The sequence below is a fragment of the Girardinichthys multiradiatus genome, chromosome 9 (genome assembly GCF_021462225.1).
Source record: "Girardinichthys multiradiatus isolate DD_20200921_A chromosome 9, DD_fGirMul_XY1, whole genome shotgun sequence".
Taxonomy (NCBI): domain Eukaryota; kingdom Metazoa; phylum Chordata; class Actinopteri; order Cyprinodontiformes; family Goodeidae; genus Girardinichthys; species Girardinichthys multiradiatus.
In genome coordinates this window covers 35,118,827-35,263,005 of record NC_061802.1, presented here as the reverse complement: position 1 = coordinate 35,263,005, position 144,179 = coordinate 35,118,827, and the positions used below count along the sequence as shown (strand labels likewise).

The window sequence follows — 144,179 nt, the reverse complement described above, 5'->3', positions numbered from 1 at the left end:
TCTCATTTCCCTTGATAACTGAAAAAGAAAACATGCATAGTAACACATGGAGCCAAACATAAATTACATTTGCATGGAGTAAGTGAAAAGTCTCTTGAAAGTTACAAGTTTACCAAAGATAAAGATAAGGAGTACAATAAAATAATTTCCTGAAATACTGATGCCTGGTGACCACTAATGTTTTGACCAGCTTTAAACTGTAACATCACTTTATGGATCAAAACAAATTCAAAGGTGTTTTTTTTACTTTATTTCTTTCACCGCATATGATATCTACAGTGTAGCTGTAATGCTGATCATTTATTTCACTTTCACCTGCTGTTGAAGTATAAAAATGTGTATTGGCTTTTAAGACAACATTACATTAGCTATGTTAGACAAATTAGAGGTATAAGAGCCAAAGAGATGAAACAATACAGGTAGAGACAGAGAGAAGCAGGTATAAAACCACACAGCATAAGTATACTGAAATGAGTCAGCAAGCCAGAACATTTTTGTCATCTTTTAAACTCCACTGTATTGATGTCGGCCTGCAGTTGCTCATACCAAAGTGTTTAGGAGGTCTGTGTGCTTGGAGATGCTTCCAATTGATGGTGTGAAACAGAAGTGGGCGCATCTGAAAGCAACACCGGTTACGTGTATTTCAGTAAACTTCCCAAGAACCGGGCAATAGTTTTCATAACTGTCATTCTTTTACAGAAACATCGGGGGGTTGAGAGGAGCCACAGAGCTTCCTTTTAAAAACACAGAGATTCTGCCTCATCTTGTATTTGAGGCTACTGGCCTGAAAATCACCAACCCACAAACCCAATGTGCAACCCATCCGGAACCAAAGCAAACACCAGGTTCCCAGCTGGTACACAGCCTATAACCCAACATGCCAGCATCCTATGGGGAGTTCAAACCAGCATGCATGCATGGAAACTATTTCACATCTTTTTATACTGCCTGCATTTTTCAGCCCGTGCTACAAAGCCTGAAGGCGCTGCCTTCAAAGACGGGCCATAAAGTCCATCATCGAACTGTGCAGTTCTGGTTGCAATGTGTTTATCCAGTCACACTCAGTGAGAGCACCGAAACTTTGATTGTTGCCTGAACAGCTGTTGGTATGAACCATGTTGGCAAGCTATGTGGAAGAACAAATAACTTCCCATGAAGCAGAAATAACATTCACTTCTGTACTATTTTCAAACCCCTGTTTATAATGTCTTAGTCATACTTTATATCAAATCATGATAGGCTGATCTACGACATTTCGTAAGATATGGTGTTTTAGTGTGGAAAGACAATACTTCAGTCATTTTAAAGTAAGTGCATGCATGAGTTTGAATTAATTTAGATTTTTTCCGATACACACAGGGTGAAAATTACCTAACATTACCATATATATATATATATATATATATATATATATATATATATATATGTATATATATATATATATATATAGTATATATGTTGTTGAACCTGTATGTGTAATTTTGGTCATGTGTGGATTTCAATTCAGTTCAATTCGATTCAATTCAGTTTTATTTATATAGCGCCAATTCACAACACATGTCGTCTCAAGGCACTTCACAAAGGGTTTGGAATGGTGCAGGGTTGTTGGGGAGGGTAGAATAAACTGCTGAGTGTTAGAGTTTGGCATTTTAGAATGGGCTATGTGTAGGGGTACTAAGTAAAATTATAAACTGATAAAGTTTGTCCATCTAAAGCCCATTGGTGGCCATTGTTATTCTAAAAACCACAAGGATTGTGGTTACCTCTCACTGTCAGACTGATTATAACCATTGGAAAAGAGAAGGGGTCGCACAGGTAGCAGAAATGGAGGGTGTGTTTGCACCTCAACCATAACTGAGCCGGTTTAGACTAAAATTGACTCCCCCTTACTCCATCCAACAGGGAGGGAAGAAGACAGAGGTAAAAATAATACGAGAGTGTTGTTTCCTGTTGCATTGTGTGAAGGTGGGCAACTTTAAAATGGGCTAAGTCAATTCAATCAAATCATATAGATTTTAAGTTAGGTTCATACATTCCAATTACTCCTAACCATTGAACAGAGCAGTGAGATTAAGTTATTTATTCAAATTGGATAAAAAGTTTTTCTATCTAAGGAAACCCAGCAGATTCCATCAAGTCAGTGATTTGCAGCATTAACTCCTCCTGGTTGAGCATGTAGAGACAGTGGACAGTCACTGGCGTTGACTTTGCAGCAATCCCTCATATTGAGCATGCATGTAGCGACTGTGGAGAGGAAAAACTCCCTTTTAACAGGAAGAAACCACCAGCAGAACCAGGCTCAGAGTGAACGGCCATCTGCCACGATCCACTGGGGGTTTGAGAGAACAGAGCAGAGACACAAAAAGAACACAGAAGCACTGATCCAGGAGTACTTTCTATGGGAAGGAAAAGTAAATGTTAGTGGATGTAGCTCCTTTAGTCGTTTCATCTAGAAAGAAAGAACAGATAAACTCTGAGCCAGTTTTCAAGGTTAGAGTCTGAAAGAGAGCACATAGAGTTAGTCACAGTAAAAGCTCAGTCAGTAGCTATGTCTAGGAGAGAGAAATGGTTAAACACTGAAAGACATAGACAGACAGACAGACAGACAGACAGACAGACAGACAGACAGACAGACAGACAGACAGACAGACAGACAGACAGACAGACAGACAGACAGACAAATGGTTTCATGTATAAAATCCTTGTGAAACATTTGTAAAGTCACGGGAAAGTTTCAAAGTTTAATTATATATTTTTTTTACTGTAAATTAACTGCATCAGTGTTTTACAATATGGTGATTATGTAATGTATCAAGTTCAAAACCTGTTAAAAACACACTGCAAATGTGGCTCAGAATGACCCAAACTCCCAGTTTCCATGCAGTGTAAAAAGCGAGTAAAAAAACTAAACATTAAGTAAACAATCCCACATTTTCTTTTGGAAACCATTTTTGGGTGGATATATGTCTTAAAAGATCAACATGTGTATTCACACTATTCAGCTGTATTGCAGATGCACTAGTAAGAGCGAAACGATTTAAGGTTGAATTTCATGTTAAAACTCACATTTGGACTTTTTAAGGGTTTTTTTTTTTTTAAATAGAAAAACGATACCACATCACATTAAAACCAGCAGAGGGAAGAGTTTCAGATCACAAACAAATGAAACTGGAAACATCAAATCATCTTCAACCCACACTCTGATATAACTCTTACTGGTTGGTCACTAACTGAAACCTCGGCCTGCAGACCATGTGCCATCAAGCAGGAACATAGTTATGTAAAACCTTTTGTTTCTATTTAGACCTAATTTATTTTGCATTTTGAACGAATCAGTAATTTATTTTCTAAGAAACTCAACTTGTCAAATTCCCCTGACCTTCTAAGCTCTGGAGCGCTGGTATTTTGTTTTGTGAAATTGTGCATTAGTGTGTAACTGAGTGGGTGTGAAACAGCTGGCCCAAAAGTCCATTCACTGTTTAGAAAGAAAAATAAAAATTACCCAGGTTAAGACTGTGATCAGTTAAGCTTATTAATAACTCTCTGCACCTTTAATGATTGAACTGTTACAGTTTGATCATCACTGATTTAAACTGTGAGGTCACATATATAATGACTAAAATCATACAAAAAAATGAATACACCCAGGCCATGTTCTGATGTATTGATATATTTAACAACTCTGCTGCTATGAACCATAATCTGCAGGGCTGGAGGCAGGGTTTCACATGCACAGACGTAGCTTCTGGGAATCAGAGTCAGGCTGCTGGGTCAATTTCCAGTCAGTCAGGTGACCAGCTCTGTTCAGGGATCTCCCGATGGTCACATGATAAGCATCCAATCACTTATTTGCTAGCTCTCTCGCCTCAATGCTCGCCTCCACTCTCTCTTTCTGTTCAAATAGCAGCCAAGTCCCTAACCTTCTGGTTTAACATTACAGCCCAACCCTGCCACCCCATCAGGCAAATTTTCCCACAGCTCACCATTTCTATCAGGCTAAAATCCCCTCTGTCCTCCTACTTCTGATCCGGCACTTAATCCACTATCAGCCCACCCTGTTCTTTGAATTATTCAGTAGGGAGCTGCAGTTCCCCACAAAGAGCCATCTCAGAGACATTTACACAAGAAGGGTAAATAGTTTGAAGGCACAGAAACAGCGAGACGCTAGAGGGGGTGACAGAATGATGGCAGCAGATGTCATCCTGGGAGCTTCCCAGGAAACCCCACACTCATCTTACTCATCCTCCTGTTTCTCTGTGCCGGCAGAGCCAGGTTTATAACTAGCTGCCACAGCAGGTCAACTGGAAATAACCAGATACAGACACCAGTTGGTTGGCTAGAGATCAAGTATCTCAGGCAGTCATCATGACAAAGTAAATCTGCCCACTGCATCTAGCTGAGCAGTGTCAGCCTCAGCTGCCAGTAAAAGCAAACACCTCTCATTTCCTCTACCTTGTTAGCATATAGGGGCATACCTATCAAGGCACTGAGGAGAAGAAACCGCCATAATTCAGTTTTATAGGAGGCACCTATCAGTTTCAGTGTCAGCAAACGCATACCAAAGTTTGAATACAATTATACTGGTAGGCTCATAAATTTCCATGAAACTAGACCAATACTTGTAGCCCTATACTGGTGTGCAATTTTGATGAATATTTTTAAAAGAATAAAAAGAGAAACTCATTTAGTATGTAGTTTGATTACACACAGAGTAAATCATTTCATTTGATTTCTGTTCATTTTCATGAATATGGCGAACAGCTATTGAAAACCTAACCATTTATTTCTCAGACAATTTTATATTACATAAGACCAATAAAACGAATTTTAATTGACAAATGTTATGTTATGGCCTACACAATCATGGCTTAGACTGCTGACTTGATGACTGTCCAACAGATAAGCATTGACACCCTCCACAAGGAGCATAAGCCACAAAAGGTAAATAAATATTTCAGGTCTTTTATTGTCTTAATACGGATGATTTTGGCATACAGCTCATGAAAACCCAAACTTCCTATCTCACAAAATTAGCATATTTCATCCGACCAATAAAAGAAAAGTGTTTTTAATACAAAAAACGTCAACCTTCAAATAATCATGTACAGTTATGCACTCAATACTTGGTCGGGAATCCTTTTGCAGAAATGACTGCTTCAATGCGGCGTGGCATGGAGGCAATCAGCCTGTGGCACTGCTGAGGTCTTATGGAGGCCCAGGATGCTTCGATAGCGGCCTTTAGCTCATCCAGAGTGTTGGGTCTTGAGTCTCTCAACGTTCTCTTCACAATATCCCACAGATTCTCTATGGGGTTCAGGTCAGGAGAGTTGGCAGGCCAATTGAGCACAGTGATACCATGGTCAGTAAACCATTTACCAGTGGTTTTGGCACTGTGAGCAGGTGCCAGGTCGTGCTGAAAAATTAAATCTTCATCTCCAAAAAGCTTTTCAGCAGATGGAAGCATGAAGTGCTCCAAAATCTCCTGATAGCTAGCTGCATTGACCCTGCCCTTGATAAAACACAGTGGACCAACACCAGCAGCTGACACGGCACCCCAGACCATCACTGACTGTGGGTACTTGACACTGGACTTCTGGCATTTTGGCATTTCCTTCTCCCCAGTCTTCCTCCAGACAGGCACCTTGATTTCCGAATGACATGCAGAATTTGCTTTCATCTGAAAAAAGTACTTTGGACCACTGAGCAACAGTCCAGTGCTGCTTCTCTGTAGCCCAGGTCAGGTGCTTCTGCCGCTGTTTCTGGTTCAAAAGTAGCTTGACCTGGGGAATGCGGCACCTGTAGCCCATTTCCTGCACACGCCTGTGCACGGTGGCTCTGGATGTTTCTACTCCAGACTCAGTCCACTGCTTCCACAGGTCCCCCAAGGTCTGGAATCGGCCCTTCTCCACAATCTTCCTCAGGGTCCGGTCACCTCTTCTCGTTGTGCAGCGTTTTCTGCCACACCTTTTCCTTCCCACAGACTTCCCACTGAGGTGCCTTGATCCAGCACTCTGGGAACAGCCTATTCGTTCAGAAATTTCTTTCTGTGTCTTACCCTCTTGCTTGAGGGTGTCAATAGTGGCCTTCTGGACAGCAGTCAGGTCGGCAGTCTTACCCATGATTGGGGTTTTGAGTGATGAACCAGGCTGGGAGTTTTAAAGGCCTCAGGAATCTTTTGCAGGTGTTTAGAGTTAACTCGTTGATTCAGATGATTAGGTTCATAGCTCGTTTAGAGATCCTTTTAATGATATGCTAATTTTGTGAGATAGGAATTTTGGGTTTTCATGAGCTGTATGCCACAATCCTCCACCTCAGCAGTGCCACAGGCTGATTGCCTCCATGCCACGCCGCATTGAAGCAGTCATTTCTGCAAAAGGATTCCCGACCAAGTATTGAGTGCATAACTGTACATGATTATTTGAAGGTTGACGTTTTTTGTATTAAAAACACTTTTCTTTTATTGGTCGGATGAAATATGCTAATTTTGTGAGATAGGAATTTTGGGTTTTCATGAGCTGTATGCCACAATCATCCATATTAAGACAATAAAAGACCTGAAATATTTCAGTTAGTGTGCAATGAATCTAAAATATATGAATGTTAAATTTCCATCATGACATTACGGAAAATAATGAACTTTATCACAATATGCTAATATTTTGAGAAGGACCTGTATAAGATGTTCCCTGTGATGAACATTGTAAGGTCTTTGGTCTTTATTTGCTGGTTTTATGGACTAAATCAACATAACCTATTGTACCTAACAGTAAGGTCCATGTGGTTTGTTGCCTATAGTGATAGGATAAATTTGATCCTTTTATCAATATAAGATCCCTAGAGGCATCTGATGAACCCTTGAAACCCTTGAAAACCAGACTTTTAATCTTTAAGACTGCAGCTGTTGCAAAGCAATATCTCGGGATGACATCTGAGCTTTATGTTTGCCCCTTCCAATATCATTGCTCACAGCAGTTTCATTTTTGCTGAGAAAGCACAGCTTTACGCATAACTCCTAATTGCCTGAGTGGCCGTGCGGCACGAAACCCATGAATCATCTGCACGTCTCTGTGGAGGGCGCTTCATCCCAGTTCAGTACCATGAATAAACCCAGAAAGGCATGTTAAACACATGCAATCCTTTTACAAAACATCTGTAGGTGTTTTCCTTATGTGACTTCACCCCAAATATCTGGTATGAAATTAAGAGGGATTTAACTAGGACCATTTTTAAAAACTGAGTAAAAGTAATTTTTACCATAGTTGCCCTTATGAGTTAGTCCACATTCATAAATGCAGAAGTAAATGCATGAAATCTTCAAGTCAACATGTAGTAACATACAGACATATACATTGTGTGTCTTTATTTTGTGTTAAAGGGAAAACCCTAACACTGACTGCCATGCAAATATTGAGGGGAATAGCTGAAAGAAAGCCCCCCCCACACACACCTTACTGCTTTGGCGCTTCACTGAACACTAAGGGGGAGGTAAAGCACACTGGTGCTGCTGTGGGAGGTGAGGCGATGTCAGGAACTAAAGGCTGAGGAACTCCTGACCTTTCTTTTCTTCTGCGCTTTCTGTCAGTCTGACATCTGCGTGTCACCCAGCATCACTGCGAACTGTGGGAGTGTGGAGAAAATGAAAGCTCATTAAACAAACTGTATGAAAAGTGCTTTCAGGAAGCCCAGTTGCATTTCTGTCAACATAAATGTGTATGTGATGAAAAGAGAAAGAGAAATCAAAATAGAAAGTAGCAACAAATAAAAAGACATGAGGGAAGTAAAAGAGAACAAAGAGAGAGAGAGAAGGAAAATGGAGATGAAACTGGTTAAACAAACATAACTGAAGTGAAGGATAGTGAGCCAAAAAGGTTTATTTTACATAACTACATAAGAACCTAAATGACATCCCCTGTCATATAGGCCTGCAGAGTGATGGAAATGTGCATTAGGTGATGTTTGAGGTAGAATGGTGTCTGTAGTATAAGCCCCGACCAATACGTTTCCTGTACTGTCTGTAAGCCCCCATGTGAATGTATGTTAATGTCTGCGTATGTGCATAAGGGTGTGTGATGCAGACCATACAGAGTCAGTCAGTCGCTTGTGGGGCAGTGGGGGATTCCTGTGTAGTCCTCCAGTGAACGTCTGGGGGCTCGCTGCAGGGAAGGGGTGGGGATACTGAGGGGGTGGGGGGACTATCGGTTACACTTGATGATGTGTTCAATTTTTGTTGTTTACAGGTCTTTCTTCACCTCTTATCTTACCCTGGTTCTAACCCCTTGTTCCTAAATTGTGACCTCACTATGTCTTTAAGCCATTTTTTTCATATCAGACTTTTGGAGAAGTTGAAAACAGAGCCTACTTCAAAATAAATCAACAGATTCGTCAGTTCATTTTTATTTCTATACAGCTCTAGTAAAAAGCTAACATACACTTGTTACAGGTATGAACGTCATAATAATATTAAAAATTTATTTTATTTAAACCATACTTTGCTTTACTTTTTACAATAATTCAGTTTTTATGCTTGATTTTCTCCAGCCCACAGAGAGGCAAAATCAGACAAAAAAGACTAAAGTATTTGTGTCTCACAGATGTAATATTTTCCTTCTTTCATGCAGAGTGTCTCTGCCAGTTTCTGTTCAGACCAGTGTTACCAGGTGAGAAATGTAGGTTTATCGTACTAGAGACATAAAATTATCGTATTTTGAGGGAAATTATTGTACACTCGTCATAACCAAAATAACAAGTCTGTTGATGTGTTGAATAGCATCTAACAGGCACTCGCAGCTTTGTGGCGTCAGAACGGAATGGATTTATCAACAGCTGCAGCCCCACAGTGCCGCCAGGCTCTGTTTCTTTTCTTTTCCTCAATCATGGGCGGACGCAGTGGACTATTTAGCCAATCATGGCCGTTGTTCTGAGGCCAACGCATACACGTCACTTGTAAGTCACATTTGGAAAAGCCCGATTGGCTGGAATTTCCAGCATCTGTTTCCGAATCCGGACACAGATGCCTTAAGGGTTCACAAAAAAACTCTGACAGACTTTGGCGATAGGCTGATGACGACTGATTACAACCACACATTCACGGAATGGTCAAATTGTCGTACATTTGGCCTTTTTTAGGAATATTGATCGTACAGAAAGCAAAATTGTCGTACAAATACGATAATTATCGCACACATGGCAACACTGGTTCAGACAGACCAAGGTAAAAAAAATGTTTCCTCTTCTAACAAAATTCAGAATCTGGAATCATTACGTTTTGGAGAAATTGAAACTTTAGTCACACAGTTATCATTTGTGATGCTTTATTCAATAATACTATTTTTAGGTAAACAATTCTTAAATCCACCTGCTATAATTTTTTATATGATTTTTGTTTTGTTCAAATGAGTTATGGTTTTGGTCTATCAAAGAATTCAGAGGATTTTCCCTAAGCCTGTTTGAAAATATTTTCCCATTTGACAAGGATAGATGGGGTGGATTTGAGACTCCAACCCTCAAAGAAGCATATCCAGTTTTTGTCAGCTGCTGGTTGGATGTCAGCCTGTGAGAAAGAGACTTTTTTTTCCAGTTCACAAGCTTGGAGACACATTAGTTTAAGTAAGCAGCTCAACACTTCCACAACAATCTGCAATCTCTGGGACCTTCAGATCAATTGTTCCCCCAAGATCGTTTGGACAAAAAACATTTGTTGGGCGTGGCCCAGTTCATTCATTGTAGTTTAGGTTCATGATTCATTCTTGTGTTTAGATGTTTCAGTTACTTCCCTGGATTACCTGCTCATCTGTGTTAATTAGCCTCCCTCCTTATGTTGCCCTGCATTCTCTCTGTTACCAGCTGCTCCATATTTCTACTGATTAGCCCCCCTTGTTCATTTGTCTATTCTGCACCCGTCTTCTGTATGTATACCCCCTGGTTTTAATGCTCACCACTGGTTCTTCCTGGCTACTACCTGCTCCATGTCCTTTGCCTCTTATTCCTCCGTTGAATGAGTGTTCTGTGAGGGATGGCTGAATTTGTGTTGGACCAAAGAGCAAAGCGGAACAAAGAGGTGAGTTGAGAGTATTAAACACTAGGACTCCCAGGTCCATCAATTTGACAGCGAGCATTCTGGATGCGAGGGCGATTATGACGTCATTGCATTACATTGGTCAGAATGCTACAGGTTTTCTTGCACGCTACAAAATTATGGTTTTGACAAGAATTAATAATAGTATTTGATCAAAACCTATTATGTTTTATTAATATTTATAAATAGTACTAAAAAATAATACAGAGTAGTGGGTAAAGTTTAAAAAAAAGCTTTACTAATCTGACCAAAAGCTGGACAACTCCATGTTATGCTCCCCTTTCCCTTCGCGGACATAAACTAGTGCTAAAAATGCCTTCAGCTCATCCACACTCATGTCCGAGGAGGAATCATCTCCTAAAACTCTGCGGGCCTAGGCCTCCTGCAGCCCTGAACGTGGATGAGTATTTCGGCATCCACCAAGCAGAGGAACGCGGTCTGGGCATCTTGGATCTGGCGGTCTGTCTACGTGTTCTGGCTCTGACGCCTCCCTCTACTTTCTTCCTCCCCTACTGCTGTCCACACAGCGCCAGAATCACGATCATCTAATTTTTAAAGCATCTCCAATGCCTCTTGAGCAGAAAATATCCTCCTAGAAGCCATTTGTAGGATGCCAACAATGTCCTTCTCTGACTGCGTTCTAGAGTGGATGTTGCTAGGCAACGCTCACGCGTATACTCAGCCGCGGGAAAAAAATATCAATGTAAATAACAGGGCTGTCAAAATAGTGGCTGTGGTAGTTAGAGGTAGAAATACTTGGATCTTTTATTTACTTTGTTATTTAAGAAAAAAGAGACATAGGAATACAAAAAACACAGGTTTAGAAAAAGTTAGGATGCCAGGAAGATAAGGGTTTTAATAAACCAGTCAAAACTTTCAAAACCATCAAATTGATGGCCCTGGGAGTTCTAGTGTTAAAAAAAGTATCAAATTATTTTTAAAAAGGATTTAAAAAAATAAAGTAGATGCTTTCAACCCTTCCAGGTCTTGGAACAAAGGTGTGAAGAACAAGGCTCATACAGATCTGGCATATTATGGCATTGACAGATTGGGAATAACAATAGGTATCAAGCAGGAGACTGCAATGGTGAGAACAAAAAACCGGGAGTATAAATACTGAGGGAAGTGGGAAATGAACCAATGATCTGAGGGAGCGAATCGAGGAGAGAATTGGTTGCTCCTGGTGTGGGAGAGAAAGGAGGCGACTGAAGGGAACTAAGGACAAGTGACAAATTAATACTAAGGAACATGGAGTGCCGGTAGGTAACAGAAAACATCTAAATGAACTGAAGCAAATAAACAATAAGACTAACTAAAGAACATTAAACAGGGGTGAACCAGATCTATAAGGAAATATTAACTAACACATCTCACATAGGAATCCAGGGAAGTAACAAAAACTAAACAACAAAATTAATCTAATAAACCTGAATTAAAAAAAAAAAGAACTTGGCAGTGCGAAGAAGGCAAACCGCACTCAAACCCAAAATCTAACACCAGCAGATCACGACACGTTCCATGCTTTGCAACCCTGCATGTGTTATACATTCTGCCGCTGCATGTAAGTCTACCAGTTATCATTATTATACAAACACACATTGTCTGCATATTGGTCCACCAACAGTTTCATGACAAAACTGGACAAAATAAGACGCTGTAACCTTTCTTTAGGAGCATCTGCAGCAATGGGATCTCAGCCAAAGATTCCCCTAGAAGAGATCAATGAAGTGGTTTTCCCATGATGCCTGAAGAATCAAAACCACAGCTCTGCAAGCCTGATGTGTACAGTCTGAGCATACGGCCATCCCAAGACATGCTGTCTGCATGTGCCGATTGGAGTAGTCGCTTGACCTAGGCAGCTAAGCCAAAAGCAACCACCACGTTTTCTATGTTCATTGCCTCATCACCCCTCGGACCTCCTGTATTTCAGAACAGTTTACATAAGAGGTGGTGTCTGAGGAGAGAAAATTAGTTTAGGATTAAAAAAATAAATATTGTTTATTTCATTGTGCTTTTGATTAGTTTAATGCTGAATAATGTCTCTGTTATCTGCTAAGCTATTGCTAACAGCCATTGAGCCTAGAGCAAGCCGGAGCTGAAGCTATTGATTCAAACTTTATTTCAAAGAGTGGTTTAAACACTAATAGTCCGGTTTGCTCTGTTTTTTTCTGTTTTCTGTATTTTCTCAGTAACCTACTAAAGTACGTCCACATAAAGGAGCCTTAAACAAGCTAAATGGTCTCAGTCTAAAGCTAAAAACAGCTAATGCTAGACGTAACTAGCTCAGTTTACAGCACAGCTCATTCTAACATTGGCCCTAGCATGCCAGCTCTCCGAGGCGCATTAATATTTATAATAATGGTAGTTAAAGCTACTTACACTACTCACAAAAAGTTAGGAATCTTTTGCTTTTGGGAGAAATTTCAGGATGAACCTAAACTGCACTATAATCTTGAAGAGCAAATGTCAGCAAAAGATATACCAGAAGCTTGCAAATGGTTACAGAACCATGTGTTCAATATGCAATTTGCCAAAGGGATTCTTAAACACTGATGGGGTTATAGGTATATATTTGAGCCTGTATGTTTAATGTTGACCCTGTTTACATTAAAGAAACTTCACAATCAATTCGAACCTTTTTTAAGAAAGTAGTTACGTGTTGTATAACTGTTCCATTTGAGCAGTTCATGTGTATTTTTGAAGCCCAAATGAAAGACTATTATATTCATGATGCCCATGAAACATCACCTGAGAACTATTCAGGTGCTGTCACAAATCCTCACAGATATAAGTAGTAGTTTATTGATTTGCAGCCACTAAAAAAACAACTTGAATCAGTGATATTTGGGATTTGGGGATCTTAGCACCAAATAATTATTTATTATTTAATTATTAATTACTATTAATTGTTATTAATTATTACAATTATTATTATTATTATTTAAGAATGGGATATGTCATAAAGGAGAAAACAGAAGAAAAAAGTAATGACACCAAAACAAACCTGAAACTACATAAACACATGAAATGCTAACCTAAGTATGTCGGCTGAAATGGATGTTTTAATATCAGCTCAAATATCCATGCAGGAACATGAAAACAAAAGGAGAGATTCACCATTCGGTGAAGGACAGTTGCTTGCATTGACTTTGCTGCAATCCCTCATACTGAGCATGCATGTAGCGACAATGGAGAAGAAACCTCCAGCAGAACCAGGCTCAGTGTGAGCAGCCATCTGTCACGACCGACGTGGGGTATGAGAGAACATACCTCAAGTCTTTTTTAATTTTCATCAGAACTCTTGCTGCAGCATTTTGGATCAGCTGAAGGCTTTTAACTGCATTTTGTGGAAATCCTGATAGTAAAGAGTTACAATAGTCCAGCCTTGAAGTGACAAATGCATGGACTAGTTTTTCAGCATCACTCCTGGATAGGATATTTCTAATTTTGGCAATGTTCCAGAGGTGAAAGAAGGAAATCGTATAAACTTGTTTAATATGGGATTTAGATGACATGTCCTGGTTCAAAAATAATACCAAGGTTTTTTACTCTATTATCAGAGGTCAATTTAATTCTGTCAACGTTTAGTGATTGACTAAGCAGTTTCTTTTTCAAAGACTCAAAGACAACGGTCTTGTCTGGATTTAGAAGCAGAAATTTTAAAGTCATCCAACTTTTTATGTCTTCAAGACATGCTTGTAGTCTATCTAACTGGTTGAGCTCATTGGGATTTATAGATAAATAAAGCTCAGTATCATCAGCATAACGGTGGAAATTTATCCTATGCTGTTGGAGAATTTTACCTATTAGAAGCATATACAGGTCCTTCTCAAAATATTAGCATATTGTGATAAAGTTCATTATTTTCCATAATGTCATGATGAAAATTTAACATTCATATATTTTAGATTCATTGCACACTAACTGAAATATTTCAGGTCTTTTATTGTCTTAATACGGATGATTTTGTCATACAGCTCATGAAAACCCAAAATTCCTATCTCACAAAATTAGCATATCATTAAAAGGGTCTCTAAACGAGCTATGAACCTAATCATCTGAATCAACGAGTTAACTCTAAACACCTGCAAAAGATTCCTGAGGCCTTTAAAACTCCCAGCCTGGTTCATCACTCAAAACCCCAATCATGAGTAAGACTGCCGACCTGACTGCTGTCCAGAAGGCCACTATTGACACCCTCAAGCAAGAGGGTAAGACACAGAAAGAAATTTCTGAACGAATAGGCTGTTCCCAGAGTGCTGTATCAAGGCACCTCAGTGGGAAATCTGTGGGAAGGAAAAGGTGTGGCAGAAAACGCTGCACAACGAGAAGAGGTGACCGGACCCTGAGGAAGATTGTGGAGAAGGGCCGATTCCAGACCTTGGGGGACCTGTGGAAGCAGTGGACTGAGTCTGGAGTAGAAACATCCAGAGCCACCGTGCACAGGCGTGTGCAGGAAATGGGCTACAGGTGCCACATTCCCCAGACCTGGGCTACAGAGAAGCAGCACTGGACTGTTGCTCAGTGGTCCAAAATACTTTTTTTGGATGAAAGCAAATTCTGCATGTCATTCGGAAATCAAGGTGCCAGAGTCTGGAGGAAGACTGGGGAGAAGGAAATGCCAAAATGCCAGAAGTCCAGTGTCAAGTACCCACAGTCAGTGATGGTCTGGGGTGCCGTGTCAGCTGCTGGTGTTGGTCCACTGTGTTTTATCAAGGGCAGGGTCAATGCAGCTAGCTATCAGGAGATTTTGGAGCACTTCATGCTTCCATCTGCTGAAAAGCTTTTTGGAGATGAAGATTTAATTTTTCAGCACGACCTGGCACCTGCTCACAGTGCCAAAACCACTGGTAAATGGTTTACTGACCATGGTATCACTGGGCTCAATTGGCCTGCCAACTCTCCTGACCTGAACCCCATAGAGAATCTGTGGGATATTGTGAAGAGAACGTTGAGAGACTCAAGACCCAACACTCTGGATGAGCTAAAGGCTGCTATCGAAGCATCCTGGGCCTCCATAAGACCTCAGCAGTGCCACAGGCTGATTGCCTCCATGCCACGCCGCATTGAAGCAGTCATTTCTGCAAAAGGATTCCCGACCAAGTATTGAGTGCATAACTGTACATGATTATTTGAAGGTTGACGTTTTTTGTATTAAAAACACTTTTCTTTTATTGGTCGGATGAAATATGCTAATTTTGTGAGATAGGAATTTTGGGTTTTCATGAGCTGTATGCCAAAATCATCCGTATTAAGACAATAAAAGACCTGAAATATTTCAGTTAGTGTGCAATGAATCTAAAATATATGAATGTTAAATTTTCATCATGACATTATGGAAAATAATGAACTTTATCACAATATGCTAATATTTTGAGAAGGACCTGTATATAGTAAAAATAAGCATGTTTAACCCTTTCTTTCTCCTAGATATAGCAATTGACTGAACTTTTACTGTGACTAACTCTATGTGCTCTCTTTCAGACTCTAACCTTGAAAACTGGCTCAAAGTTTATCTGTTCTTTCTTTCTAGAGGAAACGACTAAAGGAGCTACATCCACTAACATTTACTTTTCCTTCCCATAGAAAGTACTCCTGGATCAGTGCTTCTGTATTCTTTTTGTGTCTCTGCTCTGTTCTCTCAAACCCCCAGTCGGTCGTGGCAGATGGCCGCTCACACTGAACCTGGTTTTGCTGGAGGTTTCTTCCTGTTAAAAGAGAGTTTTTCCTCTCCACTGTCGCTACATGCATGCTCAGTATGAGGGATTGCTGCAAAGTCAACGCCAGTGACTGTCCACTGTCTCTACATCCTCATCCGGGAGGAGTGAATGCTGCAAGTCACTGACTGGATGCAATCTGCTGGGTTTCCTTAGATAGAAAACTTTTTATCCAATTTGAATAAATAACTGAATCTGACTGCACTGTTCATTGATTAGGATTAATTGGAATGCATGTACCTGACTTTGTGAAGTGCCTTAAGACAACATGTGTTGTGAATTGGCACTATATAAATAAACTGAATTGAAACTGAACTGAAGTAATCGGTCCAAGCTCTGAACTGTGTGGTACTCGTACTCCACAAGTAAGCCTGGAGTTTGACGATGATTTATCATTTAAATGAACAAACTGGAATCTGTCAGACCAATAATATTTAAACCGGCTGTTCCCCTGATCCCTACAGCATTTTCCAGCCTTTCTAAGAGAATATTATGATCGACTGTATCAAATGCAGCACTGAGATCTAACAGGACAAGTACAGACACAAGACCATTATCTGAGGCCATAAAAATATCATTAGTGACTTTCACCAGTGCTGTTTCAGTGCTTTGATGAGCTCTGAAACCTCACTGAAACTCTTCAAACAGATCATTATTGTTTAAATGCTCACACACTTGATTAGCAACTATTTTCTCAAGAATTGTAGATGAGAACGGAAGATTGGATATAGGTCTGTAATTTAGTAAATCATCGTGATCATTAGAAGGTTTCTTAAATTTTAATCACAGCAGCCACACATTTATGAGTCATGCCCTGTATTTTTGTCAAAGACCTTTACATGTCTGATAGACATGTTTACCTGATAATGATCAGCAAGATCAATGCTATTATTAGCTTATGCAATTTTATTAATAATTTTGTGGATAATTTGAATCATAATGACTCTGAGAAATGAGTAACGCTACTTTCAAAAAAACGTCTCATAAACTATTTCTTATTACTGCAATCTTCTAGCTACATCCTTTGGGCTCTGTTTTGTTCCTGTATGCAAGTGTCTCTTTGTGGACCATAAGCTAAGCAGATGCTTTGACTTCCACCACCACATTTTAACCTTCACATTGATCTTTGCCTGCCTCTCCCTGAGTGTTTCGGCATTACATATGCATTATACATCGGCTAGATCTCAAAGGACCACCGTGAGGTCAGGGGTCAAGCATACTTCTGCTCTTGACAATCTGACACTTTAGACACATGACAGCTAAAAGCAGGATGTATAAATGTGCATATAGTATGTGTTCCTGTGTGTAATTTGACACTTTACAGAAACAAACTGCAGCATATTTTGTGGAGCCTGTTTATTTGAATGGTGGATAAATGGAGTGTGTGGGGACCATGTGTATGTGTTTATGTGTGTTTGTTATGAAAAAAGGGGAATTTAACATAAGAGTGGCTCTCTTTGGAGATGGCCACTTCTTTACATCTTCTTTCGCACGATGAGTTTCTGTCAGTCAGATTGATGCAAACTATTACACAAAGGGAAAATCTCCCACATAAAAAGATGCACACACATCAAGAAGCACTGCTGTCAATCAGCAAGCAGAAAACAGACAGGCTTTTCTGTCCCTTGGCACAGATCCCTAAACTGTGGCCTGGTTGCTGCAGAGAGAGCACAGTGTGTCACACGCTACAGATACAGGCTACCCTCTGTCATACACAAATAACCTGCCTCTCACTCATTCTCTTTCTCTAAGTAGCTTTCTCTTTGTGGACAGAGCACAGGGTTCAGCTGTGCATTTGCTTTACATCTGCACATACACAGGATGCAGCAAAAAGCTTAAAACCTAAATCTACAGAAATCTGTTAAAACATGTTTTGCTTATATTAAGCAGTATTTAGAGATGCTGAACTGAACAGAATGTATAACTGTGTGGACTAAACAATATGTGTTAATTTTAGCAGTTAATTTGGAAGCAAACCACTTCAATAGATTGCCATATGTTCTCCAACAGACCTAAATTACCCTCTAACATTCATTCATCTTCTATACCACGAGAAACTGGTGCCCAAACAGTCTACGGGCGAGAGGCAGGGTACACCCTGGACAGGTCGCCAATCCATCGCAGAGCAACACAGAGACATACAGGAGAGTCGCACCCAGGACCTTCTTGCTGCAAGGAAACGGTGCTACCAACTGCGCCACTGTACAGCTTTAACATTATGTATTGTTTTTTTTTTTTCAAATATTTTCAACTTTTTTTTCAATTAACTGGGATTTGGGAAATTCCTGAGAGTTCTAGCTTTTTGGGCTGACCCAATCTGCATAAAACTACAATATCTGGACCACACCTGTGCAGCTGTGGGAGAAGTTTGGAGAGTACCTGTACTTGAGAACTCTCCCACTCCCCAGGAAAAAAAACAACTACTATTATATTATAAACAACTGCATCTTGTAAAACCGGTATTAGCCACATAGGTGTGAAAACAAACAGATTGAGTTGTCACTCCAAGAACTAAGGGGAAGTGTAGATTCATGGTCCTCCAGGTCATCTATTGTGGAGGTCCAGCCTTGTGGAAGAAAGGTAAACGTTTCCAGAACCAACATGTAATATTTGTTTGACTTCTGTTAAAGCACCAAGTATTACCTTAGCTGATACATAAGTGAGTTGTATCTTTTCTCAGAAAGAGTCAATGAGAACAGAGTCCCATCCCTTCACAATCTACTCACAAGAAAATGTAAAGCAAGCCATCTTTTGACCATACATTGATTTTAAACTTTTCTTTATATATTAACAATTTCTTATGCAAAACTGATGGTAGATGCTTTTGTTAAATTTATTTCCATATTCTATCTCGCATTTATTACCATTTTATATTCATATTAACCTGTAATTAACAGGTATAGGGTACAACTCAAACTTCTGAGTCAAAAAGAAAACAGAAAATTTTTTTTATACTTAACAGAAGCATGGCTAATAAAAGGCCACCCCCGTTCTCTTTGTGGTGAAAGGTTCTGCGCAATTAAGATTACCCTTTTGTATGAGATAATCACTTAACATCATTGATGATAAGATAATTAAACAAGTAGTTTAACTAAAACCATATCACCATCGCCACCATTGTAGGGGTTCGTTCTTTAACAGGTGGGTTGCCGGTTTAAACCCCGCTCTGTCTCATTCATTGCGTCCTTGTGCAAGACATTTCATCATCCATTCCTGCTGATGGTGGTCAGAGAGCTTGTTGACACCAATGGTTGGCAGCCTTTCTTCTATCAGTGCGCCCCAGGCCAGCTGTGGCTACAATGTAGTCTACTACTGTCAGTGTGTGAATGTGTGTCTGAATGGGTGGATGACTGATTGTAGTCTAGAGAGCTTTGAGGTCCTTGGACTAGATAAAGCGCTATACAAGTGCAGGCATTTACCATGTTCCCATTCACATTTATTTATGAGTCGTCCTTTGTTTTTGTCTTTTATGAGTGACCAAGTGAACATGTCTGACAGACATGTTTGCCTGATGTTGATCAGCAAAATCAGTGCAATGTTTATTTTTAACAACTAGGCCCAAAATCATTTATATCCCTGGCAAATTAAAATTTTCTTTCATTCAAGCAATACTCATCCATCTCTCATAAAAATAATAAAACTGAGTTAGAGCAGTGTCAGTTTAGCAAAACAATATTTTGGGTATTTGTATTTACATTTTATTAAAAATGACATGTTGACAAATATTTACACTATTCTCAATAATCAATGGAAATTTCTTTATTGGCATTTCATCATTCAACCTCTTCTTGTAATTGCTGGCCAGCTTTTTGTATTTTTTCACTGGACATGAAATAAAAAACCCAAACAAGAAGTTAAGGCATGCTCATAGTCTCTTCACATTATAGGGCTAATAAGCAACCAAAGTTTGTAATAATCAAGCTAGTAAAAAAATGCTTTGATTTATAATATATACTAGTCTGTTATACACACCCCTCTCAATGCACCCCATTTGCCAATCCACTCCTGCATCAGAATTTCTTCTCATTGGTCACCTTATTCATGCCAAGTTGTGTCTCACTAAGGGGAAACTCCAGCGGTCAGGCTTGCACTGACCTTCAAATCCATTTTTCCCACTCACATTGAAGCCACAATGAGGGTTTTCCTTCCAGAGGCTTCTCTGCTGTCGCTAGCTAAAGAGCCACGGGAAATGGAATCTTCTGAAACGATCAAAACAAGTTGAGAGTTGAAAATGGTTTGAGTTTCCGACTAAGACAATGTGCCAGATTCCAGTGCCTTGAGGGACAAAACAATGAATCCTCTGTCTGAATAAAGTGCCTGCACAGGAACACACCCACTGGTTCGCACACACAAATGTGCCTAAATGTGTGTGTTTATAACTGACACACACACACACACACACACACACACACACACACACACACACACACACACACACACACACACACACACACACACACACACACACACACACACACACACACACACACACACACACACACACACGCAACATTTATTAATAGCTGGGAGATCCTGGGAAAGAGTGAAGTATGCCACCGAGTTTCCAGTGGAATCTGTTTCATACCTTTCTGTCAGGGCTTTGCACAGTGCAAGCCTCTGCATATCCTGCCTTATTAGTCTAAGCGTGTTTCTGTGGGTTTGTGTATACACTCCTCTGGGCCTAGAGGCAGGCTTAGATGTAGCAGTAATCTACCTTTGTTTGTGACAACGTTCAGGTAGATGAAGAAAATGTATTTTCTGCACATGTAGAGGTGTGATAGTGTGTGTGTATTTGCATGGCCAGGGTCAGGCAACCCATTAGGAAAACATCCACTGATCTAATTACCTCCCTCCAGCAGCCAGTTTGACAGCTCTGTAATCTGCAATTACTTACAGGACTCTCTATGGTAGGTCTGTTTGTGAATGGGTGTACTGTAGTTGGGTTTGTGTGCGCATGCACACGATACTTGACAAAGCAGGTTGCAACCTAACCACAACTCTTTAGATATAGATCTGTGCAGAATCTAGGTGGGAAGTAAAGACATAGTTCAATGAACAAATAAAAAGAACCTACAGCCAAGCCATGTGTAGAGGAAGAAAAATGACAAGTAAATGTGTTGGAAGCCAAAAATAGAACAAACACGACTGCATGAGTATCGGTGTGGTCCCTACTGTTTGCATGTGCGGAGACAATTGAGAAGAACAGGAATTAGATTAGGTTATTATGAAAAGTGAAACCCCTTCCATTGAGACTTCTGGGAGGTCATCATATGGCGCTGTAACTCCAAAGAAATATTTTTCACCAGACCCAACACAATGCCCACAAATTTAAGCTCCCTTAAAGTCCATGTTTGTAGAAGCGCCAGGAACTCTGGTTTCATTGTTTCCAGGCTTGCAGTCAATATATAAATGGAATTACACTTCTTGGCTGAAACTGTCATGAAAAAGCATCCTAACTGGTGCTGTATCATTCCAGCTGTTATCATGGCAGGCACAGAAAAAAACAGGTAAAACACAACATAGGAGACACAGCTCATGTCTAACAGCAACACGGAGGCTAAACTGGTCAAACAAAATCAGGGTAGGATTCTGTGCTCACAACAGTCATATATTTATGGAAAGGAAGATGCATGGTTTGGACTTTCTTGCACCATTGGATGTTTCCAGCAGATACTTTGGTGAAAACATTTTAGCTAGCATCTGGTTATGGAGTTTACTATTACTTTATCTTGTAGCTTATTTTTATGTAATTTTCAAAAGTGCTGTAGATAGGGCATGGGCCATTCTGCTTCCATGAATTTCCCTTTGGGATTAATAAAGTATTTTTGAATGCTGTTTGGTAGAGCTGCTGTGGGGCTTTTGGAGACCTTATTGCAGTCCCAAAATCTTTAGATTTAGGTCTTCATTTTATTTGTCCTCAAACCTACTGAACTCTGTTTTACCTGTTGTTAGACTTTTATTTATTGTCCCGTAGACTCTAAGTTTGAGGTTACTGTTATGGATTTTATATGCTGTAGGACCAATCATACCTGATAGGATAATGTCTGAAATGGTTAAATCTTTAAAAAATATTATACATATTAACTTCCTTTAAATGCTTATCTGAGAGTTCCCATCATCAGATCGACTCTTGCAGCATTTCAAACCTCTACTTAAATTCTCAAGGCCTTTAGTTGGCTCACTTGATTTGGTTCTCTCTCTTACAAACACATTGTACACTTGGACAAGCTCTGAAGAAGAGAAACAGAAAGAGGAGTCAGTTATAAAGGGAATGCTTTCATCTTTCCCACAGCTGGGCTGAAAGCCGTCTTATCTGTGAGGCTCGGCCCGTCTATCTAGAGTAAACCACAGTGTCTGCAGAAAGAGCTAAAATTGATGGTGCAGTTTAGTTTCTCTCTGTTAAACATTAGTCCCAGGAATCCCCGTTGGCTTTGTGTGCATGGGTGCGTGTGTGTTTGTGTGCAAGAGTTGTATGCGTGCAAATGTGTGTGTGTTGGAGTGAAACGTGCTTACAGCATTGTGGAGATTTACAAGAAGATAGTACCTATTCTAGAGAATGCGGAAAAAAAACATGTAGCTTCTCAGTCCAATGAGGGTTAGGACATTTCAGAGGTAAAACAGTGTGTAACGGAGACAAACTGAAAAAGAGACAAATTACAGCGGACAAATTTACAAACACTTACTCATTTGCTATATATTCACACAGAGGTTACAGTGCCTCTGCTGCAATACAACAGGAAGAGCATCTGTTCACCAAAGCCACTGTTCAACATCTTTTAACTTAATTAAGGTTAGGGGTTTTGAACAAACCCAACATAATCAAAGAAATCAGACACATACATTGTAAAAGTTATGAAATTCTGTCTGTCCATTTTTCCAAAATTCTCTGAAAACATTTTCTTCTGGTGTTGATAGTTAAACGTGTGTGTGTGTGTGTGTGTGTGTAAAACAAACGGCCTGTTTCAGCTGGAGACTGAACCACACCGAGTCTGTTTTATTTTCCCCATCTCCTGGCAACATGGCTGTTTCAGTTTACTTCTGTCTCCACCCTCTGGTCCGAAAATCCTGCAGGCTGCTCCTCCACGTGTGTCTCTGTGAGTGTATGTGTGTTTATGTCACACATCTGTTTTGTATTTTGGAAAATCTCAGCGAGTGATTGCTCTCCAAGCCTCTGGCTCTATAATGGAGAGAAAACGGGCGGCCAGTGCATGGTGGCGGCTGTGGTGACGCGGGTGCGAGAGGCAAAGATGGGGAAAGAGAAAGCTAAGATGCATTGAAGAAAAATTACATTAAGTTAAAGCAACGCAACAATAAACCTGGGCACATGTAGAAAAGGGGATTTTGAATATTACAGAGCAATAAAGTTTTCCAGTTCTTCGTAAAAGCTGAAGAGTTTCATTACTTTGCCTCCTGCAGGACTGGATGAACGATTAGGCGGAGCTGGCTCATGCTTCTGGACAGGACCCATGTTTGCTGCACTAGGTGAGGCTCAAAAAGGATGGGCGGGGCCATGATGGGTTGGAGATGTCTTTTTGCTGCCAAAAGTGGAGAACATTAGAAAGGAAAAGCACCAGGGAGAGAAGAGGGGGTCACTGGGTTTGTTTGGCCGCAGCAGTGGGTGCCGTGTCCGCAGGACTGACCTTTGAATATCGTACTTTTCTTCATCTACCTTATTCTGGACTCACTCCTGTGGACATTTCCTTATTTTGATAGCCCTCTCTTACTTTAATATGAAAACTTGTTTTTTTAGATATTTATTGCATGCAAAAGAGAGCGTAAAGAGAAAGCAAAAGGAGGGGCAGAGAACGATTGAGCATACATGAGAAATGGCCGTAGTCAGTTCCCCATTGCAGTGAAACATTTGGCAAGAGTTCTAAACAATCAGACCTTTAGGACTGGTCGTGTTGTGTGTGTATGTGTCTATATTACAAGAAACTGGCATCAGCCCAGAACATCAACTACCTGGTGCTCAAACTTTTAAGAGCCAAGCCACAGCCAAGAGAGCATTGTGTGCTCATAAAAAATGTTATACAACAGCTGTTTCTATACTTGTCCTTTGTGCAAATTCATGCATAGGCTTTTAAGCTAAAGTTTTTCAATCAAATTTAATCAGATAGGCGAACGCCAGAAGAGCACTTCAAACCAGCCTAAGAGGAGTGATGGAACAGACCCACATACCAGAGAACCTTCCCAGTCTGCAGCCATCAGCCTGAAACGCAGATAGTGTGAGTTTGTGGGAGTCTCATTGATCTGTCAAACTCTGAGTCAGATTTAAAACTGAAGTACATGCTTTGCAAAAAACCTCAGTGCCTAAAATTTGGTTAAAAAAGAAGAAAAGCAAATTACGATTCTCCATTCATGCATGAATTTTATATTGACAAATAATATGGGTAGTGAAAAAGATTTTGTGAGTTTGTCTTTGCCCCACAAATATAGTGCGCTCGTCTATTACATAGTGGAGAAAATAGCAGAGAAAGGTTTTATGATATTATGGATATTATATATCTGAAAATAAATTAATTTTGTTCTAAAAAAGCCAGAGAGGATATTAGGGTGGGCATCAAGTCTCAAGAATCGATTGGAACCGGGAGTAACATTCTGATTCTCCTGAAATCATTAAATATTAAAATTTCAAATCCTAGTTTCAATGCCCATTCTGCTGACAGGAAGATGAAGCTGCCGAACACCAACAAAGAGGAATCAGCAGGAAGTGTGTACGCAACCAAACCAAAGGAACCTGTGTTAGACTAGTTAGATAGTTTTCATATGTCGATTTCTTTAAAAAAAATAAATTGATGATTTGGGATATACAACAGCTGCATTTATTGTTGCAGGTATTCACACAAACCTATTTTCATCCCAGGGATGTCTGATGAAGGGCTCTTCCTCCCCCTAATGTCTCTGACAGAAGTTAATTTTTTGCTTTGGTTTCCCAATATATCAGCACCTCATACTCTTGTCAGTGTCCTTCCATTAATGGGCTTGTTATTCAAAAATGTTAAGTAGTTTTCATAGACGGTGCATGCATCTTTCCCCGCACAGCAGTTAGTTTTTGTAAACCACGATCATTCCCAGAAAACATCTCATCAAAAAATACATAAATGCGCATGTTTTTGGTGTTTCTGAACAATTGTACATTGGCTCTAATGCAAATCTAGCAATTGTACTGGTGGAGACGAGCACTTCAAATGTCTTTTAGATGCACATGAGTAGCTTGGTTTTGCTGTAAAGCGCAGCAAAACTTGTCTTATGATGTGCATCAAAACATACTTTATTTTCTATTAAACAACCCACATGGTTGGTGACCAACTCTCAAAGATGCAGTGCCCAACTAATCTTTTTTAACCTGTTCTACTTGAAGAGTTGTTGCTCCTGGTGAAATTATACACTGCAAACGTCCACTAATCTGAACTTGCCTTATATGTTTTCAGGTGGTAATTAACATGTGGTGACTGACATGACACGCCGTGGTGCTCTTAGTGTGCTTGCCCTTTATACCTTTACACCTTTGGATAAACTTCTGAGAGCAGACACACGAAGCAAATATATAATACTGGAAATTCTGGACATAGCACTCTCGGCTTTCTATTCTCATAGCATGTTAAAATGAGTTTTAATTTAATTTAATTAGAAAGCAATAAATGATTAATGAAAATAAAATTTCAATGCAAAATCATAATACTTCTACCTTTCCACCATCCTGCCGTTCATGTTCTGGCTGATTTTTAATGTTGTGGTTAGGTCTTAGTCCTGCGTGAAGATCTAGTTTTTCTGTTGCAGCTTCTTTTTGTGGCTGTGGTGTTATTAATGTATCTTTGTAGGTATTTTGTTTTTTTTTTGCATTGTGAATGTCTCAGATTGTTTGTCTGAATATGAGGTGTTTGAAGGATCAACAGGCAATGCACTACCGAATATCAAAACAGCAGTTATCCGAAAAATTATTTAAAAACCTCTTAGAACTTCAAACAGTATATCATATAACCAAAAGGTTGCCCTGGATACTTAAAAGCTTTCTGCATCACCCAGTCTAAATACATCTAATACCTAAATTGTTTGAATGCAAGCAGCTCCAGTTCTTACTGGCTGTTTTAAGTTCTATACTATAACTTATTTTGATGGCAGAAATGATCAGAAGATATTCTTTAAATGTTATCTACTAATGTGGCTCTTTTGAAGTTGCACATGCATTCACATAGCCCAACACACACACACATCCATGTTCACACAGACACATGGATTCACTTAAATTCCAGGTGTGTCTTCAGAAGGTCGAGTTCAAGATGAAAATCTGGTCTACGTCCCTTTTTGACCTACACACACATATGCACACACACACATATGCACACACACACACACACACACACACACACACACACACACACACACACACACACACACACACACACACACACTCAGAAACATACACACCGGTCAACTAAAGGCCTGTGGGCAGTAATATCAGAGACATTTGGTGTTTATGCAGCACTTAGCAGCCTGGTTTTCCCTTACCACAATAACATCCAATCACCTGCCAGCTCCTGACCTCTGACCCCAGCTACAGAGGAGGGAATAAAGAAGGATATAATGCATACCAGTGTGAGATAGGGTGGTCCACAAGTCACTGACTTGAAAGGCTCTGGCTTGCCTCTAAGGTAGGGAGACTTCAACAAAGCATGTAACCTCTTAGCAAACATGAGTGATTAGAAAAAGAGGCAGAGTGGGGCTGTTAGCTGTTCATCGATACACTACACTAGGCGGGTACATGGATGACTATCTTTTCATTACATACGCAGATAGATGAAACTCCCTCAGGGATTTCCCCTCCTTTTTCTCCACCATCTCAACTCCTCACCTCCCTCCTCTTGATCTAAAACATACATATCCATCTTCTACCTGTTTTTTTTTTGTCCGTTCTCTCACTGTCTATGAGACTAATTTTATCAGTTTAAGTCAGATCTTGAAAACATCTTAATTGTTTATAGACGCCGGTACGTTGTCAGTTTTTGCAAAAGTCAAATGAAGACTCCATCAAGATATGGAGTAGTTTCCCAGTCATCTATGTGACTGCATTTTCCAGAACTCGTGGCTGATTTGTCAGATTTCTAAAATGTGACCAAACCTGCTCATTCATACTTATCTATTTTATATTCCTACTTTTTTATATTCCTACTTATCTATTATATAAAACTATTTCCATCATGGGAGAAGAGGTGGAGATGGTGGAGGAGTATAAATACCTCGGTCTTCACCTGGACAACAGACTAGAGTGGAGATGCAACTGTGAAGCCATCTACAAGAAGGGACAGAGCAGACTGTACTTCTTGAGGAAGCTTAGGTCCTTTGGTGTTTTCAGCAAGATGCTGCATATTTTCTATAAGTCTGTTGTGGAAAGTGTGATCTCTTCTACCATTATCTGCTGGGGAAGCATCATCAGAGCCAGGGACTTAAAAAGCTCAACAAGCTGATAAAGAAGGCTGGCTCTGTTCTAGACACAGCTCTGGAACCTCTGGAGATCATTGTACAAAGGAGGATTCTTCATAAAATGAAGAACATTATGGAGAACCCTGAGCATCCTCTTCATGAGACTGTTGTACAACAACAGAGTGTCTTCAGTCAGAGGCTTCTTCAGATCTGCTGTAAGACGGAGCGCTACAGGAGATCCTTCCTGCCCACAGCCATCAGCATCTACAACGGCTCTTTGAAGAAACCTGCATAATGAGCTACAACAACATTTAATTTCCCTTTGGGATTAATAAAGTATTTTTGAACTGAATTTGAATTGAATCTACAATCTCCGTCTCTTATCTTTTCATCATCCATTTACCTTTCTTCCCAAACTCTATTTACTCTTTCTAATGTCAATAATTTAATCTTTTACTCTTTTTTTCCTCCCTCACTTGAAGACAATTACAGAGATGGACAGTTTATGGGAAAACTCATTAGCAGCTAAAGAGTAGTGCGTAATAGTGATGGGTTGTTGGGGAAATGCTATGTGGATGTGTGGAAGGCTCTGATTTAATTCTCAGCAATAATCATGACTCAGTACTATATGGCCAGCATATAGTACCCTCTCTAAACCACTAAGTGGAGCAAATAAGTGTGTTTTAAAGTGCATGTGTGTGTTTGTGGGCACACGTAGTTATTTGTTTATCTACACTGTGTGTCTTCCTGGTGTTGATTCCTGATAAACGCAAAGCAAACGTCTAACAACATTCCTTCCAAAAGGCTTTCAGGTTTGATCTCTGGCTGTCTCCTGTCATTTAGAGGAAGCTGTAAAAAGGCTGCCACCACCATTGTGAATGTGCGAGAAAGAAGATGATCACTTACTATTTCCAGTCACTCAGCACAACAGTGCCTAATCGGAACAAAACTATAAATTTTGGGCAAATGGGCCACGGACTGCTATTGGAACTGGGAGCAAAACATTCCCTGTGTCCTTGAGTTATGGAGGGTTTTACCATATTGTTTTTAATATAATGTGCTGCTGTCCCTGCAGGATTCAACTAAATGGATCAAATATGCATTTGGGCAAATAATATAAAACAGCTAATGTTAAACGTTTATACACCACCATGCAAACGTAGTCATACCACTTAAAGTTTTTCCTATTTTGTCAAGTTACAACCACATCCATTGAAATCTTTTGCCAATTCTTCTTTACAAAATAGTTTAAGCTCAGTCAGACTGGATAGATAGTGTCTGTAAACATTTACACTTCTTGCTCCAAACATTTATTTGGATTTAGATCTAAACTTTGACTGATTCATTCTTGCACATGTTATGCTTTGGTATAAACTATTTCTTTCTAGTTCTGGATGTATGTTTAGGGTTGTTGTCCTGCTGGAGGTTGACCTCCAAAAAGTTCAGGTTTTGTACTTATGTGATCAGAGCAACCTCTATCTTTTTTTGCTAAATGTTTGCTCTCTAATGATCTCAAACCAACCTCTGAGGCCTTCAGCATTATATCATTCATTTATTCATTAATTTTCTGTACCGCTTATTCCATAGTGGGTCACGGGGAAGCTGGTGCCTATCTCCAGCAGTCTACGGGTGAGAGGCAGTGTACACTCTGGACAGGTTGCCAATCCATCGCAGGGCAACACAGAGACATACAGGACAAACAGCACACATTCATTCACACCTAAGGGCAATTTAGAGAGACCAATTAACCTAACAGGCATGTCTTTGGACTGTGGGAGGAAGCGGGAGTACCTGGAGAGAACCTATGTATGCATGTGGAGAACATGCAAACTCCATGCAGAAAGAGCCTTGGTTGGGAGTCAAACCCAGGATCTTCTTGCTGCAAGGCAACAGTGCTACCAACTGTGCCACCGTGCAGCCCGCATTATATTATTTAGAGATTAAATTACACACAGGCAAGTTCGGTTTGCTAATTTGTTAACTTCCAAAGACAATTAATTTCAGGGTATTAGAGTAAATACTTTTCAGATTTTATATTTTTTTTTTTGTAAAACAAATCATGTATCCTTTCCTTCCACTTCAAATTTACACTACTTTCTATCAGCATATCTCAATATCCAGTTGAAGTTTGTTGTTGCAATGTGACAAAATGTGAAAAGGTTCAGAAAGTGTAGATGCCTGAGTCTTTGTTGTCTCTCTCTTATCATTGCCTACCCTTTGATCTCTACTTATTTATACATAACTTAAACAGATAAAACAAATAAAATGTAATAATTCGCATTACGATTATGACCAGAGGTGAAAAGATGACTGACGTCTTTGTGAATGTATGTATCAGTATGTGAGCAGGTTGTTGGAGGAAGCCGCAGCTGTCGGTCTGTTGGCTCCACTCGTTGGCTCCAAGTCCCCAGCCCTGGATATCTAAGGGCTGACAGTAAACTGGACATGAATGAAGGATTAAGCACCTGGATGTTATTGTTATATCCAACAACTCGTCTGGCTCGACATAAGGTGAATGTCATCACCTGGATAAGTGAAACCAGAGAGATATGATGGAGCAGAGAACCAAGAGGTGATGTCAGGGAGATCCAACGGAGTGGGTAAGGAAAACCTGTGAGGACTGAAAGTAAAGATAATATGCAATGGCTAGGTTTAAAAAGGGGAGGAAGGCAGGTAATTTTCTTTAAGACATGTTTTTGTCAGAAATCGCATGTAGAAATGATCTGATCTCAATTAGGCCGCCAGTCATTCAGATATATAGCTGAACTGGTTGAGCACGTTTTACATAACAGGACATGAATTACATTAGAGCATCACTTCAAAGACAAAAGTGCCACAAAATTTAGATATAACAGTACTTCCTCATTCCCTCATTCACAGTATGTGAGGCATCCCCTACAGTCAGCCTGTTACTGAAGGCTTGCAAACTATTAAGACAGGAGGAATGTTTTTACTCAGAGTATGGTGTTGCTCATCGGAGCCAGTACCGGGTCCACAGCAAGCTCATTTTTATTGTTCTTTAAAGCAACAAGTATATACATTAATGACATATCTTGTCTGAAAGATATCAATGAAGCTTCAAGAAACAGACTCTTTGCTCAGGTTTGACTACCACCAGCCTGCATCTAGGGCTTTCATGGCAACCAAACATAGCATGTTCTCTCTTTGATTCCAAGTAGCAGTGTTTGGCAAGAGAACTCCACTAGTAAAAGCTTAAAAGATAAAACATCAAAATTAACATTTTGTACATAGAATAGAAAAATTGCAAGAAACATCTCAAGTGGTCCAAGAGAGAGATTCCAAACATACAGGTCGCTCACCTATCCGGTATAAACAGGGAATCCCTCATGATTGGCCTAGTGGTGTGATCCTGTCAAACTCAGGATCACACTTCCATGCTAAAGTCTGAGCTTGCAGTTTATTTTAGCAAAACAGAGTTTAACTCTGTCACTCACTGGGGTGGAGTGTTGTTAAAGTCTCAGTGGCTTTACTTCAGAACCTTTCAGCTTCATCCCCATAAATCTGGTATGGCCTATGTAGTCAGTGTTTTAATATACGTCTTAAAACTTGAAAACTTAATGGCACCTCGAAGCTGAACAAAGATGATTCTAAATATACAAACGAACACAAGAATGAACTAACAAACTGATACTGAAGAAATAACTAATAAGGTAGAAACTAACTAAAGAACACAAGGAAATTATTAGATTATTGTCATAGTTTGGTTTTTTGATGGACCAAAATGCTGGGAAGAACTCCTGAACTCGAGGTTTTCAGGAAAGACGAGTCTTTATTATCCATGGCAGGACACAGACAGGGTAACCAATACACGAGATTGCACATACACATAACATGAGGAACCAGCAGGGAACAACGGAAACAAACAGGCTTAGATACAAAACTGAACAGCAGGGGGAACCAATAAAAAACGTGACAAGACAATCAGGGGAAAACACACAACAGGTTTGGGCTTGGGGTGCAGGGAGACAGAAAACAAAAGACTAGACCAGGTAATATAACAAAAACACAAGCAGGTATGACACAGCTCCTCCTTTTAAAGGGCAGATCCCAGATGCCCACAAAACAAACATCCAACCATGGTGGGTGGAGGGGGCCTCAGAAGAAGGGCGAGAGTTCGGAGGCCGTCCCGGCAGACCCAGTGTTCAGGCGGACGGACCAGTGGCCATCCTCAGCCAATCTGGCAATCAGCAGACCGGCGACGTAGGAGAAGACGATCAGACGGCCAGTGACGTAGGAGCCGATGATCTGACGGCCGGCGGCGGGACCAGGAGAACCCACGGTGGACCTGAGAGGCACGGTGCGGAAACCGCTGGAACCCAGGCAATCGGTGCAGAGACTGCTGGGACCTTCGGTAAGGCTGTGGAGATCTGCAACGGAGCCGCCGAGGCACAGCATGCAGAGAGGGTGCGTCCTCGCACTCCTCAGGGACAGGAACAGGTAGTGGAGACAGGTCCTCCACGAACTCCTCCGGAATCAGGGATGGATGCAGTTCATCCTCAGAGCCCTCCAGGACAGGACCAGGAACAGGAGCAGGAAGTGGAGGCAGTCCATCCACAAGCCCCTCAAGGACAGGAACAGAGTGTGGGTGCGTTTCGGCTTGGGACCCCTCCAGAACAGAACTAGGTACAGGATCGGGGTGTGGAGGCGGTTCATCCATGAACCCCTCCGGAACAGAACCAGGAACAGGATTAGGAGTCGGAAGCAGCGGCAATGATTGATCAGGAGCTAAACCATGAGCCGGAAAACTGCCTCCAGCTTCAGTGGAGAGGTGATCCGAGGAGGGGGCAGGAAGTGGATCCTAGGATCAGGAAAAAAATCCTTCCTCGACTCGAGCCAGTCTTGGAGGCTGCCAGCTATTTCTAGCCTTCTCCATGGTGAGCTGGTAGAGGTCACCAGGTGAGAAAATAATTTGACCAGAATCTCAACCCTCTTGAATTCCCTCACCATTCCTCCCGCTTGGTCCCGTTGGCTGGTTCCTTCTGTCATAGTTTGGGTTTTTGATGGACCAAAATGCAGGGAAGATTTGCTGAAGCTCGAGGTTTTCAGGTAATCTTTATTTTTCATGGCAGGACACAGAGAGGGTAGCCAACACACAAGATTGCACATAACATAACATAACATAAGGAACCAGCGGGGAACAAAGGAAACAAACGGGCTTAAATACAAAACTGAACAGCGGGGGGAACCAATGACAAACGTGACAAGACAATCTGGGGAAAACACAGAACAGGTGTGGGCTTGTGGTGCCGGGAGACAGAAAACAAAGCACTAGACCAGGTAATTTAACAAAAACACAAGCTCAAAAACTCAAAACACAAGCCGGTATGACAATTATTGCAGGGATAAGGAACATTATGAACAACAGGGCATAGATAGAAAAAAACAAACCAAAAACAGTTTCAGATCATCAAGCAAAGTTTAATATCAGGCAAAGATAACCTGAGCAAAAACAAGAACCAGTTTCCTAATGAGGAATTAATTTACTAAGTGGGAAATCCATATAAATTAATCACAGTTGTTTTAAGCTCATTTTAATTTTTATTACCTACAATCAGCCCTGACTGCTGCCCGACCTGTAGAAACAAGAAATCATTTAAATAGAACCTGTCTGACAACATGCAGTAGGCTAAAAAACCTCTAAAAGCAACACATCTGTCACAATATGTTGGACGTTGTGCATATTCTGTTATATAGTTAAGTTTTAATGATTTTGAGTTTTGGTCATTAGTTGCTCATTTGTACTTTCCTGTTTTACTTTGGTTGCTGTGGTCCTTTCTGTTCTGTGTTCTCTTTACTTCATGTTCCTCTGTTATTTTAAATGCATATCTTTTTTATAGTTTAGTTTTATATGCCCCTATCTATATATATTTTTAGACTTATAATTTAGTAGATTAGTAAAACGTGTCCTAAATGTTTGTTGTCTGCATCAAGGGTCTGAAAGAAACGTAATTTAAATCCTCTGTGTGTCCTGTACATATTATAGAATAGACAATAAAGCTGACTTTGACTTATAATTTCCCAGTCTGCAATTGGTTTTGTGTTTTGAATCTTTTTCATGTTTAGTTTGTGAACAGCTCTGTAGTTTCTGGTCTCTGCGTGTTTATTCATTTCTTTTAGATGGCCACTTTCTGCTCTCTGGTCTTTTTGCTCAGCTGCTCTCACTCTGCTAAATAGTCTCACACCTGTCTCTTATTGCACCTCTTCTCAGTATCTCCCTTTGGTTGACTCTGTCACTGTAGGTCCGTTGTGTTGTCTGTTTGTATCTCCTGTCCACGTGTTTTTTGATTTACACCCAGCTTTGGATTTGTTTCTGTTTCCTACTCGTTACTTTATGGTTTGTATTATGGAGTGCTGACTTTGTTCCTTTGTTAAATTATTTAATTTTTGAATTAACCTCCTGTCTCCTTGCATTTGCACACTGCACTCACCAACACGCCACCAATGACACAGATGTCCAGATCTAAAAAAATTCAAGAACAGATAAGAAACAAAATCATTGATATCAGTCTGTAAAAAAGGTTATGAAGACATTTTTTAGGCTTGGGGCTGATTTGAGGTTGATTTTAGGTAAAGTTAAAGGCTCAAGGTCTCTAAAGAACCAAAGTGAGAGAGATTATCCACTAATGGAGAAAACATGGAACAATGGTGAACCTTTCCAGGAGTGTCCGGTCTAGGAGGATTCAGTCTTTATCTATCTCATAACCAATTTTGATGTGAGTTTGGGATTACGGTCCTGAACAACCAATGATGTCCAAACTTCAACCATCTAGCTGTTGATTTGTGGTGAATTTGAGTGCTTTGGAGGTAGTCTTTCATCTTCATCTGTCACATTATGCTGCCTTGAAGTTGGGTCAATGAGCATATCGAGGTGAGTTGAAGAGTTATTTTAAAGATAATAATAAACAAGGAACTTACAACATGGCAAGACACTGAACATGAGCGAGGTAAAATCCAGGGTAGCAAACAGAGTGGCAAACAGTTTCAGGGTAGACATCAGGAGGAACCAGTGGCAAACAATGAAAGCCAGAAAGTTTAAATACTGAGGGAAGTGGAGTATGGACCAATGAACTGAGGAGGCTAATCAGGGAGAGAATCAGTAGCAGCTGGTGAAAGGGAGCCTAAAGAATACTGAGGGACAATGATTAATTAACACAAATGAGCAGGGCATGCAGGGAGGAAAACAGAAAAACATCTAAATGAACTGAAGCAAGTAAACAATGAGACTAACTAAAGAACATTAACAAGGAGGAACCAGATCTACAAGGAAAATCTAAACTAACTCAAATAACAAAGGAATCCAGAAAGTAGTCTAAACAACAAGAATAAATCATGAACCTAATCCAATATGAACAGTAACAAACACAGTCAGGGAAATGCAGAGAAACCATCAAAGAACCAAAACTCAAAACCTAGCACAGACAGATCCTGACATCATCATTGTGGCCAAACAGCTCAATCATTATTTTGTCTGACCATGAAACTCAACTTTTTCTGCCAAGAAGAGTGGTCAAATATCCAACAAGAACTATTCAAGAAAACTGTTAACAATAATTAACTAAATATTAGTGGAAGTATATGTATACAGTAGGGAGAAAAAGTATTTAAAACACTGCCGAGGTTGGAGTTTGATTGATTGAGTGTGTGGAAAGGTGTCTTTTATAGATAACGGGTTCCAACAGGTGCAGTTAATACAGGAAATGAGTGACGAACAGGAGGGCTTCTTAAAGATGAACTAACAGGCCTGTGAGAGCCAGGATTCTTACTGGTTATTAGGTGATCAAATCCTTATGTCATGCAATAAAATGCTAATTAAATACTTAAAAATCACACAATGTGATGTTCTGGATTTTTATTTTAGATTCCATCACTCATTGTTGAAGAGGACCTATGAAAAAAATGTAAAGACTTCTACATGCTTCGAAAGTGGGAAAACCTGCAAAATTGGCAGTGTATCAAATTGTTCTCTCCACTGTATGTTCAAGTCTGTACTGTATGTATAATTTTGACCCTGTGTGGACAAGGGTTAAATGCACAGTAAATTCCAATTCGTACAAACAATGATAGATTTTAAAATTCCTATAGGTTGTAAGCTGAATAAAATTATGAATATTATTTTTTTTTAAATGGTTCAAATGCATCAATAATAGTCAAAAATGTATATAAAATGAATATCCATGACAAGAACACATAATCTTTTAAATGGAAATGTGTTCATTTCTACCCAGTACCGAAAATTTACAACAGGGTTTACAAAACTTCATGTTGTTTAGAGCTAATTCACATGCATATCAACACTATGCATATTGCAAAGTATTGTTTATGTGAAGGTATTTATTCCTCTTTCCCCATTGCTTCTGTCCAACCTACCGTGCCAGAAAAAGCCAGGTGAGCAGCAGAAGTAGAAGAAGAAGAAATATTTATAGCTATGTTTTTAGAAACTTACTCCTAAATTGCTCAATAATAATTGCATATGACTTCTCATTCATAGCTGTTTTTCAGACAGTAACAGGGACTGGTTATAATGCATGAGTCAAATGTAAAACAGAAATAAATAAAAATCATAACGAGGACTGATTTCTATGCAGATGTGAAACAACACAAGACTTGGTTGGTAAAACTTAACGCTGAAAAAAACTGTGATTTTTAGGGTGTAAAAGCAGATTGGGAAACTTCCCCTCTGTCGCCTCAATCCGGCTCTGTGTATGTGAGAAAATACTGTTTGTTGTTCAGTACAACTCTGACATCTGTAAAGATCATGCACTCAAATTAGAACAGAAACTATGAATGCCATGCTTTTCTCATTTGCATTAATCTTTCTTTGTCTTAACACCAGTGTATTCTCCATGTTTGTTTTGCCTAATAAGAAAACATTTGGACGTCAAAGCAACAAGAAGGTGGCACTTTATTTCTCCTGCAGGTTGCAAAATGTTATTGTATGCAGTAATGGGAAATAAGTACTAAACACAATCTGTTTCAGTTAATATTTTTCTCATGTTGCAATTGACATAAAATTCACAGCATTGCTAAGAAAATAGATAATCCCCACAAATTAGTCTACCTATTTTATGTATATTGACTGTTTAAATCCTAATTGATGAGCTATTAAAAGGTTTCTAATATCATACAAGAAGCATGTCAGAATGGGTAAAAGCAAATAGTTCTCTCAAAACCTCAATAGCCTTAATTTTGCAAAATATACTTATGACATTGGTTGTATAGGTATTATTAATATTCTGAATGTTCCAGTGAGCACCCTTGGGGCTACAATAGGAAAGTGGAAAACAAAACGGCCCCGACCAGATGCATCTCACAAGACTTTTGACTGAGGAATCAAAAAAATAATCAGAAGAGTTGCCCAAAAGATGGTGAGCACTCACAGGGAGCTTCAATAAGACCTGAAATTATCAGGTACAGTTTATCCCTGAAAACAATAAGTAATTGTAATAAGCAATTGCGATGGCTTCTAGGAATGCACACTGTACAAGACTCCACTGCTGAAGGAAAAACATATTGAACATTATTTAAAGTTTACTTGGACAACATATGCACAAGTCAATGAAACACTGGTAGAAGACAACCTGTTTAGATGAAACCAAAATTGAACTCTTGGATCTCATTGCACATACTATGTTTGGGGGGGAACCAGCGTTGTGACGTTTGGAGATGAGAATATAATGGTGTGGGACTGTTTTCTAGAATACGAGACAGTTTAGACAACACATAGTTAAAGGAAGGATGAATGGAGAAATGTATCAGGACATTTTAGATAAGAATCTGAAGATGAAACAAGAGTGGACGTTCAACAAGATAATAATCCCAAACACACAGCCAAGGAAATTCCTTATTAGTTTTAAAAATGAATATAAAGCTGTGGGAATTCAATCACCAAAACTGAATCAACAGCTGAAGATCAGAGTGAATAAAGGTGTCCCCAAGAACTTTCAAGGAAAACTTAGCCAAAATCACACATGAGCAATAAATTTGACCAGTTTCTCCACACAGAAGAAAGCTTGAAGGTGTCATTACCACCAAACCTTTTCCATTAAGCATTAAATAAATCTCACTAACAGTATTTAGTGATTATTCCCTGCACTATTCTACTTTACTGCACATAATTTATGAACTAATTTGTTTAGATTGTTTTGTATGTGCGGATTACTTGAGTAGTTGTCCACATCTGGTCTGAATTTCCTGTCAATAGCCCCATTAAAATAGAAAAACGTTGATGCGTTCTGCACTTATTTTCCCAGCTGTATCTTCTCATGTCTGCTCTTGCAGCAGCAGAATGGAGGCAGGTCTGCAAATGTTCATTGTATGAGGCTTTATTAGAGATGTAACTTGAGAGTGATAAACAGACAACATGTGGAGACAGACTCAGCAGCTGCTATATGAAGGAAGATGCACGATGGAAGGTTAACAGAAATTAAGTGTTAATCCTTGACTAATAAAATACAAGAAACAACAATGTTTAACACTGCAGCACAAACTTTGATTCTACCTCTTTATGTTAAGAGTTTGGGAGCCCAGCATCCAGAGCAAGGGTGGACCATTGAGAGCTGGGAAAACAAAGCCAACAAGCAGCAGATGTTCAGGTCAGCATGCACAAAGTGGTGTAAACGCGTACGTTTGGAGGCTATAGTTCCTGTCCTAGAACTCATACCACAACCTCACCCATTAAAAAAACACACAAACCTGCTCTGAATCGGAAAGAAAGAGAAGTAAGGAAATACATAACACTAAAAAACGTCCTTCCAGCAAGCTTTTGCAGAAACCTTGCTATTTTTCCAGAGTGCTTTAACTTTTAACGGTTTTCCTGAAATCCCAGGCTGTGCGTGTCTGTGTGAATGATTGGATTTGATATATAATCACAAGAGGAAACAGCTGCACGGACCTGTGTGGGTTGAATGGCGCTGGATTTGCAGATAACCTCTTACTTTTCAGACAAGAAGAGAACCACAGGAAGTTTCTACGGGAATGATTGTGCATGTGCACAAAGGGTGTAAATAAACACAGCTCAAGGTGCACAGCTCAAGTGTAATTAACATTCATGTGTGCATTAACACCACATCTTAATTTCCTAAAACATGGTACAGTGAACATGAAAAAGTTACCTTGACAAGCTTGTGCACAGAGATAAGAACAGAAATAAAAAATCAGTTGAAAACCTGAACATTTTTGAAACACTATGAAAAACAATGTCATTAATCAATCAGTCATCAGACCATCAAACTATTTGTTATTTATGTTCTCTATAAAAGCTGCACCTCAGGCGAAGGGAGGCGAAATTGGCACTTTGCTGCTTTCAGAACCTCTGCACAGAGAGGAAGCAGCCTGAGCGGTTTCATTGCAAGTCCTTCCTGAAAATCTAGAAGTCAGAAATGTTCATACTGGGCTCCGCTCTCATTTAATGTAAGCGTTGACATTAATCACACACAACACATCTTAAAAGACGGCAACCAAACTGTCTGCCATATGCTGGTAGAATATAGGCCAAAACTACCATCCCAATGTGAAATACCACTGAGATGGTTTACCGTCCGAACAAGTTAGCCTCCTGGGGAGCAGCACATTCCTGGCATGTTTTAGGTTCTTCCTGTGCAACATCTAAATGTGACTGCCAAGATTTAATCCATAAACTTCATTTAAGGTATTCACAAGTGTTGCTGCAACAAACAAGGGATTCTTGCTGACAGAAACGGCGGGCCTCTGAAATGCATGTACGTGACACTGAACTCTTTCGATCAATTTTACATTCTGCTTGTGAGAGAAGACGGTGCCGTTTCTGAGGCTATGCGGTTTTCACTTCTCTGCTCTGCAAAACCACACGCACACATACAAAAATAAGCTGCCTCACACAGCTGCGCTGACTTACACACGCACAGGGCTGAGGGCGGACGTACGTCAAAAAGCAAAGAGTGGAATCCTACTCTGCCATCACGTCACACGCCCACTGGTGCTCGGCATGGCACCCAGACATTGAAAGACACCGGGGTGGTTCTTGATTCGCACAATGACAGTGTGTGAGTGCCCCTACATCGACTGACAGTGACGTCTGTCCATTGTCTCCACCTCCTCTTCTCCATCTCTTCGTCCCACATACAGACCAGAGAACGAGTACAACTGGGAGAAAATAGGCTGAGCTTCAGCTGAAATTTAGAACTAATACATGACAGAAACTGCAAAAGCTATAATAAAGAGAGTGTTGTTCAGTTTCAGTGTAATCACTCCCAGACTCAGGGGAATAATACACAGCTGTGTTATCATTAGTGTCTGAGCTGACCTGTCAAATACTTTAACACATACATGCACAATGGGTAATTACTGCCAGTTAGCCCACTCATTTGTTGCTATTATGCCAAAATGACTTCCCCTGTTGCCCACTCGAATGCACATCAGATTTAAAATGTTATTTAGATTTGCAGTCTTGACAGTTTGGACACAATTTTGCAATCAAAGGCAATTTATCAATCAGGTGTATTTTACTCATCAGTACCAGCTTAAATAGGTTCTCAAATAGGAGCTGAGAAGTTCCCCTGAAACGTAACTACTTCATTTACTGCATACATCTACAACCTTTGACACAGCACAAGTATTGACACAGTAAGAGAACATTGAACAGAATGGCTGTCATTCACATTTACCATCTAAGTTTGCAGAAAGGTATGGGTCAGGCATTGGCCGGTTACTGGTATCAAGGCATGGCAAGGTTTAGAAAGGTTACCACTTCAAAACCACAAAAATGCATTCCTACAGTTTAAAACTGTTTTAATAAGAAGCAGAAAAAACAGGCTAAAACAGCGATGCCCCTCCCCCACCTGTTGCTCGCACTGTGGTTAGCTAGCTTAAAAAAGGCTCCTCCTTGTGTTGCTGGTTTACAGGAAAAATAAATTTGGCTCTTTGAAAATATTAAAAAAACAGGGACAATCATATTGTGAAATCCAAGCTAGAGCGCCGCTCATCACTCTTATTAAGGGAATGCATTTTGGAACTACAGTTTGCAAACTGCAAGTGGCACGATTAGTAGTTGACTGCAGGCTCTACAGGAGCAGATAGCCTAAAACCAGCTTGTTATTTACCCAGTGCTACTCAACAAAGAGCAGCTGTTAAAATGTTATGACATTACATGTCTACTTGAAAAGCACTACCAAAATTAGTGAAAGTGTCGTCAAGATTTTTTCTTAGGTCTATGTACCACAATCAAAATGACACTAAACAGTATCGCTACAAATGGTCCTCAATATTATTTTATTAACAATAGTAGCAATAGTTGCTGCTTTTAAAAATATATATATTTCAACTTATTTATATAGTGTCAATTTATAGCAAATTTAATCTTGACTTACTGTATAAGACAAACATGTCCAATTCATATCCAAAATTATATAATCAGATCAACCTTATACAATACAATCAAATTCAATAATAAATGCTACAGCTGATCTTAGGGACTGTATATAACAATACTTAATAATAACAATATAAAATGGGGTCAAATTCAGTTTAGAATTTCAATTGCTAAAAAGCTGTTGAACTTATGAAACCAGGCTGATTTTATTGACCCAATCCAAGTCAATCAAATTAGATCATATTATACATTTTTAATAAAAGTTTTTGTTGAAGCTGTGATATTTTTACTCAAGGTTTTCATACCATGATAATTTCATACTCTATAGACCAGACGCCTAGAGATATGCTAAGTGTGAAAAAAATGTCATAAATGAATAAATAAATATTTACTGCTGGCAATCATGCATCATGCATTGTTATAGTATGAACAGACTAACATAAATTAATAATAATAAAAAACACTACTAGATAAACATGTTTCGATGCTGAATAGGAACCAGATAAAACGGTTTATTTCAAGTTTTAACAAAGAAAAAAACTGGTACAGACACTTTAGTTAAAATTCAAAGGCAAAAATTCAGTTAAAATTGTGACTGCACTTTTGCGTACTGAAACCACTAACACTCTTGGGTTTGTGCATTAACATTGGGGTTTCAAATATCCAAGACTGACACAGTTATTGACCTGGATCCAAAACAAAGAGGAAATAAAAGATAGAAAGACAGACGAAACAGCAGGAGTGAAACTGAAGGGCAGAAAGACCCCACAAAAACAGAAAAGCTGGAGGACTAGATCAGCCTGGCTTTTTGTTAACCTTATGTAAGCAGCTGATTTCAGTTAGGCAAAAGTGCTGCCCTAAAATCAAGGACCAAGGGCCTTTACTTAAAGAAAAACATACAAAAACAATAAAAAGCATCAGGTATCGCAGTGCGTTGCAAAATACTCATAACCTTTTTTTACCTGTTGTTACAGTTACTAACCTCAATGTAGAGAGAGAGAGAGAGAGAGAGAGAGAGAGAGAGAGAGAGAGAGAGAGAGAGAGAGAGAGAGAGAGAGAGAGAGAGAGAGAGAGAGAGAGAGAGAGAGAGAGAGAGAGAGAGAGAGATAGATAGATAGATAGATAGATAGATAGATAGATAGATAGATAGATAGATAGATAGATAGATAGATAGATAGATAGATAGATAGATAGATAGATAGATAGATAGATAGATAGATAGATAGATAGATAGATAGATAGATAGATAGATAGATAGATAGATAGATAGATAGATAGATAGATAGATGCTGAAGGTCTCTTCAACTGGGCCACCTCCTCAAAGGCCTAAAATCAAAGCAAATATTTGTTCTAATTTGTTGGTTTGTTCAAGAACTTTTTATGAAAGGGAATAATGAGTTATTTTATTGACCCAGAATGAAATGTTACTTTGTCTAAACTACATTAACCTGTTTAATTTCTTTGCAATGTGCTAGTAGATTACTTCTGCTGCTAAACTGAGTTTTGAAAGGTGAATGTGTTGATGTAACCACGTTTCTACAGCTGCTTATGATCTCCAACACATGGGTAAGTAATAAAAGTGTTGCTTCTGGATTCTTTCCTTTAGGAGACAAACAGTAAAGGCTGGATTGAAATGGTGGCCTCTCTCATCACAGAATTACCTTCAAGGAGATAAAAGGTAAGTGTCTTGAGAATATCCAAGAACCACTGGGATCTAAGGCCGTTTACATCCCAGTTTCCAGAGAGGTTATTCAACAGACCGGTCTACCTAATTCAAGCACAGCATATCTCGGCCTTCTACAAGACCATCTAACCTTTGACGCCAAAGTAATAGCCTGGCTGACAGAGCCAAAACATACAGTCCGAGCATTCCCGTGGGTGGGTCTGTGTTTTCTCAAACATGCACATACACACACATAATTATAGGGTTAAACAAACAGACAAGAGCACACAAATGAATGTACATGCACAGTCCTAGAATGTGATAAGCACCCTGACCCCTAACCCCCTGAGATAGAGGGAGGACTTAAAGTGAAGACAAGAATCCAGCTGATTGCTCAAACACTTCTATGTTTACATCTGAAACATGGAGAGTATGTGCCCACAAGTACAACAGAGTCAGTTTCAACTGAACTATTTCTATTTCTCTCTGACAAACCAGTCTGACTGCACCAATAGCCATGCACACAAGCACGTACAAAGAAACACTCAAATGAAAGCATGTTGAAGTAGAATGTTGAATCAGACAAGAGTTCTCACGGCCAGAGCGTTCATTCAGCTCTGAGCAAATAAAGATTAATAATTGTTTGAGAGGGTGGAAGTGCATTCCACAGTTAGCCACTGATCACAGCAACTCAGAGCTTAGACGGGACTCTATAACAGCACAGATTGAACAGATTCCTCAGGCTGGCCAGTTACAGGACAATGTTTGCTAGTTAATAAACAACACCACACATGCAGGTAAGAGATCTGAAATGGGAATGAATTAACAAATCCCCTTTGGGGATCCATTGCTGGGGGCTTCCTTCGGTTTGCAACAAGAACAGCAATTACAACAGCTCCACTGCCCTTGCAGACTGATTTGAACGTGTGTCAGTGTACGCCTTGTGTTTGCAAGCTTGCACATATAAGGCCCAGCAGGCATGCTCAGGGATAGCACCTGGGTATCATTCATCAAAACTTTCAGTACTATATTGTTCCTCAAAGAATCAACCGCCTGCAAGGAGCCCTACAATAGCTCGGCAGAGTAATGTAATGATTAACTGAAGATCCACTGATCAGCGAGTCAGATCTGCAAAGAATGAACAGGAAGGAAAACTTGAAATGAAAACGAAGCTGCACATCTATTAGAGGAAGTTCTTCTCTGTCACCTCAGACTTTGGCTCTTAAGCTCTGCATTGTAGTCACTTTTAAGAGAGTGCAGAGAATAGCAAGATTAAACTTTGAAAAGCGTTGTAAATGGTTGTCTGGGTTGGATTATAACCCTGATTAAGACATTTGAAACCATAAAAGTAGAATACCATACTTAACCTGCAGCTGCATTGTGAGATTCTACTTGTCCCAACTACAGTCCTCAAGTTAAATATTAACAGAAAACAAAGAGTGCTTTTGTGCAAAGGGAGTTTCAGCAGATGGGATAGAGACAGTGGGAAGGGTAACAGAAAGGGCAAGCTAAATGCTGGAAAAAGATAGAGGAGAGAAAGATGACTGACAGCAGCCAGTCCAAAGCAGCCAGTCCTGGAATGTTGGTGGAAGGTGCCACATAGTTTCCAACATTTGTTTCTCGGTCAGCACAGCAACACGACCACCAGCATTTTTATTAGCAGAAAACTGGTGAATCAAGATAGGGACAGGACACGCCTAGTGTAAAATAATAGGCAAGAAACATGTTATCTAAATAAAAAGCACAGTTTAAAAATTGAGTAACTTAAGAATTTGATCATGGAGATAGACATGCCTTTATGTATACACTAAAAACAGAGAAGGAAATTAAATGAATCAGTTAAAATAGCCTCCAGAATTTATGTCAGTGGTTCTCAGGCTTCTTAAAAAGAGTGTCACCTCATTAAATACTCAGGTTTCCAATGATCACCATAACGGCACATTTTAAAACAGTAGTCCATCAAGACTTGAACTTTTTCAGTTCAATGCATTTTTCCATAAAAACCACAAAAAAGAGAAAAATTTAATTCTTATATATTATCACTGCTGTTTGGTGAAAGGATGTCAATTTATTTTTTACTCAGAGGTCCAAAGTGCAAAGTTAAAAAATATATACAGGACAGTTGCCTTAAGTCACAATTCCAAGTGGGACAGTTGGAAGTTTCTCACTAAACCTCAAAATCCAACAAGGCTGCCAGATGTTTACAACATAAGCCTAAGCCGACAAAGACAAAGACAAAGTTTTTTATCTGCCTCTGGCTGTTCATAAATCACCAATCAAGCCTGGCCATGCCCCAAACAGTCATGAGCTTTTAAAAATTAAGCCAGCATTGTGGGACCAGAGGAAGCATGGAATAGAAGAGTAAAGTTGATATATAGGATTACACGTAACATCTGTACTGGTGTTTACTAGTACCAATGTGTTTTACACCTAAATCCTCTGGATATGCTAAAATGAGGGTTATGTCTTGTTACAGGGCTTTCAATACCTCCTCTTGCAGAAAACACGCAAAAACAGCAAGAAGGCCTCATTTGTCCTTTCACATAACACAAATCGATCTGCTGAGATCATGGGTCCTGTGTGTTTATAGACCGTTATGTTGGGATTTTGGAACCAAAGGGGCAGATTTTACAATTTTCTGCATTCACCTCAGCAATGCGTTGAGGAAATGCCCAAAGGGCTGCCCTTCAATTTAAAATCCCCATGCAGGGTTTTTGAATTAATTCAGTGTTTTAAATACAATAAAGGCTGTTGTGAAGCCTCTGCCTAATATCTGCATCAGATTTGTAAAAACCGAAATTCGGTTTGTTAATGGTAAATACACAGCTTTTGATTAAAAGACAACAACTGTTCTCACTAAGCCACAGCTACCATATATTTACATAGTAAATGATATACAGTACATCTAAATATCTTCTGAGTAGCAATAAAGGTAATCCATTTATCATCAGTGGTACCTTAACCACAGTGCAAGAGCTACAGATCAAGCTGCTCTGACTTCCAAATCAAAGTTTAGTTCCAAATAGGTTTCTAAGGAGTCATTGCATAGCCTTCTTTAAAATATAGCCCGAATTATTGTATGTTTATACACTCCCTCAATAAAGAAACACAATCCTGAAATACTTAGATACACATTCAGGACGATGCAGCAGTAACTAACGATTCAAAGAAACAAACTGCTCTTTTTCAGCCCCATCTTAAAAAGTCTTACTCAACCTGGGATCCATTCGTAGCAATCTGACTAACAAGAAAGAAATGTTTGTAGAATGAAATTAGTTTGCATTCTTGGTCATGACCATACACACAAACGTGCAAAGAAACTCTACCACCAGGCTCCATGTAGGTCTAAGGTGTCACAACAAAATCTGATAATAAGCACATCAATGTGATTAAAACTAGGTCTTACTGCAGAATGGATTACACATGACCCACTCCATCGACCCTATTATCTTTCAGTATTGATGCACGTCATGACCAATTACCAAAGCAAAACAGAAAATAAAAACATCAGCCTCTTTAGCAGACCTTGTTCATAACATTTACAGTACAGGTCCTTCTCAAAATATTAGCATATTGTGATAAAGTTCATTATTTTCCATAATGTCATGATGAAAATTTAACATTCATATATTTTAGATTCATTGCACACTAACTGAAATATTTCATGTCTTTTATTGTCTTAATACGGATGATTTTGGCATACAGCTCATGAAAACCCAAAATTCCTATCTCACAAAATTAGCATATCATTAAAAGGGTCTCTAAACGAGCTATGAACCTAATCATCTGAATCAACGAGTTAACTCTAAACACCTGCAAAAGATTCCTGAGGCCTTTAAAACTCCCAGCCTGGTTCATCACTCAAAACCCCAATCATGGGTAAGACTGCCGACCTGACTGCTGTCCAGAAGGCCACTATTGACACCCTCAAGCAAGAGGGTAAGACACAGAAAGACATTTCTGAACAAATAGGCTGTTCCCAGAGTGCTGTATCAAGGCACCTCAGTGGGAAGTCTGTGGGAAGGAAAAAGTGTGGCAGAAAACGCTGTACAACGAGAAGAGGTGACCGGACCCTGAGGAAGATTGTGGAGAAGGGCCGATTCCAGACCTTGGGGGACCTGCGGAAGCAGTGGACTGAGTCTGGAGTAGAAACATCCAGAGCCACCGTGCACAGGCGTGTGCAGGAAATGGGCTTCAGGTGCCGCATTCCCCAGACCTGGGCTACAGAGAAGCAGCACTGGACTGTTGCTCAGTGGTCCAAAGTACTTTTTTTGGATGAAAGCAAATTCTGCATGTCATTCAGAAATCAAGGTGCCAGAGTCTGGAGGAAGACTGGGGAGAAGGAAATGCCAAAATGCCAAAAGTCCAGTGTCAAGTACCCACAGCCAGTGATGGTCTGGGGTGCCGTGTCAACTGCTGGTGTTGGTCCACTGTGTTTTATCAAGGGCAGGGTCAATGCAGCTAGCTATCAGGAGATTTTGGAGCACTTCATGCTTCCATCTGCTGAAAAGCTTTATGGAGATGAAGATTCCATTTTTCAGCACGACCTGGCACCTGCTCACAGTGCCAAAACCACTGGTAAATGGTTTACTGACCATGGTATCACTGTGCTCAATTGGCCTGCCAACTCTCCTGACCTGAACCCCATAGAGAATCTGTGGGATATTGTGAAGAGAACGTTGAGAGACTCAAGACCCAACACTCTGGATGAGCTAAAGGCCGCTATCGAAGCATCCTGGGCCTCCATAAGACCTCAGCAGTGCCACAGGCTGATTGCCTCCATGCCACGCCGCATTGAAGCAGTCATTTCTGCCAAAGGATTCCCGACCAAGTATTGAGTGCATAACTGTACATGATTATTTGAAGGTTGACGTTTTTTGTATTAAAAACACTTTTCTTTTATTGGTCGGATGAAATATGCTAATTTTGTGAGATAGGAATTTTGGGTTTTCATGAGCTGTATGCCAAAATCATCCGTATTAAGACAATAAAAGACCTGAAATATTTCAGTTAGTGTGCAATGAATCTAAAATATATGAATGTTAAATTTTCATCATGACATTATGGAAAATAATGAACTTTATCACAATATGCTAATATTTTGAGAAGGACCTGTATATGAACGATAAGAACAAATATTCTTTATTTTCATCGTGTTGGGGTAGGTAAAAGTACTCTTGAAATAGGTATTTAGAAAATTACCCAACTATTGTTAAATACAAAACCAAAGCAATTTATTATCTTACCTTTCTTTTATAGTTACTATTTATGGGTAATAAATCTAAAAGAAAACTCCATGACTTGCTCTAATGTAACACTTGTCATTTCTCTGTAGTCGTGGTAAAAAAGGATGTAACCTCTCTAGTCTTACAAATAAAGACATGATCAAACGATCTGGCCTTTCAATGTTCTACGATTACTTAAATCTATCATCAACAGATTCTACACTGTCATTCATTTAACGAATAAAGAGTGATGATAAAAAGGGAAAGCCTGTGTGTTAAAAAATACAACTTATAAATCAATAGCTTCTAGAGCCACTGTTAGGAACAAAAATTGTTTTTTTGTTTTTTTCTGTATGACCATTTCAGTCTCTCATAGTATTGTGGAGGAATATTGGCCAGATCTTCCTGATACAACATTCTTCATCTATATCAGGTGTTAGCTGCCAGGCAGATGGCCTCATATTTAACTCTGGTACACAGAGGAGTACATGGTCAACTTAATGACTGCAAAGTGTCCAGCTCATGTGGCTGTGAAACAAGCCCAAATCATCGTCTCTCCACTGCCATGCTTGACAATGGCAGGATGATGTACTTGTTTGTTAATGGCATTATAACCCTTTCTGGATGGATGGACAGCATCAGTTGCTTCTTTAAAGTCATTGCTGATGTCTTTCCTTCCTGGCATTGTGTTAACAAAAACCCGTGTGCTTAAGACCAGCAAACAGCTGAAACTCTTGCTTTGTAGAGTTGGTCAGATGATCAATTAATGGTATTTGTTTGATTATCAGCACCTGAATGCTGCTTTCCTTCCTAAATCCCAAGCAACAAGGGTTTCTTGGTTCTTAAAATCCCTGGGTTTCAATTTTGACTTCAGTTTTATTTATTAACAAAATGACAGTGTTGAATCTGTTGTGTATTTTTGAACATCTGATATTAATTTTAAATAATCTTAGATCCTAGTAAAGGCCAGATCATTTGTATTACATCCTGCTAAGCAAAACATCAGAAATCAGAAAGGGTGTACTTTTTACCAGTATTATTTTTACTCTTTTCCTAATTTTAAACCAGTTATGTGATTTAATTATATTAATGTGTTGTAGCTGAAATTTCATTCTCAAGCTTTCTGTGTCGGCACAGTAAAATGATCTAAAATCTAACAGCAATCATTACAGCCTGAACATCTCTCTCAAAGCACCATAACAGTGCTAAATATTGATCTCTGATCAGGTTTCACAGCTGTCTCAGAGGACTGAGTGAAGATTATCTCCATGTGATGGACTGTGTTCATGCACTCTGTCACCAACAGAAAAAGTAAAAGAGAAGATGAGAAGAAACCGTTTTTATCTGCTGCACATCTCTTGTTTCAAAGGACTGCAGTGTATTCCTCCAGCTCAAGTTCGCTTTTACTTTATCTGTGTCTTCAAAAACCTGAAGATAATTTAAGCAAACATTCACCATGCACTGAGTTGTATCATGTTTATCACAGCCTTTCTGACAAGCATGTATTCCAGTTCTGTCCTCTTCAGTAAAAATGACTGAAAATGAACTAACTTTTCTTCATCCATTTGTTAGCCTTCCTTTTCATCCACAGAGCGAAACTGCTGCTCAGCCTAAAACAATCGCTCGGTCCTGTCACTCTCCTCCCCCCCGTTTTTTTATTATTTTTTTTACTGCCGCTGAAAGGCCAGGCTAGAATAACCAGCAAGTCCAAACACACGCTGACAACCTCCCAGCCATTCTTGTACACACAAACGACACAAACACACCAATGACGCCTGGGACATACTAAAACACACGGTGTATGGTTGGAAGGGTTCTCCAGCTTGCAGGGGTAAATGGAGTGGAACAGGTTAGTGCTGCTGCCATATAGTGTCCCACCTGTACAAACACAGAGCTAGATCATGGCAAACCAGAAACACACACACACATTTTTTTTCATTCATTCATTGATTTTCAACACTTTCTATTGCCTAACCCTGACCCTACCCCTAAACCTAACCATTAACAGTGCGTACCTAACCCTAAGCATAACCCGATTTCATTCCCACCTTAGTCCTAAACCTGACCCCTGGCATAATACAAAGTGATGATCATGAAAATGTCCTCCCTATACAACAAACAGTCCTCACTTTGCTGATGAAATACAAAAATGGTCCTCACTCAGACGTACAAACAAGAGCACACACACACACACACATATACACACACACACATGTCCTCCATATGGACCTAGGATCTGGTGGTTTTTAATAGCTATCGATTATTTTCCCTGGTGACACACACGCCTCGATGTTACAGGCAGAGCAAAGGCAGCTGAGGAGTCACACAGGTCCTCGAGTGTGTACACATTAACACACATTCACATACACACAACCTACTATGTAGTGTCAAAAAGGCCATTTATTTTGGCTAACTGTGTCCTTGTGCTTCTCCTGCACCAACTTGTATGCATTGATCTGTCCTGCTGCAGCTCACTGCATTTATTTTCAGATGATGTTGTTCAATTTGCATAATGAGGCCCAGGCTCACTCTCCAAGATTGAATTACTTTGAGACAACAAATACAAATGTATGCAGACAAGCAGCCCCACAAACATACAAAACCCAGTCGATAGGAGGGTTTCACTGGAGTAGCTCTGTGGCTTTAGCCATGATAAAACATCATCTGTATCCTGAAACAGGAGGAAAAAAAACCTGTGCTGTTACCACCTTCTTCCAATGAGGTCATCACACACTCACAAGTGAGTTACGACAAGATGAGAGGGTCAAAAAGAGGGAGAGACAATCAATATTCCATACGATTCTGACCAATAAATCTAAGATTAGTCTGGGTAGTTATTGGCGATTAATTGTCAAAGCTAATAAAGTTGTGTATTGCTGCAGGAGCCAGGGAGGCTGATGGGAAATACTGCTGATTTTATGGGCAAATTAATTAAAACACTTACCGAAACAACCCTGTCAAAGTCAGGCATCAAACACTCATCCTACACTTAGTGATGGAAGAAACAAAGAGACATCACTCTCCGAGATTCACTCTCAGTGAATTATAATTATTCGCTATGATTCTTTACTTTACAGTGTGTCGTAAATCCAGACATGAACGAAGGACATTTGTCATTTACTCACATCTTTCCTTTTTATTCAAAAATGGCAGCAGTTTATCGATACAGTTTGAGTGGAAGTTTTGCAAAAGAAGTGGTCAAGACAAAGATGATAGACAGTTGTAAAACATTGTCTTTAGGAGGATGTGAGCCTGTGAGCTAAAACAGCAGTTTCTTTACAACATGCAAATTGAAATAGATTGTTAGTTTGGCACACATCAATTTCCACATTAATTGGCTTTGTGGCTTTCAGACAGTCTTTATCCTTTTAAAAAAGTTCTTTACAAACAAGACGTCATTCCTAGAAATATCTTCATTCATACAAAACGTTTGATCGACGGCAATGTAACCTAGTCACCGAAATGCACCATAGACACAGGTGTGGAACATTGGCCTGAACATTTCTAGTACAATTTACTTGGGGTGGAGGGTATGGTCAGAGGTTGGGCTATGACATCATCAATTTTTGATCATATAGTATAGCTTATTGGTTATACACATAAAGCCAACAGATGAAAACTGGAGATAGGTGTTCTTTAAAAACTTTTCAATACTGTATTTTTAAAAATGTGTCATCAAATCACTACTGCCCCCGTGGTCCCTTTTTAAAGTCTGGCCCAGACTGTGAAGAACAAGATGCTGCTTAACAAAGAAAACCATCATTCCAGAATAGAAAAAGTAAACTTTGAATGACTGTTGTGCAATGCTTCCTTTTACATTAGTTACAGTAAACTTTAACATGGACCAAATCAGCTCTATAACTCTATCCATCCATCTATTCCTCCATCTGTCCATCCATCCATCCATCCATCCATCCAAGAATGTTATGTTTTTTATGACACATCAACTGAGACACCTATATGTCTGTTGGGATCTAAACCAAATCCACTCAGAAATCTACAGGACCTATCGGAACATTTTACAACCCAGAGCCTCCAGGTGATGCCAAGATTTATTGTATCCATATTTTTGACACATCAGATGGTCTTTGGTGGTGGTTCATAGCTTTCATCACTGTATATTTTAGAAAGTTTTTTTTTTATTAGGTAACAGTTATAAATATGCACCATACCTGCTGTGAGTGTTGAAGGAGTGTTAAATACATGCCCATATTACTGGTGAAATCAGAACCACACACACAGCTTGTCAGTGTGTATATTTGCTTAAGGTCTGGTCCAAAACACACATCTGGTAAGAGTCTTCCTTCATGTAACAGCTGCAACAACAATCATTCATACTGGGTAAGACCATTGTGTTTGAGCAGTGTCTGGGTCTATCTTCCTCTTTCTCATTTATTTCATTATCCTAACCCAAAGTTTGATTCAGGGGGAAGAGCAAAAGTTCCTTAGTAGTTTATCACTTTTCCTTTGTGCCTTGCAGTGATTTGGCTTATATTAAAGTTTAACTTTCTGATACCAACACAAGTACAGAGAACTGTATGAGATTTTACTGAAAAGAACAGAAACAATACAATACAGCGACAGCCTGTTTCCGTCACAAGGGAAATCCTGCAGCCTGGATGGCAGCTGATAGGAGTAAGATGAGAAAGAGAGCCAGGGAGGAGGAGGAGGCGAGAGATAAGAATGAGGCAAAATGTGTGGGAGATACAGAAGAGAGAGACTTCTGGGGAAAATCCAGAAGGATAAATACCAAAGAAAAATGTCAAAGTGGGGGGAGTGAAAGACGTGAAAGGATAGGGGAGAGAGGAAAGAAGCAGGTTTTTTTACTGGTGTAAGGAAAGGCTAAAGACTAGTCAACATAGAGTGATTGTACCACCTCAGGATGCTGCTAAGCAGGAACACAATGCTCAAAAACACACGCATCTACAGTATGTGACAGTGTTGTTTCTTTATCTTGACAATAAGCTACAGACGCAGTTGCATTGAGAAAACAAACTGTTAGAATTCAGTCAATAAAGTGTGAATATTTGTATACATTATTTTGACTGAGTGGTTATTTCTGAGTAGAAAATATTTGTATTGCTAAATATGTTTATACAAAGTAAAACTAAACTAAATTACAACTAAATAATTAAATTCTGTTTATTAAAATCATTTTGCTCATCTAATCTTTCCCTAATAAAAACTGGTTTGTGGTTAAGGCATAAAAGATTAGTGAAATGCTAATTATTGTTTAAATCAATTTTGGTTTGTAACCTTTTCCCTGAAACCCAGCTTGCTAGCTAGTTTGACTTTAGCATTAGCACTGCTGAATAAAGTAGCACAGAAGCTTAAACTCTTCAGACCTTATCAAACACAATTCTTATGATCCTATGACAGTTCCAGGATGACATTTATAATTCAAACAAGATAAGCATAAGCATAATGTTCTCTGTTGGCCATTGCAAACTACAAGCGAGAAAAACGGCTAACTGAGCAAACTTCTTCAACAGTTACTGAACATTAAGGAAACTAATATGCTTGGTCAAAATTTTTATTATTTTATTGTCAAATATTTAATGGCCTCCAAAATTCCTTTTTACAGTGTACAGGAAAGCACCTGCTTTTTTGTGCAGAAAATAGTAAAAAGAAGAAGAAAAAAAAAGTGAAACTCACTTCAGTCTCTTTTTTAGCTTGTAAAAAACTGAGATTTTATGTGAAAAATGCACACAAAATGTCCAGAAGTAGTTAAAAAACAAGTACTTCAGGGCGACCAAATGTCCAGGCACTGAATCCAACAACAGCAGGAAATCCTTCCTCACAGTAAATACTAACTCAAACAGTAGGGTTCCTCTGTGTTAATTTGCTCATGCATTCTTAGACATAAAACTATGTTGGCAGACTTCCATTTTGTGTGCACCTTTTTTAAAACTGAGAGATCCGGAAAGAACAGTTCTGGAACAAAAATATTGAATTGTGTTGGTTCTTCTATGTATGGCACCGTGGGCGAGCTTCTTCTTCTACCACTCCCAGCACAGTTTGTGAACACATAATTTCTTAAAGTTTCCAGATTTCCAGCTAAAGGTAGTGCTCAGACCCAGGTTAACTTGCTTCTCACTAAACATGATTGCAGAAAGACAGCAAATAGAACCAGTTATCTCTATTCTTAACAGCAAATGGGTGGTGTCTACTCAACATATTGCTCTAAAGCATGTCTGCATAAGTGTGAAACTTGTTCAGGGTGCAAATGACAGACAAATATGTTATTTTTAAAGTATGGTGCCCTCTATTCTAGTGTTGCCCTATGCAACTGCCCTTATCCAAAACAGCCACTGATCATGTCTGTTTTTACAATATGATGGTAGATGATTATTTCATTTCTTTTAATTTACTTTAAAAAAAAGAATAAATTAGCTACTTTTATATTTTATCCAAAGTGAAAAACTGTTATTCAGTGAATGAAACTGACTTGTTGTATGTAATGTATGTAATGTGGTAGTTAGGCTTATCCCCAATCTGTTCTGTGACCATAAAGCCAAGCAATGTTTTCTCTGGGTTTTAAATCTTGAAAGAAACTTCATTAGATCAGGTAAATCAAAGTTAAATCAGATTAGACACTTGCTGCAGTACATAAAGACAACATTAGCAGCCATAAAAAATCCAACTGCAGTGGTGCTTTATGATTTTAGGTGCCTCTCTCAGCCGGGCAGCGCCGAGGGACTGATTTATTTGACGCTCATGGGGGACATATTTAGACTGGATATGCTGAAGAGACTAGGCAGTAAAGCTGGCGGAGCAGAGGATGACCCAGACTGCAGGAAGATTAGAGGGGAACACGTCAGACACACCGGTTAACCTCCTCCCATTAAACCAGCCATGATTTCAAACCAAAGGCCAGGGGATAATGGACTTCACTACACTAATTACAAACCGCAACGCAGATAATAGGAAGTGTGCGTCTTTATGAGGACAAGCAGATGTCTTGTTCTAGCTCTAACAAATTTTGAGTTGAAGCAAAGATGGAAGGTCCTGAAATATGCTACGGTGGTGTTGCACACTGTGCATGGTTAGAGAAACATTTTAATTAGCTTGTTGGATGACTTATCATGCAAGTAAACATCAAGGGTCTGGCTGGTGTAAATATAGCCTCAATGAATCATCAATCTACAGTCATAATAATTTTGAATTCAAATTCCCAATTTGTTAAATATATCTGTTTATAAAGCCCCTGTGTTTTGGATCCCCATGGCATGATGCTGCCACCACCGCCATGTTTTACCATTTGGAAGGTGTGCTTAGGGTGATTAGGTGTTAGGTTTGCACCAAACAGCATTTTGCTTGTTTTTTTCTCTGATCCCCTACATTCTTTGTAACAAACTGAAATGCTAAAAAGGTCAAAATTATAGAGTGCACAGACTTATAGTTGTCCTGCCTACAGATTCCCCCACTTGAACTGTGGATCACTGCAGCTCCTCCAGAGTTACTATGGATCTCTTGGCTACTTCTCTGATTAATGCTCTCTTTTCTCAGCTAGTCAGTATGGGTGGACTGTCATATATTGGAACATTTGTTTCACTGAATGATGGATTAAACAGTACTTGTTTCCCAACCTTGCTTCAAACTTCACACAACTTGATCGTTGACGTGTCTGCTGTGTTCCTTGGCCTTCCTAATGCTGGTTCACAAATTTTCTCCAACAAACTTGTGAGGTTTGATACCGCTCCATGGCTACCCTCTCTCTCCTTTAGTTGTCCAGTGTTTCGTCTTGCGGCCTTCTCTGGCTCTCCTGTTTCATTCTAAGCCTGACAACAGCCATGGACTGAGCAGCAGTCAAGGCTGTTGTTGTGTTTCTGTCACATACAAATCACATCACATTACTTTTTTGGACAGTGGGGACACCTTGCCATTGACAGTCCTGCCTACATTGAGATGGTAGTCAAATGTATTGGAAAACAAGCCAAACCGTGTAGAGTAGAGCCGACCCAAGACGAGTCAAGTAGAGTAGGTACTAATGGAAAAGGGCCATTATTTAATGGATCTAAACAAAAGAAGATAAAAACCAAATGCACACCACACTTTTCAGATTTTTATTTTTTGTATACCATCCCCACAGTGAAACATAGTGTTGGCAGCATTATGCTGTGATATATATTTTTAATGCTTCTTTTTATTATTTGAAAGTGTATCCTTTTCTTCCAATTATGCAGTAGTTGTGTTGCTCTATCACATAAAACCCTATTTAATTACAAGGACGTTTGTGGTTGTAACTTTACAAAAAGTGAAAAAGTTCAAGGGCTAAAAACTCTTACACAGCACTGTATATAGTACCCCCATAATAATAATAATGTAACTGCTCCAGGTTTATCTAGGGCAAATTATGTGGGACCACCAACTATAGACCATCGCAACATCCACAGAAATTAAAAACAAATACGAGAACTTTGAGGCCACATATCGAAGTAGACAATGCATTATTGCTTTTTTCCTGCAACACTGAATTTGATTTCTGAATACTACCGTTTTATAATACAAAAAAATATACAAAAAAGAAATAATAAAATGAAAAACATTTACTCATTGACAATACAGACAGATAGTGAAGTATAATGCAGCTTGAGTTGTGTAAAAGGGGCTGAAGCTGCTCTTTCTGCTCCACCACTGGTTGCAAAAAAGCGGGTAACCAAATATTCAAAAACAATACATCATACCACAATGCACCGCGCTTACGCTCTCCTTACTTCATTACCTCATCCCACAATCCACAGCGAGATTCAGAATCTTCTGGGTGGTCGTCTAGGCAACATGCCTTATCGGACGGATTTGACTCCACCCCCGGACACGCCCTCCAGCCAATGGAAGAGGCCGGTCATGACATCATGGTTATTTTTAGAGAGGCCGCGGCAGCAGATAAGCTGTGCCTCCACGCTGCCTAGCTTACAGTGTATACACATCCAGGCAGAGGAAGCAGCTCAGCCCTTTCACTCTTAGACTCAGTGCAGCTGTGGAAAAAGCTCAGTGAACTGTTACAGACCAACACTGAGCGATATCTGCCGTGTCCGAGTGAGAGAAGTAAGTGCTGATTACTATGTCGCTCTGAGTTCGGAGGTTTTTAATCACAGAGAGGACTTTTGGAAACCAACAAGAAGAGAAGGGGGACGAGAAGTTTGTTTTGTAGAAGACTCTAGCTGCGTCGCTTTTTAAAATTCTTCTATGTATACGAAGATGGAAACTACTTTCTATGACGACTCACTCAACGGTTTCTCCCAGAACGACAACGCCGGCTACGGATACAGCAACCCCAAAGCGCTGAAACACAGCATGACGCTGAACCTGTCCGACCCGATGTGCTCTCTAAAGCCTCACCTGCGCGCCAAAGCCGGCGACATCCTCACCTCCCCCGACGTGGGGCTGCTGAAGCTGGCCTCCCCGGAGCTGGAGCGGCTCATCATCCAGTCCGGCAACGGACTCATCACCACCACACCTACCCCTACCCAGTTTCTGTGCCCCAAGAACGTCACCGACGAGCAGGAGGGCTTCGCGGAGGGGTTCGTCCGAGCTCTGGCCGAGCTCCACCACCAGCACATGCCGGCCACGACTAACGCCGCAGCTCCGCAGGCCAGCGGCAACACGGCGCTGCCGCCCGTGTCATCTGTTGCTGGTGCCACTGTTTATAATAACACCTCCACCATGCGCTCCGACTCTCCCGTCTATGAGGACTTGAACACTTTTAACCCGGCGATCAGCACCGTGTCGGCGCCGAGCTACACCACCTCAGCCCCGGCCGTGTCCTTCCCTGCGCCCCCTCCTCAGCTCCCAATGTACGGCCAGCCGTCCCCGGCTCAGCTCCCCCGGCTCACGGCGCTCAAGGAGGAGCCTCAGACGGTGCCCGAGATGCCAGGGGAGACCCCTCCCCTCTCCCCGATTGACATGGAGAGCCAAGAGCGTATCAAAGCGGAGAGGAAGCGCATGAGGAACCGCATCGCAGCCTCCAAGTGCCGGAAAAGGAAGCTGGAGCGGATCTCCAGGCTGGAGGAGAAGGTGAAGACCCTCAAGTCCCAAAACTCAGAGCTGGCGTCCACCGCCAACATGCTGCGGGAGCAGGTGGCCCAGCTGAAGCAGAAAGTGATGAACCACGTCAACAGCGGCTGCCAGCTCATGTTGACGCAGCAGCTCCAGACCTTCTGAGGGACAGAGAGACTGTAGTTGAAAGAGACGGACGTTTCCTGTGATGGTATATCTCACCAACATCCCAGTGGGATTTGGGAGGATATGGCGCAACACTGGCAGGATCAGGGGGGGGGGGGGGGGGGGGGGGGACGCACTGAAGTTATTGAAGTGTCACGCACTCCCCTGTGGCACGTCCTGGAGATGGGGCTCAGGACACTAAGAGCAGCCATAAACCAAAGAGGTCATGCATCAACTGAACTAAAGTGAACTGAAAGTTTTCTTGATTTATCCACAGCTCTGCTTGGAATTTGCCGATACCATCAAAGACGTTCAGTGTTAGGACTTGAGAGACTTTTCTTGCTGTAGCCATATTTTTGGGCGTGTTGTCAACGCTAAATAAAGTTGTAACAAACGGTGTCGACCTCTGAGTTACAGTTCAAAATACAATTTTCTTAATTGTAAGAAATTAAGTTAGAAAAAGCTTCAAGAATTTCTTGTTTTTTTTCTAAAGCTGTTTAATGGGGTTTCACTCATTGCTATATGTATATAAGATCAACTTGGAGTACTTATGTTTACTATTTGTATTAAGGAAACTGTATTATGTTTTTTTTTTTTTATTGCTTGTTTTCTGAGCACTTCAGAAATTAATATTTAAGAAAAAAAATAAACCAGATGAAATGAAGCAACAGTGTCTCTCTGTGTTCTTGTGACAGGAAAAAAAAAAACGTGGGTGTGCCATGTCAGGAACCCAGAAACAATAAAACACGTTGCAACATGTTGCAAGAACTGCTAGTTCTGAGAACCTCAAGGCAAATTCCATTAGTGTTGGTATTGATCCAGGCCCGGCGATTGTGTTACAGCTGACAGGCCAGGCTCACTTACTGTTGAAAGCCTATACTACAGAATGGGGTTGATCTTCATTATATGACTCAGCACTAAAGTGTATAAATGTCTTTCTTTTTCTTTTTTTTTAAATCGCAAAATTTTCTCCACAAACTATATTACAGTACCTTGAAATCCCTTAGGTCTCAAGTGATCTGACATAGATGACTAAGCTCAGTTTTTTTGTAGTGCAACTTCCAGTTATCCAGTTTCATCTTCTGGTAAATAAACAAAGTCAATATTTCAAAACAATGTCAGTGTGACCTTTTGCGCAATATAGAATTTAATGAAGACGCTAACTTTGTATAAGTGTTGCCTTGTCTCAGAGTAATAGAATCAAGTATTAAGAAAAAAGTATTGTCTATGCACAAATACAACAAAAAGTTGAACTGTACAGACGTCTATTCTTCAATTTAGAAATATTTTATGACAATACATAATTTATCATAAACCCATCCCATTAGTTGGTTTAGATCTAAGACGTTTTTTTTCAAACCCAATAATATGTGGTCCTGACCGTTTAAATTAAGGAAACACAAGGATAGTGCCTGTTTAATAAGCAGGTTTTTTTGTTAAGACAGCTGAAGGAAGGCGCTCAAGTGTTGAGTAATGTTTTTATTGCTTTCAAACAACAGGCCCCCAGTTCATATAAATCCAGTTAACCACTAGAGGGCGACAGAGACTGAGCTATAACTGATTTTATTTTTGCTAATAATGGTTCCTTGTTTGGTTTGCTTTGATTAAAAATAAATTGTCTTTTAAAACAGAGAACAACAAAAACTGAAAACATTAACGTAGACAAATTAGGTTTCACGTTTTTTATTTTAAATGGGACAGTCCAGACTGAAAAGCATGTGTGCCATATGCACTGTTAGCGAACAACACACACATACACAAGCAAACAGAAATAACAAAGCAAAGAAAGGCACATAGGTCTATATTAGTTACAGGTTTGAGTTTCTTTTTTATGTTTTTATCTTATTGTTAAGATTTACCATCTTATGCAGTTAATCTCAAAAGGTCTTCACACCCTCATGCAAAACAAGCTTATTTTAATAGCACATTTCAGCAACCAGACAATCCGAAGTGCTTTGCATGATGAAAAAAAGTACTTTGCAGTGACAAAAAACATTTTAAAAAAAGTACATTGCAGTGGCATGATAAATGAAAGTAAAACAAAAAACAGCAAAGAAATGTTGGACTACAGATTAAAATGAATAAATTTTAATATTTTAGGGTTCCCTGTCAGGAAATCTAATGTTTTAACCCATTAATTGACGCACTCTGTGCATTTTGGTCCCAAAATCCCAAATCACCTTTGTCCCCAGTAAACTTTAATATAATAAAATTTTTGTTATCTAATTAGCAGGACCTTTATAGTTTTGATTTTGGGCCTTTGGTTATAATTTGTCTAAAAAAATGTTTGAGCTATTAGGCAAATAATGTATCGATGCTTTTTGGCCCATATTTTCCTAAAATAAAATCAAACGTTTCTACCTGGGCGAGAAGGCAACTTCTTAAAACTGTTCTGACCCATTTGGTGTCTCAATAATCAGGGGAATATTCCTTTCCAAAGTGGTCCACACTTGAACCAAGAGTCAGAGGCTCCCTGGTGCACTGTACCTATTTCCTTACTTTTTCTAGGAGAGCCCAGCTCACCCACTGTCTCATTAAAATGAATGATTTAGAAAATTTGAGACCATAATAAAAAAAATTTCAAATTTATTTTACCTTTATTGGGACGTACATCCTCTGCATTTCAACAGAAAGACAAACAAATCTGTTAGGGAGATCATTATAAAAATAAGCATACCATTAAACTAGGGCTTTAAGCACCTTTTGATTTATTTACTGCAACTAACCTTCTCTACAAGCATGTCACATCTCGACTTTGCAATATTTTCACACTACTATGCAATCCGTCTATCTGTCTGATTGTGATGACGTCTCCTGTCCACAGCCCTCTTTAGGTGCCCCCACAGATTTTTTACCAGATTTAGTTCTGGACTCTGGCCAGGCCATTTCAAATTACATTTTCTTCTGGTGAAGCCATTTTTCTTTTTAAATTGCATACATGTATGAATTCACTGTGATGTAATTACTCTTCATCGGCTTTCTAGGCAGATCTGAAGGTTTGGTCCCAAGTTGACTTGTATTTAGAACTGCTCATAATTTCACCCACCGCCAGAAAAATTCAAGTTTCATCTGAAGAAAAGTAACCCCAGGGCATGATGGTGCCACAACCATGTTTTACTGTGACAGTGGTATTTCTTTGGTGATGCGTAGTGTTGTTTGTGCCAAACGTATCATTTTGTGGTCAGAAAGTTTCAGTTTGGTAATATCAGACCAATTTTCACAAGTTTTGGGGAAATTTTAGCCAGACCAAAGTATTTTCTTTGTAAAAAGGATTTTACAACCCTACATAGACCACACATGTAGAGAATACAGCAGTTTATTGTCAGATGTAGAAAATATCCCTGCAGATTCTTCAGTGCTGCTTTAGGCATCTTGGCAGTTTGTCTGATTAGTTTCCATCTGGTCTTTGCATTAATTTTGGAAATACATCAAGTTACAGTAATGTCACTTTCTTCCGATATTTTCTTCAATTAATGACATCTGTGTTTACCACACCGACTACATGTTATATGTAGTGTTGTATGGTATACAGTATATGTATACACCCCCAGTTTTTCCTACTGCCTTTGGAAATGCATAATTTTATTACACTTCTTAAGTTGTTTGATTCAACTTGAGAAATTAATATTTTTTATCTTATAGTCTACGTTTCTGAAAGTTTAAAATCACTCATGTATTATTTAAAATTTGACATTAAATTATGAAAGCTAACGAATTTCACTTGATGTTCACTCTCCTTTTTATTTATTTTGCTTGCAAAGACCGCTCCTGATTTGTATGTTCAAATTTACTGCGATTTAGTTTTTCAAACTTACATCAGCGTGACATCATCCCGGAACACAGCGTCCTTCTCCACCAAATAAGGAGAGGGAGCGCTCGGAAGACGCGTCACAGCGCAGGGGGCGCGTCTTACGGGAAGTGGCTCGTCCGTTTAATCTGCTGCTTTGCTGCATAACCGGGTGAGTCCAATAAATCCGGAGACGAAATTGGATTTAGTTCCAAAGGTCAAACTAATTCAAAGTCTACAACAGCAATAAAAAAATGCAACGTTCAACATGAGGAGATGTCAAGTGCTTCTTTTAATCTTATTTATATTCAGTCTAACCTTTGGGAAACATTTATGAGTATACTGTGTGGGTTAATAAAACCCCTTATATAACATCAAGTTTTGTTCACCAATGACTCCAAACATGATATGTTCTTATACAAGCAATAGACTAAAATATGTTTAAAAAACATGTTAAAGTAAACCGGTTAAGTATTTATATTTTATGTTCTTCCCATTATACAAATGTGTTAAAGCATCAGGTACACACTGAACTGATATTTGTCTTACATTTTATTCATATGTATGATTTTGTTAAATTTATACTAAATATATGTAAATAGGCTCAAGTAGAGTTTTGAACTATTATCTTTCATAAAGATCTAATATTGTTTATATAATAAATGTAGTATTGCTGCACTGCATATAATAGAAGGCAAGTGTAGCACTTGTACACAGTTCAATTAAACTGATAGTTTTATTATCAAGTAATCTGAGCAATTAAATGGTCTCACTTGGGGCCTTTCAATTTTTCACGATAAAACCTAAAACACCAAGCTAAATGATCATCTTTTACAATCTGGGTTCATTACTGATCCTTTATACGCACAAAGAAACCAGAATGAACCTTAAGGTTAATACTGACAGCTTTCCACGGAGCTTTCCATTGTGGAGAGATCATTAAATAATGGCCATAGAGGAGGCTCTCACTCTCTTAGGAAGCTAAGCAGAGATTCATAAACAGACATGGACAGCCTGGTTAAGAGTAATGGTGACGAAACTGTGGTCATATTTCTGAAGACAAAGATGAGCCTATACTCATAAATAAGACTTAATTGAAAAAAGGTGCTCTTTAAACCTAAGAGTTTTGTTTAGTTTTAACACTTCACTTCTCCATTCTGCTTTAAGATCAAAATCATCTATGAGCAAAAAAACATCCAACATGTCAATAATTTTAGCTTAAACCGGAGGAAGTTGCAGCAGAGAAGAACTGGGCTGAGCTTTCTTCTCAGTGTTTAGACAGAACTGGGATTGATGGTGACCAGAGTGAGAGACAATGAGGCAGAAACTCAGAGTTCGGACAAACACGGTACACTCTTCTGTATTTAACGGCTAAGGTAGACCTCCAGAGGCAGCGGGTGAGTGTTCCTGCAAAGGCTCAGTTTCTGAAGCATATTGAATTTGCCCACATTTATACTGAATGTATCGTGAAACAATGAGAAACAAGTTTAACTGAGCACTTTGTGCCTCTAGGGGGAGTTGTTTAATAACTAATGCTGGGCCTCTGATGATGACACCTGTAAGTAAATAAAAAACTCTGAGCAGGCCTAAGCTGAGCTCTGACAAGGACCGACTCCCCAGTCTTTCTGTAAACCAAGCAGTGGTCAACCTGGCCAGGTTTGTAGGTTGAAAAAGACCACATATTATGGTCTATGGTTTTGATATTTATGTCTTAGCTTAATGACAGAAGTTATTCACCAACTCATGAGTTACTTTGTTACTGAAGCAAATAAATATAATTTAAAGAAGATGAAGAGCAAGTTATTTGTTCCTACAAAGTATGTTAAATACTTAAGTTTGAATAGAAGGTGTCCCAAAAGTCATGAAACTTTTATTATATTCCTAAAAGCATCTCCATTTTTGACAACATTCAGGCATCTTTGGATGCAGGGTTCTTCAACGTTTAGCAGCAGTGCTTCCTCGTTGCAGGCCGTACCAGTTTTTTCCTTGAGCCTGAACAGGTTACACACACCTTGCAATTTTTCCATGTTTTGTTTTCTTTTTTTGCTTTTGATAAAGTCCCACAAGAAAAGGTGTGAGTGGTCACTAAGTTTAAAGTCAGTGGAGCGTGGAGACCGTTCCAGGTAACCCCCCTCATTTTTCATGAGCTAAGCATCATTCTGGTAATGGTGTAGGAGTGAGTCACACATTTCCACACAACTATTTTAATCGTCCACTTTAAGGTTTTGAGCATCCTCAAGTCGGTCACTCTCCGAAGCGTCCACTGAATCAAGGATTCGCTGATGCTGACTTCCAGTGAAGCCCTCCAAATGGACCTTTTCTGGCTTTGTACTAATATCCGCTCCAGGAGTTCGGTGTTTCTATCAGTGGTGGTAGCAGCAGGTCTTCAACTGCATGGTTCATCAAGAACAGATCCTGTTTCTGGAGACTCGCCATAGATATCGTTAATTGTGTGACGCGTTGAAGCAGTGTGACTGCCAAAAGGGCTGAACTGGAGTCAGGGACTGAAAAACGTCTTGCCAGCCATTAATTTTGCAATGCTGCTCTAATGTTCAATGGTGAGCCATGGGCATGGAAATATGTTATCAAAAATTACAAAGCCTAAGCTGTCAACCTTTGATGGTCTCCTCTCTTTCCAAATGGTATCTAGAATAATAAACAAAAGAAATGTATAGAGACTTTTTGGACACCCTGTATGTTTTCAGTGAAAAGCTTGCATGTAAAATATACAGGGGTTGGACAATGAAGTGGAAACACCTGGCTTTAGACCACAATAATTTATTAGTATGGTGTAGGGCCTCCTTTTGCGGCCAATACAGCGTCAATTCGTCTTGGGAATGACATATACAAGTCCTGCACAGTGGTCAGAGGGATTTTAAGCCATTCTTCTTGCAGGATAGTGGCCAGGTCACTACGTGATACTGGTGGAGGAAAACGTTTCCTGACTCGCTCCTCCAAAACACCCCAAAGTGGCTCAATAATATTTAGATCTGGTGACTGTGCAGGACATGGGAGATGTTCAACTTCACTTTCATGTTCATCAAACCAATCTTTCACCAGTCTTGCTGTGTGTATTGGTGCATTGTCATCCTGATACACAGCACCGCCTTCAGGATACAATGTTTGAACCATTGGATGCACATGGTCCTCAAGAATGGTTCGGTAGTCCTTGGCAGTGACGCGCCCATCTAGCGCAAGTATTGGGCCAAGGGAATGCCATGATATGGCAGCCCAAACCATCACTGATCCACCCCCATGCTTCACTCTGGGCATGCAACAGTCTGGGTGGTACGCTTCTTTGGGGCTTCTCCAAACCGTAACTCTCCTGGATGTGGAGAAAACAGTAAAGGTGGACTCATCAGAGAACAATACATGTTTCACATTGTCCACAGCCCAAGATTTGCGCTCCTTGCACCATTGAAACCGACGTTTGGCATTGACATGAGTGACCGAAGGTTTGGCTATAGCAGCCCAGTCGTGTATATTGATCCTGTGGAGCTCCTGACGGACAGTTCTGGTGGAAACAGGAGAGTTGAGGTGCACATTTAATTCTGCCGTGATTCGGGCAGCCGTGGTTTTATGTTTTTTGGATACAATCCGGGTTAGCACCCGAACATCCCTTTCAGACAGCTTCCTCTTGCGTCCACAGTTAATCCTGTTGGATGTGGTTCGTCCTTCTTGGTGGTATGCTGACATTACCATGGATACCGTGGCTCTTGATACATCACAAAGACTTGCTGTCTTGGTCCAATTTAGCCATGAAACCTCCCACACTAAAATGACCGGTGTTTCAGTTTCATTGTCCAACCCCTGTATATATGTGAGGTATAGGTCCAATGATGTGACAAACAGCAAAGCACTAGGAATAATTCTGTAACATTTTGTATTTGAACAGCAACTCAAAAAAGACAAATTAAACTGTGATCAACCAGACTTCTGCAGAGCATTTAACAGATACATCCAAGTGAAATCATTTTAAAATACGCTAATCAAGGAGTAATAGTGATGTAGCATTTCTGCAGCCACTCAATATTACGGCTTGAATGCATGGGCTTTTTTTTGCAGCAGAGCAGGCCAATGATTTAGTGGCTGCATCTCAGAAAATATGCTGATAATATACTGATATACAATGTGCTGCATGCACTGAAGGTAGGCTAAGGGCACACTGTGTATATAAAAAGTTAAGATGCAGGCTAAAGATATTGAGATGAAGATACAGCTGCAAATGGCAAAGAGAGAAGACAAGCCCAACATGTGGACCTGGCATAGATATTTCAATCTGAAAAGACTCACAAGGAAAAGGATGGCAATTAGAAAAGATTTAATGATACGTGATTACATTGGGTATTTCTTTGGCGCTCGGACCTGGGAGGAAGACATGAATGCTGAGAATGTCACGAGCTAAGATGTACATTTTCTTTTAAGGTTTAGATTTAGAGATGTCTCCCCCCCGATCCGACACTGATGGTGGATTGGCGGCCCGGGAGCGAAGAAGCCGGCAGGAGATGGGAAGGAAGATGGTGGAGGTGGGGTGGAGGAGGGATGAGCTCAGCTGACAAGCGAGGATGTACATGGCTGAAGGTCCTTAAAAGCAAGGCGTCGGAAGGTGATTGGATGAAGAGTCATGCGGACAGGATGCTGATTGGATGGCAGGTAGACGCGCAGAAGAGTCATTGGAAGGAGCAGGCGGTGAAGGTAAGTCTTTCATTCTGAATTTTTGTCAAAACTCCACAAAGTAAAAAGTTACACTCAGTGAGAAATTCTGTTGACTGTCTAGAAACAAAAAAAATGACTTGCCCCTTTTGTTCTAGATTGTTGTGAATACTGATCATAATATCTTTGCCATGGTTATAGCACATATTGAGTCTGAAAGCCTTACTCAAAGCCGCTGAAGGTAATTTATCAAAATACTTACTTTTAAGGCTGACTACAAATGCCCACCACACATTTCACATTTTTATTTGTACGTCAATTTGTTGAGAACAGTTTTTTTCTGTGGTTGATCGCTGCAAATTGTGACAGGATGATAAAGATGCATATCAGAGGAGCGCTGCATCTGTGGTTTCTTAATAAAAGTTTGAAATGATTATCATCTGACAAGAAAGACTCGAAGGGTGCTGGGTGAGATTTTTTTTTTTTTCTCCATGTTTTGTTATTACAGATATTTTCAGTTGCTTGTACATTGCAAGCCCCCCACACACACATAACACACACATTTTCCACTGCAGTGGCACAATCAGTCATAGGAACATACTGACACATTCACAGTGTTGGATTGCATGAGTTGGGAAATGAGCCAACTCTTTGTAATTAATAAAGCCGAGTAAATTACACTCCACTTCTATTCATGAAATGTACAAGCAAAACGGACAGGACTAGACACTGGACTAATATGATAGGCCCTGTCATTCTCTACAGTGTAAATATCCAGAAGACTTGATTATCATCTTTTCATTCATTGTCAATGCGACTTATCCTTGGAGGGTTGTGTAGGCGGCCTGTATTCCCAACGGTCAAAGAGAGAGAGGCAGGGTACACCCTGGACAGGTCGCCATTTCATCACAGGACAACACAGAGACACACAAACATGCACACACACACACTCAGACCTAAGGGAAATTTAGAATGACCAATTAACCTAACAGTATGTTTTTGGTCTGTGGGAGGAAGCTGGAGTACCCGGAGAGAACCCACACATACATGGAGGAGAACATGTCAAACTCCATGTAGAAAGACCAGGAATCAAACTCAGTATACTTGAGCAGTTCCATTTATTTATAAAGTTTATTGGTGCACTTTCAAATAAAATAGAACTTTCAATCATGCAGATTGTTTACACCAAAAACATCTGTTTTTTTACAATTATAAATGACTGACCTGGGGTCATCATTATTCTAAGCTGAAGATCAGGTTAGTTGCTACTCATAAGCTAAAAATCAATAAAAGGTTAGTTTTATTGCACCTGCTGGTGTCCCTGGACTTTGTGCGATCTCCAACTGTAATCCAAGAATGATACAAATTTGGCCTGCCGGCTCAGGTGGTTGATGAGGGCAAAATTATTACCAACAAATTAAAATCTTCTTTAAATGTAAAATGTTCAGTACAATACAAAGTATTTGTCTTTTAATAACCACCCTTTTTGCATTCTCTTTGATTTTATAGTAAATAGGACCACATCTATCCGGTGACTTTAACTTAAAAGCAGACTTTGGGTCATCTGAATTTGCTCAATAATGTGTTAGAATTAGCTACAGGGGTTGGACAATGAAACTGAAACACCTGGTTTTAGACCACAATAATTTATTAGTATGGTGTAGGGCCTCCTTTTGCGGCCAATACAGCATCAATTCGTCTTGGGAATGACATATACAAGTCCTGCACAGTGGTCAGATGGATTTTAAGCCATTCTTCTTGCAGGATAGTGGCCAGGTCACTACGTGATACTGGTGGAGGAAAACGTTTCCTGTCTCGCTCCTCCAAAACACCCCAAAGTGGCTCAATAATATTTAGATCTGGTGACTGTGCAGGCCATGGGAGATGTTCAACTTCACTTTCATGTTCAACAAACCAATCTTTCACCAGTCTTGCTGTGTGTATTGGTGCATTGTCATCCTGATACACGGCACCGCCTTCAGGATACAATGTTTGAAGCATTGGATGCACATGATCCTTAAGAATGGTTCGGTAGTCCTTGGCAGTGACACGCCCATCTAGCACAAGTATTGGGCCAAGGGAATGCCATGATATGGCAGCCCAAACCATCACTGATCCTCCCCCATGCTTCACTCTGGGCATATATTTGTTTTTGTTAGAAACTAATTGTACATTTAAAAAATTTCAACCACATTTAAATTAAGTGCATCCAACTGTGATTTTTATGGTAAAAGGAACGCAGATCACTGAGGTTAGAGGGATCTGTTTCTGGAGACAATGTAGGAGAAGCTGAACTTTTCTTATACCAACCCATTATGCCCTGTAGGCTTAAAGAAAAGAGTCCTGGAAGCAGACACTTTGCACGTGCTGATCCAAGAAGACATCCTGAGGTCTTTATTTGAGACCAGCTCCCAAATGTAAAATAATTCATGGTTTGGGGAATTAGACTGGGTATAGAGTACTTTATAATAGTTTATCTCAAAAGATCTCAAAAAGCAGCACATCAAGCCCTGATTTCAAGAAACTCAAAAAGAGATGAGAAACAAATTCACTGTCATCAATCTCCTTATATACAAATAGAGAAAACATGGAAGAGTGGTGAACCTTCACAGGAGTGGTCAGTCTACCAACATTACTCTAACTCCACATTAACAACTCATCCAAGAGGTCACAGAAGAACCCAGAGCAACATCTAAAGCACAGCATATTTCACTTGCCTCAGTTAAGGTCAGAGTTCACGATTCAACATTAAAAAAGAAAAATTACATCAATGGGAAAGTTCCAAGGCTTTACTCACGCCAAAAACAAAAGAACATTTTGAATGGAAAAATATTTGGACTGATGAGACAAAATCTGATCTTTTTTGAAGGTGTTTCCTGAGCACGGAATATAAATCTAGGGCAGCATTCTAGAAATAGAAGATCATACTGACAGAAAATATGCTTGTGGTAGTGTGGTGGTCTGGGGTTGGTTGCTTCTTCTAAACATGGACTACTTACTGTAACTGATCAAATCATTAGTTCTGCTCTCTACCAGAAAGTACTGGAGATGTACAGGGGTTGGACAATGAACCTGAAACACCTGGTTTTAGACCACAATAATTTATTAGTATGGTGTAGGTCCTCCTTTTGCGGCCAATACAGCGTCAATTCATCTTGGGAATGACATATACAAGTCCTGCACAGTGGTCAGAGGGATTTTAAGCCATTCTTCTTGCAGGATAGTGGTCAGGTCACTACGTGATACTGGTGGAGGAAAACGTTTCCTGACTCGCTCCTCCAAAACACCCCAAAGTGGCTCAATAATATTTAGATCTGGTGACTGTGCAGGCCATGGGAGATGTTCAACTTCACTTTCATGTTCATCAAACCAATCTTTCACCAGTCTTGCTGTGTGTATTGGTGCATTGTCATCGTGATACACGGCACCACCTTCAGGATACAATGTTTGAACCATTGGATGGACATGGTCCTTAAGAATGGTTCGGTAGTCCTTGGCAGTGACGCGCCCATCTAGCACAAGTATTGGGCCAAGGAAATGCCATGATATGGCAGCCCAAACCATCACTGATCCACCCCCATGCTTCACTCTGGGCATGCAACAGTCTGGGTGGTACGCTTCTTTGGGGCTTCTCCACACCGTAACTCTCCCGGATGTGAGGAAAACAGTAAAGGTGGACTCATCAGACAACAATACATGTTTCACATTGTCCACAGCCCAAGATTTGCGCTCCTTGCACCATTGAAACCAACGTTTGGCATTGGCATGAGTGACCAAAGGTTTGGCTATAGCAGCCCAGCCGTGTATATTGACCCTGTGGAGATCCCGACGGACAGTTCTGGTGGAAACAGGAGAGTTGAGGTGCACATTTAATTCCGCCATGATTTGGGCAGCCGTGGTTTTATGTTTTTTGGAAACAATCCGGGTTAGCACCCGAACATCCCTTTCAGACAGCTTCCTCTTGCGTCCACAGTTAATCCTGTTGGATGTGGTTCGTCCTTCTTGGTGGTATGCTGACATTACCCTGGATACCGTGGCTCTAGATACATCACAAAGACTTGCTGTCTTGGTCACAGATGCGCCAGCAAGACGTGCACCAACAATTTGTTCTCTTTTGAACTCTGGTATGTCACCCATAATGTTGTGTGCATTTCAATATTGAGCAAAACTGTGCTCTTACCCTGCTAATTGAACCTTCACACTCTGCTCTTACTGGTGCAATGTGCAATCAATGAAGACTGGCTACCAGGCTGGTCCAATTTAGCCATGAAACCTCCCACACTAAAATGACAGGTGTTTCAGTTTCATTGTCCAACCCCTGTAAATACAGAAAGCATTTTTAAAGAAAGAGTGACCCAAATCTTGTTCTTGCTGCTGAGAACAGATTAAATTGTTTTAAATTTTTTTTCAGCCATCTCCAAATAATTTGCAAACAACTATGCAAAACCCCTTTTTAAGGTTTGAATCTATATTGTTTTGCACATAGGTTTAAAAACATCTGACTACTTTATTTGTTTTATTAAAATATTGCATGTTTTAATATGTTGTTAAGCTGGTAAAACAAATTCACAGGTCAGATGTATTTGCTGTCTAATGTAAAATAAAAGCAGCATCCCGATAAAGACTGCCTTCCAGCAGGAAGCATGAAGTACTCTAAAGTTTCCTGATAGATGGCTATATTGTCTTTGGACCTGATACAATACAGTGGGCCAGAACCACCAGATGACATGGCTCCCAAATCAACACTGTGGAAACTTCATACTGAGGAAACTTCACACTGAAGCGTAAGCAACATTCTGTGCTTCGCCACTCTTCTTCTGGACTCTGGGTTCTTGATTTCCAAACGATATGCAAAATGTACTTTTATCTGAACAAAGGACTTTGGACCACTGAGCAACAGTCCAGGCCTTACCATTCTAAGCCCAGGTAAGATTCTCCTGTGGTTGTCTGTGGATCAGCAATTGGCCCATGTCCTGGATATGTCTGAATGTGATGACTCTTGAAACTCTAATTCCAGCCACAGTCCATGTCTTGTAAATCTCCGCAAATTTTTTCAGTAAGCTTTATTTCACAATCATCTCAAGGGTACCCACACTTTTTCTTTCCACTCAATTGTCTAACAATCTGCTTGCTTACAGCATCGTGTGAATACCACGCTTCTTTAGCAGTAACCTTTTGTTGCCTTCCCTCCATGTAGCCTTTTATTGACATGTACTCTATAGCCATAACATAACATTTCTATATTAAACATCCTTTTCTTATTATCCTTATAAAATTTGAATTTTTATGCGAAACTGAAATCGGACGTCCCCCAGCGGAAGGAGCTGCTACCTGCGGCGAGGAAGAGGCTGCGGAGAACTTGGTGGCGGCTGAAGCACGGCCGGGCTGTGAATGGTTGGAAAGATGTCATAGGGAAGTGAGGTGTCAGGGAGGGATCTCGTGGAAATGGACGAGGGTTTTGATGGCGGGGAAAATGAAGAGATATGGTATACTCAAAAAGCTAAAAACAAACGCAAAAAATCAAGACAACAAACAGAATCGTCTGTTTCTGAGGCTGAAGGAGAAACAGTTGTGATGACGGAGTTTAAAATAGTCTTGAAAACGGTTAAAGAGGGTGTGTCATTGGGTAAGTGAAATCTGTTCCATGGTGGAATGAGCAATGTAGTATTGCTATAAGGAGAAGAAATAAAGCTTTTAAATTGGTAAGGAGATGGCATACTTTTGAGGCATTAATTCAATATAAGAAAGCACCAGCTATAGTTAAAAAGACTATTAGAGCAGCTAAGAAGGTATGTTGGAGGCAGGATTGTAATTCTATTGGAAGAGAAACCAAATTATCTGAGGTATGGAGAGTTATTAAAAAAATGTCAAGAAGAAATTTTCATTACTTGTTCTAGAAATTAATGGGAAAATAGCTGTTAGTAATAAAGAAAAGGCAGAGTTATTGGCAGAAACGTTAATTACAGTGCACAGTTCAGAAAATGTATCTGAAGATATAAAGACTTATAAAGAGAAGATTTTAGCTGAAAATCCAGGAGTCACTAATAAGAGAATAGTTTCAGATCAAGAGCTAAATATGCCTGTTACTATGTATGAGCTAAAAAAAGCAATTTTTAATGGTAAACAATCAACACCAGGAAAAGATGGAGTTTGTTATATAATGCTTAAACATTTAAATTATATATCTCTTACTGTTATTTTAAAACTTTTTAATCTGATTTGGGAGACAGGGATAATTCCTGCTGCATGGAAACAGTCAGTTATAATTCCTGTGTTGAAGCCAGGTAAAAATGCAACAGACCCTTCAAACTATAGGCCTATAGCTCTTACATCTCAATTAGGGAAAATAATGGAGAGAATTGTAACAGATAGACTATCATATTTTCTTGAAAGTGATCATTTATTATGTCCTTCTCAAAGTGGTTTTCGTAAAGGGAGAAATACGATTGATGCGGTATTGTGCCTGGAGTCAGTAGTAAGGAAAGCTCAAACAAATAAAGAAATAGTGATAGCTGGGTTCTTTGACATAGAAAAGGCATATGATATGTTATGGAAAGAGGGATTAATGATTAAATTAGAAACATTTGGCATAAGTGGTAAGATTTATAACTGGGTTTTAGATTTTCTGTTTGGTGTGTGTAGTCCAATTGTTTTTAATATAATGATAAATGATATTTTTGATGAGATAGATGGTAGTATAGGGAAATCTTTATTTGCAGATGATGGGGCTCTGTGGGTGCGGGGACATAATCTTATATATTTGCAGAAAAAGATGCAGGATTCCATTTTGAAAGTGGAAGGTTGGGCAAATAAATGGGGATTTAGAATGTCAGTTGCAAAGTCCCAAGTTATTTGTTTTTATAGAAGACATAAGGAAGTTAATTTAAATCTTTATAATCAGAAGCTTGAACAAGTGAATAAAGTGAGGTTTTTGTGTGTCATCTTTGATGAAAAATTAACTTGGAAACAGCACATAGAATCAGTTCAAAATAAATGTAAAAAATGAATAATTTGTTGACATGTCTCGCTGGACAGGAACGGGGAGCTTCAAGTAGTGCGCTGTTGGGAGTATATCAGGCACTCATGAGATCTTCCTTGGATTATGGATGTATAGCATATATGGCAGCTGCTGATAACCATTTGAGGAAACTTGATAGCGAACAAACACAAGGGTTAAGAATATGTTGTGGAGATTTCAGATCATCTCCTTTAACTGCTTTGCAAGTTGAAATTGTTGAGTTTCCTTTAAGAGTAAGAAGATTGAAGCTAATGTATGTGTATTGGGTAAACCTACAGGGAAAAAATTATGATCATCCAACTAAGGCTGTGCTGCAGGACTGTTGGGAACATCATAAATCTGATTGTAATAGCTTTGGATGGATGGGGGACATCAAAGCTCATAATTTTGGATTGACTCAGTTCCAGTATAGTTTTATGGTTCCACAGTCACCAATTCCACCATGGTTATTTATCACACCAGAAGTTGATCTGAAATTGGGGGAATTACTTAAAAAGGGAAAGACTCCAGAATGGGTTATAGTGAATAATTATTTTGGGAGATTTAAAGATACTATAATTATATATACAGATGGATCTAAAGATCCAAATAGTGGCAGAACAGGAGCAGCTGTGAATATCCCACAGCATAAAGTCATGATTAAAAGGAGAACAACAGATCATCTAGCAGTTTTTACAGTTGAATTATCTGCCATTATGTTAGCTTTAGAATGGTTGCGTGATAATATTAGGGAAGAAAGTAAATATATAATTGCATCAGATAGTCAAGCTGCATTATTAAGAATAAAATCTGGCAAATCTTGTAGATTAGATTTATTAACAGGTATATATCATTTATTAGTTCAGCTATATAATAAGAAATGTTTTGTTCGATTGGTCTGGATTCCTGCTCATGTAGGAATAGAAGGAAAGGAAGAAGTAGATAACTTAAGTATTCCTTTAAGCAAAAGTGAGGGTAAATCTATCATTCAAAATAAAATCCTTAAGGTTTGGCAGGAACAATGGGATAATCATGACACTGGTAGAGATTTGTATAAAATTCAAAAGTATGTGGGGGGTAATAATTGTATGAATGGTAGGCGGAAAGAAGAGGTAGTTATATCTCGAATTGTTCATACTGCACTTAATAGTTCTCTTTTCAGAATGGGGAAGCATGAAACAGGGACTTGTAATTATTGTAAGCAGATGGAAACAATAGAGCATGTATTATTAGAATGTAATAAGTATTCAGAGGAACATCAGCAACTAAAATCGATACTAAATAGAAAGAAAATAGGATTTTCTATGATAAATCTTTTAGGAAATAAATCAAATTATGTTAGAAATAAATTAACAAGTTTTTTTTTTAAACAGGGTTATTTAATCGTATTTAAAGTATGTGTGTATGTTTGTGTGTGTGTGTGCATTTGCGTACACACACACACTCATATATATATATATATATATATATATATGAGTGTGTATGGATGTGAATTTGCACATTCGTGTATATCATTGAGGTTTGTATTATTATATTCCCTCTGAGATTATTGATGACCACACTCCAGCCTGGTAGGTGGCGGTAAATGCACCTTAAGTTGGTTGCCATCCGCCAATAAAAAACAAAAGAAGAAGAAGAAGAAGACGTCCCCCAGTCACGTGACAGCTGTTGTAGGTCACGTCAGCTTGTTTTGGCTGTGTCGCGATCTAAGATTGTAGACTCTTTCAATGGTTAGAGAAACAACAGGAAAGGCTGAACAGACTATGGCTACAGAAAGAGAGACATGGTAAATTATTGGCGTCTGCAGGACATGCCGCCATTTTATCTACATTATGATAAAAAGAAGCCTCCGGGTTTTCCAACAGCTAGCTTTATCTGTTAGCTACACTCGTGCTAAGTTGTTTCTCAGTGTCAATGCAGGAATATATAGTTTCAAATCTATATTTTACATACAGTAGTGGTGTTTTTAATCCCTAAGTAAGTCAACTAATGGAACATATATTTTACAGAGGGGCGGCTTAAAGATGTGAATGAACGTCGGCCCAAACTGGTAATGAAACAAATAAATTGTGTTCATAAAGCTAATAAATCCCCACAGTTTTCCTAAGATTAATCTTTCAATCTTGTTTAGTCTGCTCTGAATTCAGCTCCCTCTGTAAAAAAGTGGTTTCCCAGCATCAAGAGTGAGATAAGAGTATTACCTGCAGGTAAGAGAGCTGCTTGCTGTGTTTTAAAGGGATCCTCTGTCCTGTTGTTGACTCAGTTCTCTGCCTGTTTTTGTCTACTCCTCAGCAATCCCAGCTTCCTCATTACCCAGAGAGGAAGATAGCTGAGTTCCAGCTGCGCATTGAGGCTTTGGAAAGCTAAGAGTTCTACAGGTGGTTGGACAATGAAACTGAAACACCTGTCATTTTAGTGTGGGAGGTTTCATGGCTAAGTTGGACCAGCCTGGTAGCCAGTCTTCATTGATTGCACATTGCACCAGTAAGAGCAGAGTGTGAAGGTTCAATTAGCAGGGTAAGAGCACAGTTTTGCTCAAAATATTAAATACACACATTATGGGTGACATACCAGAGTTCAAAAGAGGACAAATTGTTGGTGCACGTCTTGCTGGCGCATCTGTGACCAAGACAGCAAGTCTTTGTGATGTATCAAGAGCCACGGTATCCAGGGTAATGTCAGCATACAACCAAGAAGGACGAACCACATCCAACAGGATTAACTGTGGACGCAAGAGGAAGCTGTCTGAAAGGGATGTTCGGGTGCTAACCCGGATTATATCCAAAAAACATAAAACCACGACTGCCCAGATCACGGCAGAATTAAATGCGCACCTCAACTCTGCTGTTTCCACCAGAACTGTCCGTCGGGAGCTCCACAGGGTCAATATACACGGCGGGGCTGCTATAGCCAAGCCTTTGGTCACTCATGCCAATGCCAAACGTCGGTTTCAATGGTGCAAGGAGCGCCAATCTTGGGCTGTGGACAATGTGAAACATGTATTGTTCTCTGATGAGTCCACCTTTACTGTTTTCCCCACATCTGGGAGAGTTACGGTTTGGAGAAGCCCCAAAGAAGACTGTTGCATGCCCAGAGTGAAGCATGGGGGTGAATCAGTGATGGTTTGGGCTGCCATATCATGGCATTCCCTTGGCCCAATACTTGTGCTAGATGGGCGCGTCACTGCCAAGGACTACCGAACCATTCTTGAGGACCATGTGCATCCAATGGTTCAAACATTGTATCCTGAAGGCGGTGTCGTGTATCAGGATGACAATGCACCAATACACACAGCAAGACTGGTGAAAGATTGGTTTGATGAACATGAAAGTGAAGTTGAACATCTCCCATGGCCTGCACAGTCACCAGATCTAAATATTATTGAGCCACTTTGGGGTGTTTTGGAGGAGCGAGTCAGGAAACGTTTTCCTCCACCAGCATCACGTAGTGACCTGGCCACTCTCCTGCAAGAAGAATGGCTTAAAATCCCTCTGACCACTGTGCAGGACTTGTATATGTCATTCCCAAGACGAATTGACGCTGTATTGGCCGCAAAAGGAGGACCTACACCATACTAATAAATTATTGTGGTCTAAAACCAGGTGTTTCAGTTTCATTGTCCAACCCCTTAGATCCCTCATGCAAACACAAACCATGGACTCCCAGAGCTTACAGCAAAAGGAGAGGATAGGCTCAAGGCTCACCAAGAGCTGGTCAGTGATGAGGTTGCCCCCAAACCTCAGCATGAAAAGAAAGTTAGCCAGCTTTTAGATACTCTGCTGATTAATTTAGTCTCATGACTCTACTGCAAGAAATACCTCATCTAAGAAAGTGGAAAATTTCAAGCTGCAAACAGCTACCACCTGTTTGTTTCGACTATTAAAAGAAGAGACAATGAAGCTCAAATGTAACTTTAAACACACCAGTTGAGGAACAGTATACTTAAGCTATAAATACAACATACGTAGCTTGATACATGCTACAAAACCAGCGATGAGTAAAGGGTAAAAATGACTAATGTATAATTGTCTGTATTCTGTTCCTTATACATGTCTAAATTTAGTATTCAGCCATTTTAAATAACTGCAGTGTACACAAGAGCTGAGTACATTTGTATCACACCAGCAGAAAGGTGAGGTGCTTATAACGCCCGTTTTTGTTAAACACTTTTTACACCATGATCAACACAGCGAGCCACAGGCATCAAAAACGTGTTCATTTGGACTCATTAATGTTGATTAATGGATTTCAACATTAAACTCCTGTACGAACTCTTCTGGAACGTTTCAAAATAAAGTGCATTAACCTTCTTCCGGCACAGCCAGGAAACGGATAACTGCGGATTTCCTGTGACGCCGCTGCCCAAATAAAAGCACAGCTGTTGCTACATCCACCCTCTTCCACATGGCCTTCGAAAGGGACCGGATAGGGGAGACAAGCGCGCTGATGTCTCTTTGCTGGCAAACAGACATAAACTCTTCAACTGGATCCAAGGATGTCATACGATCATCGATCATATGAAAAGTTGAATACGAATGAAATACTGTCTGTGTATCTGGTATTTTCATTCATGAACGGGGAAATTAAGGTGTAAGAATTGCTTACTTTCTCTCTGAGGCCTGCAGAAGCAAACTGTCCCAGAGAAGTTAGCTACAGAGACATGGCCTCTCATTCTGGAAGGAAGACAGCAGAGACCCAATCACCGTGGTTACGGTAACGTGCAGTGTGGTTGACAGAACGGGCCGTCTTTCTTTCACAGCCACGGAGGTTAGCTAGACGCTAACCGTTTGTTCACAGACCAGCCGATAGAACAGCCGCCACTCCCCACAGCTAAGGAGGTTAGCTGTAGCTAACCGTTTAAAGACCGTGGACGTTTCTTCAAACTTCTCTGCCTTGGACAACGTTCGTCATCACAGTTCATGAGGTTAAGTGTTTGGGTAGAATAATATAGAAAGATTTAGATTGAAATGATCTAAACGTTTTTCATTTTATGAAGTTTGGTTTTGTTTGTGTTGAACTCCGCTATCTTGGTGCTAGCAGACTATCTGCAGCACACATGCTCAGGTTGTGTTCTTTGTTTGTTTTTAAAATTAAGTCACACTATTAAAGGGTGATTTTAAACAGAAGATTGATCATAACGCGCTTATGCATTTTAACCCTTTTATTGACGGTATTTTTAAAGGTGTGTGTTTGATTCTGGTTCTAAGCTAGCAGCTTCTTTGTTAGCTCAACTGCTAACAGGTAAGGACGTGCTTGCTGCCAAATAATATTTACCCAGAAAGGTTTAGTTTTCAATCCAGTAAATAATGTGTCCCTAACATCATTTTACTAAATTTGATAACTAAGTAAACACCATTAAACCCCATTTCTCCAGAAAGATTTGGCTCTTTTCCGAAATATTCCCTTAATAATATTTCTTCAAATATTATTTCAATAAATAAAGGCAGCTAATGAGACACTGTTGAGAATTAGTTATCCAGAAGGTTGGTTTTATTCAGCAGATCATTCTTAAAACATTTTATTAAAATAATATTTGATCTGATCTTGCATTGTGAATGGTTGTCTAAATGTTTGCTGATTATTGCCTAAGTTAGTTCTAAGACTAACTTAACTTCATTTCCAGATTCGTCAAGATAATCCTTGGTTCTCAAACATAAACATTGCATGGTAATGTTGCATCACTCTTGGTCATGATTTTCAATCATCTTTAATCAACTTGTTTATATTGTGCATAGCCCATTAGTCTTCATTATTCTTTAATTCTGCTTGGTAGTTTAGTTGGATTGTTTTAGCATAGTAAAGAGTTTGTTGATTGAAATATGTTTGACTTTGAGTTGACTTATTTTTGTTAATAAATTCTTGTATTTTAAGAAATTGTGTGAATTCATTCCATGTGTGTGCAGAGTTTTGCTGTTCAATAATGTCAGAGCTTGGCTCACACCTTTCTACTTTGTCCTAATACCACCGCCTTACTGGGACAACCCTTAACAAACCAAAATATTATTTGATAAATATTAAATAATATTCTCAGATTCATAATCCCAACATTAATGAATGTAGGAGAGGAACCAACTCTGGTTTATGAAATCTTGTGTATTTTTACCAGTCCTGTCAGGTGTTTAGGAAACATTGATAAAACTGGCAGGTGCAAACAATCATTATTTTATACACCATACTACTGTTTACTTATAGTATCAGTTTCCTCGCCTCCAAACTTTGCAACATGGCTGAATAAACGGAACAGTGTCTCATTTCTCTAAGATTGTGAATTGACAGCATGAAAGATTATCAACACACTAAAAAGATGCATACATAACCCTAAACATAGTTTTCCTCAGAAATAAAGTATCTGCAAATTAACTTTCAAATCTTATTTTAATAGGATACATTGAGGTTGGGTTTTCTGTACAAGATTTTGCTCCATCTGATCTAAAGCAGACCTATCTCCCCTTTAATACCCTTCCAGTTCCACATCACAGTGGTTCCCCACTTATCTCCCCAAACTCCTGATGAAAGGTCTTGATGTCCAAAAACCATGGCTGTTGTGGGTTTAGAGTGTCAGGTTTCCTTTAAATGCTGTTCTAGATGTCAGCATGACTCTACAATGACATGACTTGGAAGATGAAATCGATTTATTAGCCATTCAACAGTCTGTACACAGACATACACAATGAAACCGCAGGTGCAAACTGTTTAGATTTACTTACCATAATTAATTTTGTGCTATTTAATGTATACACAGTCTGTATAGAGAAATCTACTGTAATTACAACATCAATCTTCCTTAGAAATCCTGAGTTTTGCGGCTGCTATTTTAAGACAAATCCGATTTCAGGAGCTAAAAGTTGTATTTTTCCAGTATTGTCCTCTGTGTTAAACAGAAATATTAAACAGAATATTTAGGCTTTAGCAAAACTTACACAACGTATGGCAAGTTTATGCAATCACTCTCCACTTTAATTCCCTTTTTAACAGGAAGAAACCAGGAGCAGAACCTGGCTCAGTGTTAGGCTACCTGCCATGATCAAGTGGGGGTTTAAGAAGCCAAACAGATACACAAAAACCTGGAAGTGCTGTTTAGACGTACTCCAAGAAAAAGTAAAGACTTACTGGTCGCGGTAGCTCTTTAGTGGCATCTTCTAGAATAATTATCAGTTATTGGGTGATATAGCTCCTTCGAATGGTTGTGTCTTGGAGAGATGGGGTTCAACATAGAAAGTCAGAGCCGAGTGGATCATTTATTGAAAGAACATGAAGTTAGCAGCAGCAATAACTCAGCCAATGGCCTCCTTCAGGAAGTTGTCACAGCTAAGCAGGAACGACAGGCTAGATGTACTGTAGCATTAAGGAAGCAAAACAAACTAGTGAGTTAATGGCAGCAATAATTGCAGATAATGCATAATTGGAGAGTAGTAGGAGAAAGTTGCAGAGTGACGGACAGATGGTCAACATGTTCTTATGTAAGCCTGTAGCTGCATAATTCCAGAAATAGCAAACACCTTGTTTTAGACCACAATAATTTATTAGTATGGTGTAGGGCCTCCTTTTGCGGCCAATACAGCGTCAATTCATCTTGGGAATGATATATACAAGTCCTGCACAGTGGTCAGAGGGATTTTAAGCCATTCTTCTTGCAGGATAGTGGCCAGGTCACTACGTGATACTGGTGGAGGAAAACGTTTCCTGACTCGCTCCTCCAAAACACCCCAAAGTGGCTCAATAATATTTAGATCTGGTGACTGTGCAGGCCATGGGAGATGTTCAACTTCACTTTCATGTTCATCAAACCAATCTTTCACCAGTCTTGCTGTGTGTATTGGTGCATTGTCATCCTGATACACAGCACCGCCTTCAGGATACAATGTTTGAACCATTGGATGCACATGGTCCTCAAGAATGGTTCGGTAGTCCTTGGCAGTGACGTGCCCATCTAGCACAAGTATTGGGCCAAGGGAATGCCATGATATGGCAGCCAAACCATCACTGATCCACCGCCATGCTTCACTCTGGGCATGCAACAGTCTGGGTGGTACGCTTCTTTGGGGCTTCTCCACAACATAACTCTCCCGGATGTGGGGAAAACTGTAAAGGTGGATTCATCAGAGAACAATACATGTTTCACATTGTCCACAGCCCAAGATTTGCGCTCCTTGCACCATTGAAACCAACGTTTGGCATTGGCATGAGTGACCAAAGGTTTGGCTATAGCAGCCCGGCCGTGTATATTGACCCTGTGGAGCTCCCGACGGACAGTTCTGGTTGAAACAGGAGAGTTGAGGTGCACATTTAATTCTGCCGTGATTTGGGCAGCCGTGGTTTTATGTTTTTTGGATACAATCCGGGTTAGCACCCGAACATCCCTTTCAGACAGCTTCCTCTTGCATCCACAGTTAATCCTGTTGGATGTGGTTCGTCCTTCTTGGTGGTATGCTGACATTACCCTGGATACCGTGGCTCTTGATACATCACAAAGACTTGCTGTCTTGGTCACAGATGCGCCAGCAAGACGTGCACCAACAATTTGTCCTCTTTTGAACTCTGGTATGTCACCCATAATGTTGTGTGCATTTCAATATTTTGAGCAAAACTGTGTTCTTACCCTGCTAATTGAACCTTCACACTCTGCTCTTACTGGTGCAATGTGCAATCAATGAAGACTGTCTACCAGGCTGGTCCAATTTAGCCATGAAACCTCCCGCACTAAAATGACCGGTGTTTCAGTTTCATTGTCCAACCCCTGTTTATATATGATGAAGCTTGATTATTATTATATAAGTTGTAAGAAGAAGAATTTTTAAATTTGACGTATTTTGTATAATAACCAATATTTTGTATATATAACCCCATATATATTCACACAATTGCAGTGTTTTTTTTATTTTTTATTTAAACCACAGCTGGCGTTGTTAGCAGAAGGAATGCAGCACAAGGTGGGTGGTCATTGCAGCTTTAACTGTTTTGCTTTCTTAGCACCCAGGAAACTGCAGTGTTACAGTAGGAAATACACATAGTGCACCATATCACCATCAGAACAAGTTTAATTAACAGAGTTGGTGTTGTTTTTTTTTTTCAATTATAATTTTAGTTGAAGAGAAATCTGTTAGATTTTTTATAATTAATCGACCGTGTGTATCTATGCATGACATTCATAATGGTCCTCTCTCCTTAATTCACGGTTAAAAGCATTCGACTTAATGAGCAGTATGATGGTGGGAGCCAGGAGAGCATAGGTGAGAGCGACTCAGCAAGCAATTCTCTCGGATGCTTTAAATCGTTAGCAACAGAGGAGACCTCCAGCTTCTCAGAGACAAGGTTTCAAAGCCTTGTTTCCAACAGCTCCATCTCAGGCACCTTAGGGGAGGCCTGTTCAGTCCAGGACCAGCCCCTCTCCTTTGACCAGACACGGCTGGCGGTGGCTACAGCTGCATTACGAGGACCAGCTCTGCCTCAGAGTTCCTCTCAAACACACAGACTTGCAAGGATGCTTCTGGTTTTCCAAACCTTAATATGTTTCACTCACAACAAATGGTTGCATTTAAAAGCTGGAACCCTGAGAAAAATGAGGGAACCACAACAGGTTGTGTAGTTAAAACAGAACAACGTGTTGATCAAGACAACAAATCAAGAAGTGAAGCAGGATCTGACTCAAGAAAACCAGAGGAGAAGAGTGGACATATCCTGGGACTTGATTGTTACTCTTCTTCCGATGACGACACCAACACATAGTCATTTTTCATACTGTTATATGATGATCGTTTTTGCTGTGTTATTGAATTGCCTGAAAAACCAAGTGGTGTTCAAAAATATTTGACCTAAATTAAAACATTATTTTTCATAATGATGGTCAAATTTCTTAAAAGTCCACATTTGTTACAAAAACATAGTGTAGGCAAAAAGAATTAACGTTAGTTACTTACTGCTAGCTCCATTACGGTGGTATGCTGGCCTGAGTTATGCAGGGTCCGCACTGTGCAATGCTCCGCTTTACTGTGGTACGAATTAACGCAGAATATATCCCTCAGCAGACAGCACCACTCAGCCACTACATAGTAAAGCAACGACATGACCCCACCATTACTCTCAAAATGTTTAAGCCTAAACAGTGCACCCAGACTGAAGCTGACAATTAGAGCAGAAACTAGACAGAATTATTGGCAATCTACCCAGCTGTCTGTAGTTGATCAAAGAAAATATGATCCAAAATCCCCAGAGTCAGATATATTGAACACAACTGTGGCTGATCCTTTATTTGTTCCTCAGTACGAAAATGTCATTGTTAAAGGCAAATGGAAGCTCACAGAGCACTAAAATAAGTAAAAATAAAATATTGCACAATCAAAGGTACACATTTCCAGGAAGGATGTTACCACTTCTACTAAGAGTTATCTTTACTGCTTTGTAGTACAGGTGAGTGACACTTTTAAATAAATATTTTTTTGAATTTGTGCTGAAATGCCTTCTACATTTTAGTTTTTGAAGCAGTAAAATAGTCATGCTGTGATTGGTATTTTTAACAGTTTTATTAGAAGGTACCTTGTGGTTTCAAAAAATGTCTGAATTTTAGTTTCATAACAACATTAAAATGATGGTTTTCAATGTTTTTGCAAAAGACAACTGAAAAGTGTGGTGTGTCTTTGTACTCAGCCCCTTTACTCTGACACCACAAAATAAAATCCAATTCAACCAATACATAGACAAATATAGCTTTAATGTGCCTCTAAAAATCTGTATTATGTCTTCAAACAGTTCAGCGTCCAAGAATGACGAGAGTATGGTAAAAATGCAAACTTAATAAGACATCCTCATCCACCTAAACTTACAGTTCAGGCAACTATGGCAATAATCAAAAGTAGCTAAGAGGTCCAGAGTAACTCTGGAGGAGCAGCAGAAATTCACATGTCATGCATGCAAACTGTTAGTCATGTACTCTTCAAATCTGGCCTATGTAGAAAAGTGTCAAAAAGAAAGTCATAAGAATTCCAGTTTGCCACGAACCATGTGGGAGATACAGCAAGCATGTTAGTGAAATAAAACCAAAATGCTATGTGTGGTGAAAAACTGACATTGTTCATCATCCTAAAAACACCATCTTTAATTGACAGAGCAAGACAGCCACAAGGATGCATTTGTAGGTTTTGAAAAAAGGTGAGTTTGTTTCCCTCAAAATTAAAAAAGCAACATATAAAAATCAACGATGTCACAGCGCTCTTCAAAAGATGAAATGAACTGAAAAAAGTTTAGCTTTAACAGCAACTTAACTGTAAACTTAATGCCTAACAGAAAAAATCGGCCTACCGAACATGAGACAAGAGAATCTATTTTATTTTACCTGTGAAGCACTTTGGTCACTATATTGTGTGTAATAGTGCTTTTAAAATAATTATTAATTTGTTTAATATATGGCCTGCACTGGTATAGCACTTTATCAAGTCCCCAGAGACCCCAAAGTGCTTTACACTACAATCAGTCATTCACCCATTCGTACACACATTGACACATACATTCACACACCACTAGTGGTAAGCTACTTTGTAATATGTAAACAAAGCTTGTGTCATGTTTGAATATGACCCAAATGAACTTATATTGTGTAATTTGTTAGTGCAGGGGTTCCTACTATTCACTGTGTGACTGCCAGTGAGGCATTACACTATCCGTACAGTAAAACATGGTGGTAGCAGAAACATTCTGTGGAGTTTTGTTGTCAGCAGGGAAGGGGAAGCTGGTCAGAGTTAAAAGGAAGATGGATGAGCGTAATCCAGGACAATCATGCTGAAAAAAAAATACTGCTTTATTTGTAAGAGGTTTTAAAAACCATAAAGTCTTTCCATTCACTTCACAAATTATGTGATACTTGTGTTGTTACGTTATTCTGTCACATAAATCCAAAGAAAATATATTAAATTTATGGTTGTAACGTTACAAAGGGGCATGAATGCGTTTGCCAGTCACATCTCTTTTTATCAGATGCTAACTCATCAAATGTGCAAAAACCTAATATATATTTCTAGAAAAACTCAGTTGAATAGAGTCATTCTCTTCAGGTTGAGAACTTCATTGTCATTTTCTGAGTTATTTGTGATATCAGTCATCAAGACCACAACTACCCTCATTGTGCAGCAAGACAGAGGAAGACAGAGGGAAACACAATGACTGAGAAAAGTACTTGCTGATTCAGAGATTTGTCTTATTTCTCTCGGCTGGTTATAATAACTGGAGCAGCAGCCGTGAAAACGACTTGGTTAGACCCCAAACCCCTACCCTCCCACCTAACCCGCTCTGTGTTCCTGCTGCTGCTAGTGTTGCTGCGAGGGCCTGTTTCAGCATGACGCTTCTGGGAAACAGACACATCAACTTGCAGGCTACCGGCAGTCTCTGAAGTTTATGGTTAAGTTTGACGTAATTGCCCTTTAAGTTGGAGCTCCGTGTGCACGATGCATGGTGGGTTTCCCTTTGTCTTCTTGAACCTGGAGAAATGAAAGAAAACCTTCGCAGCAACGTTCTGATGCTCACCTTGCTGTGAAAACCGAAGTTCTGACACACATGGAATCTCATGGAAGATTTTGCATATAGACAATGCGTAGACATCACAAGAATAGCTTCTCTTCACTTGATATAAATCATAGTTCAATATGCACTCTGGAATGAAGTTTCAATATGCCTGCGTGGTTCAGTGCTGCTGCAGAAAACATGAGCTTCAAAAATCTCTTATTTATTGCTTATCTATGCATCTGCAAACATACCCTTTTACCAAAGCCATCTGAGGTGCACATATATTTATATTATATTGTAGATATGTTTATACTGTTTAATTTGTACTGTATTGCACCGACTACGCCAAAACAAATTCCTTGTATGTCCAAAAACGTACTTGGCAATAAAGCTTTTCTGATTCTGATTTTGATTCTGATTCTAAAAAAGACCTCAAAATTTTGATCAACTGGCAGATACGTCATGCAAGAGAAGCATGTTACACTTAGCAACTGAAGCCACAGTGCACTTGCTCAATAACGATTAAAACGAATCCAAACCTGTGGAAAGACCACAGCAGGATCGGTTATTAGTCAGGTGGCAAGAAGGCGACTATGTGCACGTTCAGCCTTCCTGTAAGCTATGTCTAAGGTATTTGTTGTTATAATTCTCACCTCTGTTCATTTATGGCAGTGAATGTTTCTGTGAGCCTTTGAAAAGCAGCACACAAGCCAATGCACGGAGCTCAACCCTTTTCATGTGGCAGCAGCTTCTTCCCACCACGGATACGCGGTGTGCTTTTGAAACTGCTGCATCACTGTTTACCAACAAGCAGGGCCCTCATCTACACTATCACACAGAAAGAATGTAGTTCAGCAATCAGAAAGCATGTTTGATTGGGTGGAATATGGTTCAGTGTGAAGAGTGGGTCAGTTTAAATGCATTAATATGGAAAACAGCTACTGATAGGAGATGTTACTCAGTCTTTCCTTTCGTGGAATTTGTGAAAAGGTCTCTTTATGTAGAAAATGAGAGGGTGGTTAGTGAGGTGTGGGTCAGCTAAACCTCAAACTTCCTTTACATACAGGTGCAGCTAAACTTATCAGTCTGCAAACTACACAACTAAATATAGATGGTTTTGCACATAAAACCTAACATGCATGACTTATATGTTGAGAAAGAATTTAGTAGATTAAGTCCTTAATGAAAGAGATGGCTTCTTAGTTTAAGCAAGTTTAGTGTAGAAAACAGTGTTTAACTCTTCAGGGGAGGCGTGGGAAGGATTAGTGGGTGGCGAATACTTAAACAGCTTCTTGGGTTTGACATAAAATTGACAGAGTTCCTCAGACACAAGTCCACACCTTCTTCAGTGCAGAGCAGACAGACTCGCACGCAAACTCACTTCTTAGTCAGGACCTGCACCATGAGCTTGGACCAGAGGTACCCATTCCCACAGGTGTTCCTGGTGGATGAAGGTGGAAGTCAACGCCAGTCTGTGTCGCCTCCAAACCTTATTCCCTGCTGGTCATTCCCGCCAGCTCAGGAGGCTATGAGGAGCCGCGGCAAGAGCCGGACCTGCATGGGGGTCAGCCCCAGCCTGGCTATGGTGGTGCTGATGCTGTTCCTGCTGGTGTTTGCAGCCCTGGGGTTTGAAGCCTGGCAGATCCTGAACATACAGAAAAAACTCAAAGATGTAGAGAAGGTAAGGGCTGACAAGAACATTTTTGAGTTAATTGCAGCATTTTACCAAAAAAAAAAAAAAAAACTTTTTTAGGGTTTTACATTGTGTTCTGTTTGTTTAAATAGCACAAAGGTTTTGAAGACACGATGTTAGTCCTTTATGTGCGCTGCTCAGCAGGAAAGTTGTAAAGTAGGACTTGTGACATTTTTGCATAAAGAGGGGGTGACAGAGAGGTGTGAGGTGGGAGAATGGAGACATAGCTGGAAAGTTTGGGCAGACCTGCGATGTTTAATAATTAATTTATAACAGTTTAGTATCATAGCTTCACTTGTGAACCCTGACATTTAAAATGCAGACCAAAGTCTCGGTCGTTCCACTGTGGTCACCCGTCCATTTAGACAGGATATCCTCTATCTCACATGTGCAAAGCTTTAAGCTTTAGAAAGCACTGAGCCACATGTCTCCGTGTGATGTGGCATTGAGTTTCTGTTTCTTTTATTTCTTTTAAGATTGAGCATGAACCCGTGACTGAGTTTGGTGCACCTCTGAAGCAAATTGGTATGCGAACATTGTGTTCTCAATAAATGAACTGTTCTTTTATGTTGGAAATGTTCCCTATCAATAAAAACAGTTGATGGCACTAATTGGTTGGTCATTTCAGGTCTCTACAAGCCAGAATCAATTGAAGAAGAGAAAAAGGACAGATGTGCTGCTCATGTTATTGGTAAGGTTTCTATTAACCTGAGATCAAGTCGTTAATATTTCTATGTCCACATTGCCTAATCTAACTGTCTCCTTGCAGGGCGGATTGAGAAAAAACCTTACCAAAAGACTTTGCGATGGGAACCGAAGGCAGGCCAGGCCTTCACCTCTGGAGCGGTGGCTTACCGCATCGAAGATGGCGCCCTGCAGGTTAACAAGTCAGGAGTCTATCAAATTTACTCTCGTGTGGAGCTGATCTTTGGGAAGTGCTTGCCCAGCTCTTCCTTTGAGCACACCATGTTTGTGAGAAGGGCAGGACAGACCTCACCTCTGACTCTGATGATGGCCCACAGATCGGGTTTCTGCCCCCAGCAGTCAGCCCACTCGTGGACCACAGAAAACTATCTCGGCGGCGCCCTGCAGCTGAAGAAGTTCGACAGAGTTTACGTGAACGTGTCCCACCCTGAGTATCTCAGTCACTCACATTATGGCAACTTCTTTGGCCTGTACAAGATCTGAAGAGATTCGATTGTTTTGGCTTTGATCCTTGATCCTTTGATTGTATTTTCATTATTTTATCTATAATACATGGACTAAATAGCTTCTTATTGCGATGTAAAAAACAAGAGATGATATTGCACATTTTATATTGGCAACTTAAAGGAAAAAAAGCACTGAGAAAAAATAACAGAGCATTTTTACACAAAACGTTCTGCTTTTATGGAAGATGTCTAGTCATTTGACACTAAGGTGCTGATTTAGTTGTAGCATTTTCAGTATTTATTTTGTATGCCTGTATTATAGTATGAGTGTTTTAAAGAGAAAATAAAGGAATGATTTAAGCAGATTTCTGTGTGTTGAAACGAAACAAAATGATGGTAATCTTTGTGAAATCTCACTCTGTTTTTGAATAGTCTGTGTAGTCTTGTGTAGAACTCCCACGGTAGTTTTGATCATGACCACTGGAAACTGTCTGCGTTGTGCTCCTGGTAGTGTGACCAATTCTCAATAATTCCACTAAGGTGCAGAAGTTCCAGCTTCATACCCAAAACAATATTTAGTTCACGGATCTGCAACCTTTGCAATCCAAATAGCCATTTTTGCCTACAGTCCAGCCAAATAAAAGCTGTTTAGAGCCACAAATGTTACATGACGTTTTGAAAAAAGACAATTTATAATTCTTGGTAAGTGTTTACTATAGTCAATTTGTTGTCATTTTTCAAGAACCACCATTTTATTTCTGTTTAAGGTGGAAAAAAAAAGAAAAACATAAAACCTTTGCAACAAGAGGATGGATACATTTTATTTTATGTGATGTTGATATTTATGAAAAACTATGTGAAAAAAGCACATAGTTTCCAACAGTTTTTAGTGATAAGAAAAATAGATCTTGAAAAGCATACCTGCTATTATGTGGGAATTCAATGCACTTTTCCATGAAAAAACTGGAAACCTCCTAAAGCCTTCATTTGTTATATTTATATTTAAAAACAAAAAAAGTGCTTCTTCATTATTTTTAGCCAAAGTTATTTAGAGCCATTGTGGAAGATCCAAAGAGCCACTTATGCCCTAGGAGCTGCAGGTTGCAGACCCATGATTTGGTGAATTTGCGATTAAATAACTCCAACCAGAGTAATTAGATAACCAGACACCAGAAAGACAAGCATGCATGCTTTTTCTTTTAACTACCCCCTTTTTTTCAGTTATAACACCCTCATTTCAGTGTTTGCTTTTTGCACACCACAAAGTTGGGTTAGCAGAGTGAGAAAATGTGCTGGCTGGGCAACACACAATGAGGGGATACAACAGTAGCAGTTTTGACGTGCTTCCTTCCTGTGTGAACATCTAGAGGGTCTTGCATGTCAGCAGGTTGGTTTTTGTGAAAGAGGTTGTGCTTCTTCTTGTCCATGTGGTGGGCCAAGATCAGAGGAGCTAGGTGGCCACATCTGTAAAAAAAAAAAATCTGCAAAGTATCTAAAAAACATTGCATTTTAATTTTTTGTGGGTTCAGTCAAATGTCTTACTTTCTGGCCTGTAAAAAACATTGTTTCAGACAAACCTTTACTCTACTGCCTGTAAATCAGAGGCTGGTTGATTTATCTTTCTATCACAGAATCAAAAAAAAAAAAAAAAAACTCCTACTAATGAGATAAACCTAAGAACTCCTACAAGGTGAAGATTTCACAAGTTTTGAAATTGCCTCTTATTTCCAAAACCACACATCTGAAGGTGTTCTGGGTTTTACTTAGCAGCATATTTGAGATAACCTAGCCTGGACGATGGCACGCAGGCTCTGCAATCAGCACACATGTGGTTTCATCTCTTTCAAGCATTCACTAAATTCATACCACAATATGGCTTCTGAACGCTATGGCAGTAAAGATGTGTCTCTATCTTGGTTCAAACACATCTTGTTGAGCTAGCAACATAATTGCACCTCTTTCTGCACACCATATCTTTTTCCGTTAATCAGCCAGCTGTAGATGGTTCCAAATCACACCAAATGTCTTATGATCCAAGCTGCACAGATTGAAGTAAAAATGCACTGCACATCAATTTGCAACAGAGATGTTTTATAATATTTAATCTGCTGAGACTGCATTTACACATTTATAAATAGGTTGTAAATGAGATTTAAATAAGTCATTATTGAAAAACAAGAGCATGTTCTTCAGTATGAAAACACAGCAAAAGAAGGAAGATAATCTTTTGGTTTTTTTTAAATATCTGTCAGTGAAACGTGGGTTGCAATTTGGGCCTTTGTAAACCATTTAGAGATGCAAGAGATTTTAAGTCAGACTTTTGTGCCAAGACAACCAAAGCCAATGTAACAAAATGGCTGAAGAAGTTAAATTAAATTGAAAATGATTTACAGTGGCTCTCGAAAGCCTTCACACCACTATTAAAATTCCAGGGTCTTGAAACTTAAACAACTGAAAACAGTAAATAATTTCCAAACTTGTTCAACCTTTTATGTAATGTACACTACCGGTCAAATGTTTTAGACACACTTTCTCATTTAATAGTGTTCTTTATGTTTATGGCTATTTACATTGTACGTAGATTCTCACTGAATGCATCAAAACTGTGAATCAACACATATAGAATTATGTAGCAAATGTAAATAGTTATGAAAATAAAGCGACCCATTAAGACAGGTTCTGTGTCCGAGAGATGAACATATTTTAATGAGAAATATGTGTATTTATCCCCCGAACAAAAGCCAATGATTTTGTCAAGATGCAGGCCGAAGCAGTGTCAATGTCATAATTTCAGTTAAGCGAGTCTTACCAACATTGACTAAAAGGTCACAGAAGAAGTCATTACTCCAAAAACTGTATAAAAAGTCAGATTACAAATACATTTAGCGCTTAGAGTCTTGTCCTGGTATCTGATGAAAATAAAATGTAACTGGTTGGTCATCAGAGATGGCTACTCCAGTCTACCAACCCAACTTAGACTTGTGCCCTAAAGCCTTGGAGTTAGCTTGGATTCCAGGGCCTGTATTCTCAAAGATTGTCAGAGTCCTCTCAGAGAGCTCCTAACTAAAATTCCTGCCAAGGAGTCTCAGCTTTAGAGTGATTCAGAGCTCTGCTGAGAGCGACTCTGAGCGAGGAGACGACAGAAATTCCTGCCTTAGTGAGGTGTGTTTGACCCTGTTGCTACATGTCGTTGACCCTGTTGCTAGGTGTGGTTGACCCTGTTGCTAGGTGTGATGCTGTCTTTTAAGAGCTGTGATTGGTTTTTGCAACAAACAAAAAATTGAACAAAAACAAATGTGCTCCTAGTAATCAATGGAGAGAAATTAACCAATGATAGAATTTAGACTGGAGAAGCAATGCGTAAATCATGATAATAAAACTTTGCTAAATTAAATTAAGTGTCACACAGCATCAAAATGTTTGGTAGCTTATTTACATGCTCATCATTATTTTGATTTGCTTATTGTTATGTTTATTCACCATGCTGGTCATTTTCTGACTTCATGTAATTGATATTAACATTGACACTCACCTGTCTGCATTTTACTGTGATAACCTTCTTGTATAAAGATGTTTGGTAAAACAACCAAAACAAAATGGAGAAAAATAGTTGGAGAAAAACGCACAGCTGGTGGAGGAGAAGAGAGGAGTGTTGAAAGGTAGTTTTGTCCCCGGGATCACGGTGCGAACATACAGATGAACTTCTCCACCGATGTGGGAACGTAGTCTTCTGACATCATCATGTACAATACAACAAATACCAATTTACCTCATTTACATCTTCCTCCTGTGTATATAGTGCTTAGATTATTGTACTGTATCTTATCTAGAGTATGTATTTATGTATCTACATATTTTTTCGAGGTTTTCCAATTTTTGTCAAATTTATTATTGTAAAATCATTTTATGTCTTTAAATATTTCAGTAATTCTGTACTATATTGTTTGCAGTTTTCTTCACTTTTCATTCATGGTTATTATGTATATGTTTCTGGTTATTTAACAAAGGGACTGTGCATATTAATTAACATTACATCAGAATGTCATGTAAATATGCCAGATTTTGCCACCGAGGCTAATTTTCATCTGTGGTCCCGTGACAGGTTGATGGTAAAAAACACAAATGACAGGCAGCACAAGGACACACAGTAACAACAGGACATAACATTTAACAGATTTAACAAGGTTAGTTATTATTAAATCAGGTTAGCGATTATAAGAACATTCTATAAACTCTAAAAAATAAAATCCTAACACATCCACAAAACCAAAACAGATACAATTAGTAAAACTTAGACATAACACTTGTTAATTCATAATAATTTATTCATTGTTGTTTCTATTATTTTATTTATCCTTCCTAATAATACCTTGCTAAAGGTGCGCCTTTAATCTCTCCTGCTGTTTACACTATTTAAGTTTGCCCTAGGGGGATGATAAAGTTTATCTTATCTCTATATTAATAATTGTATGATTGTTTTAGAAGTTTATGTGCTCATTTACTTGGCTGTTTAGTAGGTGGATATCTGCATGATCGATCCGGTAGCGTTTTATTAATTTACTGTTGTTCATTGTACGGAGAATATCTCTCTTTTCTGTCTGTCTTTCTGCCATCTTCTCTGCTTAAGACATTTCCTCACGTTAGGAGCTCTCTTAAGGCCTAAGATGCTTTGCAAATAACTTTTACCTTAACAAGGGAAAAAATCTTAGAATTTGAGGAATTCTAAGATTTTTCTTAGAACGACATCATTAGGAGTTACTTTTAGTCTTAGGGTTCTTTGTGAATACGTGCCCTGGCCTGAGACTATAACTTATCAGTTTTTATCTTATCTAATGAAGAGTGGAAAAAAAGCCGGTATGAGAGCTACAGACTGCAGCTGCTCCGCATATTTTTCTGTTAAAGGATGAGGAAATATTTCTAGATTACTCAAGACAACAACTCAAGACATCAGCCAAATGAACAATAACCATGTCAATGTTTTGGGGTCATAACCTAAAGAAATGTATTTATGACTTGTCATGGAAAATAAAAAATAAAAAAACATTTATGACTTTTAGAGAATTAGAAGTCTTGTCTAAGAAGAGGTGTTGCAGAAAAAAAAAGTCCTTTTACAAAACTTGGTGGGAAAAATATGACCAAAGAAAAACAACAACATGCCCACTGTAAAACATGGTGGAAGCAGCATCATGTTGTGGGCTAATTTTTCTTCATGGAGCAGGGTTTTGAGCAGTTCCAAATACTAGTCAGTTTTGACCCAGAAACTGTAGATGTCTGATGGATTTTATAAAGGATTTTATGTTTTAGCTTCCCAAAGAGGCTAAGACATTCAGATCAACAAAACAATGGCTTTACCATAAGAAAATGAAGGTTTTGGACAAGCCAGACATAAATCTGACTGAAAATCTGGCTGTAGAAAAGAGATTTTACTATGCTCCAATGGATTAGGGGAACCTTTGCGAAGTAGATTGGGAAACTATCATCTAGTCACAATGTGAACAGCTGATAGATTCCAACCAAATAAGACTTAATGCTGAAAGTAAATCAAAAGATGTTTCAACAAAGTGTTGTTTAAGGGTCAGATCACCTGTGCAACAAGATTTTTACACCTTTTGTGTTTGATTTTTCTCTCTGACAGATTTGTTTCAGTTGAATTATTTATGAAAAGATTTTAATATGGTTCATCTTGATCACAAGTCTTAAAAACATGGAATTTTAACAGGGACATGTGTATCAAATACTAGTTCTCCCCACTGCACCTATGAGTCAAAGGTAAGAACAATATTCGCTCCGTGAATGTCTCCTGCGGTCACTGAGTCATAGGCACATTTCACAAGATTTTTGAGTCATTGTAGATCTAGAAGTGTTTGTTAACATTTCCATTACAATAAAAATTTGAAAGAACCTATAATGTGACATTTTCACATTAATTCTAAAGTAGACAATGGAAAACAACAGAGACAAACAATATTTTTTTTTTCACTAACATAACTAAATAAAGTCATGTAGGTTAGTTGTTTGATTTGAAACCAAACTTTGAATTTGTATGATAATATCTTTTTTTACAGAAAACTCCTGTCAAATAAAGCCTGATCTCCACTCCAAGTGTCTGTGTTTATCAGTGAAGACAATAAATGCAGATTAGATTACACTTCAAAGAATGATCTATTTGGGATATTCAGGCTGAAAAGTTTGAAAACATTGAAATATTGATGGGCTTTTCTGACATGGTTAACCAACAATCAGTTAAAAAACAAGGTGCATTGTAGAATCAATGGTTACAAATGACCACTGGATAACCACTGAGGAACTAAAGGCCTTTCCTCATGATTAATCACAGTGTTCTTGAGACACTGAAAAACAGTAGGGTCAATAGTAAGGCTAAAAGGTCAAAGCTCTATATCCCAACTAGCAAAGTCTAAGGTGAACACACTTAAAAGCTGTTGGATGGAAGCTCTATTGATAGATGAGATGTGTAAAATTTTACAGTGAGAAATAGCACATTCCTGCATAAATGGATTACTTAAACTTGATTAATACAAATGTGTGGATTTGATACCTGTGTTTCTGACACCACTACCACATCAACACACCTCAAAACCCTTATCTTCTGCCATCTGGTGAATGATCCAAGTACTACAGGTGACAAGGTAGCGTGTTACTCAGGAGTCTAGGACGGATGCAGAGATTTTATAAGTCAGTCAGTCATTTTCTACCGCTTATTCCATAGTGGGTCACGGGGGAGCTGGTGCCTATCTCCAGCAGTCAATGGGCGAGAGGCAGGGTACACCCTGGACAAGTCGCCAGTCCATCGCAGGGCAACACACAAACAACCATGCACACACCCATTCATACACCTAAGGACAATTTAGAGTGACCAATTAACCTAACAGGCATGTCTTTGGACTGTGGGAGGAAGCCAGAGTACCTGGTGAGAACCCACACATGCACAGGGAGAACATGCAAACTCCATGTAGAAAGACCCCAGTCAGGAATTGAACCCAGGACCTTCTTGCTGCAAGGCAACAGTGCTACCAACTGCACCACCGTGCAGCCCAGAATAACAAGTCATTAAGTGAAATGTAAAAACAACAGATTATTTTCAAAATTCGTCTCTAATAGAACACAGAGTAACAATGTATCATGTTTTCTTTTTTAAACTGTAGTGAGAAACTTCATTAATTGTGACGTGTTATGGAATTCATGTATGTTTTTGTGGCCAGTGCAGATGTCAGATGCTTTTTAGAGCGTTTCTACATTTAATTTATACCATATTAATCAAAATAAAAAATTCAAACTCCATGCAAAACAACCCCAGGGATTCAGTTGAGCCAAGGCCCTTTTGCTGGAAGGCAACATTGCTGCCAACTGTTCCACCTTGCAGCCGTCATACGTTCTAGTTAATTTAAATCCCATAAAGAAGGGGATCAAGCATAAAATTCTCTATGAATTTATGATGTCTGGGTCTTTTTCCTTGTCTCTAGTGCCATCCATCAGATGGGTAAAATTAATTTGACAGCAGATACCGATGTAGGTGCAATTTTTTCCTTATAAATTATTTTGAAAGTTTGATTATTCGTTTCATAACCAAGTTTGATCAGAACAATAATGTACACCGAATACAATCTTGACCCCTTGATTAATACACTGTTGGTGCTTAATAACAAAACACTATTCACACACAACACTTTCACTATAACGACATGACTGGTCACTAGTGTCACTGGGAAATTTCCAGAACTGACCCTAAGCAGTAAGTTTCCGTCCATATTATTTACCCAGAGAGTTCACCAGTGTTATTTTGGCAACAGTTTATGTTCCACCTTCCGCTGTTGCTGACACTGCATGTGATGCCATCAGCTCAGTTGTTGCTAAGCTACAGACACAAAACCCCAATGCTTTTGTGGCAATTTCTGGCGATTTTAACCACGCTTCACTCTCTGCTACACTTCCAACGTTTCAACAGTTTGTCAGCTGCTCTACCAGAGAAAACAAAACATTGGATTTGTTTTATGCAAATGTCAAGGACTCATACATCTCTACAGCAAGACCTCCTCTAGGCAAATCAGATCACAATCTTGTTTTTCTCTGCTCTAAATAAAAGCCCCTTGTTCAGAAGCAACCTGTAATAAAAAGAACTGTGAGAAGATGGTCACAGGAAGGTGAAGAAGCTCTGCAAGGTTGCTTTGAGGCTACAGAGTGGGACGCACTGTGCCAGCCACATGGAGAGGACATCAATGCCATGACTGAGTGTGTAACCGATTATATAAACTTCTGTGTGGATAACATCATCCCCACCAGAACCGTGAGATGCTTCCCCAATGACAAACCTTGGATCACCAGTGACCTGAAGGACCTGCTTAACAAGAAAAAAAGAGCCTTCAGAGAGGGAGACAGAGAATTATGGAGGAGTTTACAGAAGCAACTTAAAGTCAAAATAAGAGACAGCAAGGAGGTGTACAAGAAAAAGCTGGAGAGCAAGCTCCAGCAAAACAATATCAGAGATGTGTGGACAGGGATGAAGAAGATCACAGGCTTCAAGCAGAAGGATGATCAGACCAATGAAGGTCTGGACAGAGCCAATGAACTGAACACATTCTTCAATAGGTTCAGTTCAGAAACAAGCTTCGCATCCTCCTCTCCTGCTCAAAGCCAAACAGACATTCCACCCTCCTTTGACCCACAGGAACCACAGCTGTCCAGTAACACCTCAAATGTTTTATCTTCCACCTCAGCCTTAGACCCTTCTGCTTCTACATGTTTGCCTTCAACCATATCAGAAGATGCTGATGCTTCATTTGCTTCCCCCTTCCACCTGTGTGTCTCAAGAAGTCAAGTGAAGATGCAACTGGAGAGACTGAATCAGAATAAGGCTGCAGGTCCAGTTCATGTCAGCCCCAGAGTCCTGAAGGCCTGTGCAGAGTAGCTCTTGGATTCTGCAGCACCTCTTCAACCTTAGCCTGGCCCAGAAGAAGGTTCCGGTGTTGTGGAAGACCTCCTGCCTTGTTCCGGTACCAAAGAAAACTCACCCATCAGTCCTCAATGACTATAGACCTGTTGCCCTGACATCCCACATCATGAAGGTCCTAGAGAGACTCCTGTTGGCCCACCTGAGTAAGCAAACAATAAACCATCAGGACCCCCTTCAGTTTGCTTATCGCTGTGGAGTTGGAGTTGAAGATGCCATCATACACCTGCTTCAACAAACCCACTGTCATCTAGATAAAGCCAGTAGCACTGTAAGGATCATGTTCTTTGATTTCTCCAGTGCATTTAATACAATCCAACCTGATTTGCTTTGTCAGAAACTCCAGAAGACTCAGGTGGAGGCCTCAACAATCTCCTGGATCAAAGACTACCTGACAAACAGACCACAGTTTGTGAGACTGAAGGGTTGTGAGTCTAACCAGGTAGTCAGCAGCACAGGAGCACCACAGGGGACTGTATTCTCACTATTCCTTTTCACTCTGTACACCTCAGACTTCTAGTACAAGACAGACTCCTGTCATCTGCAGAAATACTCGGATGATTCTGCAGTTGTGGGGTGGATCAGAGATGGACAAGAAGCTGAGTACAGGAAGGTGGTGGACCGCTTTGTGGCATGGTGTGGAAACAATCATCTCATCTTGAACGTAAATAAAACAAAGGAGATGATTGTAGATTTTAAGAGAAACAGGAATAAGTCAAAAACTATTTCTATCATGGGAGAAGAAGTGGAGGTGGTGGAGGAGTATAAATACCTCTGTGTTCACCTGGACAACAGACTGGAATGGAGATTCAACTGTGAAGTCATCTACAAGAAGGGACAGAGCAGACTGTACTTCTTGAGGAAGCTTAGGTCCTTTGGTGTTTGCAGCCAGGGATTTAAAAAAGCTCAACAAGCTGATAAAAAAGGCTGGCTCTGTTCTGGGGACTCCTCTGGAACCTCTGGAGACCATTGTGGAAAGACGGATTCTTCATAAAATGAAGAACATTATGGAGAACCCTGAACATCCTCTTCATGAGACTGTTGTACAACAACAGAGTGTCTTCAGTCAGAGGCTTCTTCAGATCTGCTGTAAGATGGAGCGCTACAGGAGATCCTTCCAGCCCACAGCCATCAGCATCTACAACGGCTCTTTGAAGAAACCTTCATAATATGAGCTACAACAACATTTAATTTCCCTTTGGGATTAATAAAGTATTTTTGAATTGAATTGAACTGAATTAAGCAACGGGTCCCTTCAGTAAACATTCTGAGAAAGATGAAACCACAGCTTTATATAAACTCGCATCAGCTGCAAAACAACAGCCTCATATGAGTGCACTGCCCTTGCAGGAAAGTTTAAAAGCCACTCTGGATGTGGTGGTGCAGTGCTGATGCATGCACAGGAGTCTGCACGAATGAGTTAAGAGAAAGGAGGAAGAGTACAAAGTTACATCCATATTAAGCTGAGGGGTTTTTGAAACATGCTCTGTGCAAACAGCTAATATCATGCTACAGTTGGTTTATATGAGAAAAAGAGCAGCATTAGAAACAGCTAACAAGCATTTTGCCAACAGGTAAACATGAGTGTTGGGGTTCAGCTTGGGGATGGTGCAGCAGACACTGGTGAAGGAAGAAATCGCAATAAGTATCATATAGCCAAACCTGGGTGAAGTTGCCCCCTCTTTCTTCAAATCAAATAATATTGGTGTAAATCAATTGTGCTATGTTTGTGCTGGTTTGTGCAGCAGATTTTTTTCTTTGTGATGTTCTGGTTTTAAAGTAATAAATGAAAGTTGAAAGGTCAAAAGGTCAATCAGCACCCTCATTTTTTTCAAATCAAACAAAATTGGTGTCAAACGTTTCTGCTGCTAAAGATGTTTTTTTGTTCTGTTTAAAGTCTCTATTTGATCAACTATAGTTTTGCCCACAGAAGTTTGGACGCTTTTCAGGATTACGAAATATTTCAGGAGAGCATATTCAGATTTTACAATTGTGTGAATCCTTGGAGCTAAAGAGACTATTTCATGTTCATTATATGCAGAGTTGCCCAGCTAATTAACAGTATGCCTGGAAAGTCTTAATAGAATATTCAACAATTTTAAAGGTCTGTTTTTTTAACGAATGCTACATTCAAGTAATCATTTTTGGTTAACCCACATAAAAAGTTGTTTGCAGAGATCTCTTCATATGTCATCACTTGGAGCTGCAATGTTGCCATTTTTTATTACTGCTTCTTTTGAAGTACAGAGCTGTTCAAATACAGCTTTTCTGTCCACCAATACTGTTTTCCATAATTGCTGAATTTCCTAAAAATATATTGACATATTTAAATAATTTCATCCTAGGGGAAAAATAATTTTGAGTCAGAAATCACTTCAAATTTTAGTCAAATGTCACTTTACACTATGTTAGTAATTGTGTTCACTTTAACCCTTCTAATACCATCAAGTTAGCACAGACGGGATTTGCTAAAAGTTTTTTTTTTTGCCCGATTTATCATTAGTGGTTATTGCAGAGTAAAACCTCCAAACAAATACATAATAACTACCAAATATTGCAAGTTGGATTGGACAAAGCAGGAGAACTCACTCACTGCACATGTTTCTAGTATTCTACAGCCAAACCATCAAAAGAAATTCAAGTGGTTGAGATATAATTTTTGGTCATGAGTTAGTTAAAATACGTAGGTTATTGATTCTGTTAAAGCATATTAGCAGACAAAATCATAGACATAATTTAGCTACTCACCTGCAGGATGGTCCGAGAACAGAGTTAGAAGGCAAAGGTTTTCTGCTTGTCTTTGCTGTATGTTATGCTCATAAACAAATAAGTCAAGGTGCAAAAATAAAACCTTAAGTTAAACCTGTTCTTCGAATCAAGGCATGAGCCTACAGTTAATATACTAAAGTAGAAAGCAAAGCCAAAAGACGAATCATGTTTAAAGTGGGGGGATTCATAGGTCTACAACTTCACTTAGGTCATAAACCTCACAAAACAGCACAATTTAACAGTTTATCCTGTGGTTAAGTCAAGAAAGCTCAAATGTAAAGAAAGATTGCCAAGAACAGCAATATCTCACAAATTGGGCCCAAACATCAACTAGGGTTTAAAAATCACAAACTGAAGCATCCTGACACATGAAAAGCAATGGCACTTTGCAAAAAACAACCACCCTTCCTGGTTACAAAAAGCTTCTGCAAACTCTAATTCCTGGCTAAGGTTTTTAAATGGAAAGCCTAAAACCTTGCCTTACATACATTATTTCTTTTGCATATTAGCCTTGTTTTTATTCTGCTTTGGTAAAGATGAACCTTACTTCACAATCCACTGTCAAGCGCTACTCTGGCGCTCTCTGCTGGTGTCATCAAAAGACAGGTCTAGTTGTAATATTTAAGACTGCTTAAGCATAATTTAAAAACAAAACTGCCCATTTTTAAATTACTTTTTACAGGAAGCACAAACACACCTATACAGCTGAACACCACGGATTATTTGCAAAATAACACACTTTTGCAAAATTGCAAACTATTTTATAAAAAACTACTTTGTCATCATTTCAGTCATACATTACAGAAGATAATCAATCTAGTTTTCTTTCTGTTCTAAAATCAGCAAACATGTGTTATCAAACATTAAAGCTCTTTATCAAGAAAAAGAAAATAATTTCTGATGTGTGTAGTGCAAAGCAAATTCCATAGATTTTTCATTTCCTGTCTGCAGCTCTGTGAAGTTTCTTTATTTGCTCCTGAAGCTTTATAAGTACTTAGTGTTGACTATGAGATGTGGTGATGACAAGTGTCAGTCTGTCCTACCTCAGCATTACTACATGGTCAATTGGTGTTACACATATTTGATTTAGTGAAATTTATCCTGTTCTTTCTGCATGTTCTCTCTTTACCTTAAGTCTTCCTCTTTCTGTTCATCTAACTCTTCCCTGGCCTTCATCTCTGTGGACTCCCCACTCTCATGTTCCTATTTTTGTACAGGGGAATTTACTGACATTTTTGTGCTTCTTTTATCTGAAAAGTGTGTTTTACACCATGATCTGATGTGTTTGGAAAGCTGCTGGATGTGTTTAACTAGTTGGTTCATAGGAAAAGCCTGTGCTTCGAAAGGGCATATGTTGATTTTGTGCTTATAACAGTACAAAGTGGGGCTGCTGTTTCCCCAATGGAGTGTGAGAATAAAATGATGATTAAAATAATTATTTAAAAAGCCTCAAGCAAATTGGCAAGTTTACAGCTAATATCTTCTATTTTAAAGTACATTTAAAGCACCTAACATATTGGTGAAATTGAAAATTTTGGCAGCAATTCCATCTAATTCATCACAGTGACTGGTGACAATGACAGTTGGCAGTGGAACGGCAGTGGAACGGCAGTGGCGATTTTTTTTTTTTATCTATAGGGTACTAATCTGTTTGGGGTGATTATTTGTGAGCTGTAAAGCAACATGAGTGTTGGTGGATTTCTACATATGTTTTACCCACCATTTTTGCCCAGCCATCAGGTCACAAACAGTATTGTCAAAAATAAGCCCTATAACTTAAACAATCCTTTCCAAGGACATACTTTAAAATGATTTTTGTTTTTTTTCTATCTCTAGTGTTAATAGTTGTAGTTTAGGTTACTGAGCTTTTTCTGGGTGTAATTAGTTTTAGTTGTTTTGGGACCTGATTGTGGTCACCTTTTTTTAAATGGGACCTCTACAACTGCATGTTGCATGATCAGGAGTTAAACAGGGCCAGCGCATAAGATAGGGCTGTTACTAATAATTACTATTTAAGGTTTGGTTTTAAATATTTAAAACTACATTTTTAACAATTAAAATTATGATTGAAACAATTATTGATTCATTTTCTGCTGTAGAATACCAGAAACCAATGGCATATATAAAGTACATATATGGAGTTGAAAAAGATCTGTTAAAACTGTATGCTGTCTTTTTTCAGTTATTTCTCCTTAGTAAATTTGTTTCTCATGGTAAGCTAGCATCTGAATTGTAGCTTGAGTAAAGGGCTGTCTCTGTCATGGTTGTCCTGTGTTAGGTATTTGAAGTTCAGTTTCTTTATGAATTTGTTTCCTCCCTGTTGTTTTATAATGTAGTTGTTATTTTCAGTTCATTCACTGTAGTTTAGGTTGTTGTTTCATTCTTGTGTTTTGATATTTCTGTCACTCATCAGCATTAATTAGCCTCCCTCCTCCAGTAGCTTTGCATTCTCCCTGCCACCAGCTGCTCCACATTTCATCTGACAGCTCTGCCAGTTCATTGTTCCTATTTCCACCCTGTCTCTGTATTTATACTCTGGTTTTCATTGCTCGCCACTGGATCCTTCTGTTTGTCATGCCAAGTCTGTTCTCGGTTTGCTACTCTGTTCAGTTTAGTTTTGAGCAGTCTTAGTATTTTAGATCATCAATTACAATGTAACTAACATGTTTCATATTCCTTAAAAACAGTGAATTAGCCTTTTAAGGTACAATTCCAAAGCTAATTTCATGTATCCTTTCGGTCAAGCTCATCCCAGGAAAATAAGAAGGTAAAGACATATGGCAAAGGAAGACAATGTTATTAAAGTCCACTTTGTCCATATATAGGAACTTTATATATATATATATTTTACTTAGATTATCAATAGGACACAAAGTCCTACTCAATGAATTTCCCAAGAACTGTGGAACAGCTAGAACGCCTATTCTTCAACATTTTGTGTAAAAAATACAAAAAATAAAAATGCAGAAGAGGGAAAGAGTGTCGAACAAGATAAAGTAGTAAAAGGTCGATAGCCAAATTCTTTGATTGAAAGCATTAGTGCATCCAAATAGTGTATCAAAATCAGCAAATAGACTCATGCGACATTAGTCAAGGTTCACATCAATCAATGCGCGTGTCTTTCTCATGTGGCTAACTGCTAGCTTAGAACTCTTCTTGGTAATCAGCTTTTACCTAAAAGTGAATGAGAAAAAACATGGATTTTTTCAGTTTCAGTGGAAAGGTGAAAGTGGACCGCTGATCACCTAGCTCCACATCTGCCGCAGCACCTAACATATTGGTGAAATTGGAAATTTTGGCAGCAATTCCATCTAACCCAGCACAGCGACTGGTGACAATGACAGTTGGCAGTGGAACGGCAGTGGCGATTTTTTTTAATTATCTATAGGGTACTAATCTGTTTGGGGTGATTATTTGTGAGCTGTAAAGCAACATGAGTGTTGGTGGATTTCTACATGTTTTACCCACCATTTGTGACCAGACATCAGGTCACTGTGCCTCTACACAACGTTTTACACCCACAGCGATAATCTCATGGTGTATACTAAAGTTCACATCCTGCACTAGATGATCTATATTGAAACACACCTAAAATAATTTACTTAACCTATTCCTTTTTTTTACTGTTGTGTGTTGATTTTATGAAATAATAATCTAACTAAAAATAAAATAAAAATTATAAGACTTAACCTCAGTCTTGCCAATAAAGCACATGTGGTGTAATTGTGATACTTTCCTAGTCCTGCATCTTGGAATGTACATATTTTTAAATAACAAAGTCCAATACCATGGATAGTAGCATCCCAGAGGTAAAGTTCAATTGTGACTGTGTAGTCTCTATACTTGGGTACATTTACTAAGAAAATGTATTGTTTTCAGCATAAGAAGGAAATCTTGTTACTCTTAAAGTCATCTACCTGGTCAGTGACATTTCAGAAGAGACAGACACTAATTCCAATAAAAATCCTGTGCTTGACTGAATTGCGTAGCTCTGTGCTTAACAGGTGATGGCTGCTAGCAAGCTGCTAGGTGTTTTATGGAAGTCTTAGTTAAATTATTTATAGCTTCCACACATTATTGTACATCTGCCTTGAGTTTTTACTGCAGGTCAGATACAACACATTAGGTAAATAACAAGTCAACATTGCCTTCCCATGCATTTGACACTGTAGCATAAATAATAGTATCAACTAAGCCAGAGTTTTTGGAATGTTGAAGATTTCTGTAGCATTAGCCCTATGGTTATCACAAGCCATTTACTGTCGGGGTTCCATTAGTGCCAAAAATATGTATATGTTTATGTGTCTATGTATATGTGAGGTGCTTATGTCTATGTATGCTGTGTATGTGAGGTGCTTATGTTAGGTGCTGATGTCTATGTTAAGTGTATATGTTAGATGCTTATGTTAAGTGTATATGTTAGATGTACATGTTAGATAGATGCCTATGTTAGCCCACCCCCAGAAAAAAAAAAACTAAACAGATGGGGGTAGTCATTATATATGGAGAGCTCATTAATTCAAAATGAAAAGAAACACTATTATAATTATGAATAAATACTCCATCCAATAAATAAATGTCCCCATGAAATAAAACAAAATATATAATAGAAATAATCTTTTTTTACTTTGTCAGGTATTTACTTACTTCCAGATTTATGCATTTAATATTTTACAATTTATTTCAAGATTACTCTATTTAATAATGGTATTTTATTTTTGATACTTTTATTTAGTAAAGCTACTTTAGGTGGGACTTTTATTTTTTAACCCCATTGTGTCTAGCAATCTTCAATGAAAATCCATGCTCTACATCAGAGATCTTCAACATGGAGGTGACACCATATCTGTACTTCGGTAACCCCACACTGGAATAAAATAAAAATAGTTGGGGAAAGTCACTATAGGCTTTATTTGCAAGAATATGTTCCTTAAAATAATGAAATAAATCCACAACCAAAACTGCTCATCTCACAAATTACAAACATTTTGCAACCATAACTGACAATCATGAAAATAACTTTTTTTCATTTTAACTGAAAATGCATTATTTTATTTTATATCGCAGACAAACTTAAACTGATGTCAATGAAACTAACCTTTGACCTCACACACTAGAACAACAACAACAAAACAAAAAAATCAAGTTTGATTCTAAAGGAATCCAAACGTTGGAGCCTGTATCAGGCCAGACTCCATGTAGAGCAGAAAGCTGTCATAGGTCTGGTGGATGGGGAGGCGCAGAGTGACCTCACAGGTGTTCGCCTCTGGATACAGTTTTCTACTGCCATCATCACATTGAAGAAACTCAATGGTTGGACGTCGGGGAAACCCAAGTGGGGGGATTGAGTTCAATCCTGAAACAAACACTAATATTTGTTCCAGTGTCACTGGTCGTGTTCCCTCTATAAAAAGTAAAACACAGAAAGTAAAAAATGTTACATTGACATTATACTGTGGTTTCTAAGTGTCCTAATTATCAATTGATTCTTTAACTGGTTTCATAACAATAACTACATACATGAGAAAGGCCGGACATTAAAACAGGGATGGCATTTACAGTAAAGTAATTTTGATATTTAAGTATTGATCTTTTAATGCACTCAATCTACAAATATCTTCTGAGCAATGCAATACCTGTATGTTGAGTAAGCAATAAAACACTACCTCCACTCCAGCTGGAGTGGAGGTAGAGAGACGTGTAGCTTGTTATGTTTTGCTCCACAGACAGTGCTCAACAGACCACCTTGTGGTGAAATTACGCTTATTGCTTCTTTAAAGAGTTGATACATCTATTGTAATTGAAAATGTCCTGTACAGATTACAGTGTTATTCATGTTAGTTGGTCTCTTAGAAGGATGGGTCTAAAAATGGAAGCATGAAATCTAACACAGTTCATAAAAAAATAGAAAAGTCATTATCAAAGATTAATTCTAATTAGGCACGCTCATCAAATGCCTGAAGGAAAACTACGGTATAATTGAAGCATCCAATGTGAAGCCATACTATCCACCTCAATCAGCCAGTTATTCCAAAACATGACTGTTTGGTTCTGTGCTCTGCGCCTGTTGCTTCCTGGTTCAGCAAAAGATACACTGAAAAGATCCAGGAGGTCCTGGAGCTGAAGGGCTTTGGGTCCACCCACAAATAGTGGTTCCAGTTCCTCTATGTGGCTTCTTATTTTTTCAGCAAGGCCCATGGCATTCATCCCATCCACAAATCTAACCAAACAGAAGAAAGCAAGGCATTTTGTGTTAGTTTTCATATATGACCTGGCAAGAATAACTTAAAATGTCTAGATTTGCTGTTTCCCCTTTGGCAAAGTAATTTAAAGGAAATACAAAGTGTAGCAGAATATATAAATTAGAAACCTACACAGAACATTCATATCATAATGTTCCTGCATGAAGCAGAACATATAAGACATATACAGAACATATAAAATGTAAACATGTAAAATCTCTCTTTGAAGTCATTACAAGAGCGTTTACCAAAGAAAAGCTCTTACTTATGTTCAATTGCATAAATTTAAATGGGCCATCTCATTTTCCCACTTTGACATAAAACATAATATTTAAGATCAAATATAACATTTCGTTTTTGTTTACTGCTCCAAAGCTTTCTGTGTCCTTCCTTCGACATATGCCCTTAGAGCTTGTTGTGTAAAGTACTCCTTTTCATCCAGACTTCGGAGACCCGCAGAACAGCCAAGAAGACAAAGAGAACCTGAAGCCTCCATTATGGCATCCCGTGCTTCTGCCAGAGTTTCTGCAGTTATTACCTGTGTAACAGCAAATGGAGAAATAATAAACATACACTTAATTAGAGCCATTCAAGGAAGCTTATTTGGATGACCAAATGTGATATTTGTGAGCAATTTCAGTTCCAATATGTCATGACCCCACAGCTTATAGACTTTTTTTCAATACCCTCCTGGTCTCATACTCAATTTACCCAAATATAACAGTATTACCTACCCTTTGCAGTTGCTCCTGCAGTTCTCTGTCATCCACTTCTTCAAGAGTGACTGGGGGTGTTGGACGACTGGCTATGCTGTGGTATAATCGGCGGGAAAAAAATAAGGGCTTGATTCCTCCATGGACAAGGGCCACACTTATCATCTGTCCCAGATTCCTGTAGTCGCCATTATCTACACCTAAAAAATTAAAGTGAAACCACCAAACACATGGACACAAGAAAACAGTTTATCAGAATTGACATCACAGTGCCAAAAATGTTAAAAACAAGCAAGTGACTTCAAATTGTAGGATAGTGTGGCATACTCCGAGACACCAAGGACAGATTCTTGTTGTAGTCGGGGCCATTAAAAAAAGAGCTGTCTTTTATTTCTGTGATTAGCAGGCGAAGGAACTCCCTAGTTGGCCCCCCGTCATCCACAGCTCCCTCTGTTACCCCGGCAGTGTCGACAAAGGTAACATTGAGCCTATGCCAAGGAGAAAATCTTTGTCTTTTGAATGCTCTAAAAGCACTTTCAAGAACAGAGTCCCTCATCACATTGACATAGTTAGACCGAGGAGGTGTCCCTTCATCCACCAGACTGGTAAGACTTTGCAGTATTGCAGCAGCACCCAGCCTGCAATGGATCCAACATTTAACCATCATTATAATTGTGCTCAAATTTGATCAAAGTTGTACTTGTTACTTTTGCAAGTGTGACATGTTGTATAGACTCCATACCCCTGTAACATGTCTAAATTAAAGACTATGAGCAGCTGAAATGTATAGAGGGTGTGAGATTTACGTCAAATTTCCACTTACTCATTTTCAATTTCTGCAGTGGACTGCGTGTCGATGTTGCTGATATTTGGTATCAAAATGGGGGACCTATGAAAAACAAACAATAAGGAACGGTATAACAAACTATAAGGTGACTTATTTTATGGTTGTCCCCTTGATATCTACAAATGAGGGCTGGACTTCATGTGACCTTCTCGAAATTTTGTAATTGTAGCCGTCCAGCTGTGCGATGTTTCAACACTTTTTCAACAACATGCTGTTGTCTACAAAGGAGCTTATTGGCAAAAATCACATGGTTTGATCATGAATAGAACAATAATTGTCCTGGTTTAAAAACAATGTATTTAAACAGTCCTCCTGTGGGAATATTTTTTACTGGAAAACAACCATGATCAAACAGCAACTTGCAAGATCTGTAGGCTGGACTCGTTGGAAGAAAAGAAGGGCTCGCATTAATACTCAGAGTAGGTTTGTTTTAAAAACTGGCCGAGCTACCGCACCCTGTTGGCGGTCAGACGCTTCGGAGTACCTCCGGTCCTTGGTCCCCAGAAGCAATCCGTTTTGAGAAGCCCTTCTTAAAAGGTTGAAACTGTTGTGGAGGCCACTGATTAAGTAAGTCTTGAAAATAACTGAATAACAATAAACAATAAATACTTAAATTTTCCTCAGTTAGCCCAAAAAATAATTCAGGGGCATTTAGCAAGATTATATTTTTAAAATTAATGTAAAAATGCACTATCTGTACTTCTGCAGATTGACAAGATGAGGTTTCAGTTTCCTGAAATGACAAACGATATGGAAGACAAATAAAATGAATTGTCAAATTATTTTTAATTATTTAAGACATTATAAAAACTGGCATTTGCCTACCAAACCGTTTTCACATGTTTTCACAGTTCGTAGCTTTATTTGTATAATTAAAACTGCAAAAACCACCTGGAGGGACAAGATTATGGCTGTGGCAAAGTCTTCATCGTCATCACTTTTTGTACTAAAAGAAACACATGTAACTCAAGTTATGCTCTGTCATTATACATTTTCAAAAAACCAATTAACCAACACTTATTCACAGACCAGTTATTATAAGTTGTGTAACATGTAACATTTATATGTTCAGTTACAAAGTACAGACAAATTTGCATATGTGCACACAAGATATGCGCAGAACAGGTAAACCTACAAGTTTTATATGTTTAATTACTCTGATCATTACTACTATGTCTTTTCATAACCATAAAATACAAACCGTTCAGATCAGTTGTGTTGCTATTGTTATGGTAACTGCTGTATTCTTATATCCCAAAAGTAGTATTGTTCAATTTGCAATAAGAAAGTTGGTGTTTTTGTTTCCAAAAAGGAACATACCCTTCCTCTGGGCATTCTGGTGACCTCTTCAGACAATGTTTTTCATTTTTTTGGCTGAAAAAGAGTATATAAAAATAGCTTAATTTATCATACCTTGGATTACAGTGCTAGGCATTGCAAATAACAATACAACCCAGAAAGAGATCAGCTTACTATGTATCACTTAGATTTTACAGAATGCATAGTCCTTCAACTGTACATCACAAACATACCAAGTTCTTAAGCATCACACAATTATTTTTCTCACTAGCACTCATCTCACATAAACACCAAAATATAAAATATATAGGGTCAATACCATAGATGAAAATGTCCCTGCAGTTTAAATAGTGGAAAGTCCTTGGAACTTAATCCAGTTGATGAACCATGGGTTATGGTGCTGGACAATCTCTCTTCCAGCATGGAAGTTGTTCTTTGCATTTGGTGCAATAAATGTTGCAAGTCTGTGGCGCTCCTGCAATTTCACAGAAGGAACAGATTAAACTAAAGACAATTGGTCAAATGAAAATGCAAGAGATCACATCATATCAAATCATTGTATTTATATAGCACCAATTGGAGACATTTCATCTCGACGCTTTACAGTGCGACACACTGGTTAAAAATTCTTCTATCTAAGGAAACCCAGGTGATTGCATCACGTTAGTGGCTTGGCAGAATTCACTTGTCCTGGATGAGCATGTTGCAACATTGGAGAGTTACTTGAACTTGTGTTGTTTACTTTACAGCAATCCCTCATACCGAGCATGCATGTATTGACAGTGGAGAGAGAGGAAACCTCCCCTTCAACAGAAAGAAACCTCCAGCAGAACAAGAAACGGGCAACTGTCAACAACCAACACCCATATGGTCGTGGCAGAAGGCACATAACAATTCTTTTGTGCTTTTTCTTTCTTATGCCACTACAAAGCCAATAAACGTCATCTGGAAGTAGAAAACAACAATTTATCACAGCACTATTTTACCATTTTTTTCTGGCTGCTACACTAACTGATAAAAAAAATGACTTGATAAAAAGAAAAATTGGTTCACCAAAACAGACCGATATGTTAGACTCATCATCTTATAGTACATCTATGAACTGTCCAAAAATCCTGGGATAGACTAAAATACTATTGGATAGAAAACAAGTATTAAGTACAGTAAATAAAAATGAAACACTCACATATTGTCCTTATTGATGTTTTCCATCTTTGGCGTATTGAGGAATTGCTTTCCCTAATTAATAAATGCACAAAGACAAATGAAAAAGCCAGCATTCAGTGTGTATTACATCTTAGAGGTAGTATTTTAGGAGGCAAAATTATATCAGAAGTTGCCGTCATTAATACATATCCCAGTTAGTTCAATGACGTTACTGATTGACTGTTTAATAGATTGGTTGATTGACAGATTACAGACTACTTCCAAACTGTACATTAATCAGTCTCATGGAAAAAAAATTACCCACTATGCCTATCAATTAATAGTGTAAGAAACTTCCAAATTATTCTTTTTCGTGTTTTATATTGGTAAATGTTAACAGCAGCATTTTATTTTTCATTGAAAAAAATCCTGGATGAGCATGTAACAACAGTTGGCATTCACTTGCATAATGTCATCATCTCAGCTTGGACTCCTGCTTTACTTGCACTGCCATACTTGCACAATGATCACCTGCACTGTTGTACCGCTCTGGCATCCTATACTGCTCTACATTTAGTCTCACTCACTTAAAACTGTGCACATATATTTATATTATATTGTAGATATGTTTATACTGTTTAATTTGTATTGTATTGCACCGACTACGCCGAAACAAATTCCTTGTATGTCCAAAAACGTACTTGGCAATTAAGCTTTTCTGATTCTGATCTTTTAGCAATTCCTCACAGAAAGAAATGAAGTGTGTGAACAATAAAAAAAACAAGCAGCAGCAAATTGAGATTCATCATTTTTATATTCAGGAAAAAAATAATTTCGTTTCCTTTAACATTAACATGTACTGTAACTCAATTAAGTTATCTCCGTTTAGAAAAAGATCCCAGCCCTACAGCTAGGGGGCGCAAATCTCCCTCTTACGTGTTCGCCGCCATGACATTGAAGTGACTAGTAGCACAGCGCGGACAGCGGCAGGCTAATCTGCAAAAACTAAATAACGAGCTGAAGACTATTTAAAACACAGTATCGATACTGTAGACTCCATCTCGAATTAAAAAACAACAGCAAAGGTAAATAAGTTATTGATATCTTAGGCTTTGTGAAAGATATGTATGGCGGCTAATTTCGGCTGCTAATTCCAGAGGTTTTGCAGGTAGAGAAATGATATTCACACACTTGGAGAGAGTGGAGTTTGGGCTTTCATTTCTCCATTTAATCTAGTCGCTTATTCATGGAATTGTGTCTTTTTTTTTCAGTAAATGTTTGCAACAATTGTGCTAGCGGAAGTGCTGCAGTCTCCTTTTACCAGATGCGCAAAGTAAAAGTAACAATAAGTAAAGGTTCTAAAATTGATTTAAAAGTTAAAAAAAAAATAAAAAGATCATTTGCAGTGAGCCGAAATAACTAGTTTGTTAACTGTACCAAATTGAAGGAGTTCTAGGCACACAACTTAGGTATTACGTTTTTACTCTGTTGCTCAAAACCAGCAACGTTTCCCAGTTTAACGTCTTCATCTCCAGACTCCCTCAGGACACGCAGTTGACTTCTGTCGTGTTCCCTCCAAAAATAAAGATACTTTCTGTGGTATATTTCATTTTGCATATAGTAGTAAGGAGCCACTTTGATTGTATAAGGAGTAGAAAGAACGGATCTTTTTTGTTAAAATTCAGGGAACAAAAGTAAACGGTCGTGCGAAAAATAATTGCCTCAAGCACAGATAACTTAAAATGTCACTGAGGGTGCAGTAATAGCACTTTATGACTTCCTACTTCTGCAAGTTGGTGATGTTCATATTTAGCCCATGAAAAAAAGTCCCGACTTTACATAAAATACGGGTTAACAACATTAGTTTCAATACAATTAATGTAATCCTTACTATTTCGGAAAATCATACAGTTACCTTCTTAAGGAGGAATGCCACATTGGTTGGATGAACACTTGGTGCAAAGCAGACGGATTGCACTGACTGCCAATTCTTAGTGCTTGGAAAGAGCGCCTAAAACAGAGAAGCCCGCGTAGAACGACCAGTATTCAGAATGCTCCTCCCACTTTCACATACGTCACTAGTCACATGACAGTGTCTGGGCCAATGGATAGAAGTTAAATAGATGGATAAGCAGCTGAATAGATATGTAGATATGCCATTCTGCAGAATAATTTATTATAAATAGGTTTTTGATACCTTTTTTATACTACCAAACAATGAATTTAATTTGTTGGTTCAATTTGTTGAATAATTTGCTTATTAATGGCTGTCTATGTAAATAGACAGCCATTAATAAGCAGTTGGTGTACATGTACCTTGCACTTTTTTTGTAATGTGCCTTTGTAATGTAATTCACAGTTTTAAGTTATAACAGAGAGGAAAGCAAAGAATAGAAAACTCTGGGGTCTCTTTTTTTAATGTCCATCAAGTTACATCAATGGAAATGCAAAAATTAATATGTAACAATTACAACACACTTTGTCCAGACAGAAAAATTCCCACAATATGGTAACTCACATTCCCAGAAACCAGAGCAGTTTATTAAAACATTATAGAAGTAATGCCAGAGGGTAAATTATTTGTGTGTGTGTTTTGTAATAGTTTTATGCTGAAGTTAAATGTGTTTGGTCTTTAGCGTCCGTAATCTCTCAAGTTCCCTGAGCCAGCTAGTATTCAGGACATGGACACCCTCCATAGCTTTAACGTCAGACAGAAAACCTTGATCTTTGATTAAGGTTATAGTTAGGGCTGACTCAGGTAATATGTCCTTTTAGGACTGCTGTTATGGATGGAAACTGTTGGAGGCATAAGAGACTGCTGGCCCCTTTTTTCTTCACCCTGTGTTCTTTGTTCTCCATTTGTGTAAAAACCATTATTGTCATCAGCTTCATGTCTTTCCTAGTCCCTCAGATTCTGTTCCTGGACTCTGAAGTCTGCATTTCGCTTTTTTCTGTCCTGCTACCCAGAACCGATCGAGTAAGATATCCATCCATCATGAAGCTGGTTCCAGCGAAGGATTTTTTGCCTTCCATTTCTTCTGTGAGGTAATCCAGTATTTGTTTTGTTATTTTGCTTTTATTGCTGCTGGCTAACAATCCTGTGCTGTTCTTAGTGGGCCAGTGGGTCCAGATAAACAAGATTGACTGCTGTAATTTAGTGAGAGCAGGCCACAAAAACCTGCATTTAGAACGAAGAAAGAAAACGTCCTTGAGCGCTATAATTGTCACTTCAAAACTACAAATGATTAATGGTCATCAATGTTGGGAGTTACTGTATTACATAATAACTGCGTTAGTAACTGCGTTAGTTTTTCCTTCAAAAGGTAATCTAAATAATTACTTTTCATATTGGAAATGCCGTTTGGTTACTTGTAATTTAACACAGTGTGTTAAAACTCAATCAATCAAAGCGACTTTTCATAAGCGTACTCTTTCTGCGGTGTGGAGAGGTTTTTACAGAATGTATTTACTGAAAATCAATAACAAACTAAAACAAATGGTAGCTGCATTCTCACAGAAGAAATGCTAAATACAGTAAAACAGATAAATATCTATTTACAGCAGTAGAGATGTAGGTCTTTGGAACATGAGTACTCTTTGTAAGCTTTGTTTCATATTCCTTATTCTCAGTCATACCCTGGTTATTGAAAATACTTAAAGAACATTTAATCCATCTTGCCGAAAGACAGAACAATTTTGAATGCAATTGATTCTTTCCTATTTTTATGTGCTTAGCCCACAGGAAGACCCACATACCAGAGAGCTGTTGATGTTTGTTTACAATCAATGCAGGCGACTGTGTGACCAATTTGAAGCCCAGCCTCTGCAAATGGATCTGGAGTTCCTTAATTTTCATTATGAGGAACTGTACAGACTTCTTCTGAGATGTGTCCACCATCAAATATTTTCAGACCTGGAAGATGTACTGCAGAGCATGCAAACAGTGTTGGTTTTACTAGAGGGAAAGCATCAGCCGCTACATGGATTTAAGCCAGCTGTGCTCAGAACTGGAGGGAGGGGACGCCTTTCCTGGGACATTTCTGCTGAGCAACTTCAGTTTTTTCTTGAATTTGACTTTACTGTTAGGGAAATTGCACATTTGTTTGGAGTCAGTTTCAGAACTATAAGAAGGAGAATGACAGAAAATGGTCTGTCAGTGAGAATGTACTACAGCAACATTTCCACTGAAGATCTTAGAGACGTAGTGTCTAGTTTCATTCAGCAGTTCCCTGATTCAGGAATCAAAACGATCAGTGGATATCTCAACAGTGTTGGACTAAGGTGAGCATTTGTCCAATGTCAAAACAATGATGGCATGGAAACCACCCAGTTTTCCTTATTTATTATTTTCCTTATTATTTTGTGTTGGATTATTAAGGGTTCAAAGGTCTCGTGTTATTGAAACCCTGAGAGTATTGGATCCTGCTGGCATGCTGTGTCGAGGGCTTGGAATAAACGTTATTCCAAGAAGAGTGTACTCTGTACCAGCACCAAATTCTTTATGGCACATTGATGGAAATCATAAGTTGATTCGGTGAGTCCTTATCTGGTGAGCTCTGTAGCAAGAAAACGTTCTATAGTGAGGTACATTTAAAATTTTTATTTTTTATTTTCATACCTGCAGTTGGAGAATTGTGATCCATGGAGGAATTGATGGGTACAGCAGAAAGATCATGTACCTCTGTGCCAATAATAATAATAGAGCCTCCACTGTATTGAGCGCCTTTCTTGCCGCAGTCCAGCAATTTGGGATTCCAACAAGGGTTCGCAGTGACAAAGGAGGGGAGAATGTTGACGTCGCTCGTTTCATGCTTGAACATCCACAGCGAGGACCAGGTAGGAAGCACATTGACGAACAGTGAACATTACAAATATTTAATTTATGTAAGAACTTCATTATTTTCATGTTAACATATATTTTTCCATTGTCATCTATGTTTTTATACTACAGATAGAACAAGTTTCATAACCGGACGGAGTGTTCACAATCAGAGAATCGAACGACTGTGGAGAGATGTCTGGTGCTCAGTGACTGTAAACTATTATACAGCCTTTCAACATCTTTACAACTCTGGTGTGTTAAATGTAGACGACGAGCTAGACCTCATTTGTCTACATTATGTGATGCTTCCCAAAATTAACGAACATTTACAGCTGTTTAAGAAAGCTTGGGATCGTCATCGCCTTTCTACAGAGCACGGAAAGTCCCCCCAGCAGTTGTAGATTGAAGGACAGATTATGGGGGCTCATCCTATCACTGAACCTGTTTGTGAACAAGTAAGTAAACAGATCTTTTGTGTTACCTTTATAAAGAAATGCATCATTAAGGTTGTTTCATAAAACAAACAAGTTATGTAAAATTTGTGTCAATGAACAATGTAATTCCTGCAAACTCGCAATCTTTTAGGCTCAGTAAATTAATATAAAGAGACATAAGTGGTATAATGAAAGAATATCTCTAAGCACTATATCCCTTTGTGTAGGGAACTCTGGAGGATTATGGCATTGACTGGGAAGGACCAACACCTGTTGATCATGAAGCTGCAGTTGATGTTCCAGAAAATCCCATGCCTCTACAAAACCGAGTATTTGAACATCTCCGTGAGAGAATAGATCCTCTTCACCCTAGTACATGCTTTGGGATGGATATACTAGTGGAAGCCTTGGAAAGTGCTCGACGAATATTCCATGATGTGAGGGACCGGGTCGGTCAAGCATGAGGACACAGAAAGAATTTTCAAGGAAAATGGGTTTTATTTTCCCAAAATAACAAAATTCAAACAATGATTACAGGGTCCTTAAAAGAGGTCCAATGAAAAAGGAGCAGGCATCAGCTGAGTTGCTACTGCTAGTGACTTCATGTTCTTTTGAAAATCCAGTTCATCCTGTCTTTTAAAGCATAACTACTTTTCTGTATCCAGAGGCGAACACCTGTGAGGTCACTCTGCGCCTCCCCGTCCACCAGACCTATGACAGCTTTCTGCACTACATGGAGTCTGGCCAGCATGATACAGGCTCCAACGTTTGGATTCCTTTAGAATCAAACTTGATTTTTTTGTTTTGTTGTTGTTGTTCTAGTGTGTGAGGTCAAAGGTTAGTTTCATTGACATCAGTTTAAGTTTGTCTGCGATATAAAATAAAATAATGCATTTTCAGTTAAAATGAAAAAAGTTATTTTCATGATTGTCAGTTATGGTTGCAAAATGTTTGTAATTTGTGAAATGAGCAGTTTTGGTTGTGGATTTATTTCATTATTTTAAGGAACATATTCTTGCAGATAAAGCCTATAGTGACTTTCCCCAACTATTTTTATTTTATTCCAGTGTGGGGTTACCGAAGTACAGATATGGTGTCACCTCCATGTTGAAGATCTCTGATGTAGAGCATGGATTTTCATTGAAGATTGCTAGACACAATGGGGTTAAAAAATAAAAGTCCCACCTAAAGTAGCTTTACTAAATAAAAGTATCAAAAATAAAATACCATTATTAAATAGAGTAATCTTGAAATAAATTGTAAAATCTTAAATGCATAAATCTGGAAGTAAGTAAATACCTGACAAAGTAAAAAAAGATTATTTCTATTATATATTTTGTTTTATTTCATGGGGACATTTATTTATTGGATGGAGTATTTATTCATAATTATAATAGTGTTTCTTTTCATTTTGAATTAATATATAGGCTCCATATATAATGACTACCCCCATCTGTTTAGTTTTTTTTTTTTCTGGGGGTGGGGGCTAACATAGGCATCTATCTAACATGTACAGGTCCTTCTCAAAATATTAGCATATTGTGATAAAGTTCATTATTTTCCATAATGTCATGATGAAAATTTTACATTCATATATTTTAGATTCATTGCACACTAACTGAAATATTTCAGGTCTTTTATTGTCTTAATACGGATGATTTTGGCATACAGCTCATGAAAACCCAAAATTCCTATCTCACAAAATTAGCATATCATTAAAAGGGTCTCTAAACGAGCTATGAACCTAATCATCTGAATCAACGAGTTAACTCTAAACACCTGCAAAAGATTCCTGAGGCCTTTAAAACTCCCAGCCTGGTTCATCACTCAAAACCCCAATCATGGGTAAGACTGCCGACCTGACTGCTGTCCAGAAGGCCACTATTGACACCCTCAAGCAAGAGGGTAAGACACAGAAAGACATTTCTGAACGAATAGGCTGTTCCCAGAGTGCTGTATCAAGGCACCTCAGTGGGAAGTCTGTGGGAAGGAAAAAGTGTGGCAGAAAACGCTGCACAACGAGAAGAGGTGACCGGACCCTGAGGAAGATTGTGGAGAAGGGCCGATTCCAGACCTTGGGGGACCTGCGGAAGCAGTGGACTGAGTCTGGAGTAGAAACATCCAGAGCCACCGTGCACAGGCGTGTGCAGGAAATGGGCTACAGGTGCCGCATTCCCCAGGTCAAGCCACTTTTGAACCAGAAACAGCGGCAGAAGCGCCTGACCTGGGCTACAGAGAAGCAGCACTGGACTGTTGCTCAGTGGTCCAAAGTACTTTTTTTCGGATGAAAGCAAATTCTGCATGTCATTCGGAAATCAAGGTGCCAGAGTCTGGAGGAAGACTGGGGAGAAGGAAATGCCAAAATGCCAGAAGTCCAGTGTCAAGTACCCACAGTCAGTGATGGTCTGGGGTGCCGTGTCAGCTGCTGGTGTTGGTCCACTGTGTTTTATCAAGGGCAGGGTCAATGCAGCTAGCTATCAGGAGATTTTGGAGCACTTCATGCTTCCATCTGCTGAAAAGCTTTATGGAGATGAAGATTTCATTTTTCAGCACGACCTGGCACCTGCTCACAGTGCCAAAACCACTGGTAAATGGTTTACTGACCATGGTATCACTGTGCTCAATTGGCCTGCCAACTCTCCTGACCTGAACCCCATAGAGAATCTGTGGGATATTGTGAAGAGAACGTTGAGAGACTCAAGACCCAACACTCTGGATGAGCTAAAGGCCGCTATCGAAGCATCCTGGGCCTCCATAAGACCTCAGCAGTGCCACAGGCTGATTGCCTCCATGCCACGCCGCATTGAAGCAGTCATTTCTGCAAAAGGATTCCCGACCAAGTATTGAGTGCATAACTGTACATGATTATTTGAAGGTTGACGTTTTTTGTATTAAAAACACTTTTCTTTTATTGGTCGGATGAAATATGCTAATTTTGTGAGATAGGAATTTTGGGTTTTCATGAGCTGTATGCCAAAATCATCCGTATTAAGACAATAAAAGGCCTGAAATATTTCAGTTAGTGTGCAATGAATCTAAAATATATGAATGTTAAATTTTCATCATGACATTATGGAAAATAATGAACTTTATCACAATATGCTAATATTTTGAGAAGGACCTGTACATCTAACATATACACTTAACATAGACATAAGCACCTCACATACACAGCATACATAGACATAAGCACAGCACATAAACATATACATATTTTTGGCACTAATGGAACCCCATAAAAATCCAGGCGTTGGGACTGACAGTCCATTTTTTGGGAAGCAAATGTAGCTCATGATGAATGAAATGTCCTGACTCTCATGCATCATGACTCCTGACCTGAACAGACCTTCTCAGCATGTCAGATATCCTATTGGGACAAAGTTCATTTTTATTTGACTCTTGCTTAGAACAGCATTAGGTGTGGCATGTTCAAAGTCTTTGCGTCTCATTTAGAAAAATCTTTTACTGTGTTTCCAAAGAGCAGGACAAGACACATGATTGTTTGGCATATTTGCCACAAAAAATAATAATAATAAAGCCCTTCTGTATTTTTGGTAGATGCTCAGTAGAGATCAGAATAAAGAATAGGGTGACCATGACAATCACAAACAAGTATTTTAATGCGCTTTAAAACTCTTTTAAATAAATGCTTGTTTTTATGTTTTTTGTGTTTATGTGTTAAAAAAAAACATGGAACACCTTTAACTTATGTTCAATATGTGACATTCTGACCACCAGGGGGCGACAAAGACTTCCTAAAACTTCTTGATAGTAATGCAGAAAGCCAGCACATGCAAAAAGACTTGATAACTAGTACATAGAAAACCAGACAAAGATATTATTAATATTCTGCACATTTACAGATTTGCAAAACACAATATAGTTATAGTTACTTAGTCGGTTTTCGATAATCATTGAAGTTTAACATTTATTAAATTCTGTCTTTTTGCTCTCCGGGTACTTTGGCGTCTTTCCATAGATCAAAACTATAGACAGACGACCTGTCCAGGGTGCACCCTGCCTTTCGTCCAATGACCGCTGGAGATAGGCACCAGCTCCCCTCTATAATCCTGCAATGGGTTGACACGTGTTGTAGTTAGACGACAGATATTTATCTATATTCTATAAATTTGTACATCTCTATGATTAAATGATTGCAATTTAGCTTTTGATACACCCCCCTTTACGGCGGGGAGGATAAGATTAAATTTGGGATTTAATCTGGCAATAAATCCTGTTCTTTCAAAACATAAAACTGTAAAGTTCCTGAATGGATACATGCATCAAAAATCTTAGGTCAGATCCTAACATTTAATTCAGTTTTAAAATGTGGTCTTACACAAAACACAGTCTCTGGATACAGATGTGCAGCAAACTGTCTGGGCAGTAAGGTTAACTGTGAAGTTAAACCAGGTCTCAAGCTATTGCTTACATAGAAGAAACCAGACTGAGTCAAAACATCTAAAATTATGCCTATGTAGCAGAGTTAATTGTTACTAGCACGGAGATATTATTTAAGTTATTAACTTTGACAAACATCTAAAATCGTGAACTCCAGAATGTTACGAGTTATACTGTTCTGTTAAACACAAATAGTGACATCTGATGTTATAATTCTGATGTTTGGAGTCCTATTGTGACCAGTGACAGCTGATTTTTAGAACATCACTCGGTGCATCCATAGTGTGCGGTTGTGGTTTATTCATTCTCATCTATGTACAGCGCAAGCTGTTCATAATAATGCTCACCCATGGGATGCCAAATGTTGTGATTTCTGAATATATTATTTGATATTTAATATTAATGCTTTAATATTTTATTCAATATTTCGGTCTGTTAAGGGTTGTCCTGTGAATACCAGCTCAATAAGGTGGTGGCATTAGGACAAAATTGAAAGGGATGAGCCAAGCTCTGACATTATTGAACAGCAAAATTCTGTACACACACAGAATGAATTCACACAATTTGTTTTATTAACAAAAATAAGTCAACTCAAAGTCAAATATATTTCAATCAACAAACTCTTTACTATGCTAAAACAACCCAACAACCCAACTAAATTATCAAGCAAAAAGAATAAGGAAGACCAATGGGCTATGTAAAATATAAACAAGTGAATCAAAGATGGTTGAAAACCATGACCAAAAGAGTGATGCAACATTATCATGTAATATTTATGTTTGAGAACCAAGGATCTTGAAGAATCTGGAAATGAAGTTACATTAGTCTTGGAACTAACTTAGGCAATAAGTGGTATACCTTCAAACAACCATTCACAATGCAAGATCAGATAAAACCTTATGGGGGGGATTTGGTGTGTTTTAATTCTTCTTTCTTTTGCAGAAGTGTATCACTATGATTGCGTTTAACAACAATCACATATGATGAAATGAGAGCCTAATTTTTAGAGTATAAAATAAATAATGATCATATTACATGGAGAAGATATCATGAAACAGTATAATGAGTATATCTTCGCACTCTGGAACTGAGGACTGACGAGGCCGGTATGGAGTCACACATTAACTTTTACTGTCTTATCTTTTTCAGAAGTAGAAATCTACAAGTATAATCAAAGAAAAATGTATGATGATTTTCTATTTTTCTACAATTATTAAATGTAATGAAGAGGGGTAATGTTAATCAATTGTGATGTATAAATAAAAAGAATGAAGTGAAGGTTTTTTTTTTTTGCTGTAACTGGTGTTAGAGCAAGAAGCAGATAAATACTGTGTTAGAAAGCTTGAGGCTGAGCAGATAAAGAGGGCACCAGGGCCTGGGAGCCAGAGGTGGCAGATTTATAACATCAGGACAGGAGGGGCAGAGGAGAGCCAGCATCACGGGAACTAGGCATGGATGGAAGGTCAAGAGCAAGCTCAAGTCATAACAAGCATGAGAGCGAGAAACGAGAAGCCAGGTGCACGCTGTTTTTCATCAGTCTGAAGTTCGAAAAACAGGCAAAAGTCATAAAACAGGGAGCCAGCTGCAGGCTGTTTACGACTATGTCTACGGAGGCTGGGAGACAGCACCGAAAAGTCACGGCGACCGCGTAACTCAATGACGGGAAAGCTGGCCCGGCAACAGGGGATGAGCAGTGAGGCTATCTGCACTTTAAAAACTGTGCCAAAGAAAGAAACGGTATTGTTTCCTCGCAGAAGACCAGCGAACAAGATCGGACGGAGAAAGAAGCAACAGATGAATCAGAAGACCGGACGCAGCCCAGCTGACAATTCTACATTATAGAGAGGATCAACCCGTGCGCCCTGAGAAGAGTTGCAACTCAAAATCGAGAATCTGAATTTCAGCTGTTGCATTTTTACCAAGAAAACTGAAGTGAACTTGGTCAGTGAACAACTGATTGCTCTAAGTTTCAGGCTACTGGAAGTCCTGAACCAACCTCAATTACACCTCAAAGGTTTCCTTCAAATATTCAGCCTCTGGAAGCTGCCGACTTTTGAAAATTTATGCCAACAAAGTTTCTGTTTTTTAAATTTTAACTTTTTTTTTTTTTTTCCAACTTGACCATTAAAACCCTGAGCATCAGCGTCTGTCCACTTAGAGGAAGAAAACAAGATTTGCCTTTCACCGAAGAAGAAAATCACTCGTCTACTGAAGAAATCATTCCATACGGATCCATGGTGAGCCTCCGTCTCCAAGGCCTCTTCAGCCTTACCGGTTTCAGCATTAGGGAAAAATAGGTTAAGTTGATTGATTTGTTTCTATTATTCAAATTAAGTTTTGCTGATTTTTAAGCTGTTACTAACCCCTGCAAAAGCATTACTAATTAAAAAAAGCATATAAAATTCTAGATAAATTGTGGACAGTCCATTATTTGAGTCACCTTATTTTTGGGTTTTTCGTTGGTGGTAAAAAGTCTTGTTGCCTGGTTCCAAAAGATTTTAGGAAGTTTTTATAGTTTGCCGTAAGCCAAACTTGTTAAAACAATGCCCTTGGGGCTCGTGCCGACGCACTAAAATAAACCTAACCTATATACCAATTGCAAGTTGTAAAATAGGGAATGAGCAGCCGTTAACAGAAGTGACTGTCGAGGAGTGGATGACTGCTGTGGGGTACTCAGTTGTCCAAACCACCAGTTGAAGAAGGGCGAGACTTCTGGAAAAGATAGGCTGTTAGAGGTTAGGCGTCTCATTTACCAATACCAGCTTAAACAGAATTTCCAGTAAACCTGCTTAGTAAGACCTTACAGGTTTAGGGAAGTCTGGACCCGTTGGATGGAGAGAGAGCTGGATTGAGCAATCCCCTTATAGGGGAAGTAGGAGGGAGGGGTTAGCTCATCGGACAACGAAACATGATGCTCTGCTCCCTTTGCCCCCTCCCATCCCTAACCCTAACCCTAACCCATCTGTGGACCTGTTCAGAACTGTGTGGCCGGTTGATGAACATTACATCGTATCATCAAGGACAATGGCCTCTATGACAGTACTTTATGTACTTACTTTGCACACATTCACATGCATACATGCACATACTCATAAAAACATACGCACCCCTGACATACAGCCTTCACTGTATCTCTGCAATATGTTGTCTCGTGTATGTGTTGCTTATTTGTGCTGAGTTTTTTTTTTTGATATCTCAAACTGTATCCTGCTATGGATAAAGTGTGAAATATGATTTCTTTTCCCTCCTCTTACCTAATGTGATCTTTCTTATCCTTTGTTCACCTAAATGTGGCTTCACAGATTTTAAGATTTCTTAGAAGGATTGTTTACAACTATTTCATACCAGCAAAAGCCAAACATTATTAATATTTGAAGGTTTGGACTACAACTGTTTTATAACAATGACCCAGCTTCTCTACTTAGACTTCAGTGAGTGCCCATGACTATTATTATTTGAATGATGGGACCACAACTGCCTCATACCAGCGACCTCAAAGCTTAATATATATAATTTTTCTTCTAGCACAGGTTGAATTCCTTACCACAGAGGACTTAATGAGCTAAGATTGGAATAGAACCAGCTCTTACCAGTGAACCCCCAAGGATTATTAATGTCATTTGATTTGTTTTTCTGTGTTTGATTTTCTGTATCATTGTAATGTTTTTTTTTTTTCCTCGTGTACAGCGTTTGAGTGCCTTGTTGCTAAAAAGCGCTATATAAATAAACTTGACTTGACATTTCACTTTATCAGTCTTCAAAGTGGAAAACACAAGAAAACATGCCATTCAAGTAAGACCAAAATGTTTTCAGAGAATTATTTATAAAGCCGAATCCAACACCAGATAGTCCTTCCTTAGTACCCCATCCAAATACTTTTGATTACTGCAAAGACAATAGCGTTCACCACTAGTTTTCCATATTCACGGTCTTCAGGGGAGGCCGGTGGCTGCAATGAGGAGGAGGACAACAGGGCAAGCAGGGTGTTCCAACACCTAAACCCATACTCTTTTGGGATCTCTGATGAATATCTGTCCTCCCTGCCCAACGTTCGGTGGAGTTTGGTCCTCAGGGTAAACATGGTAACCTTTATTTCATCCCATTTTTATGGGTGCTTAGCAACAACTTTGTTCAGAGACCTAAATGTGCAGAGTTTAATGAGACATATCATACCAGTGTACCCAGCAATGTACCACATGTCCAGGATGTTTGTTTATAGCACTAAACAGCTTGCATACAAACCTTTATATTGTGTCAAGGCATTTGTTTGGGTGAGAATAGACTTCTTTTTATACTGAGTTTCTCACTCAGACCATAGTTGACCTATGAGCATGCGATAAAACAAGGCAGCGCTATTAGATCCACTGTCAGTAGGAATTATTATGATTGTTAACAGACTCTGAACCCTGGTATCTTCGCAGTCTTTTGGGTGCAACAAATTTATAACAGAAATCAAGTGTACGCCTGGTGACCTCTGCTGCTGTTTTTGTTTTTAGAGGGTAGATCTCTGCCCATTTGGTAAAATAATTAAGCCTAACACAAATCTACTGGTTGCCACCATTGGATATAGTGAGTCTATCCACTAGATCCTTGCCCATCTATTCCAGGAGCTCTCGCTATGAATAAGTATTAATAACTGACAAAGGCAATTATTAACAAAGTTAGTAATATGGATCCAAATTAAGACAGTGCACCACCTGGTTATCAGGAGTTAATAGGCAAACAGCTCTGAGTTTCTGTCAGTTACTGTTTTATGAATACCTGCCGGGTGAGGTGTGGTATTATAGAAAAATAGATGAAGGAGTGAATTAACACACTGGCATTCTCAAAGAGCAAGTCTTGCACACATATACCAATAATTTACCAATTTATTTAATAATTTAATTTAACAAAATACTTCAAATTCAAGGTTAGAATACTTTAGTCAAAAACTATTTGACTAGGTTAGTAACATTCAACTAAATTAGTAATAAAAATTAAAAGAATTAGGTAAACTAATAAACTACAAAAACAGTAAAAGGGAACAAATAAGAATAAAGCTAAAACCAATGAACAAAAAAACGGTGCAGTGATATCTCCGTTCAGTGTGAATGTTTGTTTAAGAAACAAGGTTTGTTTTGACGAACAGGAATGAGGCCAAATACGTTTTAAAACTAATTAAGAACAGTTGCTTGGTGTTCAAACAAACATTTTACAAAGCAACGCAAAAGGGTAAATTGGCAGAGTGACATCAGAGCTCGAACTGAGGTTCACTTATTAATTACAAGTACGTTAGTCTCAATGCTGTTTCCTCCGTGATGTTCTCCTTATAGTTCTGTGGTCCCAATATGAGCTAAAACCTGGCATAGAAACTTTATCATAACAGGAAATAATCTACTGAAAGGAAAATGCTAAACTTCTATGTACACATAACGTAAAAAAAATATTTTTCTTCTGGCAGCTCATCTTGTTTTATTGTGACAGGGTGTCTTATTATAAGCATGAGGGCAGGTTGACCAAATGTCATCAGTGGCCACCTTAAATGTCTCCTTCAGTAAATAAATAGAATAAAAAAAGAAAGGAGAAGCTACTGCTTCAACCAGCTCACTTCAGCCAAATGCTGAACAAGTTTCATGTAAAAGAAAATTGCTGCATTTTTATCACATGTAAAATGAAAATGAGAATGACAAAAAGCATTCGCCAGATAAAATAAACAGCACCTGCCTTGAAAATCAACTGTTGGCTGCCCTGAATTTTAAGTATCTGTATCAGCAACAGAAAAACCCATTGCAGTCACCTCCCCGGTGAAGTGGTTATGCTTGTAAACTAGCAGTCTCTATTTAAAGCACACTTTCTCTTCACTGTGCTTTGAAGATGAGTGTGAGAATGGCATACATAATAACACTTGCTCTTTTTATAAAGGCACATTTGATCAATTTTCATTTCTCTTGGAGTCCCTTTGTTTACAGTAATAAGAAGAAATCAGATTCAAGTCAGGAAATATTTGTTCTGGTGCACCAGTGACTGTTATGACTTTTAACAGTAAAATAAATATCATAAACACTATTTAAATTAATACAGATCAGATAAGCGAAAGTATGACTGTACTATTTAAATCATCAACTTTCTGATAATGACAGCAAAACCGAGAACCTTGATTAAGCTTTAGAAAGTGACAGCACAGTTATACTGGATTAAATGATAGTTCACATCTATAAATATAGATCGATTCTAAATGTGTGGGTGTTGCATTGTGTGAGAATGTTTTGCAGTGTCAAATCTGACTTACTTTAGGAATGAAATTAAAAAAATGACATTTGTTTCATGTCACTTTCAAAAGAAAAAACAACTTGGACCACTGATATTTACAAAGATAGAGATAAATATGCATTGTTGTGAAATCAAAGACTCAAACTGAACAAAGGAGGTGGAAAAAGGTTCTCTCACCCGAGAATGAGACAAGAAAACAAGAGCGCGTGAGAGTATGCTGTGATTTGTGGGGGATGTATTATGACAAAAAATGTGACAAGCTTCAATAACAACCACTTTTTTAATTTTTCACATTTCTAACCTTACAACAAAGTTCAGTGTATTTTTCCATAATTTTTTGTAATAGACCAACTCTATGTTGCACATGGTTTTGAAGTCAAAGAAAAAAAAAGCTTTAGCCCCACCCTTGAGTGTATTATTTCAAAGTCTTAAAAAAAAAAGTGTGGTTTGTGTTTTTATTCATCCCCTTTTACTCTAATTTTAGTGGATAAAATTAATCCGATTTAGTATATTTAAGAGGGTTGTTGAAGAAGGTTGGTGAACATACAGCATCATGAAGACCAAGGAACACAGCAGATATGTCGGAGATAAAGTTGAGATGTTCACTGTAGGGTTTGGCAATAAAACAGTTCAATGTATCAGTTTAATAGACTGGTAACCAGCCTCCACCTGTCAGTGGATCACCAACTTCCTGACTGACTGGCAGGAACAGGTGAGACTGGGAAGCATTTTCTTCTGCTTGCGAACCATCAGCACACTCAACCCCAGGAGAGTGTTCTCTCCCCACTCCTCTTCTCTCTATAAGAAATTACTGCACCTCAGCGGACCCGTCTGTGAAACTCCTGAAATTTGAAGAAAAAATAAAGGGAACACTTAAACAACACAATATAACTCCAAGTAAATCAAACTTCTCTGAAATCAAACTGTCCACTTAGGAAGCAACACTGATGGACAATCAATGTCACATTCTGTTGTGCAAATGGAAAAGACAACAGGGGAACATTTTTGGTGATTAGCAAGACACATTCAATAAAGGAGTGGTTCTGCAGGTGGGGACCACAGACCACTTCTCAGTACCTCTGCTTTCTGGCTGATGTTTTAGCCACTTTTGAATGTTGGTGGTGCTTTCACACTCGTGGTAGCATGAGACGGACTCTACAACCCACACAAGTGGCTCAGGTGGTGCAGCTCATCCAGGATGGCACATCAATATGAGCTGTGGCAAGAAGGTTTGCTGTGTCTGTCAGCGTAGTGTCCAGAGCCTGGAGGCGCGACCAGGAGACAGGCCAGTACACCAGGAGACGTGGAGGAGGCTGTAGGAGGGCAACAACCCAGCAGCAGGACCACTACCTTCGCCTTTGTGCAAGGAGGAACAGGAGGAGCACTGCCAGAGCCCTGCAAAATGACCTCCAGCAGGCCACAAATGTGCATGTGTCTGCACAAACGGTTAGAAACCGACTCCATGAGGATGGTATGAGGGCCTGACGTCCACAAATGGGGGCCATGCTCACAGCCCAACAACGTGCAGGACGCTTGGCATTTGCCAGAGAACACCAGGATTGGCAAATTCGCCACTGGCGCCCTGTGCTCTTCACAGATGAAAGCAGGTTCACACTGAGCACATATGACAGACGTGACAGAGTCTGGAGACACCGTGGAGAGCGATCTGCTGCCTGCAACATCCTTCAGCATGACCGATTTGGCAGTGGGTCAGTAATGGTGTGGGGTGGCATTTCTTAGGAGGGCCGCATGGCACTCAATGAGCTTGCCAGAGGTAGCCTGACTGCCATTAGGTACCGAGATGAGATCCTCAGACCCCTTGTGAGAAGACATTGAAGCTATGGACTGGCCCGCCTGTTCCCCAGACCTGAATCCGATTGAGCACATCTGGGACATCATGTCTCGCTCCATCCACCAATGTCACGTTGCACCACACTGTCCAGGAGTTGGCAGATGCTTTAGTCCAGGTCTGGGAGGAGAAACCTCAGGAGACCGAGACCATCCACCGTCTCATCAGAAGCATGCCCAGGCATTGTAGGGAGGTCATACAGACACATGGAGGTCACACACAATACTGAGCCTCATTTTGACTTCTTTTAAGGACATTACATCAAAGTTGGATCAGCCTGTAGTGTGTTTTTCCACTTTAATTTTGTGTGTGACTCCAAATCCAGGCCTCCATTGGTTAATAAATTTGATTTCCATTGATGATTTTTGTGTGATTTTGTTGTCAGCACATTCAACTTTACACAGAACAAAGTATTCAATGAGAAGATTTCATTCATTCAGATCTAGGATGTTTTATTTGAGTGTTCCCTTTATTTTTTTGACCAGTTGTATATATATACATCAGTGTCCAAAAATAAGTGATCAAATATATACTGTTGTGTGTACATGTCACTGACTAAATATGCGCTACAACGCACTCAACTTTTGTTCAGAATCAGCTTCTTATCACTGGTAATGACGCGGCTTTCCTCACTCATTCCCGCAGCTTCACAGTGAGTTTAATGGCGTTGCAAAAATGCTGGGTTTTGTCCCGCCCATCGGATGCTCAGCGTCTCTGGGGGTCTATGGGGCAGTGGGCTGGCCTCGGCCGGCGCGGACGCTCAGCTTCTGCATGATTATTGGATGATCTGTCTGAGGCTGAATCCCTTTTTGATTGACAGCGAAATGAGCAAATCAGTGATCTTGAAATTGAGCTTCCCCTCCTTGAAAGACCAGCATCAGCCACTGATATACATATATTGTTGTTTTGGACTGATGTTTGAATGTACGGTTGCAGTTGCAGTATAGAACTGTGGGGATGCTTTTATTCAGCAGTGACAGGGATGCTGGTCAGGCAATGGAAAGATGGATGGAGTTAAAAACTGCGATTAGCGGGAAATAAACTCGGTTAGGGGTTGCAAAAGACTTACTGTGGGATGGAGGTTCACCTTTCAGCTGGAAAAAGAGTGAACCAGAATGAAAGTGGAGTTGTTTAAATCGAAGGATATTATGTTAGAATGGTCCAGTCAAACTCAGATATGCAGGGGGTGCGAGGCTGAAAAAATGCACTGCACACATCCAAGCATTTTTTTGGTTAGAAAAGAATTAAAAACTATGTATCATTTTCTTTTAATTGTACATTTGTTGTGATTATGAATATGAATATATTATTTAATATTCAATATTAATGCCTTAATATTTTATTAAAATGTTCGGTCTGTTAAGGATTGTCCTGTGAATACCAGCCAAATAAGGCAGTGGTATTAGGAAAAAATTGAAAAGGGATGAGCCAAGCTCTGACATTATTGAACTGCAAAACTCTGTACACACAGATAATTAATTCAGACAATTCCTCAAAATACAAGAATTTATTAACAAAAATAAGTCAACTCAAAGTCAAACATATTTAAATCAACAAACTCTTTACTATGATAAAACAACCCAACTAAACTACCAAGCAAAATGAAAGAATAAGGAAGAGCAGTGGGCTATGTATAATATAAACAACCATGACCAAACGAGCAATGCAATATTACCATGCAATGTTATTTATGTTTGAGAACCAAGGATTATCTTGAAGAATCTGGGAATGAAGTTAAATTAGTCTTGGAACTAAATTAGGCAATAGCTAAGTCCTAGTCTGCTAGTCTGTAGCTGAGTTTCTCAACACAAACAAAAACAAACGTCTCTGCCCAAACACTACCTCTTAGTGCTGAGGAGAAGTTGTGCTGGGCGTTGAGGGAAACGTCCACATGTGGGTAAACAAAGGGTTAGCTTGCAGCGAACCTCCATAGCTGTGGGGAAGTGCTTTTAGCTGGCCTGGCCGAACCGTACGACAAAGGCACGATGCGGTCACTCAAGGAGCTACCTGAACTTGCACGCAGGATGGCGTGCGATGCGGTCCCGGCCTTCTTTTTCAGGCTGTGGAGGAAATCCACTTTCATTAGGGCGGCTTCTGGAGGCCTCAGAAGAAAAGTCAAGTCAGGCTTGTCTCATTACACCCATTATATAAATGAATACCGGATACCTGAACAGCAAATCATTATTTACCTTTGTAGCATATGATCTCGTGATCATATGACACTCTTAGATCCAGTTTGAAGAGTTATGTCTGTTTGCCAACAAGAGACATTTGCGCACTGGTGTCCCTCTGTCCCTCTCCTTCCAGTTCCACTGGGGACCTGTGTGGAAGAGGTCTGTTTGTTGGAACGCTGGGTTTTTATTCAAACAGTAGCATCACAGGAAGTCTGTAGTCCTTCTGTTCCTGGGCTGAGTTAGGAGTAGGTTACTGTGATTTGTTTTGAAAATTCCAGAAAAGATCAAACTGGCCTTTAAATGTAATCTATGGCTGGACCAAACACATTTCTGCACTGCAATTTGTTAGTCTTTAAACTGAAATCCTCCTTAGAAACATTGAACTTTTTGGTTGTAATGTTGGTTGTAAAAGTTGTGTAGGTTTGAATACTTTTGTCATCCTTAAAAAAGAAACATCTTTGGATAATCTGAGATCAGAGACATTAATAGTCTTTTTGTTTTTGTTATTTGAAGTCTTTGTCATAAATTGCACACAATAAAAATTTAAATGAGACTAAAAGTAGGAAATTAGAAGGGGGTACAAACCAACATTACAAAATCTAAAACACTTTTACAAACCTAAAGACAAATTAACATTTCAGAAAACAATTTAACAAGATGCAAAACATTTTTACAAGTACTGAAACAAATTTACATTTCAGAAAACAAATTAATATTTCAGAAAACAATTTAACAAGATGCAAAACACTTTTACAGGTACTGAAACAAATGACAAAATCAACCGGAAAGGGAATATACCAACGCCGAGACTGACCCGGAAGTCCAGTTCCATCTCCATTCTTCCCTTTTCTAGACCAGACCCCTTTACTGCAGGATCAACCTGAGTGTCCCAGTCCTGAAACGCTTCTCCAACCAGGAGGACACCAGGCCTGATTTTCGGCTGAGCAGGGAGTCTCTGGCAGTGCTGCTTAATCTTTTGCACCAGGATAGGCAACATGGATGGGGTGCTACTATTGAGACCCTGGTTTTTCTTTTCTGGCTGGCAAGTGGCACATCCTACAGAGTGGTCTGCAGAGTGCTTGGGATGCCTCGCTCTACTGTCCATCGCATTGTCCAGAGTTACAGAGGAGGTGGTGGCCATTTGTCACCAGGTCATCTACCTTCCAAAGACCCCTGAGGACTTGAAGGCAGTGTCCTGTGAGTTTGCAGGGCTGGACGCCACAGAGCTTTTCTTAAAGCTGTAGGTGCAATTGATGGCTGCCATATCCACTTCAGGTGTCCAAGCAGCCTTGATGGTCAGTGCTACAGGAACAGGAAACTCTTCCCTTCCATAATCCTGCTGGCAATTTCTGAGAGCCATTTTATTGACACGTATGTGGGCTGGCCTGGGTCAGTGCATGACTCTAGGGTGCTCCGCCACAGCCCACTGTACAGTTTATCCTCCTCCAGGGCATTTTATTCTTGCTGATGGAGGGTACCCATGCCTCCAATATCCACTCCCCCTCATCACTCCCTAGAAGAGGACAAGACAAGATGTGGGAGCCCAGCGCTTTAACAGCCATCATTCCAACAACACGCTCTATTATAGAGCGTGTTTTTGGAATGATGAAAACCAGATTCAGGGCCATCTTCCTGCAAGCGCTGGAGGTGCATGACACCTTTGTACCTCACGTAAGTCTTGACCTAGATCCATTTTTTATATACGTTATACATAATATATACAGGTCCTTCTCAAAATATTAGCATATTGTGATAAAGTTCATTATTTTCCATAATGTCATGATGAAAATTTAACATTCATATATTTTAGATTCATTGCACACTAACTGAAATATTTCAGGTCTTTTATTGTCTTAATACGGATGATTTTGGCATACAGCTCATGAAAACCCAAAATTCCTATCTCACAAAATTAGCATATCATTAAAAGGGTCTCTAAACGAGCTATGAACCTAATCATCTGAATCAACGAGTTAACTCTAAACACCTACAAAAGATTCCTGAGGCCTTTAAAACTCCCAGCCTGGTTCATCACTCAAAACCCCAATCATGGGTAAGACTGCCGACCTGACTGCTGTCCAGAAGGCCACTATTGACACCCTCAAGCAAGAGGGTAAGACACAGAAATAAATTTCTGAACGAATAGGCTGTTCCCAGAGTGCTGTATCAAGGCACCTCAGTGGGAAGTCTGTGGGAAGGAAAAAGTGTGGCAGAAAACGCTGCACAACGAGAAGAGGTGACCGGACCCTGAGGAAGATTGTGGAGAAGGGCCGATTCCAGACCTTGGGGGACCTGTGGAAGCAGTGGACTGAGTCTGGAGTAGAAACATCCAGAGCCACCGTGCACAGGCGTGTGCAGGAAATGGGCTACAGGTGCCGCATTCCCCGGGTCAAGCCACTTTTGAACCAGAAACAGCGGCAGAAGCGCCTGACCTGGGCTACAGAGAAGCAACACTGGACTGTTGCTCAGTGGTCCAAAATACTTTTTTCGGATGAAAGCAAATTCTGCATGTCATTCGGAAATCAAGGTGCCAGAGTCTGGAGGAAGACTGGGGAGAAGGAAATGCCAAAATGCCAGAAGTCCAGTGTCAAGTACCCACAGTCAGTGATGGTCTGGGGTGCCGTGTCTGCTGCTGGTGTTGGTCCACTGTGTTTTATCAAGGGCAGGGTCAATGCAGCTAGCTATCAAGAGATTTTGGAGCACTTCATGCTTCCATCTGCTGAAAAGCTTTATGGAGATGAAGATTTCATTTTTCAGCAGGACCTGGCACCTGCTCACAGTGCCAAAACCACTGGTAAATGGTTTACTGACCATGGTATCACTGTGCTCAATTGGCCTGCCAACTCTCCTGACCTGAACCCCATAGAGAATCTGTGGGATATTGTGAAGAGAACGTTGAGAGACTCAAGACCCAACACTCTGGATGAGCTAAAGGCCGCTATCGAAGCATCCTGGGCCTCCATAAGACCTCAGCAGTGCCACAGGCTGATTGCCTCCATGACACGCCGCATTGAAGCAGTCATTTCTGCAAAAGGATTTCCGACCAAGTATTGAGTGCATAACTGTACATGATTATTTGAAGGTTGACGTTTTTTGCATTAAAAACACTTTTCTTTTATTGGTCGGATGAAATATGCTAATTTTGTGAGATAGGAATTTTGGGTTTTCATGAGCTGTATGCCAAAATCATCCGTATTAAGACAATAAAAGACCTGAAATGTTTCAGTTAGTGTGCAATGAATCTAAAATATATGAATGTTAAATTTTCATCATGACATTATGGAAAATAATTAACTTTATCACAATATGCTAATATTTTGAGAAGGACCTGTATGCACCCTCTTTTAAATTGTTTTCAGGTCATAACAGCATGCACCATCCTCCACAACATCTGCCTTGGTGCTGGGGATGTCATGGCCCCAGAGGAGGCTGTAGAAGAGGATGAGGTCGGGACTGAGACATTCAGCATTGCTCTCTGGCAGGACCAGCTTTCAGCTGAGGTGTCTGCCCTGGAGGAGGTACCACCAGAACATGACTACTGTGTCAGCCAAGTATAATATTATAGATATGATTAATTTTTGAGGGGTATAACTAATATTTTGTGAGCACAATCTTCTAATTCTGCATTTTTGCCATTACATCTTAGTGATGTGGCAGCCGTCAATCCAGCCAGCCCTTTAAACCCACTTGATGGACGATGACGTGGACAGCGGAGAGAGGCATCACAAACATCTGCAGACCACCTGTGTGATGCTTCGCTCACCATCCAGAAAGACTAACCACAGGTCTCAGTTGCAGCATCCCATCCATATCTCTGACCTTGCGAGAGCTTTAGCCACACCGCCAGACTTTCTGTTCAGAAAGACATCTGCCTCTTTGTTCTGTTGAAGATGTTTTTCCAGGAACTGGTCACTCAGGTTGATCCTACTATCGCCATGGTAAATACTTGTACATAGTTTTATTTTATGCCTTTTGTTTCTTGTTATTTTGATCTGTTTGAATGTTCTTTTCTTCCCACATTCTGTTTAAAGTGCTGTTTGTATTTTTCATAATAAATTCTGTTTATAACTTTAAATGAAGTGGTGGCGCAGTTGGTAGCACTGTTGCCTTGCAGCAAGAAGGTCCTGGGTTCAATTCCTGGCCTGGGGTCTTTCTGCATGGAGTTTGCATGTTCTCCCTGTGCATGCGTGGGTTCTCACCGGGTACTCCGGCTTCCTCCCACAGTCCAAAGACATGCCTGTTAGGTTAATTGGTAACTCTAAATTTCCCTTAGGTGTATGAATGAGTGTGTGCTTGGTTGTTTGTGTGTTGCCCTGCGATGGACTGGCGACCTGTCCAGGGTGCACCCCGCCTCTTGCCCATAGACTGCTGGAGATAGGCACCAGCTACCCCGTGACCCACTATGGAATAAGCGGTAGAAAATGACTGACTGACTGACTAGAACACCTTAAAACTTTAAGAAACAATCGGAACAAAACTTAATATTTCTTTTATAGCACCTTATTTTGGTGCCATTCTTTCTAAGATGGAAAACAGTCTGTCCATTCTTTGTGCCCTCATGTCCTCCCTGATCAACTCCATCATCTCTGTCCCTCTTTCTTTTCTGACCCCTTCCTGCTGGCTCACTGTCTTCCTTCTCCATCTGGTTGACCACCGCTCCGCTTGGCCCTGGAGTGTCCTCAGGGATGGAGGCAATCAGGACAGGAGGTGTTGTGGAAGGCCTCTGTCCCAACACCTCATCCATAAGGACAAACCAGGGCCAAGTAGCAGCAGTGGGCTTTTCACTGACTCCCTCTCCTGACCCTGGATACTTGCAATCCTAAAGTTAGATGGAATAAAAAAAGAGTTGACTAAACAGAGAAACCAATAAGACTTTTAGAAATATTTTTTTATTTGTGTGTGACATGAGAACTTATGCACATACTTTATATTTCTTTTTCATATTGTCCCACTTTGTTTTGGGCCTGCAAAGAGGTGACCTTCCCCTGTTGGCCCATCTTCTCCAGAATTGTCCTAAACAAGCAAAAGGAAAGAGGGAAAACCAAAAGAAGTATGTTAAGTATCTTGCTTAATATCAGAGCAAAAATAAAGCCTTTTTTAATTTTACATTTGTCTTAATTTGAAGAAAATATTAAAATATTTCTCTGCAAATGTCTAAAACAAGCTCTTTCAAACTTTTAACTTCTTTACTGAGATTCACTTACATTTGGAGGTGTATTCCTCGTCGGGTTTACCTGGAATCAGAAATTATAATGCTAACTGAATTATAAATAAACGTTTAAAACATATAGCACATTTCTTCATCAAAAATGAATATTGGAAAGCTTATTTATTCTCAATCACACTCTCCAGCGATACAGTTGGATTACATAAAACTGTCCATTTATTCTGGTTAACCTTAATATCACCTGAAATGTTAAATTGATTTTCAGTAACAATTAAAATAATAACATAAACTGTTAGAAATTACTTGTGTTAAACGTTCACTTTGATGACTGCCAGCAGGAGCTTAGTGCTGGGAGTACGGTCATATATCTCAGCTCGCCTCACCGCCGGGAAGGCTGGCGAAGCAAGCCAGTTACTACGCCGGGAACAGAAAACTCCGAACACGTCGGAGCACGTTTGAAATTAAGCGATGTCTTGATAAATCAAGCCGATATTTCACGTCTACATAGTTATATTTCCGCACTAAAAACATTGTAGAAGTTAATTTGTGTCACAGAAAGTGTAATTTTTCACAATTTACTCACAGCTTTTGCCGCTATGGTCCGCCATGGCTTCCCCTGCTTGACCAATCCGCTTCGACCCGCAATGAATCATGGGAAATGATGGCCTGCGAAGGATACTCATGACCCATCCTTCAAATTGGGCAAAAGAAGGACACATTTGTCGGCCGCATTTGACGAAGTCTCAGAAGGATTCATGAATTGGGACAGCCTTCGTCGCCGCGCTGTAACGTAATCGGCCTAGAAATACGGCCTTCGAAGGATGCAGCCCCTGAATGACACACCCACTATGAGTGCAACCTCAGGGTCAGCATTGCCGTTGGTACATTACATTTCCGGTTGATTTTGTCAAATGTAAATTTGTTTCGGTACTTGTAAAAGTGTTTCGCATCTTGTTAAATTGTTTTCTGAAATGTTAATTTGTCTTTAGGTTTGTAAAAGTGTTTTAGATTTTGTAATGTTGGTTTGCACCCCCCCGGCCGCCGTACAGACCAGTGACTCGCCTTCATTCTCTGTAATATAATCTGTTCCCTTCAAGGATAACACTCATAGTCAAAGTGTTTGTCAGAAACTGGGACTTTCTCCCAAATAACAACAGTAGAACCGCATCCCATTGCTGTAGGGACGGCACCTTTTTGTTTTTGACACTTCACCAACAACAACTCTTAGGGGGTCCACCAGTCTCAACTATTTTAGTCAGCACAAGCATTCCTGGAATATACAGTATGCATTCAATCTATGAATTGCTCATATATGCCTATAAGATGTGTATAAAGCTCAAAGCAGGATTGCGAAGTTCACAGATGCAAGCAGGGAGTTGCATGGGGGGGGATTCCCCCCAACAGCTTCAAGCTCTGTACATTTGTTTTGGGAAGGTAACACTTAAACAGTCAGCAGTCGACAAACGTTTTAGAACAAAAGCCCACTCATGATGCAAGATAAAGCCTTCCGTCTAGTGTGGACGTGGGACGAGTAAGCCCCACCACGGTGGCTGAACCTCGGGGACTCCCCTGTCCATATATTGGGAAATGCATCTCTTTTTCTCTGTGTTTGACACTCTCTCTGCTCTTTTCACTATTTGTGTTTCATCTTCCTCTTTACTCTTATATCTGCTTTCCTCTTTCTAGATCAGTCTCTGCCTAAAGTGGAATCCTCTCGACAGTTTCTTCTCACCGCCGCCGAATGCTCACCTTTTGATTTTCCACAGAAAGGTGTAAAGTGTTTATCTAGGTCTCTTTTATTCTCTGTCTTCCTCCCTTCCTCGCTCTCTCTCTAACTCTGTTTCCCTTGGTGTCCCTCTGACACTGATGCATAAATGGCTTCATTATGACTCAGCCAGCAGCAGAAACCTATTGCACTCTGCTCTTTACAGTCCCCACAACCATCACACATGCTGTTTTGGCAGACCAATACCAAACAGTGTGGGTGTGTTGTCCAAGAAATGTGCCCATCTTCTCCCTGTGTGAATGAAATGGAAAGTGTGCATTTACCAGAAATGTAGGTTGCAGATTATTAGATTAAATAAATCATTTCTACAAATAACTAAGCAGCTTTTATTTTTTTGGTAAGGCTCAGTGAAAAGGAAGGGCACTGCAAAATATTAAGATTTAGTTTTTAACAGAAGAAGAGCATACATTCACCAGACTTTAACTATGATATACAGGGGCTCGTAAAAGTATTCATACCCCATGAGCATTGTCACATTACCACCATAAACATAAATATATTTTATTTGAATTTTATGTGAAAGGCCAAAACAAAGTGCTATACAATTGTGACGGTCCGCTGTGGTGAAAAGAGAATTATATATGATTTAAAACATTTAAAAAACTTAAAAAAAACTCAAAAGTGCGTTGTGCAAAAGTATTCAGGCCCCTTTACTCTGAGTGCAACCAATTGCCATCAGAAGTTGCCTGATAATTGCAAATGACTAAACAGAGTCCACCTGTGAGTAATCTAATCTCAGTACAAGAGAGAGAGAGTATTAAAAACAGGCCAGTTAATGAAATTATGCGAAACAAGGCTTACTTGGTTAGACAAGGCTTACTTGGTGGTGGGTATGTAAAGTCCGGAGGGAAAGTGAGCAAGCCACAGAGACTGAGGTTGGCAGGATCGGTGTGTTGTGTGGGAAAGTTTCTCCAGATGGTGAGCGTTGTTGGAGTGGACAGGCAGAGCATGGAGAGCGATTAGAGATTCTGCAATCTTGTCTGTGAGATCCAGGGAGACCTTTGGACTGAGGTAAAGTCATCGAATGTTTACCAGCTTGGAAGGAGACTGAACCACGGTGGGTAATTTAGGAAGGAGGTTCACTGACATCTAACCGGAAACGTGACAGGGCCTTAAAGGTGAATCCAGAGCAGGGTTTAGCTGACAGCAACCTTGGGAAGAACAGAGCAGGGAAAGGCAACCAACTGCTCAGGACACAGGCAAGAACAGAGCGAGGTTTGCAGGTCCGATTACCTCTCAGGTAGAGATAACAATCTGACGCCTCTTCCTAGGTCTCACCAGCTTTTAAGCTCCTAAATGGGGAACAGCTGTGCAGGTGCACCGGCCTGCCACACCCTGGTGGAGAGAATGAGAAAAAACACTACACCACACAACACTACCAACCTCCATACAGCCCCGTGGCCTGACATTAAGAGAATATTGGGGAGCAAACAGTATCATGACGTCCAAGGAACACACCAGACAGGTCAGAGATAAAGTTGTGGAGAACTTTAAAGCAGGCTTAGACTATTAAAAGATTTCCCAAGCTTTGAACATCTCCCCGAGCACTGTTCAATCCATCATCCAGAAATGGATAGAGAAAGGCACAACTGGAAACCTACCCAGACAAGGCCGTCCACCGAAACTTACAGGCTGAACAAGGAGAGCACTGATCAAAGATGCAGCCAAGAGGCCCATGGTGACTCTGGACGAACTGCAGAGATCTACAGCTCAGGTGGGGGAATCTGTCCACAGGACAACTATTAGTCGTGCGCTTCACAAATGTGGTCTTTATGGAAGAGTGGCAAGAAGAAAGCCATTGTTAAAAGAAAACCATAAGAAGTACCATTTGCAGTTTGTCTGAAACCATGTTGGGGACGCAGCAAACGTGGAAGAAGGTGTTTTGGTCGGACGAGACCAAAATTGGACTATTTGGCCAAAATGCATAACTAACACTGCACATCACTCTGAACACACCATCTCTACTCTCAAATATGGTGTGGCAGCATCATGCTCTGGGGGTGCTTCTCTTCAGCAGAGACAGGGAAGGTGGTCCGAGTTGATGGAAAGATGAATGGAGCCAAATGTAGGGCGATCTTGGAAGAAAACCTGATGAAGTCTGATGAAGACTTGAGACTCGGTCGTAGGTTCACTTTGCAGCAGAACAACGACCCTAAAATATAAAGCCAAGGCTACAATGGAATGGTTCAAAACATATTAATGTGTTAGAACGGCCCAGTCAAAGTCCAGACTAAACCCAATCAAGAATCTGTGGCAAGATCTGAAAACTGCTGTTTTACAAACACTCTCCATCTAATCTGACTGAGCTTTGCAAACCTGGTAGAGACATACGTTAAAAAAACGTGTAGCTGTAATAGCAGCAAAAGATGGTTCCACAAATTATTAACTCAGGGGGGGGGGCTGAATACTTTTGCACAATGCATTTTTCAGTTTTTGTTTGTAAAAAAAAAAGAAATCATGTATATTTTTTTCCACTTCACAATTGTAAACCACTTTGTGTTGGTGTTTCACAATAATTCCAATAAAATACGCAATAGCATTTCATACCTCCTGAGATTGTATGTGACATAAACAAAGTAGTGCATAGATGTGAAGGAGAAGAAAAGTGAGGCAGGTTTTAAAAAAAATAATCCCAAAAATAAAAATCCAGGGCAAACAATTGCCTTCACAAGCACAAAATTATTAAATAGTCCACCTGTGTGTAATTTAATCTCAGTATAACTCCAGCTGTTCTGTGATAACAAACAGATTCATGAAGACCAAGGGATAAACTAAACAGATCAAGGATAAGGTTTGTAAGTTTTAAAACAGGGTTATGTTATAAAAACAATATTCCAATCTTGAAACATTTAACAGAGAGCTATTCAACCTGTACTCGTACTCGTACTCGTCGTCTTCTGCTTCATCCGGGACCGGGTCACAGGGGCAGCAGGCTCAGTACAGGCACCCAGACGTCCCTCTCCCCAGAAACCTCCTCCAGCTCCTCCAGGGGGAGCCCAAGGTGTTCCCAGGCCAGCCGAGAGACATACAGGGGTTGGATAATGAAACTGAAACACCTGTCATTTTAGTGTGGGAGATTTCATGGCTAAATTGGACCAAACCTGGTAGCCAGTCTTCATTGATTGCACATTGCACCAGTAAGAGCAGAGTGTGAAGGTTCAATTAGCAGGGTAAGAGCACAGTTTTGCTCAAAATATTGAAATGCACACATTATGGGTGACATACCAGAGTTCAAAAGAGGACAAATTGTTGGTGCACGTCTTGCTGGCGTATCTGTGACCAAGACAGCAAGTCTTTGTGATGTATCAAGAGCCACAGTATCCAGGGTAATGTCAGCATACCACCAAGAAGGACGAACCACATCCAACAGGATTAACTGTGGACGCAAGAGGAAGCTGTCTGAAAGGGATGTCCGGGTGCTAACCCGGATTGTATCCAAAAAACATAAAACCACGGCTGCCCGAATCACAGCAGAATTAAATGTGCACCTCAACTCTCCTGTTTCCACCAGAACTGTCTGTCGGGAGCTCCACATGGTCAATATACACGGCCGGGCTGCTATAGCCAAACCTTTGGTCACTCATGCCAATGCCAAACGTCAGTTTCAATGGTGCAAGGAGCGCAAATCTTGGGCTGTGGACAATGTGAAACATGTATTGTTCTCTGATGAGTCCACCTTTACTGTTTTCCCCACATCCGGGAGAGTTATGGTGTGGAGAAGCCCCAAAGAAGCGTACCACCCAGACTGTTGCATGCCTAGAGTGGGGGTGGATCAGTGATGGTTTGGGCTGCCATATCATGGCATTCCCTTGGCGTGTCACTGCTAAGGACTACCGAACCATTCTTGAGGACCATGTGCATCCAGTGGTTCAAACATTGTATTCTGAAGGCGGTGCCGTGTATCAGGATGACAATGCACCAATACACACAGCAAGACTGGTGAAAGATAGGTTTGATGAACATGAAAGTGAAGTTGAACATCTCCCATGGCCTGCACAGTCACCAGATCTAAATTTTATTGAACCACTTTGGGGTGTTTTGGAGGAGCGAGTCAGGAAACGTTTTCCTCCACCAGTATCACATAGTGACCTGGCCACTATCCTGCAAGAAGAATGGCTTAAAATCCCTCTGACCACTGTGCAGGACTTGTATATATCATTCCCAAGACGAATTGACGCTGTATTGGCCGCAAAAGGAGGCCCTACACCATACTAATAAACTATTGTGGTCTAAAACAAGGTGTTTGCTATTTCTGGAATTATGCAGCTACAGGCATACATAAGTACATGTTGACCATCTGTCCATCACTCTGCAACTTTCTCCTACTACTCTCCAATTATGCATTATCTGCAATTATTGCTGCCATTAACTCACTAGTTTGTTTTGCTTCCTTACTGCTACAATACATCTAGCCTGTCATTCCTGCTTAGCTGTGACAACTTCCTGAAGGAGGCCATTGGCTGTTATTGTGGTCTAAAACCAGGTGTTTCACTTTCATTGTCCAACCCCTGTAGTCCCTCCAGCATGTGCTGGGCCGTGTCCTGGTCCTCCTCCCGGTGGGACAAGCTCTGTGTCTGCCTGGGACATCTCCCGAGGAAGGCGTCCAGGAAGCAACCGGTATAGATGCCTAAGCCACCTCAACTGGCTAATCTTGATTTGGAGGAGCAGCAGCTCTATTCCGAGCCCCTCCCAGATGGCCGAACTCCTCACCCTATCTCTAAGGGAGTGCCCAGCCACCCTGCGGAAGAAACTCATTTCAGCCGCTTGTATTTGGGATTTCATTCCTTCGGTCATGACCCAAGGTTCATGGCCATAGATGAGGGTAGGAACGTAGACAGACAGGTAAATCGTGAGCTTCGCTTTTCGGCTAAGCTCTTTCTTCACCACAACGGACCAGCACAGCTTCCATATTACTGCGGCAGCCGCAGTGCACCATCTGTTGATCTCCTGCTCCATTTCCCCTTCACTCGTGAAGACCCCAAGATACTTGAACTTCCCCACTAGTGGCAGGAACTCCCCTCCAAACTAAAGAGGACAAGCCACCCTTTTCCGGTCGAGAACCATGGCCTTGGACTTGGAGGAGCTGATCTTCATCCCAGCCGCTTCACACTCGGCTGCGAACCGCCCCAGTTTATGCTAGGTCTTGGCTAGAGGGGGCCAGCAGGACCACGTCATCTGCAAAAAGATGAGACGAAATCCACTGGTCCCCAAACCAGAGCCCCTCCAGCCCTTGGCTGTGCCTAGAAATCCTGTCCATAAAAGTTATTAACAGGACCGGTGACAAAGGGCGGCCCTGCCCAAACATGCACTGGGAACAAGTCCAACTTAGTGCCGGCAATGCAGACCAAGCTGCCGCTCCACTTGTACAGAGACTGGATGGCCTCTAATAAAGTGCCCCAGACTCCGTACTCCTGGAGCACCCCCTACAGGGCACCACAAGGGACACAGTCGAATGCTTTCTTCAGGTCCACAAAACACATGTGGACTGGTTGGACAAACTCCCATGAACCCTCGAGTACCCTGCAGAGGGTGTAGAGCTGGTCCAGTGTTCCACAGCCGGAATGAAAACCACACTGCTCCTCCTGAAGCGGTATGTTTGTACCAGTCAACCGCCTCAAGAGTCCCACAAGCCAACCACAGACGGCTTGTGGATGGCTTGTGGGACTCAACCCATCATTCGAAAATGGAAATAATATGGCACAACTGCAAACATAACAAGATATGGTGGTCCACCTCAACTGACAGGCTGACCAAGGACAACATTAATCCAAAACAGCCATAATTAGAAAGAAGAACATATCCAAAAATAGTAATAAATATTGATACTATATATACAGGTTGTCAGGTTTAACCAACCTAACAATATTTATTAACATCACAAAAAGAAAAGAGAGACAAAGTATTAGGTATTTTACTCGCTTTGCGAGGAGAAACGGTCAAGATGTGCTCAGTTACAGATCTCGCACCGCTCTGAAGCCTATCCGACCGCTTCCTCTTTTTATTGTCTTTCGGGGGTCCCTAGTTTACAAAAACATTGTTCTCTAAAGGATGGGGGAAAACAACAGCTGCATCGTAAACAGGTCATAAACAGCTTTATACATTAACAACACATTTCCACAGTCCCCTTTCAGCTTCCAGGGCCAGTTGTGCCTTTTGTTGAGTGTAATCAGCCTTCATCTTTATGACCTCCTCAACTGGACTGCTTCCTTCTCTGCTAGTTCAGCTCCATTTATTATCCTGCAGACAAACTCATCACATCCTTTCTCACACATACATCATGAAAGGTTATGAGATCAAATAGTCAAGATAAGAATAGGAGAAAATATAAGATAAATCTATATTCAATTATTCCAACATTTCCCCCCTGTATATCTTATATCTGCTCATATTCTCATATCACTTAACAGCCACTTCTGTCAAGTGATATTCTCATATCACTTAACAGCCACTTCTGTCAGATTTTTTCATGAGTACAAAGACAATTATACTCAGAGGTACTTACTGACATTTAAATAACAATCATATAGAAATGGATCTGCGTACAGGTCAGAAAAGTGGTCAGTCCCATCCTCGCCATCTTCATCATCCTGATGTTTAAATAACGGATAGAGTTGTGTAACTCTGTCTTCCATAGGAGAAATAGCTGTGGTGATAAGACGGTTAAGCAGAGTACAAAAGCAGGGAATTCAACAATATCCACACAATGTCAAAATTGCAGCAAACACCGCAAAGGAAATTATTACTCATGATACTAAAATTTTATACTTCCCAAACATATCCAGCCAGGAGTCCCACATCGAGGCGTCTACTCCATAATGCTCTTTCATTTTGCCATTTAGAGATCTCAAACCCTCTATGGCTTTCATTTGGCTGCCATCAGCCAGCAGCAGTGTTGTTAGGTGTGAATGTGCA

General features: G+C 39.6%; 4 protein-coding genes and 3 long non-coding RNA genes across 11 annotated transcripts; 6 read left to right on the top strand and 1 right to left on the bottom strand.

Moving 5' to 3' along the window:
• The first annotated feature begins 56,328 nt into the window (after positions 1-56,328).
• jun (Jun proto-oncogene, AP-1 transcription factor subunit) lies at positions 56,329-58,295 on the top strand. Its single transcript, XM_047373873.1, has one exon. The coding sequence runs from the start codon at positions 56,657-56,659 to the stop codon at positions 57,629-57,631; it is 975 nt and encodes a 324-aa protein (XP_047229829.1). The 5' UTR covers positions 56,329-56,656; the 3' UTR covers positions 57,632-58,295.
• Positions 58,296-74,697: 16,402 nt separating this feature from the next.
• LOC124874458 lies at positions 74,698-75,574 on the top strand. Its single transcript, XR_007039808.1, has 4 exons — positions 74,698-74,854; positions 75,078-75,118; positions 75,200-75,275; positions 75,361-75,574. It is a non-coding gene; the product is annotated as an uncharacterized LOC124874458 (long non-coding RNA).
• A 6,182-nt stretch (positions 75,575-81,756) lies between these two features.
• Positions 81,757-83,682, top strand: LOC124874320. Its single transcript, XR_007039765.1, has 2 exons — positions 81,757-81,998; positions 82,252-83,682. It is a non-coding gene; the product is annotated as an uncharacterized LOC124874320 (long non-coding RNA).
• Positions 83,683-86,839: 3,157 nt separating this feature from the next.
• faslg (Fas ligand (TNF superfamily, member 6)) lies at positions 86,840-88,769 on the top strand. Its single transcript, XM_047375529.1, has 4 exons — positions 86,840-87,241; positions 87,730-87,778; positions 87,882-87,944; positions 88,023-88,769. The coding sequence occupies exons 1-4, from the start codon at positions 86,963-86,965 to the stop codon at positions 88,439-88,441; spliced, it is 810 nt and encodes a 269-aa protein (XP_047231485.1). The 5' UTR covers positions 86,840-86,962; the 3' UTR covers positions 88,442-88,769.
• A 16,256-nt stretch (positions 88,770-105,025) lies between these two features.
• On the bottom strand, positions 105,026-112,410 carry LOC124874221 (G2/M phase-specific E3 ubiquitin-protein ligase-like). 3 transcript variants are annotated; one of them, XM_047375497.1, is made up of 10 exons: positions 112,301-112,410; positions 110,426-110,478; positions 109,559-109,714; positions 109,261-109,314; positions 107,917-107,982; positions 107,421-107,731; positions 107,115-107,293; positions 106,746-106,918; positions 106,151-106,358; positions 105,026-105,542 (listed from the first exon to the last, which is right to left on the bottom strand). In XM_047375497.1, exons 2-10 carry the CDS (start codon positions 110,449-110,451, stop codon positions 105,525-105,527), a joined length of 1,191 nt encoding a protein of 396 aa, XP_047231453.1. In that variant the 5' UTR covers positions 110,452-110,478; positions 112,301-112,410; the 3' UTR covers positions 105,026-105,524. The 3 variants fall into 3 exon arrangements, with proteins under 3 accessions (XP_047231453.1, XP_047231452.1, XP_047231455.1); XM_047375496.1 differs by having other exon boundaries at positions 105,026-106,358; XM_047375499.1 differs by lacking the exon at positions 105,026-105,542 and having other exon boundaries at positions 106,231-106,358; positions 106,784-106,918.
• LOC124874219 lies at positions 111,182-116,197 on the top strand. Of its 3 annotated transcripts, none has more exons than XM_047375495.1 (7): positions 111,182-111,470; positions 113,353-113,430; positions 114,121-114,666; positions 114,764-114,919; positions 115,010-115,221; positions 115,337-115,662; positions 115,869-116,197. In XM_047375495.1, the coding sequence occupies exons 2-6, from the start codon at positions 113,381-113,383 to the stop codon at positions 115,606-115,608; spliced, it is 1,236 nt and encodes a 411-aa protein (XP_047231451.1). In that variant the 5' UTR covers positions 111,182-111,470; positions 113,353-113,380; the 3' UTR covers positions 115,609-115,662; positions 115,869-116,197. The 3 variants fall into 3 exon arrangements, with proteins under 3 accessions (XP_047231451.1, XP_047231450.1, XP_047231449.1); XM_047375494.1 differs by having other exon boundaries at positions 113,289-113,430; XM_047375493.1 differs by lacking the exon at positions 111,182-111,470 and having other exon boundaries at positions 113,218-113,430.
• Positions 116,198-131,941: 15,744 nt separating this feature from the next.
• LOC124873549 lies at positions 131,942-134,020 on the top strand. The gene is made up of 3 exons (XR_007039573.1): positions 131,942-131,985; positions 133,674-133,832; positions 133,961-134,020. It is a non-coding gene; the product is annotated as an uncharacterized LOC124873549 (long non-coding RNA).
• The last annotated feature ends 10,159 nt before the right edge of the window (positions 134,021-144,179 follow it).

Excerpts from the sequence above, each read along its gene's own strand:
- jun (XM_047373873.1), top strand. The coding sequence starts at position 56,657 with ATGTATACGAAGATGGAAACTACTTTCTATGACGACTCACTCAACGGT.
- faslg (XM_047375529.1), top strand. The coding sequence starts at position 86,963 with ATGAGCTTGGACCAGAGGTACCCATTCCCACAGGTGTTCCTGGTGGAT. Across the intron at positions 87,242-87,729 it reads AACTCAAAGATGTAGAGAAG|ATTGAGCATGAACCCGTGAC; the intron begins GTAAGGGCTGAC and ends ATTTCTTTTAAG. Across the intron at positions 87,945-88,022 it reads ATGTGCTGCTCATGTTATTG|GGCGGATTGAGAAAAAACCT; the intron begins GTAAGGTTTCTA and ends GTCTCCTTGCAG.
- LOC124874221 (XM_047375496.1), bottom strand. The coding sequence starts at position 110,451 with ATGGAAAACATCAATAAGGACAATAT. Across the intron at positions 107,294-107,420 it reads TCTGTCCTTGGTGTCTCGGA|GTGTAGATAATGGCGACTAC; the intron begins GTATGCCACACT and ends TTAATTTTTTAG. Across the intron at positions 106,359-106,745 it reads ACACAGAAAGCTTTGGAGCA|ATTTGTGGATGGGATGAATG; the intron begins GTAAACAAAAAC and ends CTGTTTGGTTAG.
- LOC124874219 (XM_047375493.1), top strand. The coding sequence starts at position 113,276 with ATGTCTTTCCTAGTCCCTCAGATTCTGTTCCTGGACTCTGAAGTCTGC. Across the intron at positions 114,667-114,763 it reads CTCAACAGTGTTGGACTAAG|GGTTCAAAGGTCTCGTGTTA; the intron begins GTGAGCATTTGT and ends TGGATTATTAAG. Across the intron at positions 114,920-115,009 it reads GGAAATCATAAGTTGATTCG|TTGGAGAATTGTGATCCATG; the intron begins GTGAGTCCTTAT and ends TCATACCTGCAG.